We start from the raw sequence: 144,179 nt of genomic DNA on the forward strand, positions 1-144,179 counted from the left end.
AGCAGTCAAAAAGCAATGGGCATCACTTGCTGAATGACAGTCACCTGGAAAAAACTCTTCTTGATAATCCATTCCCTTTGTGTTCTTGTTTCATGTATGTAAACTTTTCCTGTAGAAAGAGCTAATGGCAGGAGTCCCTTCAAAATGAAAATCTCTCACACTCAAAGGATGTTCAGCTGTGAAACCAATATGAAGAAGAAACAAAACATTTTCTGCCCCCGCCAGCTTGTTTGCAGCTGAAGTAGACCACTTTTAGTTGGAAATACATTACTGACTCTCTCTGTGCTGCAGCAGAGGAGCAGGTACCCAGGGGAGGGAAACACATGGAGAGTCACGTCTAGGAGCTCCAATTTAAGGGCCTTTACTGCAGCCCGTAGCAACCACTCACAGCTGCAGAGGAACCTGACAGCTCCTTGCTCCTTCCCAGCACTGCTCAGGGACAGATCTAGATAGATGCATGCAGACCTTCAAGATGCTGAAACTGGCTGGCATGTAAGGAATTTAATGATTCAACTTTGTTACACTCTTCCTTAGAGCTCTCCAAAAAGTGGGCTCCCTGAGACAGGCAAGGTTCCTGGTGGGACAAAGAATCCTTGTTTTCTTGTGGTCGGACAAGTGCAGAGCAGCACTATACACAGTTTGCACAAAGATTTGGGGCATTAATCTCCCAAGTCTTGCAGTCTTGGCCTGATTCTGCTACTAACCTTCATCACTCCGTACTTCCCCTCCCACTGACGTTGTGTCATTGTGTTGGCATAAGGTCCTTGGAAAGTGCATTGTTTCTAATCATGAGTAGCACTTCTGTGACATTGTAGAACTGATTTAAGGAGATATCTTTGCAATACAAAAAATAATCACCAAGCAGGGATCAAACCCTGGAGAAAGCCATCACAAAAGTGCCAAGACAGGGGAGATGAAATCATACAGCCTGTTTCGATTGGAAGTGGCAAAGGCCAAACAAAACAGAAGACAGACACTTTTGGTTGTGAAGTAAAACAGCTCCAGACAGACCTAGGACTCAGTTTGCAGTATTGCATCTGGATGGAAGTAAATTCTTTTTGATGAAGGCTGAACCCAAGGGCTGGTTCTAAGAAATCTCTGGGCAACTATGGAAACAAAAGACACACAGACTAAACCTACTCAAGCATTGCAAAGCCCCCTCACAAAGTATGCGGCTTAAAGGAGTTGATCTTGCCTTTTAAAACCATCAAGTTTTTATTTTTCAGATAGCAATCTAAAAATAAAACATTAGCTAAGCTTAATATGCTCAGTACAGGAGTTGAGATCACTTTCTAGTGATTGAGGATGGGCTTTAGGATGACTGGGGCACAGGAATATTTATAACCACTGCTGGATTGCAGGACCTGTTGGTCAGTGTGAAAGTGTCCTCTGGTGACAGTGGCACTCTCAAGGGGCGCCAGGACCGCGGAGCCCAGCATGTGACTGATGGTGGGATCTGCGCAGGAATGCTTGCCTAGGGGCAGCTATGAAGCCCTGATCCCACAGGCAAATCCCCACACCACCCAGAATCAAATGCACAAGTGCCATCCAAAAGTCAAACGTTTCAGCACCCTGGCTCACATTTCTGCCATTGCAAACAGAAGATTCACAGCAACCAAGCCACAGCCCAGCTCGTCTTGTCAAAGTCCTTTCCTCTTCAAATTTCATCTGTAAGGTGCTCAGAGAAGAAAAGCTGGAGAGCATATAGGTTATTATACATGTTCTTATAGGATGGTTAATCTAGGAAATATCTATATAAAGCCTAAATAAATTGTTAAGCCAAGAACAGCAAATTAACAACAGCTGAACACTACAGCACCCCGGCAGAGCAGGAATATCCTCTATGAGACAACTTTGTTCCAAGGGAAACTCTGGCCCAAGTGTGCCATTTGCAGTTCCTCCAGTCAGCCCTGCTAAGCCGGGCCATGCCCAGTGCCAGAGCGCCGTGGGTCTTTGAGAGGTGTCTAAGAAAGGAGAGGCCAAGTGCTGCAGAGAAGTGTAAGTGAAAGCTGACCTCCCATGGGCAGCAGCCAGTGCTCCCAAGAGCGTGCCGTCATCTCACATCCTCATAGGGAACTTGGCCCAGCCAAACCATTCTATCATCAAAAGTGAGTGGCCTGAGCAGCCGGAGGCGCTGGGTGAGCGGCGGGGGGAGGCCCAGGCCGGGCAGAGCTTGCTGCCCCCTCCCAGCAAAGACCGAGGGGGTCTCTCTGGAGCCTGGTGCCTCCCGTGGTGCCCAGAGCCCCTGGCAAGGCAGGGCCTTGTACTCTCCTGTGGTTGGAGGCCCAGGAAACATGTGTTTATCTCTTCTTTCATACCTAAATATTTTTAAAGATGGAGTTGCACCTAAAAAAAGTAATTTAAAATTAGTTTCAGCAATTTTCCAGAAAAGAAGTGCTACAAAACCAGAAATTTCATATATTACAGTGAAAAGTAAATCCAAAGTTGGCCTCGGTGCACTTTTTGAAGAACATACGCAGCTTGTGGCCTTCTGCCACTGAAAACATTTCAGGTGTAGTTCACATTGACGTTTAGCATTTTAATGCACTCTAAATAATAAAAAGCATTGGTTTGGAAAAATATCTGTGTGCCAGAGGGTGGAGTGCTTCACCAACAGCAGATTTGTTCCGTTACTTAAAAAACAAACCCAAAGGCAGGCCCAGCCACACATTGCCGCAGAGGCTCAGGCTGGTGAATGCAGCTGGTGGGAGCAGGGGGGAGGCAGGAGGAAGCTGGGGACCACTCACGGGCTGAGTAAGTCGGTTTTACCAGCACTTCCCCAGGTATGGGAGAGAAGCCTTTTAAAGACATGGAAGTACAACGTTCATGAAGGATAACCATTAATAGTCACTGGCTTGCAGCAGTGAAAAATACAAAACTTTGCACAAGTGTACACACATATATCCAGAAAGAGAGACAACTTTCAGGGGTGGTGCTGCTTCAACATCCCTCTTAGGAAGCAGATTGGAAACAAGGTGATGACTGTACTTACTTGTCTTCATAATTCTCTTGATTTGTAGCACAAGTCATTTTACCTTTTACTTTGGTAATCCAAACAGCTTCAAACCCCAGTGCACCAAAATGGGAAACTCTCTGATTGTTGGTAGCTAGAGATTCTCTAGGAGGGCTTGTGATACAGGCGTGACAATGGACATGCACATAATCGAGCAGTTGAAGGCAAAGCTTTAATAGAGCACTATTTAAGGAAGTGCCAAATTAAGGGAAGCAGTAGGAAGGGTGGGAGGAAGAAGACATCACTTGGTCCAATGGTAGTAGGTAGAGAAATCTCAGAATATCCCCTTACAGCAGGCTGGGTAAAGCACAAGGAGCACCTCTGCAGGACTAGACCGAGTCACTGCTGTGAAGATCAAGGCAGCAGTTTCACAGTACAGGGGAAAGATCTGCCAGAGTTACAACAGATGAGCCAAGTGCGTACAGAAAACTACCTGCAGTTACCTGGACACTGACAATATTTTTTAGAGTAAGAAGGCTCTTGCAGGGTAGAAATAGTCATTGGTAGCATCAAGAAACATCACCTGGAATTGCTGCCACCAGTTACAGCGGTGATCCTCACTAGGCAACGTGACCAATGTTAGATACTTATTTGAATATAAGCAGGTAAAGCTTAGAAGATAAAAGATTGTTACAGATTAGGGGTTAATTCAGTGGTTACATCAATGATTCAAAAATCATACACCACACATGTAATCTCCTAAATCCTAAAGTACTGGATTATCAGTCCAGCAGGAACATGATGTGCAAGTCTCTGATGTGGTCTGGTGTGCCCAGAGATCAGCTCCCTGCACACATCCATAACAGAAGCTCCACCTTAGGGTTGTGATAGATTCAGAGGGGTCTAAACAGCTGTGAGAACCTTCACAGCAAGCTGGGCTCTTCAGAGTCTGGCCATCTCTGCCTCCCTTTAATAATACATGTAAGGTCAGGCTGGTTTTTGGCTCTTTCTTCCTAGTTTCCACTGCCCACGTTCACTAAGATTATGCTAATGTCATCTTCCTTTCCTGTTAATACTAACATTTATGAGCTCTCTCCTGTGAGGCCTAACTTCCCCCTCCACACACAAGCCATCCAACATTGGGTGCACCAGTAAAGCCAAGAACAGTCAGATCTGTTTTGCTCATGCAGCAAAGATGCATAGTGTAAGCACAGCTGCTCAGTGGGCACTTCTCCACATTTCACCTTCAGCATGTTTAAGTAAGGCCTTAGGCTTGCAGACTTAATGACAAATTGGTATGTTTGCTTACAGAACATACATACAAACACCACCATGACCAGCAGAGATTGGGTTAAACTGTTCCCACCTACTCTATCCAAACTGAAAATTATAGTTGCGTTGCTGAGGGGAAACTATAGAAGGAACTAACCTTGCAGCAAGAGCAATAGGAGTAAACAACTGGGAGAACATTGGGGACAGTAATGATTTAAAATGTATCTGACACAGAAGGACTTGTTCAGCAGACTATGCCCTGCTAACCCCCCTTCCAAAAAAAAAAACCAACCCACATTTTAGTCAATGGGGAGTATTCATGTGAACAAGAACTTGCACAACTGTTTGTGCAACCTGCTAGCCAGGATGTTCACATCCTCTTGGGACTGACAGATGGAGGGATATCAAGTACAACCTACACACTGCAAAGAATTCTCCTGCTGCTCACATTCCTCATGGAACTTAGTATTCTTTCAGTGGGAACAAAAAATGTGTCTGATCTGCACAGGAGAGAGATGTCAGCTCTGAATGAGGAAAAGCTCACACAAACTCTGAAGTATTAACAGACATTTCTGAATTATATCCTCCATCAGTCTCTTTCTTAAATGAGGAAAACCCACAAACCCAAAAAATCCAACACTTCAAGCAATAGGAATTTAAACTGATGAGTCTCACATCTCTCATCATCTCTTCCCTAGGCTCAAAGGAATGCTGATTCTTGCCACCCCTAAGACAGGGCAGGCGTCACAGCAGGAGAAAACTCACAGCTACAGAGCAAGTAAGTGTTAAAGGTTTATAGCATGTGCGGGTTGGAATGCTACAACACATGCGGTAGCACAAACACAAGGAGCAAAGCTGCTGCAGCAGCAAGCCTCACATTTCAGTTTTACCTGTCCTCTTCACTCCCACCCCTAAACTCCTGCTTCGTGCAGTTTTCTGTATGAGTATGGCATAGTATGGCAGAGTATGGCAGAGTATGGCAGAGTATGGCAGAGTATGGCAGAGTATGGCAGAGTATGGCAGAGTATGGCAGAGTATGGCATACCTCCCACGGGCACACTCGCTTTAAAAGGGTTTTAAAGCTATTGTCTCAAACGGAGTTCAATTGATTTAAATGAATAAATACTGAAAGTAAACCCAGGATAGTTAAGGGTAGTTTAAAGAAGCTGCTGATGAGCTAAACAGAGCTATGAGGTTTTTCACAGAATAAAGATCTTAATTAAACAACAATATAGCTTATACACACACTTCTCACATTTCTCTTTACAAACAGATGACCATTGGCCTTGCTCAGAGAGACTTACTTGTCCTAGTAAGTTAGTCAGCAAGATGGTGTAAGCAGCGCAACTCAAAAGGAAATGCCAGAAGATCAAGATACTTTGAAAAATGTGTCATTTTATTTTTATTTGTAGACATCCAAAGTTGAAACTTATGTAGAAACTTAAAGTACAGTCCTGTAAATTTACTCATTGCTAGAAGAACTGCCAGAGACAAGGGCAGGTATTTATTGATTTATCATCAAGTTAGAGGGGAATAAACAAACAAATAAAAAACCAAAAACAAAATAAAACCAAAAAACAAAACACCCATGGGGAAAAATTTAAAAAGTTATGGAACTCTTTTTTTTGTTTGTTTGTTTTTAATCCCCAAGTACAAATTTTATAAATACAAAACAAATTCACAAATTACTTTGAATGCTAAATAAATATCTACTTAATAAACTCAGACTGAATACCTCCAGCCAGCACTGGTACAGTACTTAAAAGATATGCAGTTGTACTCATTCATGTGTAGTGTTGAGAAGATAGGCTTGAAACAAGTTTTAAACACATGCACAGTTTCTTCAACTGTGCTACAGCAGAAGATTTTATCCGAGTTGATAAAGCCCTCAATACCACAGCTCCTACAAAATCTAGAGGATGAAACAAGGTCATTTGGTGCAGAAAAAAGACAATGTACTTCTGGAAGATATTTGGACACATGAATGCATTAAAAATGTACAAAACCTCTGTAAACCAGTACTGTATCCAGTACATCTATCAAAATTATTAGACACTGAATAAAACTGTAGCAAAGGTAATCTTTCCTACATTCTCCTGAGTGCTTAATATTACATTGAGAATATAGTGCAGGCCACACTTCAAGGTGGTTAAACAGTTTTTATTGCTTTATACAGGTATGACGACTGCGTGACTTAACATTTCATTTTCATGGGCATAACAGATTCCCTCAATCAATCCTTTGGAAGGCAGAGGTCAGATCCGTGACTTCTTGGCGACGGGCGCGGCATGTTCCACATGGCCAGGGGCCACAGGCAGCCCCAGCTTCTGCGCCTGAATGTGGAAGAAAGCCTGAAGCCTTGTCCCGGCTTTCGCCTCGCTGGTGTTCCGAGGGTTGTATTCAAAGCAGTTCGAAAACATCAGCTCAACGTCTTCAATGAATTCCGCTAGGAAATAATAAGGACATATATCAGCGTGTCTGCAGGCACCAGAGCAGTGTGGTAGAGCAGTACTCAGTAAGTGAACCTACACACAGTTGCAGCACAAAAATGGCTTTACATATGTATCAAGTTCCTGTAATTCTATTAGCTATATAAAAATACATCCAATACTTCTTATACATAGCTATAGTAGAAATAGTATCTATTTCTATAATCATTATGTAACTATATCACCAAGTCCCATGTAAACATTTTTAAACTTCTCTGATTATCAATATAGGAAACAAATTCAGCAGCAGCACCTTTTCCAAATATTTATTGGTGTCGGTCACTGACGTGAAAGGCTTGAGAAATAACCATCAGCGACGCAGCTGCTCATTTCTCATCTAGCTGTACATCATGTACTTTGGTAGTAAAAGAACAATGTTCAACTAATCTTATTTTAAAAGTATTAGGAAATAACTCTTTAAAAAAAACCCAACCAAGAAACGCACAACCCCCAAACCAAATGCCATTTCAGCTTTCTAATCCTCTGACACGGCTTTATTTTAGGCCAAGAATTTATTTTAAAGATAAACCAGGGTTCATAATGTTTATCAATAAATAATACTTACATGCTAACTTATATTCACATTTATTCACTTTTTCACGGATTATATTTAAGGCAATAGGTTTCTTGATGATATCGTAGTAGTCTGGTACCTTTAAAAAAAGAAACAAAGAACGATTCATGGACAAATAGAAGCTTCAAATTCTACCCATGTAAAGAATTAAGCAAATCACGTGTTAGCAGAAAGCAATCTGCATTTGGTTTTAAATAAGCAGAGGAGTCCCAAGCAGCCACCTTCATTTCCAGAACTGAATATTAGTTCTCAGGTATTGCTCTTCCATTTTTTGTATCAGTGAAGCAGCAGGCCACAACAATCATGAGCCAGCAATTCACCGAAGAAATCTAATCCCAAATGCCCTGTGAACAACTGCACGAAAACTGCATGAGCAGATAAGCATTACATTGATTGCTCTTCCCATCTGTCAAGCACAAAAACTATTTCCAAGACTTTAAAACTTTTCATTTTCCTGTAACATATTACAATATTAAAAGCACCTTAACCATGAGTAATGACCATTTTTACATCACTAGTGTCCATCATCTTGCAAGAGAAATGAGATTCTACAGTTCCGTTTAGTTGTGCTGAAGAAAACAAACCTTTCTGTAGCAAGCAGGACACAGTATGCAAGTACCAGACAGCCACTCAGTGCAGTGTTTAAGGGACAGAAGTGAGGGGAGGAAAAGGACTGCCTAAGCCCTAAGGGCACTGATCATTTGGGTAACAGATTTTGAATTCCAGGTAAGCACCAAGCTTAGGGTGACTGTCTCACACAAAGCAGGGATAGAGGGGCAGAAAAAAAATCGTATCTGATCTTTTATTTTTAACAAGAAAAGATACTCATATGCATCAGCATACATCTTTTGAAAAAATGAGTCTTGGTTATGGCCTTTACTATATCAAGTGCAACCTGAAAACAAATCTGGAGAAAGAATCAGTAGATTGAAAGAATCAGATTTTTAATTTCTTTTGTATTTTTTGTATTCCTTTATGTGTTTACCTAAGTTTAAAAATAAAGGTATTTTTTTCCTCATTCTGGCTTGCTGTGCACTGATCATTCAATGTATTCTATACACTAGCAAGGCTGCAAAAAGTTTATACCAAAATTTCCATCACAAATGAAGAAAATTAGGGTCATTCAAGTATTGATTTTTTCTTTCCACACTACACAGAAACTATCCCTTAGTGACTGATTTGAGCAAACCAGGATGCACTGAGTTCTAGCAGCTTCTTTTCAGGAATAAAATTAGGTTGAATTCTCCACCCCTCCTCCTTAAGAAGTTTCCTTGCATTCACCAGATGCTTGCACTTTCCACGGTAATTCCTGTCCTGGAGTAGACAGACACTAGTCTCTGTTTCATTCTCTTTGCCCAGATACAATAACCCTTCCAGCTCTCTGTGACTCTGAATTCAGAATTTCAAGTCTTTGTTTAAACAGCTATCACTGTTAATTTGATTAGAGAACTTAAACACCAAGCTCTAGATCCTGCACAAATGTCTGTGCAGAGTTGCTCCAGAGAGCTTGGAGAGGACAGGCACCTTGTTAGGGTAGCAGAGTTTCAGCAGTGCCTCACAGTTGACAAGCCCATGCAGCCTGCACAAAAGCAGACATGCTTTGGGAACTTTTGTTGTTATACAGATCTCTAAAGAAACATTTGCATTCAGTACCTACTTTAAAGTCTAAACAAGAGGGAAATGAAATTCAGAACTATGCTAAGAAATCACCTTTTTGCTTATTACAGTTAAAATCAGAGTGAAATTGTTCCTTCTTTGTTATTTTATTGCAGGTCTGTTCTCAAAATACTTTTGCATAAATTGAAGAGTAATTCAACTAACTATTCAACTATTAATAACCATAAGCTTACCTTTAGCAGTCACGAGCTCTGTTTGTTTGTTTCAAGTCAAAGCATTTCACATTTTAAAGTGTCTGATGGCAAGTATAATTGAAATTTACCTAGTCAATTGGAAAAGTTACCTCTGGCACCAAATATTTGAGCTGAAATGAGAGTTCTGAATCCCCCATTGCTTAACTGTATCACCCTGTTTGGGCAGTGCTATAAAACTCCAAGTTTTATTGGCAACTGTTATCATTCCCTCTACAGTTCTATCAGTTACCTGGATTTTGGAAACCAGTTTCATGAAAGGCCAGCTGTCATCATGTCGTACCAGTTCCACTACAAGTTGTTCAAAAGCCGAGAGTTCGTGGACTCCCCCTTGACGTCCCGAACTTCTCCTGTTCAATGAGGTCTGAGGAGATGATTCTGGAAAAAACACAACAAAAAACACAAAACCCCATCAGATAAAAATAAAAATCTAACAAGTAAAATAATTAAAAAAAGAAATCCACAGAAGTGAGCCATCATTATTCTCCTGTACTAAAACTGTAGTTTCAGGGCACAACTCATGTAGTTTGGCTTCAGCTATTAACTACACTACAACCTTATTATTAACCACTAAATGTCTCTCTTGCTGTACAAAATGCTAAGTACCAGGACTTAGCTGAGTTCGTCCCCCATTCTCCTTCATCACATTAATTCTGGAAAGGATTTTTTCACTGATGTCAATTTTAAAACGATTTGTTAAACACTTTGAGAAAAGCCCTATTAGAGAAAACCAGAATAATCAGCCTGCTTGTAACTTTTACTTCCACAAAATCTCTATTCAGAGGGGGTTTATCTGCTTTCAAGAGTAGTCAGCAGGGTGGTTAGAGGCTAAGCCCAGAAACTCCCAATGGTGAAGGACAGAAATGGTACAGAATACAAGGCTGCCGTAATGGAGTGTAAGCTCTCTTTTTTTTGTTTTTTGAACACTCTTCAGTCTCACACTGGGTCATTTTTTTTTTAAAGGTTATTGTAGCTTTCCGAGTATTTCCCTGCCATTAAATACTTGGTATTAGCTTAACAAGCAAGGACATTGTTAGCCCTATAACAGATAGGGGCTATTTTCCTTCTGGTAGCAGTTTCTTCTTGTACATGTATATTCCCAGTTTCAGTACCTCACCTACATCTGTGTTATTCACCGTTTAAAACACTTTCATATTAAAATCAAAACAATAAAATCTATAAGTAAACATTTGCACAGGTTAAGGCATAACTGTCACTGCCACATTTTCTCTGCACCTATTGGCAAATGCTCCAGCCTGTGTGTACATATGAAATTTCAAATCTGGATATGAGAAATCTCCTTGGCACATTAAGTATTTGTTCTTTAGATGACTGAAAATATTTCTATGTTCCACTTCTGTTACAGCAAAAGAAAGGAATCGCCTTGTTTGAAGTCGAAAAAATGCCTTCAACCACCACACAAATATTTCAGCCAGTAAAAGAACATGGTTTTCACTCTGGGCAAACTCATTCTTCTAACCTGTGGATTGTCGTTTCCTGCCTCTTCTCTTGGGTTCAGTAGCAGGAAGAGAAAGATTTGAAGCAGAAACTGGATACTTGCGAAGCCGCTCATTCGGGTCTGCAGTATCAACGATTCTGAACCCGAGGGAGTTGGAAGGGCTGTTCTCCAGGGGGCTGTCAGTGCTCTTTCTTCCTCTCCGTCTTCTCCGAGGGCCAAGTAATTCCACAAACACATCGGCTTGTAATGAACTTTGGCTCTGACGCGTGGTCCGGCTATGAAGTCTTAAAGAAGGCTTTGTCACGGATGGGGGGGCTGACCTAATGTTTCTTAATCCCCTTCTGGTAACTTTAGGCGAAGATTCAGTTTGCTTAGGTGTGTTTTGTTGACTCTGAGAAGCATATCTTGCCTGACGCTGGCTGTTCTGACTTGAGAATGGATTGTTGAGTTTGGCTGCTCTCATTTTCAATGGAAACTTGACCTGGGGTCTTCCTTGCTTTGATGTGCTATAAAAAGTGAACAATTATGTTTATTTATTCCAAAATTCCATTCCTCTCTTTTCCCCTCAGTTTTCTATTAAAAAACAAAGAGCTTCTTAAAAGCTTGGACTGGTAAGCAGCTGGCTTTCACACTGATGCAGTCATCCAATTACCACTATCTTAAAATACTGCTCTGAAGCCTCTTAATTAAATATTACACATACTTTAAGGAAATGCTCAGAGTTCTACAGCTTGTGCAACATGAATGCACTAACTGAAGCACCAGCTATCATTTTCTTTCAATCCTTTGTTTCTCACAGTAACTATTAGGACTTTCGAACAATACCATCAGCTATACAAATAAACTGAAGTTCTAAACCATTCAGTGTAAAAGTTATGCACTAGTCAGAGTTTGTAACTGGTATTCCTTCCACTACAGGAGAGAAGGAAGATCCCAGAGATAAATTTACTTCTCAAGGAGATGCGAGGTCTCTCCAGCTTTTGAATCCCAAATATCAGTCACAAATAATCTTGCTTCAGTCAGTTCAAAAGATTGTACCAAAAAGAAGAAAAACACTCCAACATCAGGAAACTTTCCTTTAACTTTTATGCTCCTGGCACATATATCAAATTCATCACTTTATTGAAATTATCACCTTGGATAATTCAGCTTGATTGAGCGTTTTGTTTAATGGGTTTGGGGGAGGGAGTTTCTTGGTGTAGCTTTTTGTTTGGTGGGTTTTTTTTTTGTGAGCTGTTTTGTGTTGGTTTGTTTGTTTCTTTAAACAACTACTGCAGAACTCCTCAAGTCCTCCCAGTGTCACAGCCTGTAACGGATGACCTTGCCCTCCCTAACATTCCAATACTTGCTGTGTACATGCAGTCCCTCAAAATTCAAAACTAGACGAAAACAACTCCAGGTTTGTTTCAAACTCTACTGTTCGAAACTCTCCCTGCTTTATATTCAAACAGGAGCTCTATATAACTGCAACTCTGATGGCCATCTCTCACCCATATGCATCCAAGTCTGGAATGTCATCCTGAAAAGTGAGTCTAAGTTCAGCAGACCCAACTTTTGTTAATATTAAACCCAGCAGTAAGAGGCAGATTCATAACAAGCTGCCCTTTTTAAAAAACAAACCTATTTTTCATAGTAGATTTTCAAGATCTGTGCTTACATGCACAACTACTCCACTTAATAACCAAGACAGTATTTCAGGAGGAAACCACTTTAACAGACACCTGTTTACCTTATCTCTTCTTCCTCCTGAGATTCATCCTCCTCATCTTGCTCTTCTTCGTAACGCTGTTCCTCAGTTTGTCCTGTTTCATCATAGTTTGCCTCTTCTTCCCCTTCTCCTAGTTGGTCAGCAGTCTCTTCATCACTCTCCACAGAAGGTCTCTGTCTGGAGGAGAGACGTCTGGAGCGCTGTTTGGGTCGGCACTCTGGACAAAACCAGTCTCCTTCAGGAATGACCTAGAAACAGAAGGAAATTAAAAAAGAAAATAAGGCATTATTAAGTCATAAGAAGTACTCAAGTTTTGTGTGAAAAGGAAGCCTTTATTTTCCCTCAGATACCTTCAGCTTGGGCCTGATGCAGTAGGTGTGGTAGCCTCGGTCGCAGCCATCGCACAGCACCATGCTCTCCGCATCACCCTTCTTCCGACACACCTTGCAGCGAGCGTTGAGGATGGACTTGGACCAGATGACACTTCGATCCAATGTAGATAGATGAAGGAAGACTTGGGATAAGCTGGTAGAGGAAAGAAGCGACTCTCTCCAGCGATCCAAAACTGTTTTATAGGATCGTCCACCATCACTCGGATCTTCCATTAAAGAAGGGGATTAAAAATACCAGAAAAGAAAGAGTCAGAATGATTAAACTTATTTTTCGAAGATCCAGGTTATTCTAGACAATGAGGTAGGGCTCTAACTTTCAAACAGTAAACTGGGATAATACTACAACCTTCATCATATCTCTTCAATACTTGAATATTTCCTCCTTGGTTTCCAAGCTGCTGAAGCCATAAGATTTTACTCTTCAATACCAAATAATTTTACAACTTGCACATACATAGGACATGAGTAAGACATAAAAGCCTTATTCAGACGTCAATCTGGAAATCTAACAATTTGATTCAATTTGTAACATATTAATGAAGATTATTCAAGATTTATTAAATAAAGCAAGCACACTCCCAATTTACTTTCCCTTTTATGTACATTTTGGAATCCCAAAATATTTACACTTAAATACCTGGCATTAAACAGAGATTTCACTGACAAAAAAATGGCTTAAAGGAGAGGAAGAGGCAATATAGCAGTACCTCTGGTTACAGAAATGTCCAGAAACTTCCCTTCTAAAAGCGATAGTCCAATCTTTACTGTGGGACCTCTGGTTGTTTAATAACGCACTCCAGTATAAGATGCCACCTTGCCTGCTGCACTAGTCACAGTGGGCATAGGAATGGCCCACGAGCCATCTGTCTGCCAAACAATTTCTCCTCAGGAAAAGGAAGAGAAAATATCTAATAACAAATAAAATGAAACAACAAAACAGACACTAATTGCTCTCCTGGCAAATTCTTTCTGCCTTCTCATCAACTGGCTGCCAGGACTTGCCTAATCTTGCATACAATTGCATGAGCAGCAAGCAGCACAAGAGAAGTGAGAGAGAAGGCAGAGGATAAAGAAGCAACACAGCTTCATAAATACAACACAGCCACTCCTCAACTGCAAATACAAATCCCTGTTCCCTAAACTTTCCGATTCCTTTGTCCTTAGGTTTCCTGTCCCACGTTCAGTCTTCATAAAGATAGCTGACAAAGTCATTTTCACAGCACTGTAGTATATCTTTCAATGTACTTTAAAAAATTCAGTATGACAAAAATGAAAACTGCTTGTCAGGACACTGGACTCCAATGTGAGACCCAGGGCAGTACTGCTGCACATTTCTACTACAACTGTAGCAAAATTGCTTTATGTTTAGGCAGATACCTTGTTTGGCAAGCATTTATTTTGCCGACAATTGGTAGCTTGAACATTATTACTTTTTTTTTTTTTTGGTGGTTATTTTTAGCCTGGATTAGTTCACCAGTATAGTTCATCACATAACACAGGAGATATGTGCACTCCTGTTGCAATATAGACACAGATATGCTGCCCACAACCTGCTTCAGCACGTTCTGCTGCTGAAAGAAACATGCCAAATGACACCCGCTGTTTCAGATCCCAATTTGTAAAATAAGAATAATACTTTTTTCTTTCATCCATCTTTCTCATTTATATGGTTAACTTTGAGGGAGCAAACAGCCTCTCGCTTTGTGTCTGAGCAGCTCTAGGTTGCACAGTGGGATACCTCTCTGTCAGCTAAGCCCTCCCAGCGTTGCTACAATGTAAATGAAGTTGTCTGACACATCTATGCACTCATCTATCAATAGTTAATTAAGTTCAGGGAAGGGTTTTCCATTTTAGTATTTCTAGAAAAGGATATGCTCTTGCATAATGCTGCAAAGTTTAAAGAAACCCAGGGGCATTAAAAGGATAGGTGGGGGAGGATTACGTGAACATACAGATTTCTGTCCCGAAGTGATAAAAAGAAAATACATTTCTTTAACTCTGATTGTACAAAACTAAAAAAAACCTCTGAATTGTATTGAAAAAAACTTTGAGCTACATTTGTTTTACTACTTGTGTTTAAACCTTTGGCTTCAATACTGCAATTCCTTTCACATAAGGAATGGGTTACAAAATTATTAAAGAAAGAAAGAAAGAAAACTCCAACCAACTGATAAAATATTCCATACTAAATATCTAATTCTTAGCAATACAAGTAACATTTAAAATTTACCATCTCTCTGACTAGTCTTGTCTTCCACTCTCCTCCTCTTTTTATCCTCCCTGTGGTTCCTTTTATCATCTTCAGCATTACCTGACATTAAATTCATAAAGTTATTTCAAATACCTTTTTGAAGCATGATGGATTATTTTTTTTAATTAATTCTTATAATCCATACTTGTGTAGTCTAAAAACATAAGTAGAACAGTGGTATCCAATGTGCACATGGAAAAGTAGGCATGGAAGGGTAAGAGAATAATGTGCACAGAGGAACTGCAACATCCCAGGATTTGACTCCCACTACAAACAGAAGTAAAAGCTCTTAAACCCACATTCCCTTATCTTTCTGTCCATCTCCCGTAGAAATGGCTATAGGAGCAGTTTAGGAGCAGTTTACTGACCGTGTGTTTCTCTCAAACAACTTATCTGGTCTATGCTACCATGAATCTCCTAACATCTCAAAATTACAGCCAGTTTAGGGGCACAGTCCACAAGGACCAGGAAAATAGCTTGTCTGTCCATGTCAAACAACATATTTAAGGTACTTTTGCACAGGAGTGTTCTTGAGTATTAAAATGATGAAATTACTCTGCCTGGAAGTAAGAGCCATAGAAAACCTTGGCTGCTCCAAATGCAAGGTATCCACTTTGACTGCCTTATCTAGTGAGTAAATAAAAAATAAAATCCCATTTCTATCTTTGCTGCCCCTGCTCCCAAAACTCCACAGGGAACAAAGCATGCCTATACACTAATCCTATCCCAGTTCACCCTGGAAGATGTCTGATGCTATTATGAAGACAATTATAAGCAGAAAAGAAAGTAACTTTGAGAGCAGAAGCAGCAAAAATAACAAAATTCTAGAAAGAAAGGAATGGAATGAAGACAAGCAAAAAGGAGTAAAAAAAGCTGTGTGTCGTTTTGTCCCATCAGAAGTTCATGGCACAAGTTAAAAAGGAGGTAAGTGGTTCCCGCTATCAGTCACAAAGGTGTTCCCATGAATTAGAATCCAACTTTTCCTATGGAAATCTGAAAGAAGCTTAATGACTGAAGTACCGCTCTAGTGCAGAAGGCAGGTTTTTTTCATGGCTGCCTCACTGAACTCCAGGGCAACAAAATCACTTAATCACTTTGCACCTCAATTCTCCCAGCTATGTAATAGGCATGATGAGACCTACTTCTCCACTGCAAAGTATTTTGAAATGTAAGGATAAGTAATTTATAGCAAAAAAGAAGCAAAATCCAACATCAAAATTCCTTGTGTTCCTTCCCCGTTAAACATAATTTTATCTGAGAAGTAGCACTTCAGAGTTTCCATCAAACTACTTTTTTTTTTTTAAAAAAAAAAAGGCTTTTTTACACCTTAACTTGGAATTCCTGCAGGAAAAACACACATTGCAAGTTGCACCCCTCTTTTTGTGATTCTCCCCAAACATTACCTTGGGCTGGAAGGAAGGAAATTCTCATAGCTAATATGTAATGAATTCCTAACTATGAAATGCATACAATTCACATCATGTTACAGTTAATCACCAGACAACAGAAGATGAGCAGCCACCTAGCAGCTCTGCAAAGAAGCAGGTGTTCGTTTCTGGGGTTTATAGATTTCCTTTTGCACCGCTATCTTCTGTGTCAATATTTTCTTGCTCTTCCACTTGAATATTTGGTATGCATCTCAGCTTCAAACTTATCAGAAGCACCAGCAAGGATCTTGGCAGCCTGATAGAGCCTCAGAACAAAAAAGGAGCAGAGAGGAGCAGCTGGTCCTTTTAATTGCTGTGCTGGGTCCCTTTGTCTACTCTGCACCCTGGAGGCCACCGGGATAAACTTGCCAGTGACTGCAGTGAATTTCACTGCATTCTCTTCATACTAGCAGCTGTAAATAGTGACAACTAAAAAATTCTCAAGTATGGGGGCTCCATTCCCTAATAGGGAAGGTGCGGAGGAGAGGTGAAAGGAAATTTCACAACGAAGGCAACAACTGAAATAATGACAAAGAATGTTCCATTTGGTTTCAAGCAGAAATACAAGGGTACTCTTAACCAAAAGCTTTACCCTGCAGTGCCATTGAAACAGAACTGCTTGCACTTGTCTGACTTCTAATGTTTTTACTTCAGTGGTAACCTGACAACAGTTAAATCAACTGTTTAAGCTCATTTAACATTAGAAGCAGATATGCAGGCATTTTATCTAGAGAATGGTTCCATTACATAGCTGGAACAACAACTAAATAAAAATCCTCTTGGAGAAGAATAAGTGTATGGACACAATGATTTGTATATGAACACATAAACAAAACCAAAAGATCCACAAACCAAAACCCACTGGTTACAAACAAAAAGCTAGTCTCTACTGTCAAAGTACTGTTGGCCACTTTCTAGAGGTGTCAATGAAAGAAGGCATCACAGGTCTGAGCACAAGGTAGTACTCAAGCAAGAAACACTGTTCACTTTCTATTAAAAGGCTTAGTAACAGTACTATCACCTCCTTGTCAAGCTAAGTACAGAACTTTACTTTGCCTGTTATGCATATGGAAGTTGCACACTAAAACCAGAACTTGTTGTGGTAGCATGTAAAGACATTGTTTCCAACCTGCATAAAAGATTATGAAAACTTTACACTCCTTTTGTTTTTAAACACGTCTGAAACACTGAGAAGCATAATTCAGCAGGGGCTGCATCCAGAACTGCTGCTTGACCTCTGCAGTGCCTAAGTTTGCTAGTTGCCTCTCAAACATGCAGATCTCCTTGACACTTTGCAGTTGTGCCTTCCAGTCATGTTCATAAGTTCCTAAGTCCAACCACCTCTCATAAACCCAACTGCCTGGCAGTCAGTAAATCACCAGCAAATAGGTGAATGTTTTAAGCTTTCTTCACTACAGAGCCACTCAAAGCCATGGCTCCTCCAAGAGTGCTCTAGTGACAAAACTAAAATCTTCATTCAGACTTGTCTTCCGCTAAATGCAGCCCATTACGTAACTGAAAACATGAGACACTTGGCACCAAAGGAAAGCAAGGAAGAGGGAACCTGACACTGTCACTTAACAGTTAGGGCAGTAATCCAGTGCAGAGGAGATGTGGGAACCTTCCTGCTCCCTCAGCTATGTAGGCTATTGTATACATTACAGTAATTTTACAGCAGTACTCATTCTTCAGAGCAGAAGAGATGCACAGGTACAGCATGGTAAAGGAACACAACAGACTTAATATGTGCAAATCATATAAGACTGCTTTCCCTATATACTTTCTTTGTCACATACCATAGAAGCATCTAAAGGAAAACAGGATTCCCAAGGCAAAAAACAAACAAGAAACCCTACCATCATTCAAAAGGTCAGGCAAGAACATGAACATTATTACATTATGTCAGACTTGGGACCACTGACAAAAGGATGCAGAAGAATTGCTAAAAAGCCTTCTCTCCAATACTTCTTGGACACTTTTCCTCTTCTAGTCCTTTTCTTCTAACTCAGGATGCCCAATCTGTGGTCATAACCTACTAATAGCTGTGTATTTCACCTTAAGGCACACTGTGGTAAAATTGCAGCTGTCAGCAAGATACCGTTTCAAAATACTCACAAGAGAGAGTTTGGAAACAGAGGTATATACTGCACAATGTATTTGTAACTTGCATATCCCAAGTAAATACAACACACACTAAATGTACTGTCAACTAACTGCGTCATGCACATGTTGTGAATGTAGTCATCTAGCAGGAAATAAGCTGTATTGTGCCTGGCTTGGGAAGGGCAGACATACTTGAGTTGACCAAACACTTAAGCCATGTAAAGCTTTTAAACATCTAGGGTTTAAGCTGCTCCTATACTCTCCCCTTTCATCTCAATCATTTGCTGCTTTTCCCTCTTCTAGAGACCATCATGCCAATAACAAAAGCTTGTGGAAGGGAACCCATGTCTGCATGTCAGAGCCTCTGGCACAAATCTAGCTCAAACTCATCTTCAGCAGCAATTGATATCCAGACACCAGACTCCATGCAGGAGTAGCCAGAATGCAGAAATAGTTTTAGGTCAACTGTGCTACCAGGGCACAAACTTCTGGCATTAATATACAAAAACTTGCATTTTCATCTGAAACTACCACAGAAAAATCTGCCAGAGACCAAGATTTTTTTATGCAGTCATTATGAGAAGAGAGTCAATTTAGCAGGATGTGTATCAGCCCACGCTCTGAAGGACTCCTGCCATGTGCTGTGCTTGCACACCACACTGCACCTCTGCAGGTGAGAGGGTGAAGCAGTCAGGCCCCACACAGGGCGCAGCTCACCTCAGGGAAGCAGCTGGAAGGGAGGCATGGCCTGGAGTTCCCTCAGGATGAACCACCTTGCTACAAAATAACCCAGTTTTGAATTGCAAACAAATCCTAAGGATTCCACATCTGAAGGATCACTGCACATCAGATTCTTTCTCTCACATCAGATAACTTGAAGGAAGGAATATGTGTATTGAACTAAAGCTCTAATCATGTTAACTTTTAAACTGGTTTAATTTTTTCTTGCAATCTTTTACTTCCAAGTTTTATAGCATAAATGCAAAACCTGGGGATCTGAAAGTTTGCAATGTGACTCTACTACATTTTACTGTAAATATTCTGTTACTGCTGAACAAGGTGATCCAGACAAACCAGGCCTATGCTGTTTCTGTGAAAGCAATATAAAAAAGAGCACACATCTTCATAACTGAAAAAATACACAGAAGAAACTCACTGTACACTGGCCTCAAAAGTAAGGCTGAATTAGAGAACACTGTGGTATTTCCCAGAAACCTCACTAATTTCTGCTGAAGGGGTACAATTTGTCTCTCAGTGCACTAGTATGGTCCTAGGGCCACGTAAACAAGGTCACCAAACCATGCACGTATTTAAGAGTAAAATATGCTTTTACTTAATACAAATAACTCAGGACATGTATAGTAATAAAAAATTTAATATTTTTTCATAATCCATGGCCTTGTAAACTGACAATCTATTTTTTTTTTTTAACTTTACAATGGTACATAACGATAGGTTAGTTATTCCTTCTCTTCCCCAACATGTCCCTCTAAAGCATCCCAGTCTTTGGTTTTGGGGTAGGGTTTTGTTTGTTTCTTACAAAACCTTACACAAAGTTACAGACATATGGTTTTCATTCTGACAGCTTACCAAGAGGTGCTTTGAGAAACCTGCGCTCAATTCCTTGTTCTATCTGAAGCAGTGCAGACGCCAAGCAGTGGACTACATTATTAACTGGCTGAGGAGTACTTGTACTTGTTGATGCAGCACTTGGAGCTTCCGTTTTCAGCCCAACGAGCCTAGAACAGAAACATATTAAATTATTGGGTTTTTTTAACATAGTTTGAATCACATCACAGATACTTTCACAAGTCTGTATTCACTTTAGATGTTAATTTTCACTTAATGTACATGCATGGGACTAGGGACATGAACAGATACTGCCCAAGTGTGATTAGTTATCCCAGTTCTTGAGTTTGCTTTATTAGTTTAGTTAATCTAGATACATTATCTTTAGGTGGCAAACTCATCTAAATTTCAGGAAACACGCATGACAAACTTCAATACAATTCCTGAGATTTTCAGAAGTTTTAATGCAACATCCATCAGCTAGTTTATGAGAGATTTCTGTGAAGAGTATAGTGTCAATAGCTATTTAGTGAAAACACTTCCAGTGGTGAGGCACAGCCTTTCAGAATACTTCCACTTGTGGAAGTTCGACTTTGTATATCCTCACAATAAAAAAGATTTTGGAAAGAAAACAAATGAAATAAAACCAGAAAGTAATTTTAGAATGTTAAAATCCTTGGAGGATTTTTCTAAAATACTAACTTTTCATGTAAGGAAAAAAACCCCCAAAAAAACAACAACAACAACAAAAAAACCCAAAACAGCCTTCTTTGAACAAAGACTAAGTAATAATTTCAAAGTGTAGTTAACCTTCCTGAACCATAAATGCTTTGTGTAGGAGAGCAGCTCACACTAATTAAAATGAAATTCAGTTTCTACTTTTATTTAAAAAAAACAAAAAACAACCTAATTTAGACTGTCTGGATTCTGCTTTATTATGGTGTATGAGCAATGCTTTTCATTCTCCCTGGTTTTTGGGTTTTTTTTTTTTTTTTTCCACACTTAAAAGCTGTTCATTATATTTTGCGGTCATATGCATTTTGAGAGCCTGAAAGCCAACAGAAAAAAAAGCTGCATAGTTATTTACATTTTGCTAGTCAAACTCCAAGGGCTTAATGAGATGTCACTCGCTCAGAGGTGGATAAAAAGCCCAGCATCAAAAGCAATCTGTCACATGATTTCAGAGTCCCATAGTCTGTTTTAATAGTCTGCAGTTGAATTGAGAGTTAGCAATGAACTAAGTGCCCAAGGTAACTGGAGACAGATAAATCTTAGCTTCTTAATTAAAATGGTGGAATATTTCTACATTGTGGTTTTCAAGAAGCAAATACCTGTAAATTATGTCATTATTACAAAGAAGGAGAGCCCTAGTCACTTTGCATGCAACTAGAGAACTGAGATCTGAAGGATGGTCATATGGAAACACTAATTCAGCAAACTGAAATAAAAGGGGAAAATCTTTAAGGACTTTAAGTTCCTATACCCAACATAGCATTCAAGAGGCCATCCTAAAATACAACTTTCATAAAATAAAAGTCTAATTGCAGAAAACCTCACAGAATACATAAATTATACACGTTAGCACAATTGCCTCCAATTAATCTTTTTTCCTGCAATATTTCAACACTCACATCCCATCAAGATATAAATACATTTTTATATGTATCAATTAAGGTGAGAACTAAAAATTTAGAAATATTCAGTTTCTATAGTTTGATTTACAGCAAACGCTGATAGAGTGTAGAGTCCCATATCTGACTCAAACATTTGTTTAACAAAAACAAACAAAAAAGCAATGGGACACTTCTACAGTTGCAACACCACATGATTTGAGGTTTCTTCTCTTTTTTTATGTTGCAGCTTGCTCTACAGAAGGATCATCATTCATAAAGTTATAAAATCATGTATCTCTTTTGCTTCAGTGCTAAAGGTTAATCCAGACTATGGGCTGTTGTACTGATGGTTCTTACTCATGAACCATGAAGGTTCTTACTCAGGTACACTGGCCAGTTCAACCAGCAATTTGTTAGTAATACTATTTTCGTTTTAAAAACTCCTACTCTTTCCAAAAAGTCTTTTATTTGGGGGTTTGTTTGCTTTTTGTCTGGAAAACAAAACTGAAATTGCTCAGATTAATTTTTCTCCATGTTCCTTATTTGATAATTAAGGTTCCTTTTGAGCAGTGTAATATCTTAATAGTAGAAGTTGTAAAATTAGTGTCCTAGTCTTACATGGTAATAGAACAGTGCCATTTAGAAAATATAGCCATGCAAAAATCTAACATTTTACAACTCAAATTTAAAATAATACCAAAATAATCTGAGGATAAAATAATTTGAATTTTTAAAAAATGGAGTGCTGCTATAAAATTCACAGGGAAGAGACATTATTTAAACCACAGCTCTTACCTGTCTTTCACAATAAGCTTATTATCTTGATCGTCAATTTCCATTTCTTCAGGTTCTTCATTCACAGTTTTAATTATACCATTTTCTTTGTTTTCATCATTCAGAAACTCATACCGCCCATGTTCTAAGGCTGCTCTCCAAGACTGTCTGTCTGTAACCTGAAGCAAAAATACAAATTAGAACTTTATAAAGAATCAAAAGCCACAATCTTTTACTGTCAATTACTGTCTACGCTTAATTAAATTACACTTTCAGTGAAACCCACAGTATGCAAGAGTTCTCATTTAAGGTACAGACTCAGCGGCACCACCATGCTCCTAGGTATTCCACAATTCACAAATACCTTAATAGCCCCCAGTGTTCCTTGGTAGATCCTGTCTTCAATGTCCAAAAGAAAGTCTCGAAGTCTCACTTCAAGCTGCTTCTCTGCAGGTACATAGGATCCATCATGAGCATTTTGCATCCTTCCTCGTCCTGAAGGAGGTCTGATGTCACTTTGAGGTTTGTCTGCAAGAATACCACGTAACTTCATGTTAGTGGACTTTGTTTCCTAAAGTAGATGATGGTGGAGGGAGCAAAAGTAGTACAGGGCAGAACAAATTAAACACACAGGTTTAAAACTCCCTTCCTGTAGCAACAGTTGGCAACACCAACATTTCCATGCCAGCTAAGGCATCCAATCCAATCAAGTGCAGTATATGTATAAGGGAAGACTTATAGATCAGCATCTGCTCATCCCAACGCACAAAATGAGAAATTCTTAAAAGTCATTCTTTTGTCTTAAAAGGCTTTCTAAAGTAGTAGATAACCAACAACTCTCTGCTGTAACCACAAGGAGGAAAAAAAACATCACAAAGAAAGAGAAGTCATATTTCCAGTATTTTGCATATTTGATGTCCCTCTCTTTACATGAGAAAGCCTCATGTTTTCTTTCCTGCACTGATTGTTATTATGACAACATTTAAAACAAGCAACTGAAAATCCCAAAAATTAACAGAAAAAGAAATCAGTTTAAAAAAAAGAATCCAACCTTAAACCAAAACAAATAGATAATGACAAGATGACACAGGCACAGACTAGACTGTGAAAGAAAAAAAAATGAACAAGACAGTAAGGTAATTTATGAAAAAGAAGGGAAGAGATGATGATCGTCTGTCAAACAAAGTTCTCTGCATAAGAGAACTGAAAATTCATGCACAAGCTCAAAAGCCACAGGAAAGACTTGAAAGTATGCCCGGATCCTAAATTTGTGCTTGCAAACCTGTATAGCTGGCAAACATTTTTGTTCACAGGATTTACCTTAAATCCTGAGGGCAGTGATGAGGAGATATATGCAAGAACTTAGAGATTCTTAACTAAAAACTACCATAAAGCTGCTGTTAAGGAAATAGAGGATGAAGTTCTAAGATGTTCTCAACTGCAGAAACAATTCCTGAAACTGAAACTAACTATGCAAATATTCTCAAAATGTATACTGGCATATGCTCATGTCTGGATGTGAGAAATGTCATTTTGGTTTAAAAGATAAAGTAGTATTTCTTCTTGAGCAAACCTGAAACAGCAGTAACTGACTCACAAATAATTGATGAGGAAAAACTAATGGATACTAGAATAAAAATAGCATGTATCAGTTTTATTTCCATCTTCTTGGGAATTAGACGGAGACGGGCAGCCTACAGCACAAAAGAACCAGTGTAGTTCTCACTTGTCCTGCAAGTCATTTCAGTGAAAGTCTTGGGGCAGCACTTGAAGTCCACTGCAGTAAAACACCCTCCAAAGTGCAGCTGCATATGGTCACTTACTACTGTTTATCACACAGCATTGATACTGGACTACTGCATTTGAATTTTATGTCTATTAAAGTCGGTTTAAAAATATTTTTTAAAATCAATGCTATTCTACAGTTCTAACACAGGAAGACAAGAAAAAGCTATTACTGTGGAAATCAAGTGTCTTCACAGCAGAAAGTAAGACACAAAATACAAATAAAGGTGTAGCAACTAGGAAAATAAAGAATCACACTCAAACCCATAAACATATCAGAGAAATTAGAGAGATTTTCCTCACAACACCCCACAAACATACCCATAAGGCCTGCAAATAATGCTTAATTACTAGGCAGAAACTCTATCCTGTGCTAGTTTCTGTCAAAAGAAAAGGTGTATCAGTTCTGGATTTAGTAGTATTTGACGTGTTCGTGGCATGTCCCAGTATATACGCTCCGGTAGAGTAGAACTTGCCTCTGCTCTGAGTAATTCATCCTGGTCCCAATACAAATACACCCAAACCCTCACAGTAATTTGGCATAATTCTAAATAAAAGGCAATTTATTAAACAGTACGCTAAGGGAGTTACATTTTGTTGGTGGGTAGAGGATGTTAACAATACGCCAGCTACAAACTTGCCTAGGTAGAATTTTACTAGTGATTGGGGCAAATGCCTTGCAAAATATTTGGCTAGGGGAAAAGGAAACTAAAACTCCAACTAAAGCCTAGGCCTACGTTGGTTTCACATGCACTCCTACATTTAAAAACCCATAAAAACAATACTGCATTTCACATGTCTCAACCCCCCTGTAAATAAGCCTCTGCCAAAAGAAAAAAGGGAAAGAACAGAATATCACAGAATCCACAGAACTGACATTAACCCACATAATCAATACAGCTACATTATTTTTTTCCTCCCAAAGGTTTTAGTATGACTGTAATGTGCTGTCATTCCCTTGTTCATAATAGGCCAGTAAAGGCTTTTGAGTAATTTTATGCATTATAATGTTATGAAAGAACATAATTGCGTCCCTTTGAGATGTTTCTGTCTCCAGTGTTCTATCTTGTGTGTCCTTTCATCATACTGGAAATTAAGACAGCAGATGATCAGTGCTATGATTTACCTTTACCGGATATTAATCTTTTCCAAAGTTCAAATTACTTCCTAAAGATATTTAAAAGTCAATCCTACTTTACTAAGCAGTGAGGTAAAAGGATAAACAATGCTTCTTTTTACCGCAAAACACCAGGAAAACATAGAAGAAAAATGGTAAAGAAGTTTAAAAAAACTCCTCTTTTCCACGGAGGGAAACAATGATTAAGAATATTTCTTAAGAACTATAATTAAATGAGAATTACATGTCTCTAGACTATTACATAGAAATTGCAGTTGTGGAAGCCAATTAAGATCAGGAACCTTTCATTTACCTGGAATATGGAATTTTTCCACAGGAAAATCTCTTAGCTGTTCATATATTCTACTTTTCTCTTGTAAAAGAGTTTCTTTTAAGGCACTCTCCCTATGTCCTCGGGAATTGAGAGCCTCTAGGAGTTGGTCCAGTTGTTCCCGAGAACTGTAAAAGCACCAACGGTTTGGTTTACGTACTGGCCTTGGCACCTCTACAACAACACTGGTGTGTGAATCTTGGTCAATATTGGAGGTAGATTCAGAGGATTTCAGAGACTCTCCAGTTTTACTGAATACCTGAGGTTCATTTGTGCAAGACTGTATACTATTCTCAAAGGAAGAGGTACGAGGCAACAGCATGTCTTCTGTGAGACCAGAATAGTCCTCTTCTATAAACAATCCAGGAACAGAAGGGAAAATCCAGTAGCGTCGGTACAGACGGTCACGACCTAACGGGGTGATATTTGTGCAGGCTGTAGCGTTCTGAATCTTTTCTAACAGTTCCTTCTCTTTCTTTTGTTGCTCCTGTTTTAAAGCTTCTTCATCTTCAGCAGTAAGAGGTTCACTCTTTTCACAAGTGGCCTCTTCTTGTCTTGTAAATTCTTTATATTCATTTTGCCCTCTCCTTCCTAAAAGTTAAAGGAAGAAGAATGATAGCAACACACTTCAAAATTATTTCTTTAACCAAAAACTCGAGTATCACTTGATAAGGGGGAAGCTATCTTAGTGTACTTTCACTTTGCAGAAATTTGACCAAGTCTCATTTACTGACATTGTCATTTTAACATCATAAAAACCAGAATCGAATTCTAAGAACTTAGAAGTATGTTATAAAAGTGTATTTTCATGATAAAGTAATACAAACTATGTTTTGGACTTTATTTACAATACTCAAACCCTCCAAAGACATCAAGCAAAACCTGAATCCCTATATAAAACTTTTATTGCAAACTATAGTACTTTATCAAATTTACTTTTCCCCCCCCTCAACTTGTACCAGCTAAAAATTTAGGTCAGGTCCTGATAGTCATCTAGAAAAGTACATCTTGTAATTAACACATTTCTCCAGTTGTAGAAATGAAATAACATTTGTTTGCCCTCCAGGCACAGTGTCTCAAACATGGTCACTTGAGAAACTTGACACTGTTTAAAACTTTATAATTTTGCCATGATAAAGCTGTAGTACACATACAAACCAGTATTACTGAATGACTCAGACTTGTGTCCTAGGTACCGTTAGGAACTGTACAAGTGTGCAACCTTAAGTCCACAATCATCTAGGCCCGTCATTGGCACAGACGCTAGCACAAAGCCTTCATGGGAGGAGGATACAGGTGAGCTAGCAGTCCAAAGCCTTCAGCAATTCATCCTCCAGTGGTGATAGTTATGTCATTACAAATACCAGGCTGTGCACCTTTACTGCACCACAGTTCCTACTAGCACACTGCTGAGGATATTAAATCTAGAGATAAACTTGATTGCATTCTTGTATAGAAGGCATTTTCCTTTAAAATACCTGTTGGTTTTGCACCTTCCTTAATAAAAAGAATCAAAACCACCCTATTAGATGAGATTCCTACAATTCTCTCTGAGTGCACTGCTTGCAACTGTAGTGGTTTGTCAGGCAAGAGGAATCCAAACAGCAAGTACAGAAGACAAGAAGAGAGCAAACTGAAAGAACACACAGCTGACCACTAGAACTACATCAGGCCAGTCTAGTGCACTTAATAGCTCATTGTGACCATCTTTGGGTGGAATTTTTTCCCTTTCCTTTATAAATCTATAGGTAAGACTGATAATTTATGAAAGTGTACTATAAAACCCAAGAACTTTACAGGGGTATGTGTGTGAGTGCATAAATGTACATAAATGAACAAATACATTGTAGCATTACCTCTTCCTCGTTTTTTGTTTGGTCCCAGATCTTCTTCGTCCTCAGTCACTGTGTCCATGTCTTGCTCTTTACGTTCAATTTCTTTGCTCTCCGTACTAGTATCAAGGTCTTCCCGTTCCTCCTCCCTGACAAAATAAAAAACACAAGAGGTGACTAACTGACCAACTACGTATTAAAAGCTGAATGGAACAAAAGAAACACTCTGAACACAACTGAATATAGCATCTTGTTTTCCACTCAGAGGTACTTAAGCTAATAAAACACTTATAATACTTTTAAAAAATAAACTTTAAGTCATAGAACAAATTAAAACCCATAAGAAACCCACTGAATTGTAATTGAAAGTTCCACATTAAAGACTAAAACCTGCTTTTTGGTATTCACTCTTTCATTTGACAGTCATTACTATAATCAGATCTTTTGGAGTTCTACTGACTTGAATTATTTTTTTCATTACTTCAAAAATGTTTCCTCATCAAAATGTGTATAATTTTATAAAATGCTTATTACACACTTTCCCCTCATCTAGGAAATAAGATTAAAAACCTACAGAACTAAAGGATAACATGATACATTTTTTTTCCAACTACAGCTTCATAAACATAGCACAAATTTGTCTTTGGCCCATGTCTTTTGCAAGCAGATTTATTTAACGAACTCCCTTACTCAAGCAGGGAAAGATAGAGTGTTGTATATACATTTTGCTTTTTTTCTGGAATCCCATACAGCTGCGTGTACATGAACCGTGTCACCTGAAACTACAGTTTTATTAAGAGAACAAAAAGCCATGGTTTTATGGAAGTCACCTGGTGTAGTATAATATTTTTTTTAATGCTATTAAATTTGATTCCTAAACTGTTATATGAAGTCAGTATAAAGTAAGCTCAGGTCAGATCAATTCCTTAAATTAAAAAACAAATCTGAATGGTCTATTGTGAAGATATTCATAGATATCAAATCAATGCAAGACAAAGTAACACAAAAAAAAAAGCAAAAAAATACAATGCAAAAATTAGAATTTGCAAGTTTCTCTTGAAAGTCTGGTAGGCTTACCTATTGACAAAATAATTACATAATATAATTATAAATAAGTATCATAAAAGTTTATTTTAAAGATTAAGTCACTTTCATAAAGTAATTCTAGAACACTGGGAAAAAAAATAGATATCACCCTTACAAGTGATACACTTAAAATAGGAATTTGTACATGATCAAGACAATGACAACTACATAGGTGAAGTCTGGCCACATAACTGAAAAGTGCTGTATCGTATGTATCACAATAATACCATGTATCATACCCAACAGATACTTCTACAGCAGGATTTCTTTGCTCTTCTTCCTTCAGCTTTTCTTGCTTCTCTTTCATTTTTAATTCTTGTTCTTTCAACCTTTCTTCTTTCCTCTTACGTATCCTAATAGTAAGAATAATACGAAAAAACAGCTGCAATTAATCTAGTATCTGATTTGGCCAGACCTTTTTTTTTTGTTGTTGTTTTATATTACAGACTTGTTTTATAATTATTTATTCCAATTAGTTTAGATTACACTACAGCATTATCTAAAAACAACAGTAATGTGGGAAAGGACAATGCTTATCACAGGAATGTTTCGCTCCTGTCTAAGGTCTCAAGAAATCAGTATGAAAACACAAACACTACTATTGTTTCTTAGATATGTATTTTGCAATCAAGGAATTAATCTAATTTGTAGTAAAGTAACTTATCTTCCTATATCTTAGTTTTACCTTGCTGCTGCTGCTTCTCGTTCTTTGCGATGCTGTTCTGCCTTTAATTCTCTGAACTCCTGTTTTGCTTGTCGTAACACATCAACAGAGTCCTCAATGAAATCTCGAGTGGAGACAAGAGTCAGAAGTTTCCCACAGAGGGCATGAAGTATCTTCATCTTTTCTCCTAAGAAAATTCAGACCATGTTTTATATTTCACTATACAACTGATAAATAAGTCTTACTCTTACACACTCTAAACTGAAACTTGGTTCTTCTCACTTAAAAAAAAGGGAACAGTCAAACATTTGTAGTGTCCCCAGCTGCACTTGCAAAGAACCATTTCCTGAAATACTCCTTTGCTCAGAGATGCGAGACTTTATTTTTAATTTATTAACTTTTACTTCAGAAAGAAGAACTAAAATGCAATATTATCTTCAAAACAGATGAACAGGAAACAGTATTTTTTTCCTCCATTTCCAAATAACAAAATACCCAAACCCAATAAAAAGTTGGGCCTGAGTCACTTCTATGCTTATCCGCCTCTGCAAGTAAAACTAACATTTTTTTTGTTTTAAAAATAAAACAAACCCTACTCAGAAGTAATGAGACTGCCTAGCTCTACAACCTCTGATCTGGTGGGACTCGCCTGTGGAGGCCAGAGAACAGGGTCTAGGTGACCTCCAGAGGTCTTTTCCAACCTTAATTATTCTACGATACAGTAAATTTTTAACATTATTGATCTGAGGCAATTACAAAACTGGTCAATTGATAAGCAATAATCTAATAATCTCTAACATTTACAGTCTTTTATTACCTGGCAACAAATCATACACTGAGGTACTTGACAGTTTCTTCAGGAGACCTGGGTTACTTAACCTCAGCTCCATGCAAGCATCATCAGTAGCATCAAACCCTCCTCGCTTCTGGTAACGGTATTTTGCATTGGCTGATGTTACATCAGCACCTGATGCTAGAATGTGAAGTCTGAGAATCTCAGAAAGAGTGCAGCTATCAAGATCCAAGTTTTTCAAATTGCACCCTATAGTCGAGAAGAATTAACAGTTATTTTACATAGACATTTAAATGCAAGTCAATATAAAAAATGTGCTTTAAAATACAGAGCAAAATAACAACAATAACAAAACAAGAAGTGAAACCCACACATACCCTGATGTAACTGGGGCCATGCAGCTGCCAAAGTTGCAACTGCAGACAGTGCAGATTTTGTGGGGTCTGCATCTTCGTCCAAAGCCTCTGTTAAATCTTTAAGGAAATAAACACTTTATTCTAGTGCAAATTAAAACTTGTACTGTGGAGGGGAGGAAAGCAAGCCGATTTTTAGAAGTTGCAGACAGAGCAAAAAGAGGGCCGATATTTACAAAAGCATCAATGTATTCAAAACTCAACTCAACATCCAAATTAAAAGGTACCTATCTTTAAATGCAACTAAAACTCTGACTAAATGCTAAGGACATGCACCACATGCTACACGCTCTTCTCCCTATATATAGGCTGTTAAAGCAATCCCAATGCACAAAGCATGCACAATGGCAACATAAAAGGCAGCAAAAACAAACCTGTAAACACACTCGAAAGCAAAACCAAATAACAATGCAAGAACACCTGTGTTTTGTTCCCTCAAATGAACTGTCATTTTCTATCATCACTTTGGTTTCAGAAAGACCATCCAAACCAGTCAGACATTTTGGTTATCATTCCTATCCACCGTATAATTTTAATCTGTAACTTAGACATGGCCTTACTGTTCTGCACAAATACAAAAGAAACCATATTCCACCAAAACAGGCATCTGCGGTTAATAAGGAGCATCACACAGTAGCAAACTGACCAGAAAAGCAGGGCAGTGAAAGGCACAAACAGCAAAATTTCTGTTTCTTAGACAAAAGTTTCCTTAGCACATACAGGTAATTCTCCAGAGGGTTGACAGAATTTTTTCAGCCTTGTATCGTGTTTCATCAATTTCATTTCGTTCAATTCCAAATCATCAAGCAGTTTAAAAGTAACCAAGTCAATAAAGAGCCACAAATCTAAACTAAGACTAAATAAAAAGCAAATCCACATAAATTTTTATAATGATTGATGTTGTTTGAAAACTGTCACCCAGACACTGTACAATTAACCTCTATATATCCTCCCTTGCTATATCTGTATTACAGGGTCGGAGAAAGTATTTACATGCCAAAACCCCACACTCACGGTGTTTTGTGTTGGAGAAACACTGCCTGTACAGAATTTAAGTGAGCAAATATGCTGATTACTACTAGTTTAGATGGTCAGAATTACAAAGCTGAGAACATGTAATTCTTTTACAACAAAGATAATGTCTAAAAAAGAGCGACAAGAAATAAAAGTTCACAGGCAGGTGAAAAGTGCCCTGTCCACAGCTCTCCTGAGCTACAAGCAAAACATCAGATTTTTACAATTGTCAGCCCCATATAGTCAAATTAAAATATGAAAGTTACATCACTTCTTCTTCTGATCAGTCCTATGAATAATAAAGAATCTAATAAATTACTCCTTGATTACTTGATATTGGAATCCTTTTTTATGTTTTCCAACAGTTAAAAGATACTGTTGTATTTAGCAATTCAACACTGAAGCTACCATGCAACCATTAACATCTTAAAAATATTTTCAAGGTTCCCAGTCTGGTGCTTCTTTCTACCTTCTCAGTTACACCACCACACTTTTTGATAGGGTTTTTTTTTTTAGTTTTGAGAGACCATCACTAGATACTTAATGAGTGTAACAAAGTAGTCAGATTTTATCCACAGCAAGTCTTCATAAATAAATGAGTTGAAAAAATGAGGAAGAAACACCTTGCAAGGGCATTAAAACCCAAACTTTTAAAGCTCTGTTATTGACAAACTCCTTGCAAATCACTCCATCTAGCAGCAGTAAGATCTTACAGGTAGAGTATTCTCCAGAACAAGGCTTAGAGCATTCACAAACCATGGATGAAATTGCTTAGCTGTCTGAATACAGAACAGAAACAGCCTACTAAGGATGAAGACATATGTAATGCCTTTGACTGCATAAATTTGGAACAAAGTCTGCACTTCCTTCTGATCAGCGGTGAGCGCATACCAAATACCTCTGAAAAGGGGCAACTTCAGGCTTACAGTGAAGACCAAAAGGCACAGTTACTGTGAGAAACTTTACTGGAAAAAGCAGAGACATCGTAGTATCTAGGAGTTGTGGATGCGTATTTCCAAGTCTTGAATGGCAATGAGTATTGAATTCTCCATTATAGTTGTGCTGGCGAGTTTTAGTTTTTAATCTAGTTAGGTTCAGATATTTTTTAATAACTGCAGATGAAAATCTTTGAGAGGATTTGGGAAAATGCCTTATTTCCTGACCCTTAGGAGAAACCTCTAACAGTGCTGAAGGAAGAAAAGGAAAGTGGAGACAAATTTGTCTCACCTCCAAAACATAAGCAGTGCAGTGAAAAGCTTATTATGCTTTGCTGGATACAGTCACAGTAACGAACTTGCTTTTTCTCTATTCTCCCCAGACCCCAGCCTCCATGCCCAGTTCAAAGCTTTAATATCAGATGAGAAAAAACAAGTCTGTTTATGTACAATATCCATGCATAATAAGACAAGGTTAAACAAAGGAATGCCATAAATCATGCAGTTTAAAGTTAATTTGAGTAAAATTTCAGTTTTTCAGTAGTAAAATTAAGGATCTGACCTTTGGTCTCAGCATCAGCTATTTGATCTTTGGCCACTTCCTCTTCCTCTTCGGCCATTGCCTGAAAGATGGCAGTCAGGAAGAAAAACAGCAATTCACATAGTGGGCCTTCAGTGTCATTTCCTACAAGAGCTTCCTCTAAAACTTCTGTGAATAAAGTTTAAGAAGCGTCACTTTTGCCACCAAGTTAGAAAACAATTACGTACTGAATAATTAAAACTTTTTTTTCCTTCAGGTATGACAATCAAGTTACTTTTGCATAATATACTGCAAATATTCTTAAGGGGAAGCTATCAGAAAGTGCTGACAAAACAATGTTATTTTCTTAATATATAACTGCAAGAGTAAAGTACACCTTTTACTAAGTAAATTAACAGCTCTACATCTAAATTAACTTTGATGTTATAAACACTGCAGAAGTTGATAATGAAGAGAAAACTGGATTGATATGCAGATATAAGCATTGACATATTAAAGCTGCAGAGAAAATTCTGTAGCACTGGTACTTGAGTGCACTTAAGATGCTTGGTTGCTTGGTACGAGAAAGGTCACCACAAAATCAGGCTACCTTGTGACAGAAACAACAACTTGCCTAAAGTCACTCCTTCAGGAAATTCATCTTGAAGATCAAAAAGTTCCCCAAAAGCATACAGAAACTCCAAAACCATCAGAGCATCACCAAAGATCTCAGGAGGAAGTCTTGTCTTCACTGGCATTGGAATGGGAAGTTCCTGCAATCAAAATGGGACAAGTTAATATCATATTTGGTTTCTGTAGAGTACAAAAGTGATTAAAATCTAACAGTCCATGATACTAAGCAGTGTATCTGCTGGGTTTCTTCACATTTTACTGGAAGTAATTCTGCAAGACACAATCAAATATCATGGTAACATCTGTAGCAGCACTAACTTTAAAAACCAAAGAACTTGCAACTTGGACATAAATCCTTTGAGATTAAAGCTTATTCATATCATGAAGTTGAATGATTTTGGATCTTTGTTTACAGGAACTCAAACATGCTACAGGTTAAGAATACTGACGGTAAGACTTTTTCCTTTAAACCCATGTTGTTTCACAGGAATTCTGAATTAAAGTTTGCTGGAACTGTCCAGACAAGCAAAAATAAACATGTTCTTAAAAAGTTACTCATTATTGCTTGCAAAGACAAGCAAACACAAATCCAACACATTCACATAAAAACATACCCATCTAATATGAGGATAGGCAAGATCATGTCCAATGACTGAGCATTCTGGTATTTAGGTTTTTGCACTGGTAACGCAGTTACGGAAACTGAAGCTATTTTAAAGAGAGATGATGTAATCATGTAACGACCACTTAACAGAGACACCAACTCTGGATCTCAGATGACAGCATTTAACACTGAGTTTGACTTTCAAATAATTATCTCCAAGATTTGTCTTCACTTAATGTTTCTCAGCAGTCAATTTCCAGAAAGATGTCTCCTTTCCAAAGAGGTGGTAGTTCACCAACATTAACAAGAATGCTGAATACTATGCTTTCAGAGAACACAATAAGGTATTTCATTTTTTTCCCTGATAAGGGAATTTTTTGAAAAGCAGGCCTCACCTAAACTCATCTTTATTCATATCCTTGTCAATTTTCACTATAGTGACGATATTGCTTTCCCCAGCCCTCCCTTTTCCAACTGAAACACAGCAGCACTGTTTTGCACAGCTTCCTCTTGTTTCCACAATGCTCTTCCATTTCTTCTTCCTTTCTATACAGTGAAGTTTTCAGTCCTATCTTCAATGGCCTATACAGCTCTCCTTGCAAATACATTCAGTTCTTATATTCTTCCTAACCAGTGCTATCACTTCAATTAATTTAACACTCTATTCCCACTTGTCCTCTTTGCATTTCTGTTGTGTTTCCCTGTGCAATTCAAATAAATCCCTGTCCTTGCCTTTCTGACAATATTGCCTCCTTTCACTACTCCCATCAAAACTAATAAAGTGTATGTAAATGTGTGACACTGGACAACTTCTGTTATGTAGAGCTGTGCTATATTCTTGTTTAGAACACTCTGTTCTTTGGGAGGTATCTTCTTGTTAGTTTTTATAGATTTCCAGGATCACCCAAAAAGTCGCCAGATAAGCAAGGATACTGCTAGAGTTTAAATTAACAGAATGCCACACAAAGTAACAAGATAATGTCATTTCTACCTTTTGCAGACAAAAATTTGGTCTTTTAAAAATTCTGTCTTTTAATTAACTCAGGTTTATTCTAGCTGAGCTCATTTTGTATATTTTAACAGAAAAGTCAGGCATACTCAATACCCTCCACTCAGCAAGGTCAGCACTTCAAAAATACATCTGTTCCACGTTAAGACTGAGAACAGTGTGTAGAGTTCTTCTGGAGGATGAAAATGTAGATGATCCTATTAGCATCACCACTGGGAAACATGTGACTTGCAAACAATTCACAACCCCTAGCATTCAGACCAGATCTTGATCAGCCTCTGCATTAGGGAATCTAGTTTCAGGACTCTGTAAAGAACAAGCTCGAGCTATTCCAAATTCAGTCATACCTTAAGATCATCACATTCCATATCTTCTCTAGGCTTACTCCACTGTTTCAGGTATTCCACATATTTTCTTTTTTCTTCACGCAGCTTCTCTCTTTCCTGAAAAGAAGTGTCACATTGCACATAAAATATGGTCAGATTGCCCTATTATAGTTTCTAGAAAAAGTAAGAGATAAATTGAAAACATATTTAATTACAATGAAATAATCTAATAATTTCTATTTTGTATAAGAACATATTGGAAAAAATATTTAGCTGGTTGGTTGGGGTTTTTTGCTTGTTTAAAATGGAAGTGGTTGAGGAAAATGTATCTAAATTAAGAGTATTTATGAATGTTGCCACAAAAAAGATGATCCAAATAGGTAGTGGACGTGGATGTAGCTGCAGTAAAATACAGTGGAATAAATAAATTCTTCGTATGCAAAGTGATAAAAAGTTATTTAGCAATTTCCATCCAATGAGAAACTACAAGGAAACCCACAACCATTTAATATGCTGCAAATCTGATAAAGTACAGCGTCTTTAACACTTAAATAGAAGACAACCATCAAATCAAATATTGTCATGCATTATTGGCAAAAAAAACCCCAAGCTACCACATTACTTCAGAAATAAGTTCATAGTGAATTTATTGTGAACTAAAATAGATAATGATATCCAGAAACACAAATCCATAATCATATATTATAACCGTCTACTCTTCTAAAGTACATTTCTATGAGCTGAAAACAGTTAATGGAGAATAACTTGAAAGCGATAGCAACTAAGAAACAAGTGAAGTAGAAGGCCATTATACTGTTCCTATATGAAATATATATGCTGCAAATGCATTACCTTTTCCTTTTCTATTTTGAGTCTCTCTTTCTCTTCTTTCTTCTTCATCCTTTCTTCTTCCACAATCTTCTTTAATTCCTCTCTCTTTTTTTCCTTATCTTCTTTCTCCTTCTTCTTAGCTTCTATAGCATTTGCCTTCTCTTGTTTTAATTTAGCTTTTTCAAAAGCTATGAAGGAAAAAATAACCAAACAAACCAAAGTTACTTTAAAATAAATATCAATTGTATTTAACTGTGCTAAATAGGCTGATCTTTTTTTAATTACCATATGAAAAAGATAGTGGTATAAAGACTGAACTGTTTCTATGCCAACCAGAAATTCAATCTCTTGAAAGTTCTTCAGAAAATAAGAACTTTAAGCCTAAGGATTACACATTTTACAAGATTGTCATCATTGTGAAGTAAAATTTCTTAAGGTCTATACAGAAGTACACAGAAGTTAGTTACTTGTTTACTAGTTTCTATCAAGTGGCATACAAAGATGAGAACTGATTCCAACTGTATGCAATTACAGCATCCTATTTAGTAATGACTGCTTAATAAGTGCATGTTGCAACTTGTTGTGGCACGTACCCATGAAATATTTGTGATAAAAAACTTTAAGTAAGTGATCTTTAAACACTTAATTACTGAATTACTGAAAAGTCAATGCATTTGAAGCCTACTTAGTATTTCAGGGGGTTTTATGCAAATTTTACTTCTGTTACACAGTTTAAGCTGAACTTTAATTAGTATTAAACATTATTGCCTGGGGAGATCCAGATTTCTTGGTAGCTATCTGGAGAAGAACAGCAGGATGCAAATTCCCACTTTCTGTGGACTGACAAAGCCAACACAAAAAGGCTAACAAATAAAAGGGGATCATGGGGCCTACCATTTTAACCGAATAAACAAGAAAGCTAGAATCACAAGAAGAGACAATGAAAAAAAAGATCCTTACTCATATTACCAAGTGGATGAGACTCAAAAAAAGATTTTGATTACATTTTCCTATAGAATTCCAAAAATGAGCTAGATTGCTTTTACAGATAGCTACTACATGTACCAGGAATGGCTGTCACTCAGCAAACAAACGCAGTGAAGTAGATTTCCCATTGTCTTCTACATACTGAGAAGGTTGATTTTTCAAGGTACTTGTTATTTTGTTGCCTTTTCACACAACTAGTTATATTCTCTTTGTAAGACACTTCATGAATGTCGGTAATTGCCACTCCAAGTAAATGTTATTTACAGGTAAAATGTTTAGATGAATAGTCGGTTACATTAGTATGGCATATTTGAAAGTGTATTTTATTTTTAAGCTTATTGTGCAGATGGGATCATACTTTTCAAAGAACACACAGTGTAACATTTTGCCCATTTCGAATTTAAGAACTGAATCTTTAAAAAAAGTTTATGATGATGGGCCAATATTGGGTCAAAAATGAGCAGACAGAACAAGCGTGACACCATAGTATTTTTGTTATTTAATGCATTCATCATCATTTTGTTTCCTCAACAGAGAGCAGAAAGCATTTATGAAGTTTGAATATCAACATGCTCCAACAGCTTTCTAGTGAGGCAGCAGAAATGGAAATACGACATTGGTATCTCAATGTTATATAACTTATTTCAAGAATTATTGCTCTGTGGATGTTTGCAACTATATGTTTCAAGGGTATTTGGCATTAAGTGTGCAATAGGAAAACATGAAGATAAAATTAGGCTACAATGTGTCTTAACTAGCCTTCTAGGAGCTGTAGTTGACACTGCACCAGGAAAGAAGCGGTTTTGATGCTGATCAGCTATTACTTTGTTCTGTGCTGTCATTTCCAGTACGTAAACAAATACTAGTTATGAAAAAAAGTGGGCACAAATTTACCAGATTCTGTTAAACCCTAGTGTCTTTATCGCCTATGAAGAAAAGGCCCTGAGTAGCCTCAGAGAACTTTGGAGTTACTTAAGCAGATGTTGGACTAAGCAATTTCAAGACATCCCTGCCATCCTATAACATTATGTGATAATGGAAATGAGAGGCAAAATCCTGAAGTGCATTGAAATATGTCCACACATGAAAGCTTTTCCTTAGGAATGATGTGAGTGGTTACAATACAAAAGAACATCTTGTCTGAGCTTTGAGGTCCTCAAGAAGACACACTAAGTTAACCTAGTTAAACCAATACAAAAGGCATGTGGGTTCCCTTACTTCATTTTAAATGAAGCTTAAATAGATCAGAAACAGGTGAAAACTAAGCCAAAATAATTCAGTCTAAAAAAAAAAAAATCTCTGAAGTGATTCAAGGTCCTTCAATTAGAAAGATTTGTATACATACTGTAAGAAATCTTGCAGAACATTTAGACATATCTTAAATACCTACACACAGACATCTTCAGAAAGCTCAGTATCTCCTTAAGAGTTATTACAGGTTTAGAAAGCATTGCAGTTCTTTTAAATCTTGAGGCAGTTTTTCCATTTACAGATTTTCCTCATACAACAGATTGAACTGTGTTCAATGTTCATGCTTTGATGTACTTTTAACTGGTAAAATTTATACATGAGCTCACAATCCAACTTCTGTAAAATTTTATTTTGCTCTTCATTTATCTGAGATACAAATCACCACAGCTGAACTGCAAGCTTCTTACGTTTTCCCACTTCAGTAATATTAAAAGAAAATTAAAATTCAGGAAACAACTATCTGCTGAAAGGAGCACTTTGCAATTGGGCTGTGGCAGCAGATATTACATTTTCTCTTTGAAAAGTACAATCCAAAACCACTCTAATTACAGCCTGATCTCAGACCTGCAAAAACTGGTTCCACTAGGACTAAACCTCAACTTACCCATGGCTTGCATTTCTTCTTTTTGCTTCTGGAATTTTGTCTTTTCCCTTGCCACTTTCCTTTTCTTTCCCTGGGTATTTTGTTTAGTAATAATCTCGTCCTCCTGATAGAGAATTCAGAGGGAGAGTGGAAAAAAAAGAACAAAATATCCATAGTGAAATGACCAGCAACAGATATTCCTGATTTTTCAACAATTCTCTAAATTGTTATATATGTCTTATGTATATATGTTTTATATATATATAAAAGAGTTTCCCACAAACACACTTAGTACTCGCAGATCCTGCCTAATATTTGGAGGGGAAGGAGAAAATCTCAAACTTTTCTTCCAACTTTCTTTTGAAATAGTTTAGAGCACCAAGCTCCATTGTGTTTAAATACAGGAAATTGACATAACTGTAACCACGGGTGACATAATTGTATGGGGATCATAATTGTATCTAAGAGTAAAAAATAGTACTTTTTAACAAATTATTTTTTAATCATTCTCAGAAGAGATAGGTACTCGATGTGCCTTAACACCACACTGAAAAGCTGGTTTCTTGGTGGGATCACAGAAATAAAGACAAAAGTAGGAAGATAATGTATCAAGTATAGTCCCTTTTACTGACATAACTAAAAAGCAATCTAAAAGCAATTTTATATACCAGTTCATCCTCAAAGAAAAAAAAAAGTATAATATCAACCTTGCTATCCAACTGTTCTGAAAGTTCAAATAGAAGAATTTAAAAACTATGCTGATATGTCTTCATCTGGAATTAAAAAGGTTATCACTTACAAGACTAGTGTAAGGTCTCTTTGGAGGTCTGCCTCGCCGTCTGCTTGCAGGACTGAAGATAAATGTGGGTGGGTCATCAGGAAAGAAGTAGGAGAAATTTTGTTCTGCTAGATTATATTTTGCAACTGATGTTGCCTTAGTAAGAAAAACAAAAACAGATGTTTGTTATTAAAGTCTTACCTTTTCATAAATATAAACTAACTAATGAATCATTCATTCACAAAATAAGACATAAAAGTAACTAGATTCACAGCTGATTAGCTTAGGATAAGAAATAAAGGAAGTGTAGAGTTAATATACCAAGTGAATTATAATGTAAGCAACACCTCTGAAAACAGAATTTGGCCTCATTTGGTAGGATTTTATTTCTCTAGATGCCTTTTAGCAAACACAGCTGAACACAGACTTCCTAGCAAGTTACTTAAATGCTATGTGTTGAGAATTACTTTTGACAGAGATGGAAAACTAATTCACTGAAGAAACACATAATTCTCCATCTGGAGAAGAAAATTTATTACTTCTCTCAATCAGAACTGTCAGAGATTCTTTTCAAGTTGGCTTTGTCAACCTGGTGACTTCAAGAAGTCTGCCCTTGTCAAGGGATATGGATGAGGATACAAAGGAGACATACCAAATAGGACACGTTCAGGTAAGTGCTGAAAGGCAAGGTGATTGCAAGGGAATAAGGAGAAACTCCATAAAAATCTCAAAGAGAATATGACAAATGCACATGTATACAGATTATAACAATTTTCCTGAGGCACCAGGAAACATCACTAATAGATCACTAGACTCAGCTCACTGTATCACATCAAGGCCAATGTGATCACTAATAAGCCCAAGGAAGGGGGCAGTCTATCCCTTTCAGCTCTATTTTCACCTATTTCAATTTCTTTAAAAGAGATAGCTTTAAAGTTAAGAACTTATTTAGAAATTTGTTGCCTCTTTCCACATATTTCAGAGGCAAGACACTCCTGATGCTCTCATCTCTTAAAGCTTTCCTGTGCAAACTGAACATCAACACAGCTGTATGAGGATTCCTTAACATACATAAAATACGTGAAGTAATAAACCATCCCATTACTTTTTCTAGAAACAAAATGAAGATAAGAAGGATTTTCAATGTGTGTTGCAGCCTGAAGAGTCCAGGCACAACAAGGAAATCAAGGGAAATTCTTAAGTGTGAGAAAAGCCACTCAATTCCCTGAGCAAAAGGAAAACAGAAATTCTCAAGAGTCATCCTATGCAGACTAAGATGTGAACTTTAATCTGAACTTACACTAAGTATTGCCATGTATCTCCATAAAAGATGGCAAAAACATATATCTTCAACATCTAAGGCCTCATCAAAAGCTCATTCCAGCCACTTGAACACTTTGGTACTCTGTCTCACTAAAAAAACAGAGGCTGAATTCAATCTACAACAAAATATTTTCCAGCTAAAAGCATTAGAAGAGACTAATATTAGCTTACTGTACCAAAACAGAAGTAGCTAATTTTACTTGACTTCAAAATAAAAGCTTCATACCTTGAAGAACAAAAAAACCTTTGTGTTCAACTAAGCAAAATATGTTTTAATACATTACATTTTTGTAGGTAAAAGCTCCTTTTTTATTTTGGGGACTTTTCTGAACTGGTAGCTAAGAAGAAATAAAATAATTGATTCTGTGTCATGTACAGAACAACCATCATCTTTTTCAAAAGCAAAAGTTAACCTGTTTTTACAGAAGAATTTGCTGTTTTCATTGTTTTATTTGGGAAAAGTCAAATATCAACTCAATATATTACACTTACAAAATGCTAAACTTGATTTTAATAAGAACTCTGATACTGAATAGGGTCAATATTCTACCCCACATACTATTCCTCCTTATTTACCTTAGTTTTAATGACTCCATCATGTGGTTCACAGTGTTGTTTCAGAAAAAGTTTAAGTCTGTCACGAGAAAACAGGTGCTTCCTCCGGCTGTATTAGGAAAGAAAGGTACCAACTACCATCTTTAATTATTCTTTAAATATCGCTTACAATATGTTCAAGAACACATGTAACAGCTCATATAATTGACCTTTTCCCCATTTTCTTAATTATAAATTACATCCTTATTATTTTAACTAATAGTCATTCTTTGCAACTTCAATTCTACTAAAAGTTTCCTTACAAACAAAACCAAGCCCAAGTAATAATTAAACTTGTAGTTGTTTTATGTATCTCTCATCTTTGTTTTGAAGATCCTGTTATGTCCTCTTCTACATTCACATACAAACTACACAGCCTAGGCATCCCTGCTACATCACACAAACATTCCTTTCTATAACAGTAACTTTTAAAATCCCTAAGTAAAATTAAAATTTTGGAAGAGACTGAAAATAAGCTAACAATGAGAGCAGGGAAACAGAATTCGCATTTCTTAGATGGGGGAGGTAAGGCACAGAAGTCCCAAACCAACAAGTGAGACAAGTGAATTCATAAGCTGTGGAACCCTTTGCTACAGGACAGCGGAAGCTCTAAGTGCTTCCTGGCATCCCAGGGAATCTGCACTACACCGTGGGAAGCAGAAAGACAACTACACAGGAGTAGTTAATGAAAAAACTAGTCTCAATTCATGATGGAAGTAAATGACTTGAAATTGTTGAAGCTGGGTTTTGCGATTTTTTCCAAAGTATTTGGTTTATCCTACTTAAAAAAAAGTTTTAACTACATTCAAGGCAAAATTGCATTATTTAAGAAATCTCTTTGCACCACCTCACTTTAAAGCAATGTCTGCTCCAACATTTCAAACCCGTAATGCTACCACAAAGAGAAAGAGCTCACAATGCCAATAGTTCATCAATATTATAGAACAAGGTTCTCAAACTTTTTTCCCACCTACTCCATCAGCAGCAGAACAGAAGAACCAGCAGGTCTCACTTTGTGGGCTAATGAAAGGAGTTGGTATCTGGGTTAACATTTGTAAATCTTGGAACCCTACAGAAAGCCTGTATTTTGTTCCAGTGCCTCTAATTAATAGTTCTAACATTATTTTTAAAAGCAATTTTATATAAAAAACAACTTACAGTGACTTGCACAACTCACACAGTTATAGCACAATACAATTTTAACTTTCGTAACACTAGTTTTTACCTTAGTTGGGATGCTTTAACAATAACAGTTTCATACAGGTCTTTTTTAATAGGTTGCACTTTATATTTGAACAAAGAAGGATCAATTATGGCTTTCTTCTCCCTAAAAAAAAGCCAAACAAACCACATTTAAATTTAAAAGTTACCTATGATCACAAAACATCAGTCTTGTATTGTAAACATTTAATATATTTACACAATGGACCTCTTGAAAATGCCCAACTGTATTTCATACAGGCTGCAAAATTCCACTGGTACCAAAGAAGACCTATTCAATTCTGCCAACTTTTCTGCTGCTAAACTTAGATCTGCAGCAAAGCCAGTTCCTGAAAGGAACAGGAAAAGGGATTAGGGGATGTTCGTTTCCTTAATGGGGAGAAAGGAAATGAGAAGGGAAGGAAGAACAAAGAGAGAGACAAGGAATGATATATCCCTTTCCCTTAGAAAATCATCTCAGTACTCCTAATGGCAACAGGAAGATGGGAAAAAGAAAAAAAAAGATCATGAGGAAGAAGTAAAAAGACAATTTAATAAATAATAAAATTAATAAAAGTAATAGCCATAGAGCTACAGACCACATCACAAAACGAACAAAAAACAGGTATTTTTCTGAAATATCAATTTAGAAAATACACCTTCACCAACACTCCAAAAATAACAGAAATCATAAGGCAATGCATCTACACTTCAAAATAAATGCTTATGGAGGTATGTGTTTTTTCCCCAAAGCATACTTCCCTTTTACAGCTCTCAGCTACAGAGAACTATTTCCTCCCCCCCACTGAAAATATTTCTTCAATTTTAACATAGTAGTAACTGCTTTCTTACACCTCTCTTTAGGAGCACAGCCACCCAGGTCTGGTGTGCTACCAAACAAAATTCATTCTTAGATAAAAAACAAGAGAAGGGTTTTGCCACAGACAATATACTTTAAACAGTGTGGTATATATTTTAAGTAGTGTGTTGTATGTATGGACAGATTTCATGAACTGAGATTTTCTTTAAATAATGTTGCCATTTGCTATTAAACAACACAAGTAGCTTCTCCTAGCATGGTAATTTGTAATCAAAAAGTTGTATTGCTTTATCAGGAAGAATTCAACTGTCATCTTACTTCATCAATAAAGGAATGTAAAGAGGTTTGGTGGTTGAACCAGGAGATATATAGCTATGCATTTTATCATCAGTCTTTCTGGCATTTAAAAAATGCTTGAAGTTGGAGTTTGTGACAAAATAAATCAATATACCACTTGCCATTCTTTATCCACAAGATGTAGTGAACTTTACTTTGCAATGCTGTTGAATATGAAATTTGCTTCAATTCTTACTTTTTCTCTACTCTGTGAAACAGATGTCTAAAGAATCATAGAATGGTAGGGGTTGGAAGGGACCTTTAGAGATCATCTAGTTGAACCCCCCTGCAGAAGCAGGTTCACCTAGATCAGGTCACATAGGAACATGTCCAGGTGGGTCTTGAAGACCCCCAAGGAAGGAGACTCCACAACCCTTCTGGGCAGCCTGTGCCACTGTTCTGTCACCCTCACAGTGAAAAAGTTTAACACTCAGATGCCTAACAATAAATACATGAGTACAAATGAAGTTTAAAAGAAACAGGACCTATGCACAGCTAGTGTCATTCATCTCCAGAGAAAAAGTTTAAAAAAATCCAAAAGGACTGAAAAGAAGATACAGATTGGGAAATAGCAACAAGTCCAACCTACAGAGAAGCACTATGATATACGCTGTCTGCCTTGCATGACAGTATCCAAATTAAAGTCTCCAACTGAGTCACTCAGACTAACTTCAAACTCCACACAAAAAAACCCAAACCCTTCTTAGCAAAACAGAGATAAATTGTATAAACAAAGTAATTCAGTATATCCACTAGCAAGATTTTACCATCTCTGACTCTAATTTTAAGTTTGTTAAAAAAGGTTCTGTAATTTTGTCATATTGTGACTTGGTCTCCCATGATAATCTGCAGTCTCAAGATAGAAAGGCCCAACTAATGAAGGCTGTCGCTAGGAACTTCTGGAGAATATCAAATACAAACTGGTTCCCTGACCAATATACCATCACCAACACCTTTGTGTTTCCAGTCCTTTAGTCTTTCAGGCTGATGAAGGACTCCAACAGACATTGTGCAGATATAAGATAAAAGGCATCAGAGTGCCAATGTTATATCAAAAATATATTAACTTATTTATACATTTTGAATAGAGTCTCAGCTCCAATACTGTCTGTAATTGAAAGCAGAGTCCAAAGAATATAAAATTGGTAACTCTTGGATCATTAAACTTTACTTTTTAGTTTGAGTAAATCCTTCTCTCACCTTCAGTGCATTATTTTTAATAGCCCCAATAGAATCTTGAAACACATTGATGGGTTTTTTCTGCTTAGTTTAAGAGTTTCTAAAGATTACCCTAAGAAGTTAAATCCAACTTTCAGGTAAAAATTTTGCTTAGAGCAGAAGAGGAAGACAATGATAATTCAGTACCTGTAGAAAGCTATAAAGGTTATCAAGTTGCTTTATTATAAAAGTCACATTATTATGTTATTTTATATTATGAGAGTTGGCAAAGGTTAGATCCGTTTTGCAGTAGAGATTCTCTACAGCACACCTTCACAAGACATCCCTGAGAGACCACCAGATCCAGAGGAAATAACACAGAATACCTTGTAACTCAGCAGGTGAAAACTAGAACTGACTCACTAATATCACACTAGTTTCAACTGCACTCAAATAAACATGACTAGCACCTGTCAGTCTTGTACTTTTTTGAATGAGGTTATTCTGAACCACTGACAAGTATTAATCTCTTCAGTCCTTCAATTACTTTAACACAGTGACCACATGACTATCTATACTATCTGGTTTGAGTCTTGGCACAAGAGCATTTTGCTGGATATAAATTTTTGCTTACAGTCCTGCTATATATTATATTCAGACAACATGGTCTAAAGGTAGCTTTACCATGAAACTTCTGAGTTGTCCTTCTGACTTACCTCGTCCAGGACATGACTATCTATACTTTCTGGACTGAGTCTAGGGACAAGTGAATTTTGCAACAAAATGCTGACTCTGAACCTTTCAATGAATATTTTAAGCTGTCTTTGATTCAGTACTTTGATCTTTCCTTACAATATAAAGTGGACTAAGACCAATTACCATTACTATTAGATTAAGAGGATAAAGAGATGTGAGAGGAAGAAATGAAAGAGGAAAGGTAAGAATTAAAGATTTAAAGAATTATAAGAATTTAATTCCTTCAAAGAATTAAAGATTTGTTCTACTGAAAACATTGTATAGGTTTAATGACAAGCTATGACTGTACTTTTTGACATACCTTCTTCATAATTTCTTCTCCCAATAGAGGCAAAGAAATAGGTTGAATAAAAAATCTAGATGGTAAGGTTCCTCTGGCATTATTTCCAAAAACTTTACCTCTGCTTTCATCTCAAAATTTGCAGAAACAATTAACCCTTCCCCAAAGTAAAGATGATACCTCAAATTGAATAGGCACAAACTAGCTAGCAAGTCAAGAAGATTTTTTCTTCTATTATTTTTTACGTGGTTGATGCTTCACATCACTGGCAGAAGGAATGACATGAATTATGTTGCAGCTAGTACTGCATGTATTTTGCAGTACAAGTCCCTCAATCTCCAGTCTGTTGCTGAGTGCCACAGCAAATGGAAGAGTTCAATCTTATACCTAAGTCAGTAGTTTAAGGTATGAATACTTCTGTTCTATGATGACCACTATTCTGTGGTACCAGAGGGTCCCAGGGCATAGTATCAATGGTTTAAGATCTCAGAAGACTGCTACCTTTTGTTCTATATTTAAGACCTTACAAGGCAGTATATTTTTCTGAGGTAGTGCAGGAGCAAGAGCACACTAGCCTCTTTCTCTGTGTAAAACCTCAAATTCTACTGCAGAACACAATAAAAAAAGGTCATCAGGAACACTTGCACAGAACACGTGGCTATTTCTGCCCCACACTGACAGGAACAGGGTCAGTGAAAGGTTGAGATCTCTAATGACATCTATTTTCAGTTAAGATTCTCTAGCCTTACAGATTCTTTAGGAAAAATATTTGCAGATGGCCCATCAATCTGTACTGTGCTCCCCTCCCCCTCTCTCATAAACATACCAAGCATCTGCTGTACTATTGTTTAACGGTACTGCAGCTTTGCATGTAGGATGGGTCTTAAAATCTGGAGGTTTGTGTGCAGAGGCAGAACCATGTTTCTGGACATATCAACTTGATATGGGTCCCAAGGCAAACAGCATCCGTGTTCTCCACATTCAACTTTCTTCATAAACAGTAAATGTAGGCCCTAAAGGATCAGGGCTTCAAAGTAATGTTATTCAGTTCACTGGGATTTCTTATTGTTATAAGTAGGGGCATAAAGAATCTTAGGTGCCAATATACAAAAATTGACAACAATAGTCTACTTTCAGATAGGTTTTACAGGTACAGCAAATAATACTTTCCAAGTTTGCATACACATATCTATAAACTATTTGAAGTGTAAGTATACTCTTGCATTTGCTATAAAAAGAATAACTTAAAACTTCCAGTAAGCATATTAAAGCCATGAGAGGTGTTCAATTTAAGCTTGTAGCATAAGTGTTAGTTAAGGTGTGCCATAGAACAGCACTTCAAAAACTTGAATACTCTCACAAGATCTCTTTTTCAAAGATAATTTCGTTTCTCTCCCTTCTCTGCATTGTCGAAGTAAACAGCCAGCTGGGAAGAACCACAGACTGACTGGGAATGTAAGACTCGATCTTACTAGCAGCTCTGCATGCACAGAAGTGACAGCAACATAAAGGGATCAGTCCCACATTTAGCTCTGTGCACGCTTGTGTAATTCCAAGAATAATCTCCTTTCAAATGCCATATGTCTTGTGGAACACAGAAAATGCATTTATTTTCTCAAAGATGCAGGATTGCTTCATTAAGAACTTGGACACTGCCTTCTAGAGACAGCTGAGAATTTTAAAAATTATTTATTCCATGTTATTTTCTTAGCCAAGTGGGGAGCTCCACCCTAGTTATTCAAGGCATGTCAAGACATGAAAGTTCTCATGGAGTAATTAATGAGAACAACCTCTGCAAACATGTGGCATCCCAAAGTCAGTAATAGCTCATGGAAAGCCTTTATGTCGCTACAAACAAGACCTGATCCCTCTTCTTTAGTTAACATCGTGAAACACAGAAATCTTTATTATCATTATACTGCTAAGATAAGCTGCATATATAAACTATTACTGGCCAGTAAAGGTATATTCCAAATAAAACACCGCAATTATAGATAAGAAGCTCTCTTATTCAATGCTATTAATCTAATCCAGCCTATAGGCAGGTCCTTAAGACAAGACATGCACATGTTTCACTGCACCCAAAATCATAATCAAATCCATTAAATACTATGGTATATATTTAACTGAACATGGGCACAATGAAGAAAGCTCTGTACATTTTCATATTCTGGACACAAACATATTAACTCTCTGGAAAGCCTTTTCAGAGTGTTCCAGTAGGAGCATCTTCTGTTATAATAAGGCAATCACAACTGTGAGCCCTACAATAGAAGTGAAGTTATACATCATACTAAGCAGCATCAAACTACAAGTGCAGAACATGACTGCATTTTCCACCTTATAGCAGCACAGGTTCTGCAGCACAGAGAGGACAGGTGACAGGCATACACGGCTCTTCCATCATCTCTCATCAGAAACACTGTCATTCCAAATAGATTAACAACGGTTATTCTTGTAGATACTCCTTTCCTCCTAAGGCACAGTTCTTCAGTGCATTACACATAACATAATTGGCGCCTGTGAATATTCAGCTTGTCACGTTCAGCCGATTCAACTCTCATGATCCATGCAGATCAAGTAAATGCTTTATACTGTAAAAGTATAATTTACCCATTTTGTGCAGAGCTATTGTGCGTCTCTGAGTCATCACTGTCGCTGATGATAATTGTGTCTCCATCAGTACTGCTGGTGTGGCCGTTGGCCATTCCATTGTGATGGGATGGAGCTATGACTTCCAGAATCTTGCACTGCAACCTGAAATAACACATAGACATTTATTACGACCAAAATCACTAGTGCAAGGAGTCTAAAGCTGTAGTAGGTGTTATTTTAGGAATACACTTATGACTAAACATTGTATTGTCTACCAATAAGTAAGTATCTAAGAGCCTTGCACTGAAATACTTGGTAAAATATTAATTCCAGTTGTCCCTTAAGTAAACTAAAAAGTTAACTTCATGTATTACTTTAAAACTAGACACCAAACCTTTTACATTTATTTTGATATCAGTCTAAGAAAAGCAAAAGATTTTCAGATCCTAAAGTATTTTTCCTTGTAAGAGATCATCTTTCACTGCTGTTGATGACCTAAATAAACAAGGCTGAAATGATCATTATGCATCTAATCTTAATAATGGCCCATTTATCTGCTGACACATATTAAAGCTCCATCTGGCATGCACACAATTGACAAAACAAGTTTATCCCTTTGCGATCTTGAATGCTGGTTATAAAAGGCAGAATTAACAACATATTAAAAAGTATAATTAATTGACAGTTCATGCTGGGTAACTGTATTATAGCTGATTCTTAAGCAGTAACTTTCATCCCTTTCAATGGTCCTTATTTTTAAAACTAATTTCTTAAAGCCTTGCCTGTTTCATGAACATTAACTACTGCAGTTAAAGGATGCTGTCACGTACTACCATTAAAAGCTCAGGTAAGGCAAGAAAGAACAATCAATAATTCTCTTCTCTGGTTACTAAGCAATATCACTTGAAATTAATAAACTGGAGAATACATCAAGAACAGAGCTTGAATTAGTGTGTCATCATGCTCAAGTTAAAAACAAATTAACAAAAAACTCCCATCATATCTATGACAGACAAATTCTAAGTGTTCTTCTATCTGAACTGAACATTGACAAAAAGGAAAGAGTGTCAAAATATTTCTTAAACACCTCTTCCTGCAAGCAGACAGTATTCTCCAAAATCTGTACATATTGAGGAGGGGGAAAAAAAAAAAAAAAAGAGGAGGCAGAGGGAGAAAAGTTGAAAACATTAAAACATTCTAGGTCATCTTTACTTATAAGTTTAACTCAAACCAGTAACACAGTTAGTGCCTGTAGCTGCCCTCCTCAAGCATCTTTTCAACAAGGAGAGCACTCCAGGATGCTCCAACGAGATATGTTATTTAAAAAAAAAATAAAACAATTTTTTCAAATCCCACTATTAACATCCTTGTATATTCCAAAGACAAGAGTGACAAATGCTTAATTGTCCACAGGGACACCAGAGCTGCCTGCATGCAGAGGCAGTCTGAGTTGGCTGGCCTCTCTGACCACAGGCATGCTGCCACTCCAATGCAGCCCTGTCTCCCAAGCTGGCTGGTCTGGGCCTGGAAGACATATTTTCCTGGTGAGTGAAGCCCAAACTAATTAACCGTGCACATCCAAATAGACTCTGTGTAAAGAACCAAGAGCCCTCAAGTAGGTAACGGGGACAAAGCCTAGTATCTGTTCCCAAAATGAGTCCAAAGTCCAATGAGGCTTATTAAAGTCTGGCCCAGCACCAGACTCCATCTGAGTCTGAAGAGAAAAGTCTGTCATTACAGGATCTTGGGTTTCCAATCTTCAGAACATCACAGAACATCACAAGCTGCCCTTTGTACTAAATAATAAGAGCTGACTGTATGGCAGCATGTGTATCATTACATGGGTATTTTAAACCCACCTGCTCAAAAAAGACTTCTTAAAATAATTGGTTTTATTTCAGACCTAATTCCTAGAGAGTTCAATTAAAAAAACAAGTTTAATTTAATTTCCAATGGGAAATAATCAAAAGCAGTCATTAGCTTACTATTTGAGGCCCACTAGAGGGAGCACATAGACACTCAGTTTGCAATCAAGGTGACACCCACGGGAAAGGCACATCACAACCTACAACACCCAATGCCATGGAAGGACAAAGAGGCTGACACGCATACACACACACATACAAATCAGTCCTGAACAAAAAGACCTGTGTATTTAGTCACTGAGTATTTTACCAACACTTAATTTCCATGGTTAACCATTGGACAGCCCTGTAATTTACACGGTTCATATCTCTTATCATATAAGACTGAAATTATATATTCCATACACTTGATTCAATAAGTAGTAAACTCCTCAATACAGTCATTTTGGGTTTATTTTTCCTTTTTATTATTAAACAGGGAGAATGATTAATGGAATAACCTGTCTCAGAAAGCAAGTTATGCTCTATCCTTTGTGCCTTCATTGAAATCATTACCAGAGATCTTTGGGGAAGAAATCAAGTAAAACACCCATTACCTGGGTCAATGAAAGCATAATCCAATTACATGTAATATTCACTGATATATGAGAGAGTAAAGAAAATTAAATTAAAGAAAACCATTCCTTCTGGCATTAAAGAAATAATAATCTATGAACAAAACTTTTTTTTTAGCCTTGGACAGTCAAGTCATGGCTACAAGCAGCTAATGCACTGGGCTAAGAGGCAAAGACACTCTGCCTCTAGTGCAAATGGAGGTCTGCTCTTTTAAACAACCTAATCATTACTTGAGTTCACTTATTCTAACTCTTATAGTATAAAGCACATAAAACAGAAGAGCTGAACGCTGAAGATACTCAATTGAAGCCTACTTCTTGAAATACTTTCTTAAAAGGATGCTTTAAGATCTTTACCGAGCTTATGCCAGAGTCAAACCATGTTCACTCACTAATTCCCATAAAAAAGAACAGACGGCACCTCAATCTAAAAGGACAGTAGCATTAAAATAAATCAATATGTATCCTAATATTCCCCTCAGTCAGGAAGCACTTTCTTCAAATAACAATAAATCTTGGGAAAAAGCTTACAGCCACACTAAGGGAATGGCAAAGGTATTCAGAAAAGGGTTGGGTAAATCAAGACTAGAGCTATGATGAACTTTTACACAACAGTCCCAGCAACTCTAGCTCAGATACTGAAAGCCAAAAGCTAGAACTGTAAACCTGCAAGAAAGGATTACCCTATACTCTTAACTTTTCAATACCACAGGCTGGTATCAACAACAGGGTACAGGATCCTCTGACTTATCTCAAGATGGTCTTTATCCTCACAGCTTTATTTTGTACTACACTCAGAAGCAAAGCTCTTCGAAGTCTCTTATGCCCATCTCTGATCAGATGTCAAACAAATTTAACCCCACAATTATCACCACTTCCATTGAACTCAGAGGAGTTCTTCCCAAACGCTGAGTAGGCTTTTACATACAACAAAGGCTGGAGTTACATGCTATGAGAGACCACTTCTCACTGTCCTTCAGCTGAGTGTTCTGCCAAACAGCTTTTGATCTGGCTGGCACTCACTACTGTGATATAAATAAGTCTAGCACTCTGCTATGTCCTTCTTTCAGTCAAAAAACAAGATCCCTTAAGGCCCAGGTGAATTACAAACATGTCTCTGTATGCTTTACAATAAGCTGACAAAAAATCCCATCCCTTAAATGCAGAAGGCTGTTTCAAGTGAGGAGATAAGGAAATACTGTAATACTTTGAGGTCAGCTTTTAACATAAAGAAAACAATGGTCAACAAGTCTGCAGCAAAAGGAAATTCACTTTTTAAAACGGACACCCAAAGGAAAACAAAGTTTTTCAAATGTAAAAACTCAAAATGCACATATTTTCTAATAGTATGCAAAGTTAGCTGAATACAGAAAACCCCAAGAGTCAGCAATTCAAGAAGCTACAGCAGCAAGTACCAAAAGCCTATAACCTCATTCTATTTTTTCAGCTTTTAGTAAGTTTTTCAGTAGCAAAAGTAAGTTTTTAAGTCGTTTCAGATAAGTGCAGTAACTCATACCCTTGTCCTGAGTTCAGACACATTTGAAAATACTTAGATAAAAGTGAGACAAGAACTGAAAGAGTGACACCTTTTAGTAAGCTAATTGGTACAGTTCAATGCACACACAAAACAAGAGCACACACGGAGATAAGTTTTATGCACATAATGGCTTCCTGAAGTACAGTAAGAGATGCTCTTTTCAACTTTTAGCATCTTCATATGTCTGTCAAGTTATAGGGAAGATTGTACGCTTCAAATAAACCAGCAGTAAGTCTGTTTTTGCTTAGGATAAGAGAATCCTACATATACAGTAGCTGCCTCAGCTTTCTCCTGTGGAATTAAGACAGCACTAGCACGAACACCAGTATATGCGTCATTTTGCCTGCACAACTTTCCATTCATAGTATTGTAGTGACTAAAAAAAGACCAAAATAATAAACAATCCAAACCCTATACCTTAAATTTAGGGTTATAATAGTAGACAGCATGCACAGAAACGAGATCTAGCAGAAACTGGCAGTGACCAAAACTAGCTGCAACAGCTGTTTGACAATCTATAAGGAAGAAGTCGCAGGTTCTCTCCCAGAAAGCATCATCTCATAGCTTCCATTACTCAAATACAAATATATTTATTAGTCAACAAGTACAAATGTATTTATATCCCAAAGGACTTAAGGGTAGCAGAAAGTGAATTCCTTAAACGTGATTCTTCCAGGCCAGGAGTTGACTGACCCTTAAAACAGCAATGCTGGAAGAATGCAAACTGTACTTGCTCTATGAATAGGTAAGCTGCTCTCCAGTACTGTCAGGTATGATGCACTAACTTAGCTACTAGAACTGCAAATCCTTTAATTGGTCTAATGCCGTGGTTAATCCACTATGAGCACTCCTGAAGCACTGGGACAACAGCCAAACAATTGACCAGTTAAAAAAAGAAGTTTCACTTGCAGACAAGGTTGCTTCATGATTATCTGTATTTCCTACAGCCTGGCAATGGTCAACATCAGATCATTCATAGCACAGAAAGAATGTTAACCTACACTTACATATCATCAGATGCAACACTCTTCCTAACAGCAAACTTTATCTACTACTTCTGTAAACGGGTTCTTTTTTAAAACACTATGTTCTCTTAAAGCATTCTGCTGTTGCCTATGCACAGACATTAGGCAAGTATTCTTTTGCAGTGGTGTCATCTAGTGGTCATATTCAACAAAAAAGACATTCCTTTTTTGCCTCCATCATATTCTGTATGATTTTTTCCTTCTTATATATTACCTTTAAGAAATCTATTTTAGTCTGCAGGTGGCTGTCTTTTTAATTAACTTCCACACTAATTGTTGGACAACAACTGGTCATCCCGCACCCTCTGTGGGGAAGGGGAAGCATTGCCACATAAGCTATTTTTATGGGCGGGGGAGGAAGAACCTAAGAGCCACTAGAGTTGTCCAACCCAAAACCTCACTGCTCAAGTTAGACTGCAAGCTTATAGAACAATTAACTACCACACTGCTCACTTGCATACCTTAATAAAAGACAGACATTATTTCTTGTGATAGCATCCAGTCTTAAACACTGATGATGCATCACAACTGGTTGTTTACACATGCTTTAAATATATTATTTCCTCAGGTAAGTTAAAATAATAGTAAAAAAAATTAGCAGTCCTGACCTCAAGGAGAAAGGAACAGGTCTTATAGCTAAGGGAGTTACACAGTTGTAAGTTTTATTTGGTTGGTCTGAAGCATTCATTGAGGTTATTTCAGGTAGGTCTTCCACTTCACATAGCTCCAACTTTCAAGTAACTGACTTCAAATGCAAAGATGTAGAAAAACAATTTCACAAGTTTTAAGCACCAGTAATACAACACAGTACTAAGACAGCAAAATAAATGGATTAGGTGACTGCAAGAGATGCCACTCCTTGTGGAAAACGAAAAAGTCAACTAGTGTTGTATGGGTCTTATACCTGCTCTTCAGAACTGAAAGTTTAAGAAGCGATTCCAGGGACGTGGTCTACATTTTTCCTCTCCTTCAATAAAGTGTGAGCTGAAACATTATCTGCTTATTTTATGTTTTAATATTAAATATTGCTCTAGTTTTCCCCCCTAACCAAATGGCAAAAAATTTCCATGCCTTTTTGTATAAATTACTTTACATAAACAGCAATTTGACATTCTAAACAACAGTACTTGTAGTGTCAGCTGTTTCCAACTCCTTGGCAATTCAGACAAACTTAAATTTAATTTGAGATTAAGCTTTCTGTCTGTATTATGTGATGGTTTCTGACTAATGTTTCAAATCATAATTTTGTCATTTTATCAAGGCAGTACTAGGAAAATGTTGTTAGACAACTCCTGTGGTTCCTTAACCGAGAATCCAAGTACCTCATGTTTTAAAGTGCATTTTGAAGAAAAGTCAGTCCCTAGTTTGGCCAGAAAGGCTAGACACATACAAATTGAACTATTTTTAATCAATACATCATCTGTAAGACCTAAAGACCATGCCGATTTATCTACTTGTTGTCTCCACTAGATTACCAAATTACATGCATTATTTTCAAAGGTTGTCTGAATAAGCTACATCACAGGACTGGGGGGCTTTCTCTGTAGTTTCTTTCTGGTTGAAAAGGGCTGTTAAGACACCAGAAATAGTCTGTCTTCCTCTTGTTTTGGTCCCTCCTCAAGTCTCTGAATTCCTCCTACCAGACCTTAGCAATAAGGCTAAGCAGACAAATTCAAAACTCAGTAGCACAACAAATGGCTAGAAATCAGAAAAGTCTAGAATGTAAGATCAGAAAAAGCAATGGGGCACCAGATTCTGCAACAAGTGGAACACATGAGTTGGATACAAGAACCACCAGTCTCAAAAAAAATATTCTGCCTAGCCCCTCACAAAGCACTTATCCTCTTAACACCTTCTATCCAACTACTTCACATGCTCAAGATAAAAACATTTGCATTAAGCCAAAATGTTAACTCTTCCAGTGTTTGGGTTCCTTCCCATTCACTTTGTTCAAAATCTAGAAAGCTGCATCAAAGCAATTTATACTACAAGAATATTACATGTGGAAAGTTAGGAGCTACAGAAGAGCAATACTCAAAATGCCTGAGCAACCCCTGGTTACACATGCATTGTGTTGTTGGCTTTGCATTAAATGATGCATGGTGCTCAGGTAACAACCGATCCTGCTGACATTACACATGCAAAAAGCTTCATTTTTTCATGATCTCTAAAATAATGTTGTTCTCACAGAATGCTATTATACTATAAATGGACTGTGACCATTTCTGCTAGAAAAGATCACGAAAAACCTCTGTTCAACAGCCATGTTATTTACAAGTAACATGAGTTGCTATACTTAATCCCCAATGTAGTACTTCAAAATATAGGTCAAAGTCAACTGTTAATCGGGCAGAAGAATAACTATGCCTCACCTCCTCCCACTTTGTATTCCTTAATTATGTATCTCTAAGCACAAAAATCCATCTGCATTACCGTGTTATTTGCACTGTTTCCTGGATTTAGCATTAAAGGTCTGAGTTGTGTAGAAAATCAGTGGTATGCAATCAGCTAAGGTGAATTTTTCATAGTTCATTTTACCAAACAAAATTATGCTTTTGTAGTTTTAACACAGACAATCACTAGCTGATTAATTTTCAACAAAAATATTTATCTGAATCTTAGATATTTTTAATGATATGTAGGTCACCTCAAAGGCTTAAGACATTGCACTTATATCCTATTAATATATTGATCTGTGAAAGTGAAACAAACACATAATTGTTAGATATGTATCTCAACACAATTTCGAATAGACACAAAGACTGAATTAGATGCAGGTTAAAAAATGATAGCACTACCTTCATGAGACAGAATCATGTCATGAATTTCTCTGAACATAATATAGCTTACATTTTGTTAGGGAAAACATAAACTAGTTTATGATAGTCTAAAAAGAAGAGTGAAAAATATTCTTAATTTGAAAAGATGGAGAATAAGAGACTTGTATTTATTGCATATAAGCCAACTTTCTGTTTAAGCTTTGAAAAGCTCAGATGCATACGGGTAAATATTTTAGCAGAGAACTTTGAAAAGTGAAACAGAAGAGTCATTTTTTGGGGGGAAAAAAAGTCTGTTCTTCCAAAGCATTTTTTACTACTAGTTTGGAAACTGACAGTAATAAAAGGTTTAAAACAATGGCTTTTCAATGAGCAAATAAAAACCGACAGCTGAGCTACAATGACAGTTCATAATATTCAGGCTTCTAGATTAAAAAAACACCTTATTCTCAGCGGTAATCTGTGTCCAGTCATTAAGCAAGTGCAAAGATGAAAAAGACAGAAACAAACTTCAGATTTAAGTTTTCTGTACAAAAAGCAGCAGCTCTATCTAAGTTGCTCTTGTCCTGGCTTTGCAGACTGCAACTTCACTGATTGAAAGGAATAGAGTAGAGATGGAAAGCTTTTCTATTAAACCTTACGTCCATACCCACACAAACTTCCTCACAACTTGTCCCTGCAACACATCAACAGATTTTTCCTCCTGGTGTAGTACAAAATTTGCCTCAAGTAAGATCTGGATCAGGCATTAAAAAAAAAACTTGTACAGAATAACTATGTTCTCCAATGACCACTTTAAACCAATCCACTCCTATCACCCAATATACACCAAATTACATGCCAAAACCTCAGGCTGCCCAAGAAAGCCTCATGTACTCTGTAGTGTAAGATGGCACCTTCCTCTTGAAAAATGTCAAACAAAACAACCCCACAAACAAACAAACAAAATCAGACAGCAACAGCTGAATCCACAAAGGTTATAGCACACATTCTGCAGGTATTTCCAAGTTGAGCATGGTTAAGTCTTTCCTATTTTAAACCTCAGTTAAGTGAAACAGCAAACTCATTTAGACAAAATGTTGACCTTTTCTAGTCCTCTCCTAGAAGCCACTTTAAAGAAAGACTAAAGCTACCTACGTGTTGACCAACTTACTTATACTGCAGAGAATATGTACTGATGATATGAGAAACCATCTGAAGTTCAAAATTCTTTCACGTTTAAAATAGTCTAAGACAACATTAAAATGCTTGCAATATATACGTCAGTATAAGAATAAGCATAACACTAACTCCACCTGGGGAAATAAAGTTCATCACATTAAATCCCATTACAAGTATTTGATGACTAATTCTCAATTTCTCTTGAGAAAGCAGTCACAATTTTTGTCACTATCTCAAATGCAAAAATCCAACTTTCATCGATTCTTTTAGCTTTTAATAGTTTGGCCATTCCAAATACCACAAAACACCATGTGATGAATTATACTCTGAATGATTCCTCAAAACTTTCACATGATTTTTAATTCATAGCTTCCCCTAGTTTCTCATTAAATCTCATTCCACAAACCTATCTCTCTCCCACCAAGGGACTGACATTCTTTTGCAAATCCACCATGCAGACCAAAAAAGTGCAGCGTCAAGACCTGAGAGTGCTGTCCTACCTGCACAGCTGCACCTGAGCTAAAGAAAAAGATACAAAGCCCAGAAATACAATGGTACCCATAGGGAGAAGCAGTAATGGTATCACTAGCTTAAGCATCCCATCTCACTTCAGGTATGTTTGATGGATTTTCTTATCCCAATTTTTGGTTTTAAAAAAGTGCACACAAAAACCATCCCCACTAAACAGAAATATGCATTTATTTTTAAATATACTTACCTTGCACCATTATTTCTAGCTACTTCCACTGTTTCACCAACAAAGTATCGATCCTTGACATAAGCAAAGATTTCATCACAGATCTCATGAAGTCGGGAGCGATGGGTAAGAGTGGCCAAGTACAGAATTGGAATGATGAGTGCCTCTGGAAAACTTTGAAGATTATGTCTAGCTTTCTTCTCCGATTCCAGTGCTTCCTGATATGTGAGTCCTGGTTTACCTGTGACAGCACAGCTCCACACAAGACTGTTGCACAGAATGGTGCGTTCAAAAAAATCACTGAAAAGAAAGGCAGAGGGTAGGGGGGGAAAAAATATGGTTGAGTTACAACATTTTCAATTTGCTCATTAATAAAACCAGCAAAGTTCTTTTACCAGTCTAAAATGTAAGGGCAGTTTTACCCATGTACAGGCTGTAAATAATCAAGAGTTATTTAACATTTTTAGCCATAGCAGGTTAAATTGGTATAGTAAAACCAAAGCCTCCTCTCACTACACTAAGAAATCAAGACCTACAAGTGCTGCAAACAAATATTCAAGTGTAAGAAACCTTATGCATAAGAATAATCACACTGAGTTTAATACGTGTCTTATTCTCCTCACATCCCCCACATTTACACAAATATTTGCAAGAGGAGGGTCTAAAACTGTACAAACATAAAACAACCTTATGATCACAGAAACATGTTGAAACTTATTCAAGTTTCAGATTGTGAGTGCCACAGCTCACAAACGAAAAGATGGGAGAGGTAAAAAGTTAACATCAAGTAGTTCTCTAAATAGTTTTTATTCCTTCATTGTTTGCATTGCTCTTAGAAAAAGCATTAAACTATTTTTCCCTACATTCTTCTCCTCCGTTAGCCAGTATCGATTCTCCTTCATCCCTGTATCTCCAATTAATGCTAAAATTTTGTTACTGCTTGCTTACTAGTTATTTTATCAGAATGAAGAAAGATTTCATTAGTCAATATCCATCAGGTTTTGACAGGTATCAGAAAAACGGTCGTTTGTTAAACACTTTCTAGATGAAGTAGATGATGTAGCTATTCACAAAACCATGTTAAAACATCAGACAGTAATGTTTCAATATGTTCCAGTTCACAAAATAGTTTTTATTTGCCTTTCTTAAAAAAATCTTTAAATTAATGGACTAGTATTACTAAGTCTGCAACACAAAATGTGACAAACTGAGTTTTGTTTTGTCTTGCATCAGTGCAACATAATTATTCCAAAGCAGACACACAGTGCTTTCAGAATACTGCATGCTACATGAGCTACCTGTACTGACGTTTCATTCCTTTAAAAATATTTTTTAAAAAAACTATAGAACTGTTCAAATAATTTCTAGTCATGGTGTTAGAGAATTGGACAGTTCACACTTTGAGTCTTTTTCTTGCAGGCTCCCTGCAAACTCAATCTGACAAACAAGCATCAGTTAGACTGATGCAAATGACTGTGTTCAGTGCAGATGGACCATAACATTTTGTAAATGAAAATGGAAATTCCAGATTGAGGACAATGGACAGTCCTAGCTCAGATAATCCTTTCTCTATAAGCATAGGATTCCTCCGAGAGGTGCTTTCAGAAGAACATCAGCTGCAAGAAGGGGAAAAAGACAGAAGAGAAAGAGATATATTATCTGATTAATATTCAAAATTTCAGATTTTTGTATCACCTGAATTTACTTAACGTATTCGAAATACATAGGTCTAATACTCATAAGGAGTAATTTGGGTTTGCTTACTCTAAATGAGAGAATGAGAACAAAGGAGAGAAAAGATGAGAGATTATTCTTCAGTAGATGGAGAATGGATGGCTGTCAGTCATTCTTTGTGCATACGACAGAATAGTCTTTTTTTTTTTGCCGTCAACCTGGTGAATCAGTACAGAATAGTTACTTAAACATTTTGTAGAATAGGCTAAACAAAAATGTGTGCGGTGAGGTTTTTTTGTTTGTTTAATGTGATAGAATACATAAAACATGATCTCTTCAGGTCTCTTCCTGGCCTACATTTCAATACTTCTGCATTAGATTGACAATAATTTTCAGTAGTCTTATGGACTTCAGTGGATAAAGAAATAGGTACCCAAATCTTCAGGCAGCTGTGTGTCTCTACGTATTTTTGTGTCTCAAAGAGGTTCTTTACAATTATCTTTAGTCAGGAAGGAGGAAATCACCCTGTTAAGAAAAAAATGTACCAGAACGCAATTTTCAAAAATTATGAAGGTAAAAGAAAAAAATAAAAAAAAAAAAAGAGGGGAGAGAGCAGAGAGGGAGGGCCTAAGGTTGATGCTTACTGTGTCCCTTTAAGAACCACTGTTATTCTTTGTGAGAGGACACCAGACAGTCATGCTATTTAAAATAGCAGCATTGAACTTACAGTGGGAGAAAAAAAATCCTACCCTAAAAAACCCAAAACCAAAAAACCAACCTAAACAAGCAAATCCTCTGTAAAATTTTTTTAAACCGTGATTATTGTAAATGCAAAATTCTAAGATTATCTGAAACATATTTGAGGAAAACATTTTATCATTTGCACACAAGAGTAGTTTGTGTATCTAGTTTCATTCTCCCTCATTTCCTCTTTTGTTTTGTGTGGATTTTTCCCCCATGAACTTACAAGGAAGAAAAAGAGTGAAAAAAGTTGCATTTGATATCAAAAGCTTTCTTTCTTTTCAGCTAATCATTACCTATGGCTTTGATGTGCTATCTGTGGCTTAGTCTGTTCACAGTTTTATTGCAGTGTTTTAACCATCTCACTTTAACTTGGTTTGAGAGCAAGGAAAAACCAAAATCCCAACAGTACAGCAGTACAGTGTCCCTATTCTGTGGTGCACACCTATTCTGTCCCTATTTCTGTGGTGCACATCAGTTATTGCAAAAAAAGAAAAATTTACCAACTGCTACCAAACCAAGAGAACAGTAGCAGCAGTGGTACCCTTTCTATTCCCTAGAAGAGTAATAATGCACTTGATCATATTCTACCTTCAACTTAAACGCACCACAGCAAGTGCATCTGCTGCTACATCCCATCTGAAGCCCTATCTATGTCTTTATCTAGGGTATTACAGTCTTTGAGGCTTTCTCACTGGTTCAAGATCTCCGTAATGCTTCACAACATGGAAAAGGAAGTTCATATGAAACATGTCCACAAAGCTCACTTGTGTGGTCCCACCTGCCTATGAGAAGTCAAACGGGGCTGCAGTGCCTTGGTGAAGATGTCTGCATCAGCTCAAGTACTCAAGGGGCAGGGACTAAAAATCGAGCTGTCTTCATAGTAAGAGTTAATGCTGTCTTCTCAGATGGATGTCTTTATTCATTTACATCATATAGTTAGCTATATATCCATGCAAGGTGAGGTGAACAGCAAAATTATCAGCAAATTATTATATAGTAGTTCAATACTGCCACCTGGTAAGTATTTGATAGGAGGCACTTCATTAATAGAAGCTAGATATAAATTACTTACAATCTCTGTGCTGACTTCACTTGCAATGGCTATAAAAATCCAGCCTAGAAATGACAGATGCCTTTTGCTTGAACTAACCAAGTATTCCTACTGAGTCCAAGATCTTTTGTATTTCTAGTGTTTCAAGAATATATTCATTTCAAACCATTTACTTTCATTCATTTTCTTAGAACACATTAAAAACAAGTTGAGAGACAGTGTTCTTTTTTAAAGCAGAAGAACTGTACATTACAGAATGCAAAATAGGAGAAAGTCGTGTAAATAAGTGAAATAAGTAAGTGAAATTTAAGAGAGGCAAAGAAAAAAAAACCTATGGAATGGCTAATTTGTAAAAATTGATATTTTTAATCCTGAAGCCCCTATGAGCCTCTAATATATAATCTATTTAGGCTATGGTAGGATGGTAATCATGGAACACCAACTCTGCCATTCCATATTATAAAGGCATTCTTGTAAACTACCTTGTCTCCAGAAGTGGTCAATAATACATATTACAAAATAATGCCTAAAACAATGGAGAATCCTGAAAGATATTTATTCCTTTATATTTAGAGGTTAATTATGCATTAAGGAATATATTTCAAGCTATGAATTTATCTTCAACAAAACAGAAAAAAATCCACCTAATCTAACTAAGGCACTTGTAAAAGCCTTTTGAACAGATCTCTTTTTGACAGTAACCAAGAATTCCACAGGCCAAAGTAAAAAGAAGTTTCAGTAAGTGCTGAAGATGCAAAACTGCCCTTTCCCCATGTTTCAGAATGAGGTATGTTCCTATCCCTGTATCTACACTACTCATTTACTTTTTCAGGCTGTCTTTACAAGTAAGACTTTAATAGATTTCACCCCACATCTGTATCTGCTATTAACTTTCACAGACAAGGTGTCAAAGATGGTGCTAACATCCCATTAGTTTAAAGCATCATCCCATGCATCTTCTGCTCTCCCATACTTGCTTTTCCAGTCACTGCTATGGCTCCAGAAACCCTTATGTTGGTCTGTCCTCACATCGGTCCCTCTAACCAGGAGTACAACGAAGCACTAAGAACATAAGCTCCCCTAGTTCCTGTTACTCCTGATAAATACAATCAAACACTGCCACCTCACTGCACATTCTTTAGAAGGGTTACAAAATTTTGTGATGGTATTTCAGATTAAAAAGGAAATACATTCTTAGCAAGAAAGTCAAGTTACAAAATACTAGTCTTGCCAAATTCTCCTTGTACTAGCATAAGGATTTCTTATACAAAGAAGAGTAATACTAATGTATGATTTGTATTAATCTCTACTGAAGCTGCCATGGGCATGAAAGATGCTTTTCAACATCAAGTTTGTGCTCTGAAAAAACCCACAACCAAAACCAAACCAACCAAACAAAAAAGAAAACTGAATTCTTAACCATTTGTAGCAATTACAAATTAACCATTTGTGTTCTTATGGTTGAGGAAGAGGGTGGCATATGAAATCTATACAGCCCCCTTGATCTAGTCAAGACACCATAATTTTTAATTCTCTCCTCATAAAAGTCAAGTTTCTACTGCACAATAGATTCAGAGAAGCCTGATTTAGACAATGTTTTTCTTTCATGAAATAGCTAATACTTTTTTTTTTTTTAAGTGGGCCCTCCCTATCCCCATTAATTTAGCTGTCCTTGATTAGGCAAAGAAATGGGAAAGATTGTTTTCAGAAGACATCAGCTATTTGAAGCATCACTTTGCAATCAGCAGAGACAAGGATCTGCATCTTTACAATCTGCTGAAAGATGACCCTGTGTTCTCCAGTAGCTTATGTCACAAACCCCTAACAATGTAAATTTACTCATCTGTGCCAAGACACATTGCTAAATAAAAAACACTAAGCTTTTCGATCCAAAGCACCAATTTTACCTAACCTAACAAAAAAGGCCAGAAATTAATTTTAAAAAACACAAAATAAAAAAAAAAACACAAAAAAAACCCTCTACACATACACACACAAAAAACTCCAAGAATAGCAGTTTTCTGCAGTTTTCCCAAATACCATACTCCAAGCCCTGACCTCTTAGCTAACCACCAGATGACATTTCTAGGGATTGCCTGTGTGAATACAAGTCTAAATTTATCCCCTTATTTGTGAACTTTGGTTAAATACGTAATTTAGTCTTTCATACTTTTTCTTAGTGACAACATGTTTGCAGTGTAAATGAGCGTGTCAGAATACTTAAAATACTCACCAAACTATGAGAGCAGAAAGATGCTTTTAAAGGATACTGTTCATGCTGAATTTTTACGAAAACTACAAGTAGCCAACACGTATTTCAGTGCAGTGTCAACAAACACAAGAGAGTCATCTAATTACGTGATAATAATTGTAACCGGAAAAGTAGCTTTCAAAATATTGGAAGTTGGGGGAGAAGGACTTAATTCCTACATAAATAAAAGGCTGTTAGCTCTTCCCCGTTAGGTTCTTATATGCCCAACAATGAAAACACTACTTAATAAACGTCCACAAAACTTCCAGAGTACATCTTCCAGGAAACTGTAAGGCATTACCCTCCAAAGTTACCCAACTCAACTTCTTCAAAATTTCATTAGGTGAAGTGTATTTGAGTAAGAAAAACAAGTCTAAACACGACACGATTTAGGTGTGCTCTACTTTCGTATTCTGCAAATGAGAAGTATTTCAGATTTAATCTCATTAGTCTGCACGTCTTTTAAAAAAAAACAAAAAGAGTTTATAGATGCGGGGGCTTTTTTGTAGGCGTGGATGGTGCTGGATCAGACTGCGGGAGAAAACACCTTATCTTTTGAAAATCATCTCGTTAAATACCTTCTGTCCATTGTTCTTACAAGCGATAAAGAGGCAGCAAGTTCGCGACTACCCGTGCAATACGCCTTCAACGGTTAACGACATTTTCACTATTTTTTTTTTTAAACACATGGAGAAGGAAAAAATGTAAAAAGATAGGGGAAAAAAAGAAAAAAAAAAGAAGAGAGAGGGTGACGGAGAGCGGGAGATGAAATTTGAAGAGCAAGAGATCCGCGGGGGACAGCTGTGCCCGCTGGGTTTGAGACCGAGCCTAACGGCTGGCGCTGGCGCTGCCGCTGCGTCCGCGGGACCCGCGCGCCCGCCGGACAGGTGCACGACCCCCGCGCCGCGCTCCCCACTGCGCCTGGGCCGCCGCGGCCCGACAGCCATTTCCAACCGGGTCAGCCGCCGGCTCCCCGCGGAGGCGGGGCGAGCGCGGCCCTGGGCGGCGCGGCGGCTCTGGCACCCCAGCACGGCGGCGGACCGGGAGACGTTAACGGCGCCGGCAGCCGGCCGCAGAGCCGAGCCCGGCCGTGCCCTGCGGGCTCCGCAGGGGCAGCCCCCACCCGACCACCAGCACAACAATGGAACGGCCGGGACCAGCGCCGGGCGAGTGCTCCCGCTGCCCCGCGGCGCCGGCTGAACCCGGGCCCTTCCACGGGGCGGCCTAGCGCCGTCTGCCGCCGACACGCGGCTGCCGGCGGGGGCGGAGGGGAGCGGGGGGAGCCCAGGCCCGGCAGACGCTCGTTACCGCCCGCCGCCTCCCACACGCGTAACTTTCACTTCCCCGGCGGGGGCGACACGGCGAAAAGAGCGGTGCGGGGAACGGGAGGCCAGCGCTGAAAAAGGAGCCGGCTTCTTTACTTCCCCGTCAAGAGAAGAGGCCAAGGGGCACCCCCGCCGAGGAGGAGCAGGGATTCCCCCTGCCCCGGGCGAGAGATCCGCCCTCTCCCACCACCCCCCTCGGGAGGGCACGGGCTCGGCGCCAGCCGCGCCCCCCCTCACGCCCCCCCGGTAGAGCTCCTCGCGGCGCTGCCGGGGAATCCCCTCCCCGCCCGCCCAGGTGTCAGCCGTTCGGGTGTTAAACCGCTCCTCTCCCGCCGTCGGGGGCGGTGGGGGCAGAACGGACATAGAGACGGGGGTTGTCCCTTACTCGTAGTCCCTGAAGATCTCGTTAGTGACCCTGCAGTAGAAAACGCGCTCGTCCGGCCGAAGGTCGGGGGGTGGCTTCTCCCTCACGAAGGGCTTTCGGTGCAGCAGCGGCATCGCCCCGCTCCGTGTTCTCTTCCTTCTCCAGGACCCGCTTTGAGGGGGGAAACCGAAAAAAAAAAATAAAAAAAATGCGGAGGTAGAGAGTTGAGCGAGTGTGGGCAGCGGCGACCCCCGGCCCGGGGAGGAGGGAGCGGGCCCGGCGTGTCCCTCCCCCCGGGGGAGCCGGAGAAGGAGCGGGAGAAAGCGCCGGCGGCGGCGGCCTTTTGTTGTGCCTGACACGCCGTTGCCTGCCTGGGACTGAGCGGAGCGAGCGACGGTTCCTTCCTCCGCCTCCCTCTACCTCACAATGGGGCCATGACGCCGAGCGGCGGGTGGAGGCGGCGCCCCCCGCCCCAGCCGCGCAACGTGCTCGGCTCGGGGATACCCCGGCCAACGCCAACACCGCCGGGCTTTGTCTCCTCCGGCTTACTTGCCCCCGGGTCACCCCCTGCCCCCGCCTCTGACCCACAGTCGCCGGGCCGGACACCAACTTCCACTCCCACTCCCCCTCCGCCTCCTCCTTCCCGCAAAGCAAACACCCAGGAGGGGCAGCGCCGACCACTGGTCTCTCTCCTTCCCCTCTTGCCCGGACGCTGCCTAACCTAACGGGGGTCCGCGCCCTCCCAGTCCCGAGCCGCGCCTCGCCCCGGCCCGGCCGCCGCCGTGGGACAGCGCGGCCGCGGCGCGGGGGCTGCCCGCCTACGGCCTGCCGCAGCTGGGGACCCGGGGTTCCCTCCCCTCTGCCCACCTGGTGCGGCCGCAGGCTGCCCTTGCTGCTCGGCCGGTGCGAAGCGCGGTCCCCCTCGCCGCGTTTCTCCCCTTTCCTCTACCACCCCGGCTCCTGGGAAGTTTTTGATCTACTTCTTCAAGCTCTCAATCAGGAAGAGCTGCGGGGAGGAGCCTTCCCCTGCTCTCCCCTACATCTTTATTGGCCGCTCGGTGCCTTCCAGCGTGTGTCACACAGGAAGACAGCGAGCTACATTATTAATTAATGGCTGAGAGGGCGCATCCTCCATTTTTGAATTGTCAGCCGGAGGTCTCTGGTGCGGGGGGGTGGGCCCAGGCCGGCTGACTGCGCCGGGGAAGGCGGCTCTTTCTGCGCAGCGATGCCGGTCGGGCCGGGCCGGGCTGCGGGCGGTACGGCACGGCACAGGACGGCACGGCGGGGCGGCCGAGCCTGCGGCGTGCGGCGCTGCCCGCCCGCGCCTCCCGCCACCGGCATTACCAGCGCTGCCCAAACCGCCGCCAAGCCCCCGGGAGGCCACCAGCCCCAGGGAGACCACCAGCCCCACTAACCACCAGCTCCCGGAGCGATCCCCAGTACCTGCCCTGCGAGCCAGAGCAGGCGCGTCTCTTGCGGGGCTGTTCCCTTCGGCGGGTCCACAGCCGTGCCGGCGCTTGACAGTCCAGTTCCGGGGACGTTTCTCTCTCAGTTACGGCCCGAAAGCCGAGGAGTGTACTGCTGTCAGAGCGCACGGGGCACGGGGGTATATTTTGCTGAGAGTATATGTCATTGCGAGACCCTCAACATTGCCCTTTTTTTTTTTTTTCCATTTCAACGAAAATGCCACTACATGGTTTTACTAGTTTATTAATTTTTCACTACTTTTTATTTTTACTAATGCATTTACGTTAATGCATTGATGCTAAATAAAGAAAGCTAAATAAATCTGGGGTGTTAATTGTGTTCTTAATGTTGCTAACCACTCAAAGACGTAAAAACAGAGAAAATCCACATCCATCACAGTTCATCATTACAAAGTCCAGGAATTAGATGAAAAATCTACAGAATAATTGTAAAAACTCCACATAACCATTGAGGTGAATAACAGCTAAAGGCTGATATCTAAACAGTCTAAGTCTACAACTTGAAATGCTGTTCCTGCAACTAAAAGTTCTGTGTTGTTTCCTGCACCTGTGCACAGGTTGTTTTCTTTGCCTCTGCAAGTAAAGGCAACAATCAACACCGCTGTGGCTTGTGTGACTAAAACCTAAAAGAATTAGTAAATCCAATCTGTGAATTACTTTGATCAAAAAGTGATCAGATTTTAATCAAAAGCACTGGGAAATGTTAATGCTTGCTGCTTCTACTTCAGTTTACAAAATATGAAGCTGGAACTACAAAACAGGTCAACTCTCAAGTCCTAAGAGTTTATTTTCACTCGTCAGCTGGCTTCATTTTCAGTTTTTTATTACTTTCTAGCAAAGGGCACAAATGCAACTTGAGTTAATGCACTTGTATCTAACATCTGGTAATTTTTAGTTCGTTTTGCATCAAAACTGTGCAATATGCCATGGTTATGACATTTAGTGTTGCCAGCTCTTATGATTACAGTGAGATTTTGCAACACTTAGCTTCGTTTTAAGCTGTAGCTTTTCAGCAGATGTGATTAAACTGGATCCTCAGGTCTCCTTAAAAATAATTACTTTTATAAATCTCAAGTTTGAGAGAAAATCTTGAATATATGAACCCAAAAGGCTCACAAATTAGAAAGGAAATAAAAGCTTTGAGTTTCAAAATGTTGTAAATCTGATTATTTTAAAGCCAGTATAATGATGTTTGGGAACTCGGCTGATTTTTTTTTTTCATGCTCAGATTGTCAGCACAGCATTATTTTAGCACTAGTTGGTAACCATGAAAAATGCATGAGTTGATAGAACTGTGACATCAAAAGCAAATTTCTTTTTCCTCTTTGCTCTCTCTTGCCCTCTTCCTCTTTTCTTCTCACCTTTTCCTCCTCCTCTTGTTCTTCCCCCCTCATTATTCCCTCAGTGATTTTCCAGTGAATAGATCCTCACTGAGTAATACGATTGCACTACATTTTCATGTTCTTAGGATACAGAGGAGCAGTTAATTTAGTTCTCACCTCTGAATTCAGCTGTGTTGCTTAAAATCTATGAATCCAGGTTCTGATTCTGCTCCCAGTAAGGTCAGAAATTTTTTTTCAATGACATCAGTTAATGTCTACTAAGTGGGTGCTGAGAATTCAATGGAAACGAATTCTGAGAAATCAGGAAAAGGTACTTTTCTCCTATGGGAATACTTACAGTAGTTATATGCTGTGTTTATTTTTTGCAATAATTTGAGGGGGGGGGGGATTTAACACATCACTGAAAGGATAGTTTTGATTCCAGATGAAAGAATGGGATTATTGATGACATTCAATGGGATTGTTGATGTGGATTTTTCTACAAAGCAGATGAAAAAGCTGCTGCTTTTTAAAAAGAAAGAAGAATTATACACTAACAGCCATACTAAAGGGAGTTCCTTAGCCAGGGAGGTTGCAGTTCTCACTCACAGAACTTTAAAAGTAGTTGTATGGGGAACATAAAGTCTTTAAAATATACAAGTCTTTAAGAGTAGAGCAATTTTGTAGGGACAGTGTTGGCCCAGTCTCAGGACAGCCCCCAGCTGCTCCTTCGAAGCTCCCCACAATTTGCAAATGTTTTATTTCTTTTCACTTGCTTCCTGCTTTATCACAGATTTCTTCACTTCTCCTATCCTGTTTCTTCCCAACTGTGCTACGCAAAGGTGCCTATTCAGATATCCAAAGTATCTATTCAGCTATATCCATTACCAAATAATTCCACATGTGACTATTGTTATTCTGGAACAAGTAGAGCACGTGGAATTATCTTACTTGAGCATTGCTACTTTGAATTCATAACTTTATGTTGGAATAACTAATGATTAGCTAAATCATATCCTTAGAACCATGCAAAAGCAAAAATGTTACTCAGTTTTACCAGTACTATCATGCATTTGGGAAAGGGTTTTTTTAATGTAAACTACGTTTAGCCACTTCCTTGCTTTTTTGTTCTTTTTCCTTCAAAGCTGACACTTTATTCTCTCAGAGTTTGGCTGAAGTCAGAGAAAAAAAATCATTGCATTTAATCATAAAGAATGTCTTTGGACTTTGAATGCCATGCTAGGTTCTCAATGCTACTTTTTGAGAAGAAACCTATGATTGAAAAGATATACGTGAAAAATATATTATTTGTGTAAATGATAGATTTCTAGTGAGTTGTTCAGTCAAAAGACAATACCAATAATCTCTACCTTTTTCTCAGTTAACTGGATTATGTAAAAAAGGAGAAGTATAACATATGTATTGACTCATTTTAATGTACTGAGTAGATTTCAGGGAATAGTATCATCTCTTTCCAAACACTGTTTTGAAAATCCTTCATTTCCATAATATAAACAAATTGTAGGTAATGTTTTTAAAGCTTATGGCACCCAGCAAAACTGCTTTATTTATGATTAAGCATTTTATAACTCACCAATACAGCTTTTTTCACCTTTTGCCCTTTCTCTGCCACCTTTCTGAGCCAATTACTGATATTTTGATCATATATCTTTATTTAGACTTTAAACTATGTGAGCAAAGACAATGTGCTGGTTTTGTCAAACTGCTCTGTCTGTGAGTAACAGCAACATTTGGTCTATTGTCTTTTACTGTCTGTAAAGCACTATGCCCAGTTTTTAATAACATAAATCATAGAATCATAGAATCATAGAATGGTAAGGGTTGGAAGGGACCTTTAGAGATCATCTAGTCCAATCCTCCTGCAGAAGCAGGTCAACCTAGATCAGGTCACATAGGAACATGTCCAGGCAGGTCTTGAAGACCTCCAAGGAAAGAGACTCCACAGCCCCTCTGGGCAGCCTGTGCCAGGGCTCCGTCATCCTCACAGTGAAATAGTTTTTTCTTATATTTAAGTGGAACATTTTGTGTTCCAGCTTCATCCCATTACCCCTTGTCCTGCTGCTAGCTACAATAGAAAAAAGGCATGTCCCAACCTCCTGAACATCCACCCTTTAGATATTTATAAATGTTAATAAGATCTCCCCTCAGTCTCCTCTTCTCCAGACTAAACAGCCCCCGTTACCCCAGCCTTTCCTCATGTGAAATAATATATTTCAGTTTAAAAAAACAGGTATGCAGATGATTTTTCAGAAAACATTGCATTTTTTTCTTTCATTCTATCTCAGTTGTATTTCAACTTGCTTTTAAAGTAGTTGTGTAATCACAGGATACAAGGTTCTTTATTCTGCAGCTCCTGGATGTCTTCCACACTTCTTACTTTGACATGTCGCAAATAAAGGTAAAGAATAAAAAACCTCATTGTCACTGACTTTTTGGTATAGTCACATTCTGTGGTAGTTTCTTAATAGTCTTAACCCAGGCATTCCACAGTTGCAAAGGCAGGCTCATTTTTTGGTCTGTTGCTATCACAGAGGGCAGTAAGTCATGGCCAGAGTCTGCTTCGCCTGTTGCTAAGGTTAAATACCACCCTCATTGAGCAGGCCCCATCCCTCAGCAAGGCCCTCAGAGAGCACCAAGATGATCTTCACAGCATCAGAGTTATTCTACAGAAAGCCATTCCATCATCATCTCCACCCCCCCCAAACACTTTAATAGCATTTAGACATAAACTTCTCACTCCTTTTAACAGATATTGCATGTTTGATTTCCACACAACTCCAGAAGTTAAGAGATACGTTCTTTTAAAGTTTTCTTTAATCATATCCTATTTTTTCCCTCTCAGAAAAGACTATTAAAGGTATTTAAGTTGATAACCTTATAATAGTGGGGAGGAACTCTGACCTCATCTGCTTTGCAGCAATGACCACATATGATTGGCCTCTAACCTGATTACCAAATGATAAAACAATGTTGTGAAACCACTCTTCATTTCCTAATGGTGTCTCTGAAACCAGCTTAAACTCTGAGAGTATTGCTACTGCATTTTCTTTCTTGCAGTTGCAGTGCATGGAATACAGACTATTGACACTCTTGTAACATTCTGTCACTGAAATATGCTGAATTTCTCATTGCTAACCAATATTTTAGAATGAATGATGACTGATGAATAATTTTGAATGAATGATGGGTGAATTTGCTATCATTTTCTACACATGCAAGTTGTCACTACTGGAGTGATATATGCCATTTTACAATAGATTTAAATACATCAGCCTGCTTGAAACCCAGATCTGACTCAATGACATACTTTCTATGCAGTCAAATTTAAGATTGAGAACTCTGAAACTGTATAATACTAACCTGCCATTTACTAAGTTTGCATTCACCTTACTTGAATTGCTTATATTGAACATCTTTCTGCCCTGTTGATGAGTAGAAACAATAATTTCAAGGATGTTACTTTATGATTTTGTAAAATGACTATAAAGTCCCAACTCTTTTTTTCAGTAATACTGAGATTAGACAAAACTGCTTGCATATTAACAGAGATCCCATGCAGTGCAGTTTCTCTTGAGGAGCATAGGAAGAGAAGTTGGCCCAATAACTGTTCTGTCTTATTTAGTCAAAGATTACAGTGATGAGCCAATCCGAAACATATAATTCTGCTCAAATACAGACCATGTTGAATTTTCATCGAGTCATTCATTTGCCAAATGTGACGAATCACAACTATAACAGCTCACAACTGTGACTAACATGCTGATTTACCCATTTAATATGAGAATCCTTGAGCTCCCACTTTATTTTCTTCTGTCTCATCTCTCATAGAGGGCTTTAAGAAGGATGAGGCAAATAGATTATCTAGGTTGATGGTAGATACCAAATAAGAGCAGAGTTGGAGAAACCTCTAGCTGGCTTGACAGGGACTCTGGACATCTCTCCACTGGACAACTCACAGATGAGTCATGGTGTGTGCAGGTGGAACAACCCCACCATGATGCTCCTGCATATGCTGAGATCCTGGCCACAACTTTGTCCCAAGTAGACAATGGCTGCAGTAAGGTAGTAGCTTGCCCTTGGTACAAAATAAGCTGCAGCTTTGATTTCATGCTTTCACAGGACAGTGCTTTTCCATAACTCCTTGTGTTAACAGTGACCCAAGCTTGGTGTGCTGAGCCCTAAAGCTGGAGGCAAGACCATCATGCCATGTCTTGGCCACAGAATATATTCTTTATGCCATACTCAAAGGAGATCCCACAAAAGGAGAGATCCTGAGGCACAGCCTACATGTATATTTTCCCTCTTTCCACAGGGGCAGGCATGTATTAGGTGGACACTGCTGTTCCCATGATGCCCATGTTGGGACCTCATATCCAACAGAAAGTGAAATTATGATAGAATTTCTACATTTCTTAGAAGTCAGGCACCCAAAAACAATAATGCAGACATGTGGAACAGAGCTAAAGGAAAAAGAACTTAAAAGGTGGTAAATCCAGTATGTGGTTTGGTCTTGCTGGCTTTGGAAGACTTAAGACAGCTGGAAAGTTAGTAGGATTGTTACCATAAAGTTGTTAAACACTTAAAACAAGAAAGAAAATCTAAATTCTTTTGTTACCAGTACCAATTTAGTACAATTGATAGTTTAAATTTTTAAAAGATGCAGTAACTTGTGAATTAAGAACTGAAAATTATTTCAGTTGTAAGTTCCAGTCATCCAAAATGTTCCTAAACAAAAAGCAAAGACAAGACTTTATCATCCTAAGACAACCCTCACATATGGAGGTTATAGTACCCGAGACCTCATTCAGTAAAACCCCACAGAATCAACGTAGATATAATGTTGAAAAAATACCTATACCCAGATAGTTTGTTGTTCTATAGGAACACTTTCTAGTGATGAAATTTATCATGATATTTCTCTGAATGTACCTGTGTTTGAGGTTGAATTGGTATAAACATCCCAAGCTAAAAAATGTTTGCACCCTATTTATCATAATTACAGGATGTTATTTAAAATGGTACTTAAATCCAGGTTTAGCAACAGTAACACTTAAAACAGCGTACCAACCTGTTGCCCCCCCTGAAATTAGAAAGTTACTTTTAACTAGAAGCGCCCTTTAGGGCATTTCTGTCCAGTGACAGAAATGCAGCTAATAACGAGGAAAAAAAGGACGAAGTGTGCAAGATAGTTCTTTTATAACTTATCTTGGTAACCATCCCCACTAAAATCTGTACCAAGGAGAAAGGTTTAAAAGGTCAGATCAGGTTTTAAAATGCCCATGCCTTCCCATCACTGCCCTGAACTACCTTGATTTCTGTTTCCCTGTGTCTGTGAGTAGGTGTGTTGTGCCTCTGTGACAAAACTGAACTTCAGAGAGAGAATTTCCTGGCTTGTAGATTGGTTTTTAACCATACAAGGCATACACATGACCTCAATTCTCCATTTCTTGACTGTTGCACAAGAGAGGGTTTAGCAGCAAAAGAAGTTACAACCTCAGCATTATCTAATACTTGTGCATATTGCATGTGCACAAGCTTGGATAAAAATGTTTAACAGCTGACAGAAGTTGAAATAAACCACCCCCCAATAACACTTTATTCACATGGTCTGAACGAATCTCCTGGCAAGAGAAAAATTTGTCATAAAACATGAGAGGAGGAAAGGGAAAGGTATATCAGGAAACACAGCTCAGATCTGTGCTGATGGTCAGATTCTCAATGAGTTCCACAATGGCATTAACTACAGCCTATCTCTGAGGCCAACACATACAAATTCTTCCTAAAATTCACATAAAACCTGGTTACAAAAAGTTGCAACTTTCCAAACAGTGTAGCAGAGCAAAGAGAAACAGTGGTCTTCTGGCTGGCAAAGCTCAGTCCAACTGTGTCAATAAGTAAATGCTGCCAAGAGACATTTTATCTGCTGACACCAATTGTATATTAGCGTTAGGCTGATGCTGCCACCTTGTCAGGCACCAGCTCTGCAGGCTGGCCCATCTGTGGGATTTGGACAGGGTTGGGAGCTAACTGTGGAATGTGGCAGAAAAAGTATTTTGGGGAACAGTGCATTTTGTGACAAGCATGGAGGTGGCTGGAGCTGCCCCTACATCAGCCATTTCTTATCAACTGGGGCACCGCTCCAGTGCTGGTGCAGTGGCAGAAGCTTCCATGTGTGGCTCCCAGCTTCCCCAAGGAACGGCCGGCTGGCTGTTTTCATGCCTCTCCTCACCGCTTCACGCCCATCTAAACCATGGGCGGTTTCAAGGTGGTGCAGGATGAGGAGAGACATCCTTCCACCGAGGCACCTCCAGGCCCTCAAACCACCAGCCCATCGGTGGTGAAAGTCTGGATGGTGGGCAGTGGGGCAGGAGTGCTGTCTGAGGCTTCTCTCTGTGCAGTTACCTGCTTTGCCAGCAACCCGGGGCTGGGCCCTGCCAACCTGGGACCTGGCTCCCGGGGCCGGGACGCACCGGAGGCTGGCGGCCGAGGCGGGGCGCCCCCTGGCGGCGGCGAGTGCTGTCGGTGGGCAATGGCACCCGTGAGACGAAGCCCCTCACGGGCCGCTCCTGGGGCTGCCTCACGGTGGGCGGAGCATCCGCGCCCTAGCCCTCCCCTGCAGATAAGGCAGGTGGTTAAAGCTTAACCTAAGCAGGCCAAGAAGGAGGGTGTTGGTGGGAGGTTTTAGAGCAAGCCTTTGCAGTTTGTCCAACCCATATTCCAGGAGGTGTGCAAGAAGCTGAAAGGCGCTGCTCCCGTGGCACGCTGCCGGAGGAGGAAGGCTGGAGGTTGTGGCTGCCATGGAAAGGCTGCGCAGTCCATCACCTCAGCCTCCTCCATGCATCTGGCAAGTCTCCAGATGGCTGGCTAGGAGCCTGGGCAACAGCTGGGGCTGGTGCTGGCCTCAGTGTGACCATGGTGCACCAGCAGCCTGCCAGGAAGTAGGTCACCTGTGCCTGAGGGAGGCACACAGCCCTCTTTACCTTTTAGGCCTTTACTGAAACAGGGTAGAAAGTGTCCTTTGGCTCCAAGCCATGAGAAAACTTTGAAGCTTGTGGGTTAGGGGCACCAGGTTTGGTGTAGCCAACAGCACTTGGTTTGGCACTTTGCAAGCTGTGCTGGCTGTCATACCCTGGCCAGGCCATGACCGGTGCTTGGCATTGGTGTGTGGTATGTGTAAAGCCTCTCAGGAACTACAAGGTCCTTTTGCTGAAAGTCATAAAATATAATCAGTTCCAGTGAGAGTCAAACAACAAAATGCTGCTGGGAATAATGTGGACTTTCTTTAGTTAAAGCAGAATTTATCCATATAACTAGCCTTTCATATTTCCATGGTGTACAGGCCTCGTGCATGTGACCATCCTTTTTTGAAAAAAAAAAAAAGATTTGTCCCTTCTGTCCCTTTATTTGGTAAACTACCAATTCACAAGGATTTAGGGAAGGATAAAAGCCACTGTAAATTGTTACCATTTCACAGTGTCAGGGAATGCAAACAGGAACTTCCCTGACTCTTCTCTTTTTTTAAGTCTCCTCCTAAATCCTTCTCTTGGATGTCCTATGAGCTTTATCTGTAGATCAGGCCATGAACTAGTTTAAATAGAGTTATTTTGGCAGGTTTAGTTGCTGTACTGTGAACTGTCAGGTGGCCAGACTGAGAAACAAGGTGTGAACATTCTATTAGCACATTAACACAGGGTTTTAAAGGTATTTAGTTAAATAGGTGTAAAAAGCAATCTAGAGGAGTCACCATAAGCTTTGTAGATTAGTTTTAGCATTATTTGGAAATAAATTCCTTTTATCTCGAGTTTGCCTATGTAGAGACTGCTTAATTCTACAGCAGGTCGAGGGAGATTCTCCTGCCCCTCTACTCTGCTCTGGTGAGGCCTCATCTGGAGTACTGTGTCTAGTTCTGAACTCCCCAGCTCAAGAGGGACAGAGAACCTCTGGACAGAGTCCAGCACAGGGCCACCAAGATGATCAGGGCACTGGAGCATCTTATGAGGAAAGGCTGTGGGAACTGGGGCTGTTTAGTCTAGAAAAGAGGAGGCTGAGGGGGGATCTTATTAACATTTATAAATATCTAAAGGGTGGGTGTCAGGAGGTTGAGACATCCCTTTTTTCTATAGTAGCTAGCAGCAGGACAAGGGGTAATGGGATGAAGCTGGAACACAAAAAGTTCCACTTAAATATAAGAAAAAGCTATTTCACTGTGAGAGTGAGGGAGCCCTGGCACAGGCTGCCCAGAGGGGTTGTGGAGTCTCCTTCCTTGGAGGTCTTCAAGACCCACCTGGACATGTTCCTATGTGACCTGATCTAAGTGAACCTGCTTCTGCAGGAGTGTTGGACTAGATGATCTCTAAAGGTCCCTTCCAACCCCTACCATTCTATGATTCTATGATTCTGTATCACATGACTGGTGTAAGTATAAGCTTCTAAGGGAGTAAGTATATGCTTCTAAGGGAAGTTTGCCTTGGAGTATCTGAAATATTTGACACAGTATGCTTTCCCACTATAGTAGTAGCAAAGCTAAAAATCCATCCCTATCAGCTGACTTAGATGCTCTTTTCTTTACACTTAAATCATAGAATCATAGAATGGTAGAGGTTGGAAGAGACATTTAGAGATCATCTAGTTCCACCCCCTTGCAGAAGCAGGTCCACCTAGATCAGGTCACATAGGAACATGTCCAGGCAGGTCTTGAAGACCTCCAAGGAAGGAGACTCCACAACCCCTCTGGGCAGCCTGTGCCACTGCTCCATCACCCTCACAGTGAAATAGTTTTTTCATATGTTTAAATGGAACTTTTTGAGTTCCATCTTCATCCCATTACCCCTTGTCCTGTTGCTAGCTACAATAGGAAAAAGGGATGTTCCAACCTCCTGACACCTTTAAATGTAATTTATTAATTTCTTCTCCAGTCAATAACGGTGTATTTCAAGACACAAGTATTTTCACCTATAGAAGTATGTTCCTAAGCCTTTTCAAAAGGTCTGTGAGAAGAAAAGCTAGTGAAAGTATCCAGAAGGAGGGAGTGTTACCCCCATAAGTTCAATCATATTAAAATTACTCTTAAGTTAATTATGAAACCTGATTATCCTTTTCCAAACAAAAATAATGTGGATGAATATGATCTGCAATTTCTCTGAAGGAGCAAGTGAATACATACATAAGAATCCTTAAAGATTCAATGGTATTCAGTATATCAAAACACTTGATCAGAATCCAAAGACCTACAAGCAAGGATGCAGCACCTGGGAGGACAGTTAAGGTAAAGTGAAAAAAGCTTACATGAGTCTTGTTGTAGCTGCTGTTCAAATGATCCCATCTGAACTTAACCATTGTACTAAAAAAAATTTAAATAATCAGGTTTTACAGGTTACTTGCACTTCTGCAGCTTGAAAACAACATCTATCAGTCATACCAGGTCCTTGGCTTGACTCCAGTAGTTCAAAAGAGGTGTTGAGCCAGAAGAACTGCCCCAGCCATAACTGTATTCACTTCTCCAGAATAGAGCCACTGAGGTGAGGCAGCCTATGCCTCCCTGCTTCTGAACTCTGCCTCCCAGAACATATTCAAAGAAACAAATGGCACGAGCAGCAAGTACCCACCTCTGCATTGCCTCTGTCTTGGAAATAGTCCCCTGGGCTAGGAGCAGCTGATTAGTTCTTCAAAAAACAAAGCAAAACCCACAAAAGTTAAACATAATGTTGATTGTACCTTTTTTTTTAAACAAAAAAAGTTATATTTGAAGACAAGATAAAATCATCATTGAGAAACTAGTATTTTTTAATGTCAGCTGATAGTGTTTGGACACGTTTGCCTTTCCTTGGTCTCTAGTGAATCATCCAAGGTATCACTTTAGAGTTCCTGTTGCTCATTTTGTACAAAGCCACTCAAGCTTCTGTCTGGTGAGGAAGTAATGAGAATTTGTGGAGTAATAAAAAAAGAGTCAACACTTTACAATGTTGAAAACTGTTAATGATCAACATCAAAAGGCTTTAATCTGTTGACAGTCATACACTTGATTTATACAGCTGGCTGTCCTACTCGCACTTCTTTAAGGCTAACTGGAGAGTGCTCTGAGATACATGTCTTTGCACAGTGATAACTCTGCAAACATTAAGGCAGTGACTCTCTAAAGCAACAGGTTGAATCTGAAGGCCCGAGGAAGAAGCAGACCAGGCATTACATGTGATTTTCCCAGGGTGATGTGAATGCATTAAGAGCAAGGGCACTGCCTCCAGGAGAAAAACAAAACAAAACAGAACAACCCCAAAACAGAACAAAAACCCAAGCCTGTGTCTAACAGTTGCCTAGAGCAAGGGGATGGAAATTTTGGTTTTGTGTTCCTGTTGCCTAGAGTCACGTAAAACCTTTGCCCTTTTACAACTAGCTACAAATCGCTGGACTGACTGGGTATTACACTGTGTGAGAAGGAAGAAGAAAGAAAAGGGAGAGAAAGACACCTTTGGGGCATTGAATGAACCTCAGGGCCAAGCACAGGGTTTGAGAACAATAAATTGATTACTCTCTGTTTATTTATAAAACCTTCAGAGGTTTTTCAGAGCTGGTACTATCCCTTTGTTCTCTTGATAGACACACTAATTCAAAGATTCCAATAACAACTTCCAAAGCCAGGAAGAAAATGTTTTTTTCCCCTTTTATGACAATCAGATGTTTAGTGGGAGGAACATTCAATGTGTGCCTAAGAGATAGGTGATGCCAGTTATTAGAAAGACTTCACACCCTCAAACTAAACAGTTTGCTCACCAGTACAGTAAGTAGCCTAAAGAGTGCAGAGATAGGGTCACAATCATTTAAAGTGTAGTAGGTAACACATAAAAAACTTTATCTAGAGACACCATAAACTTGTGGGGCTTGCTTATCAAAAAGAAATGACAGCTAAGGTTCTCCAAACTCAGGCTAGTCTCTTTCCAGGTTTGACTGAGAAAGTCACAGAACACAGACACACAAGAAATATGCTAATTTCAGCCCATTTAAAGCTCCTCTGTTAGCATAAGTGATTATCACATCCTGTCCTGTTTGTTTTCTGTGGGTGCACAAAATCCTGTTTCAAAGAAGGACTTTCATCAGTATCACATTGGGAAGGTCAGGCAGTGACAGTGATGAATACACAACAGCCAAAACAGTAAAAGGTCACATGAGGTACCTGTTTGAAAGTGGCCTTTTCATCACTTCGGCACTCACCTTCTCCTAATTTGCTCTATCTCCTTATCGCTTCATCTGAACTTTGTCTCATGATAGGATAAGAAAAAGATTATACATGAAGTGATTCAGCTGACTCTCTGTTCTGACACTCTGCAAGGGAAATGGCATAGAAATGTTACCTCTGCAAGGTGACTCTCACCCTGCTTTTCTCTGCCTGATGGAAAAAATACTAGATTCATAACATTTCTGTTAATGTTGTACTTTTCAGTTTGTTGAGGTTTTTTAGTATCTTTGAACACATTACAGTTTCCTAGAGTTTCTAGTTCCAGAATAATTTAGATCATTAGGGAAAATAAATTACTAGTGTCACTTTAAGGGCATCCTTATCAATCAGAAACATGGCTCAGGGTTGGACTGTCACAGGCAGTTTTACAGCAGTAGCCTACATCAAAAGTTAGCTTGCTCCGATGGTCTAAAAACTTTTCAGGGGAGAAAGAAGTCACAGTTCCTTGGGATAGGTATAGTATTTAAGAATGCTCTTAAGTAACTTGTAATGGCAGATGCCATTGGGTACTCTGTCATAAGTGGTTTTCCTGTTCATAACAAGTAATGCACATGATGGTACCTTTTAAGCTAGGCTGTGTAGAAAAAATGAAGATGTCTCTTGGATTTTGTTAACGCCACATAGTATTTTTACTTTTTTTTTTTAACACAGGTACTGATACCATAGCTACATGGTGTTACCAAGGGGAACAAAATGGACTTCTTATAATAGAACTAACCTATGAATGGCTTGAGCAAGAGACTTACAGAGTGAGATTCCTGCTGTCCCCTTTCTCCCTGTCACAGGAGTCTACCTGCTCCCACTTCCACCATGCAGCCTCTCCCCAGGAGTGCATTCTCTTCCCCCAGGGTATGTGGTTGTGGATTGCTGCCCCAGCAAATAGGGACATGGCTGCAGTACATCCTAGCTTGGGCTAGAGGAGGAAGAGGGACTTGGAAGACCCCTGGGAACTCAGAAGTGCTGGGTTACCAGTTCTGCAGTCTAAACAAGCTCTCACTGCTCCAGAAGGATCCCAGATGTGGAGATAATAGTTGGCAATGCCCTGGAAAGACAGTTAGGAATTACTGATCTGTAAGTGATAGGATCAATTCACAAGACTGCAAGTCTTCCTAGAACAGGACCAGGCCACATTCCATCAAAAATTGCCAGAAGTACCTACCTCAATGTTTCATTCAGGCTTCTCCGGGCTAGAAAGCCCCATGCTTTTGGAAATGATCGTGGCTTCTCACACTACAGGTGTGAGGCTCCCAGCACTACTATAAGAGTTTTTACCGTCTTTCAAACAAAACATTTCTGTCCTGTGCACCCCAGTCCCACTTACTGTCTCTAGACTTACTATCCCTTCCAGCTCTGATCCCTTCCAACTGCTGCTCTTAATCATCCAATCGTAAACATCTCTCTCAACATGTATGCTCAGCTGCCAGCTCGCTTTTCTTCTAGGATGGCTGTGGTTATTGATAATTCAAAGTTACACTGTAATTGGCAAGTAATGAGTGATTTCACAGCTGTTAAAAACCTTACAAGAAAATAAAGTTGGAACTTCAGGGACATACAGACAAAAATATTTACAGTCATCCTTAAATAGGTTACAAAGTAAGTAATTCTTTTATTTCTTCTCTTTCCACTGCTACTTAACAAGATTTTCCTTATGAAAGTAACATAGCTGCCTTCGTCATTCTCTCGCTTCTTGTAACAAGTGAAGAAACTGGACTGAGAGCTTTTTCCATGTTCTCAGTTGAAGTCTCTGGTTCAAACTCCATCTTAAGCACTGTTAGTATGATCTTCACTGTTGAATTCTAAATTACTGATGTTTTTCTCCTTGCTTTTTTGTTTTAATGTTTTATATAAAACTAAGCAGGTAAGTCTCTGCATGGTGTGCCTCAGCATGCTACTTTGAGTAATTCTGGCTTTGTTGAAGGACAGAATTGACACTCATCTTGGTTTACAGCTCTGCTTGTAGCTGCTGAGTCCTGACTACTATGATCGTTCCATAGCCTCATAATTCAGCAACCCGTCCCTTGTCAACACAGCATTTCTCTAAAGAATGCTATTGACCAAATGAATACCCGCAGAGAGGATGAGACTGCTAGTGCATGTGTAGCTTTTTAAAATAGTCAATCACCTGCTGAGGTGATGAGAATTTGGGGAATTCTGCACTATAAATATGAAGATGTTGATAGTATCTATATGGCTTGCTAGTAGACAAAGCCAGTGCTCAGGAGACTTCAGCATATAAAGAGGAATATAAACAGGAGATGTTTAGATCTGTCCTAGGGAATTATGTACCAGACTGGAGAACGGGGATTCTTAGGATTATTTTTTAAAAGTGAGTGTTAGAGTCCTACACCATTGCCCTAAGTGAAGCAGAGGCTGAAAGAAGAAAAGCCAGATTCTGGTGGCAAAGGAAACCTTTATATTGCTGTTACCCTACAGTTTTCAGTTATTGCTCTTAATTATTCTTGAATTGTGTCATATTAGGCATGGCTTATTCAGGTGTTTCTCAAAGGCAATGAGTGTTTCAGCAAAGTGTAAAGGTTACCAGTAGAGTGACTCTTGGCAAGTATAGAAATGTAGATTTAATTCACAGGAAACTACTTTTAAGATGTGTCATCAGCAACACAACAAACTTTGGTTGGTATAAGCTAGTTATTAATGGCTTTCTGATGTTAGGCATGGCATAGTTCTGAATGTGATTAAGTTAGTAGGAATTCTGCCACTGTGGTACAGTTGAGGCCTGAACTGAAAAATAGGAACAACTTAGCAAGAGAGCAGCTATTCTGAATAATTCAACTAAAATATTGGAAAATTTCAGGGTAAATGGAAATGCAGACATGGCATGAGTGATTGAAAAGAACTACAGTTGTTAAGACCTAATTATTATGCAAAGACTAAGAAGCTTATAATATCCTAATGTTACAGTTTACCATTATCAGCCTTTTGAGTACCTTGTTTCTAGGTAATGGCTTGATTAACATCTAACTAGGAAGGTAGCTCAAATCCCTTATAATACTGCTTTGGCTGTTGGTAATACCATCAGCCCCAGCAGAATCCCTGAACCTAGTTTTCAATGTCTTAGTACAAGAACAATTTGGTTTTCAAATGTTACGTGTACACCTATTGATTTATCAGCCTATGCCTGTTTTTACTTGTTTCTGATCTTATCTTATTCAAATTTCAGAACCACACAACTCAACACAAAGATAAAACATGCAAAATCATCCACAGAGTTTGGCTTCCAACAAACAAATGCGACTCAACACAAACAAAGGGAGTTGTATCCATGTGTTAGTTGTCTGTGTTCTTAATATCTCAATACTTTGTGGAAGAAAGCAAGTTGGGTAACAAGTTGTTTTGACTTCATATCCAGTACACTTTCAAGTTTCTCTAGTCTCCAAAGCCAAGAATCCAGGCTAAAGATGCCACAAAGCTTCGGCATGCTTAAGGCAAGGCTGTGCCATGCCTTTTTTTTCAATCTTTGTTGCCGTACTTTGGAATAAAATAAAAGTTTTGCCCTAGATAAAAACATGTCTGGGATGTTACCTAGACCTTCTATGTATATGATTTATGCTCAGAGGCAGGAACCTTGGCTTGGTGCTGGTTAAATTTTGAAATATTTCCTTGGAAGCACTCTGCTTTGATGAACTTTCAGCAATCAGACCTGAAGCTAGGCTCCCCAAAACAGGGCACCACACCAGCCAGATCTCTGGTCTCTGACTCACTGGCAGATAGTCTGTGGATACACCATCCAAATCATCCATCTTGATACTGGCTGACAACTTCCTCAAGGAGCAATTTGTGACTTTTCCAGGAAAAGCTCAAGCCCCACAAGTGTGGACATTGGCATATGACCATTGCTCTTGCTATCATGTAGGAAATGGGGTCAGCTTTGTAGAGAGCAACCTCTTGACTGCTCCCAAGTTATTAAACTAGCAGCTTAAATGGCAGCCTCCCGCAGCCCCTGAAACCTCCTTGTGAGTTAGTAAGCCAGAACTGCAGCCCTGTGAAGGACTGTATTTCCTAGTTCAGTAAAACCCCTTTTGAGTCCTGATTGATAATAAGCTAAACGTGAGCCAGCAACGTGTCCTCGTGGCCAAGAAGGCCAATGGCATCCTGGGATGCATCAAGAAGAGTGTGGCCAACAGGTCAAGGGAGGTTCTTCTCCCCCTCTACTCTGCCCTGGTGAGGCCTCATCTGGAGTCCTGTGTCCGGCTCTGGGCTCCTCAGCTCAAGAGGGACAGAGAACTTCTGGAGAGAGTCCAGCACAGGGCCATCAAGATGATCAGGGCACTGGAGCATCTTTCATACGAGGAAAGGCTGCAGGAACTGGGGCTGTTTAGTCTAGAAAAGAGGAGGCTGAGGGGGGATCTTATTAACATTTATAAATATCTAAAGGGTGGGTGTCAGGAGGTTGAGACATCCCTTTTTTCTATAGTAGCTAGCAGCAGGACAAGGGGTAATGGGATGAAGATTGAACACAAAAAGTTCCACTTAAATATAAGAAAAAGCTATTTCACTGTGAGGGTGAGGGAGCCCTGGCACAGGCTGCCCAGAGGGGTTGTGGAGTCTCCTTCCTTGGAGGTCTTTAAGACCCACCTGGACACGTTCCTATACGACCTGATCTAGGTTGACCTGCTTCTGCAGTGGAGTTGGGCTAGATGATCTCTAAAGGTCCCTTCCAACCCCTACCATTCTATGATTATATGATTCCTTCTCTTTTCACATGGTTTCATTTTGGAGTGACTGGTTTGTTTCCATCAGTACCAGGGAAGACAGTAACTGACTTTTCTAATAACTTTTGTTTGTCCCCATCAGGACTTGATACTTCTTGTCCATGTTATGCAAGGCTGTCCTACACTACACATGACAGAATTGTTTGGCAAGATCTGCCACCACCTTTCTCTGCAGATAGGGCTGCTCTATCAATTTTGATTGAATGGAAAGTGTTTGCCAGTTTGTGTTTTATGTTCATTTCCTCTGCCCAGATTTAGAGAGAGTCTGCCTATAAATACCTACTTTTAGGGTGCTTCGAGACACACTGTTTTCTCCAGTGAATAGGTCATGTTTTCAAGTCATATCTTGCCATGGAAACAGACAGGTAATGAAGGATCTGAATTGGATTTATCTTCATCAACATCTCAGTCATTTGTTCAACCAGGTGACAAACCCTCATTGCAAAAAAGGCTGTAATCCAAAATGATGATTACAGTAAAAGCAGGATCCCAAAACCAAAAAGTTCACAGCTTAATAGAGATAAGCAATTTTCCCCACATCAAAATAAGTAGTGCAGTGATACTTATTGAATATAAGAAGGAAATATTCAAGTCTTACTCCAAAAGCTTTCCAGTTAATTCTGAATGTGTTTCAGACTGGCCTACAAATTAAAAAATGTAGATTAAAACAGAGATCAGAATGTGTGACTGAATTCTGATCAGTCTTTGCAACTGAATTTCAGACATCATGGAATGGGTTTCAAGATGTTATTCAAAGCAATGGACAATGTATTTTAAAGTGAGATAATCTTGACCAGACTTTGCACAAAAATATTTGGAAATGCATGCTATTGCAACTTTTTATTACACCTTAATCTGTTACAGTATTCAAAAAAGCTATTGGAAATTAAAGGCTATGATCCTGCAAATACCACCATTAACTTTAATAAAACTACCAGTATGTTATTAGGGATGGACAAATACCAAGAATTAATAAACAGAAGTTTTCTCAAAAGTGTTTGCTTAACCAATACAAAACAATATCATTAACAATAAAACTTTTCAGATTTTTCAGGATGTTATTGAACTTATAATCAATTTCCGTCAAAACCAGTCAAAAAGAATTAGGATTTGGGGAAAGGCCAGACCTTTCTTTGACAATATATTACACTGAAACACACAGAACCCCTGCAATGGATGGAAAATATTTGCCATGGAACATCTCTCTATGCTTTTGATCAGAACAACAAAGAATATTCCCCAAAAATTCACCATGTGTTTGACAGGCCTTAGTGAAGACTGAAGAAAAACTGTAGAAATCTAAGTTTGTCCAGGCAGAGCACACACTTTGTATCACCTTTAGTAAACCATTTAATAATGTCTCATGATATTATTTTAAAGATTATTTAAGAAATTATCTATAATAGTAGTTCACAGTCCTGTCATTCCTGGCAGGAATTACTAATTGCTTGGTGTCATTGATCAGCTAACTGGAAAGTGTTGTGGAGATTGGAGAGAATGTCAGTAGAGAAACAATGTTCTTATCTTTGGTTTTGCACAGGCCTTTTCCCTCTTCTGTGCAAAAGAGCAGCGGCAGCATTTCACTCCTTATCCTCATTACTCCACTGAATTATTATTTTGTGACTGATCATCATTTAGCCCTGTTAGTACCTTGCTGATGACACTGGCCCAGTAAAATCGGTGGTAGGAACATTATGCCAGATGGTGAGGAAAAAAAAGCTATAGAAAGACTATCTCAGTGAATACGTTTGAAAGTCAAAAGGAGGGCAGATGTTTGACTTCACAAAAGAAAATGCTGGTTTCTGTTGCAATGTTGGTTACGCAATCACATAAGGTTTTATTTTTAAAAGCAAGTAAAAAAATTATAGTGCATCAGCTCCTCGACTGGTGTAAATCAACATGGTTTTATTGACTTTGATGGAGCTATGTCGATTTATACCAGATGAGAATTTGGCCCACTGTATGGAGATATTTTTACTTCTCTTCTCACTCTATCAGTTAAGGAAAGGCTAATGATCAGCAAGCTGGAAGCAATTACGTGTGTGTGAGGAGGGGGTAGTTTCATAATAGCTAACTTGATATTATTTCCTGTAAAATGTATCAGGAAAATAGAGCCTGGGGCCTGCTGACCAGTTTGTTTTGTACAGAAGTATTTGTTCAAATCTGTTTACAATAATTTGTCAAACGATGGGCAGAATTGGCTCAAGCACTTGTCTTCCACTGACACCAGAGGTGGCAGTTCTGGTGCTGACGAGGACACTGAGTGGCAGTTGGTGAGGAAAGACTCTGGCAAAATTTGGCTTTCACTTGCATCTCTGTAATTCTGGGGTGATTCTACCAAAATCAGTAGAAATATTCTCTATTTACAACAGTGTGGCTAAAAGCAAAATTTGGCAGAGTTTTCAGCTGAGCATTTATAAGCTGTTTCTGGCAGCAAATAAGAATGGGGGAGGAGAAGATTATTCTTTGCAGATGCTTTGTAAGATTAACAGAGGCTTTCTGGTGACAATAAAAATCTACTAACATAGTCATTTTTGGAAAATGCTGTTTAAAATGTGATTTGAGGGAGCTTTCTGTCATTCTTTAATTCTTAGAGCATTTCATGGTGGTAAAAAGTATTAACCAAGGCTTCAAGTGAGATGACCTAAATTGTTCTCTTTACCCTGGCAAGGCAGATGAGTCCCAATCTGCAATACCAGGTGGGCTAAAGCAGCCGATGTGAAGCTAAGATTTCTAACATTTGTAATGTTTTCAACTAATAAATATTGATAAAATTACTTCAGACCCTGCTAGGAGGGGATGCAGTTATGCTAGGCTAATGGTGCTTCTGTCACTGTAGCTTGTACCTACATATGGCTACCTCTTTCTGAATTGATCTACAGTTAAATTAATCCCCATAACAGCATGTAGGTGAACTCTTAAGCATTAGTGGACAACTCATAAGAGACTGGAGAATATGTGGTTCAGGAATGGTTTTGGAAAGACACACAAAAGCCTGTTCTGGCCCTGACTATGGAAAGCCCATGGAGCTGCATGGCCCTTCTTCCCTGCACCAGCTCTCTCCAGCCCTCCCTGATGCCCTTCCCTGAGAAAGGTCAGGGAGCCTATTACTCCCGCTCTCGTCTTTGATTTGTGGTATATATACATCCGTCACTTCCTGGATCCTTTTAAAGCAAGGAACAATGAACAAGTTTCCAAGGAAAGAGGCGGTTTGCTTATTTGGGGATTCTTTTTTTTAATAGCTCAAAATCAGCCAATATAAGAAAAGGCACCATTCCAGCCAGAGTAGGTGACAGCATTCTGACACTGAATTTAAGTCCCCTTTCCCACGGTGAATCTGTAACTTTAGGTATAAGCTGTTAGGGTTTTTTTATTCTGTATGTTGTTACAATGTATCTTCACTGGTTTTGTTACTCAGCTTTCCAGCTACTCATGGAAATTTATGAGGTGTTTTTTCCCCAGTAATTTTCAAATGTATATGCTCTTCTGCACTGGAAAAAACAATTGCAGCATCATTACCATCTTCTCAGCTGAGAACATAGAATTGAAAACCAAGTGCATTGTTGTAACCAGCACTACTTCTTGACTGAGTTTCTAAGGCTATGTGGATTACATAAAAGAATTGCTCTACTTTTTATAACTACATGCAGGTGGATCCTTTGTACTATTTAACATATTGCACAAAACATAACTGCTTACCAATAGCATTCCTAGAATCAATACTGCAAAATCTAATCACGTTAAGAACAATTTAAAAAGGATGAGAAAACTTTGCGCATGACACACCAGTGAAATGAAGGTAGGCTCTTTTCATTATTTTTCTGCTTAGGTTTTAGATCTTTACAGAAAAAGAAAAATGATTTTCTAATCTGATCTGTGCTCTGAAGTCCCAGGTAATTTTGATGCATATAGAGACTATGACTGAAGTCAGGAATCCACAGAAGATTAAATCCTAAACCGTTACTCTGTTTTCATAGAAATGTGTTAAGGAAACGATACGTAAACCAAAGCACTTCTAAGTAAGGCATCTGTCAGATTTTTCCATGAGGTGTAGGCAGTTTAAAATGTACTGTGGTAGCATTTGAGATGGTTGTATTTTAGTACTCAATTCACCTTTCAGGCTAAGTGTGCTCCAAAGACCGAAGATGAATTTTAGGGACAAGCTGAGCAGTAGCCAGGAAAAGGGTTAATATGACAGTAACTACCAGTTCATACATGTCAGCTAATCTTTGAGAAAACACTAGACAACGGCATCATTAAACCAGGTGATGTCTGAATGTATATATGAATGAATTTGAGTTTGGTTTCAAAACTACATAGCAGATTAGGTGTTACATCACTATCTGATCCTGCACGTGCTACAGTAGTTAGTGCTTAGCACTGCAGAACTTCAGGCTGTAAGCACAAGTTTCCCTAGGCAGTATCTGTGGGATCCCTGTTGGCTCTTGACAGGGGACCAAGATAATCCTGTGACCATAAAATTGAATTCTGCTGAGAGACCTCAAAAAGGCACCTGGGTCCTGCAGGAACTGGTGCTCATCACTGTGTTTCTGCTATGTTCCCTCACTGTTACCCAGGCATGGGAGAGAAGGGACCCAAGCACCAGCTGAAACCCCCAACCAGGCTGGACAAGGGTAAAATTGACAAACCACCACAAGCTCTAGCCTGATCTGAGAAGAAGTATTAATCATATCTCCATGGTCTAAAATAAGAGCTCAGCTATTCTGAGATACATGTAAGGTTCTAGAAGCCTCCTAAGGCTGGGAGGGGTTTTTTTTGTGGGTTGTTTCAGTTTTTTGTAGTTGTGTTGTTTTACTACACACATAGCTAATTTAAGTCAGAAATAAATATTTTCGATCATCATATTCCCATAGATATTATCAAGACTGGAAAAAATATGTCTGGAAGGGATCTCTGAATTTCATCTAATCCATTCTCCATGCTAATGCAGGCTGGAACAGCAAAGATCAGATTGCTGGACTATCTTCACTTCACTGTCTGTTTCTAGTGTGTAGCCTGTGTCTGAATCCACTACAAGGTTTTACAAGAAGAATTAGTGTGGGACTTACAGCTCCCTGGGGAAGAAATGAAAACAGGAGTGGAAGTAACAGAATGACTTCTGAAATGCTGTTGCTCAGCTTGGGCTCTGATTGAGTTTCAGTAGGACTGTTAATTAAGAAAACTTAATTTGGTCGCTCTGGTTAATCCTGAAATTTAAGAAGCTAGTGTCAAGGCCTACAGAGCCTGAGACCAGCTACAGTCTAATAACTAGGCTGGAATTTTTTAATTACTACAGATAAGAGTATTGGGGGAAAACTGTCACAATTCAGAATTCAGAAACCACATCCTCCCTATGTTGTAGCCATCCCACTCAGCCTGTGAGAGGGAGTGTTGAGAGTGTAGTAAGTGGAGGCACATAACCACATCCCCAATCTGCTGTCATCCTCAGACAGCAGAATTTCCGATGTGCCTTCTGCTTAGCAAAGAGAAGTGATGAAAACAAAGAGGATGTAAGTAACCTCACTTGTTAACAGGTACCTTCACAATAATTACTTGTAGTTGGTCTTTGGCCTACAGGCAAAATTTCCATTAGCTTTTTAGCAATTTCTGCCATATCTCCACTTAGAAAGCTCAAGATGAATCAGCTAAAGGCATGAAAGCAACATGAACAATTTAAGACATCTTAAACTCCACGTAAATGCTCTTGTTCCAGAGCAAAGGGTCTGCAGAGCTCTGAGACAGCTCCCTTTTTAAATGTCACCTTTGTTGAAAAAGGTTTAAGATACCATAGTCATGAAAAATTACCCTTTTCCCAAGTAGTAGAGCAAGATTTAGGCATTTGTGAGGCACGTTATCATCTATAGCTTGGTGTCTCAGCACAAGCACATCTTTACTATTGGCTTAAGTCAAAACACTGGGAAAGGGTGAGGTGTGGCACCCATCCTGCTCTGCTTGGGGTGGGGAAGAGTAGCAAGTTTGTCGTGTTAATGCATTAAACTGCCTAGCTAGTTTTGGCAGACAGTGCCTGTCCAAGTTTTTGGTTCATTATAAGCAATCTTACTAAATAGCATCAAGCTAAAGCTGCTTGATTTCTAAAAGAAATCTCAATCTTGGGACTGAATGCATTTTAAGAGCTCAGATGGGCTCTGTTGGGCTCAACACCAGCAATCTTAAACTCTTTACCTCCCCCGTGTCTGCTGTAACCCTCTTCCAGTGCTGCCTGTCCCAGCAACAGGGGAAACAAGAACAGATGTTGATTAGTGTGGTTTCACTCCCGAGTCCAGCCTGGGGTCTGTACAGGATAAGGCAGCAAGCCCCTGCTTTGGCCACTGCTGGTGCAGAGGCAATCGGCCCTGGCAGGGAGGTGGAAGAGATGGTAGGCAGGCAATGCGTAGCCATCACTGCTAAATCTGAGGGTCCAACCATGATGTCTCACACTCAGCTGATTCTCCAAAACCTTCAGTAGCTGCCTCATGCTGGCAGCTTCTTCACACACGTAATAATCTGACCACAGCAAACGTTTTTGCTTAAAGCAAAGCATAAGAGGCTGCTGGTGCAGTGCAGATTGAGAGCAGAATACATTTAAAGGCCCTTTCGCACCTTTGATCTGAAATTTTTTGGGTTCCACTAAACCCCTTATGCCCTGCCAACAGCAAACCCCACAGGAACATGAACATGGGCCCCGTCTCCTCCCTCTTGCAACACCCACCCCCCTTGTGTCTGGGTATACCTGCCAAGTTTTGCACATCTCTGTGTCTGGCACCTATGCAAATTAAGCAATCTGTATCTAATTTATATGTGGTCATAAATACAACTTCTGAAAAAAAAACAAAACAAAACACCTAGCTTTAGGGGTGGTTGAAAGTGTTAGGCTGAGCCTAAGCTTTGCAGGAAGAGCACCTTCATGTACAAGGACCTGAGAGCAGGGGAGATGGGAAGGAGCCTTCTCCCTTGCCAGCCTGGGAACAGGACGTTCTTACGGAAAACAAAGGTAACAGATGAAGACCAACGACCATGAGAGAAGGACAGAACTGCTCTCTACAGGAGAAGTCCCAGCTGCTGTGCCATGCTGTGTCCACATTAGGTGCTGCCAGCCAGTCCTCCCTCAGCAGAACACTCCTCCTGCCAACTGACTCTGTGGGGTCTCTTCTCCCTAACCCACTTCAGTGTTAGATGCCCAGTGCCTTGAAACTGCCCTGGGAATGAGGAGCACCCAGAGGAGGAGGGGAAGGCTCTCTGTCCGCTGTACATCATCCCAGCTCCCCAGGAGAGGCACAGAAACCACAGCCCACACTAGCCTCCTTGCCTGGAGACATTTTCCCTAATTATTTCAGAACAAGTCTTGCTGCTCTTGATTTTTCCTGCTTTTCTTTCTTACCTTGCCCCTCTCCCATCTCATCAAGAGGCTGGCTGGGATCCAGCACCCAGGTAAACCAGCTTGGCAGAAAGCAATCCCAATCTGTTGACCTTTGTCCCCCAGCTCCCCTCACTGGGGTGTGAGGTCATGGGACAGCCCACGTGCATTTCTGAAGACACTGCAATCATGCAAGAAGCAAAGTGGGAAGCTATGGGGAGGAGTCCTGACTGAGCAAACCCAGCACTGCACTGGCAAAGGGTTAGGTTCCTCAGGGCTGCAAACAATGGATAGGTGCAGTGCTAAACAGGGCTCATGCCCACGCTCAGGTCATCATTGGGGCTGTAGGTGTTACCTCTTTCTAGCCACTAAATAAAAACTCATGCCTGTTATTTGTGAAAGCTAAACCATATGTACAGTTATGATGAAATGTGGGTGCTGCAACTAACTTCTGCTAATTCAGAACATGAATATCAAACTCAAACTGATGAGTGGTAAGAGGAAAAAATAGTAAAACATGTAAGAACATCCTTCTGTTACCACAGAGTTTCAGGGTGGCATCAACTGTTCTGAATACAAAGTTTGGGCAAAATAGTTGGCCAGAAAAAACACACCAAACACAAAACCAAAAGACAAAACCACGATGGGCAGGCTAGAGCAGCTCAGAGAAGAAGGAAGGCAGTGCTGGATTGTATGTCATACATGTAGTGTAAAAGAGGATCTGTTTGAAGGGGACTGGAAAATTTCACAAAAACCTTCTTGTTATCTGTTTAAGTAAGGCTGAATCTAATTCTCATGCTGTGCTCAGTTGTGCTGTTCCTGTGAGCAACGCTCTCACAGAACCAATCAACAAACCAAGTCATTTTACAATTTCTCTTACCTGCAGAAAAATCTGAGGATGGGAAGAAATAAAATAATGGACTTAAGAGGTACTTTTGGCTTTCTAGACATTAGTTGGTAGCAGAGATCCCAAGAGAACTGCTGACTGACTCATATTTGGCTATTCTGCAAGTTAAGGCATTATTTATTTATTTAGTAAGAGCAAGCAAATTAATACGAGATCTAGAAAAACTTCAGAGGTAATTTTTTTTGCTTTCACCCTCAGCCCACACCTTTGGCTGTAGCTCAATATCTGCGTATCTGTGTGTAAATAGGTTTAAAGATCCATCTTCAGAAGTCTCAGTGCCCAGAGTTAAAGGCGGAGAGACAGATATGCAGCCGATGAGAACCGAAGGAAATTCACTGAAGTCCTCACACCAGCAGGCATCCAAACCAGCATGCTGCCCTTCACTTAGTTATCGAATGATTTCTGTGCCCAGCATCATCTAAAAGGTCATGGCAGCTCTTGTAAAGGCTTAAATTGTGCAGACTTTGTGCTGCACAGACACATTTGAACTCACTTGATTACCTGATGGGGAGGGACGAGTGGCCTGCAGCAACGTCATTTGCTGGTGCCAGACTTCTTCCGGCACCTAAGCTAGCAGGTTTGCTGTTCCTGCACACGCCTCCGAGAAGTTCCAGGGCAGCAGCACAGTGTGCCTCACTGAAGAGGCATACCAGCTTTGAGATGAGACATAGAGCAGAACACAGCCTGAAAATCTCTGCAAGGCATGAGCTGAGGCTCCTCTCCAAAGCTGGCACTTGACAGGAAGCGGTAAGCAAGAGCCTGGGAAGTCACGGTTAAAAAACAGCCCTGCAGAGAGGTGGGAAACAGCTGAGCGAGCAGCAGCCAAGGATGGGCCAAGAGGCAGGATCAGGTCAGTGGGTAAGAAGAGCTGAGGAGGTAAGAGTCAGCAGCAGGAGGTGGCCTGGAAACAGGAGTTGGGAGACGATGCTGTACTTGGAGCTCGCACAAACGAAAAAAAAAGTAGGTACATCTGAAAGGTATTTCCTCAGCTGTATCCCCCAACTGTGCATGAGCACGTAATGCAGCAGAAGTAGCACTAAAAGCTAGCGTAACACCACCACAGCTAAATGTCAGCAGTAGTCTAAAGAAGGACCTTCATTCTGAAAAATGCATAGCTGTCAAATCTGTAGACAAAACTAGTGTCTGCTTCTATTAGTACCAAACAGCAGTTTGGCCTAAATATCAATTTCTTTTCTGGTGTTGAAAGACAAATAGGAATAAGGTCCAAAATATGACATTAACAGAAAGCCAAAAAACATGTACTGTACTTCACAATCAGCCCCTTCCTGAAAGAGGCCCAAAAGCTGTACATATTTTGGCATTTTCTCTCCCACAGCAACTCTTAGTGTGGCTTTGTAATTTTTGGCTGACACCTTGATGACACCGAAATAGAGTCGGTCTACTAAGCACAGATTTTAACTAGGCAGTGGAGATCTTCACTGATTCCAGTAAGTGTGTTAGAATTACAGACTCACAGTATTGTAACACCACATGCTGTACTTACATATGTGGTAGTTTTGATTACAGAATCCTCGGATGCTTACTGTGACCCACTCATTGTCTGGCTCTGGTTTGGATTTTTTTGCTGATGACATTCTAGGTTATTGCCCCGGCAGGAACAGAGCTCTGACAATGACCTACCAGCCACTGGTCTAGTCTTTCTAACATGGCCAAATGGGAAAGAGTTGGGGAGAATCTCTGAGATGTTCCCATGTAGACAGAGAAAGACATCCCTAGTGCACATATGCAGCACAGAGGTTCAAGACTATTTGAATTGTCACAGTTCCTAAGTGAAATGTACCTACTATTCAAAATGCTTTCAAAATTACCAAGAAAATATAGCAGTTCATGCACATCTTCAGCTTGCACATCATACACAGGACTGAAAGAAAATATGCAGGCATCTGTTATCTCTAGTACAGAATATTTCTCCTCAGCATCCAGCCCCAGTTAGTTGGCAAGTGCTTTTGCAACATCATGCTTAGTTTCATTTTAAGACACTAAGCCTCGTGCTTTCTTAGCTTTCCACTTAACTTTCTACTAAAATTGTTATTTTTTCCTTGGTTTCTTTCTTTGAGCAGTTGGAAGCAGGCAGCTCCACTCAAATTTCTTTACACCAGTGCCCTTACAATGTTTATCTGCGTGTCAGCTTGGTGCCTGTATTCTAGTGTCTTAAACGTTTTGCCAGGAAGCTGTCAGTAATGTTTCCCTCCCCTTCTCCCTTCCCAGTAAATCGTGTACTATTTATCTTCTTAATGTCATTATTAAAATAAAGACTATTTAACAGCTGTGTATATTTTCATGTTCACAGTTTTAAGTCCTTGAATATATTGACCACAAAAAATGCACTCCCCAATCCTACAGCAGACCATGTGCGTGCAATTACCTCATTTACACAATCACAATAACAACACAAAATTCAATGCCCCATCTGGAAGATAGGAAATATTATTTCCTTTCTTCTACCTTGGTCTGTGTACATAATAGACTCTGGAGGATAAGCAGAGTCTAATTCCATGAGTGGATATATATACACACACACACACAATACACACACTCACACAATACCGCAGACAATCAGGTCCTGCTTTCTGTTGGGGCTGCTAGCAGCTCTGGCAAAATACTCCGCTTCAAATTTTGGCATGAAATATCCTGCAGACTTTCCCCATCCTCGCTGTTTCCAGCACAGGTTGACAGTTTTGGCTATCTGCCTGCCATGCTCCAGCAAACCGGGGGAAGCATAGCTGAGCAGAAGGGCGGGAGGAGAGAGGCAGAGCCTCCTCTCTCCCCTGCATGCCCCGCGGGCCTTTGGTGTGTCTCAGGGTTGGTGATGCAAAAGCAAGACCTCCCAAAAATTTTCACACAGAAAAGGGCAGATCAGGGAGAGCCCAGGCTGACTGCTGCACCCTGTGATAATAAATAAAAACTGCTTTCCTCTTCTCTCTGCCTCATCAAGTGGAAGGACAGGAACCTCCTCAGAAGAACAAACACAAAAATCCCCCTGTAGATGAGGTGTACAAGTAAAGTACCAATATAGCTGCAGGAGGGGCTCTGATGTCACGCAGCAGAAAAAAAAAGGTTGAGATGCAAAATGCCTAGTAGAAAAGTCAACTAGTAGGGAACTTCTGGGTTTGGGTTTTTAAGATCTATTTATTGGCATTCCTGAAAGAGAGAATGGCTCCAGCAAGCATTCATGTAAGGGATTCACGTTACAAGCTACAAGGGGCTCTGGAGCTGATCAGCTCTAAGACTTCAAGTGTACTAGTACCTTTCTTTTTCTGTTGAAAAAGAAAACATTTCATTCTTTAAGTGTGGCAAGCTGCATTGAGTTACAGGGATTAATACATATATATACACACACATATATTTAAGCATGACGTTCCATCTCTCTTCTTACCTCAAAACCATGTGCCACATTAATCTGTTCTCAAATAACAAGCGGAAGTACAGACATTTCCAGAAAGAGTATTTAACAAACATCTGTTAGCCAAGCAGCATTTCCTCCTCCACTTATTCCTACAAATAAGCAGCTCCTCTACTGCAGAGGCCTTGTGACAGCCCAAGGGTGAATTTTGAGAGACCATTTGTTAAAATGGCCAGTGGCATTGTACAGTGGCATTGTGTAGTGGTATTGTGCCTGCCAAGCTCCCACTTTACCGAGGTGTGGGGGACAGCCTGGGTCTGTCTCAGAGACAAGATGGAGTGTGATGCAGCCTTTTAGAAATGCTTCCATGGTTCCTCCAGTCAGCATTGTCCCTTAGAAACCACTCAGCTGAAGTTACTGGCTGTGTTTGCCATTATTGGCTTCCAGTAACAGATGGAGCTTCCGTGTGCCTCCTGCTGCACCATGGGCTGGTCCTGGCCCTGGAAGCAAGGAGAAAACACAACTGAAAAGAGACAAAAGAAACCTAAGAAAGAGAGGAGGACATAGACGGTGTGGAATGAAGGCCATGGATTTGAGTTTTTAGAATCTTGCCCCTGTGTCCAGTTTTCCCAAGCATGAGTCATTAGACCATCCCAGTACCACTTTCTGGGAAAAAGCGCACATGGAGAGTAACTCACCTTTGGGAGCCAGGCTGCCCACAACAAAGTATTGGACAAGTGAAAGTACTTGCCATGTTTTCTGTCTGCAAAACTAATCTATAATTTTTAATGCTTGACAGTTTTTTCCCTGTTAAGAGTGGGTGTGAAAAGTCATCTTTGTTTACAGAGGCAGTTCTTGATGGGCTTATATTTCAGATAGCTACAGAGAAAGTTATGCTGCCAAGGAAGAGTAGAGCTGCTTCCCATGTGTGACAGAAACTCCTGGCAATTACAAGTGCTGCAGATGCACAGCTCCCTCAGATTAATTTGTTTTAATTCAGGTCAACCAGTGTGAAATTTCATGATTTAGAGTTTGCTCATGACCACAGGGTTTCCGTGTCATAGCTGGGATTAGGACTTCCATCAGGTCACACATGAAGATGTCTTTCCTGGAAGATGTGGACCACTGGCCGTGCAGCCCAAGAGCTGTTCCGAACAGCACGCAGCTCAGGGGCTGGCAGCTTGCAACAGCCACCTTGCTATCTTTGGTAGTTGTCACAGAGCTGGCCTGCATGCAAAATCAAGTCTGGGTACCAGTGGGAGCTTGTTTGTCCCTTCTCTGCTCCTCCCAGCACCACTGGTCATCTAAAAGCAAAGACAGTGTAAAATCTGAGGGCATTAGGAAATAATTATTTATGCATTTTCAGCACTGTAGTGTGGATGATCTGACTTCCTTTTCAATGCTGTCTTGGGAAGAGAAGGGCCAGAAAGTTTATCTGAGAGAAAAACGGATATTTTCATTGCCTTTCAGGTATTTTCGTTAGGTCGGGCTATAAAGAACAGTTTGGCTGTTTAGCACTTTTTATATGACAGTCTCAAAACAACTGACATTCAATTAATTCACAACCTTGCTCTGATTTTTTATTTATTCCCATTTTTGCTGTAGGCACTGAGGCAGATAAAAGGTCAGTCATCTGCCAAATACCGCACAAACACAGTGGCAGCATGAGGAACTGAGCACAAGGCCCTGGCATTCTGGATGTACCCCTGGCAGCTTCCCTGAGGCAAACAAGCAAAACCTGAGTTGAGGCAACACACACACTTGAAAGGATTTCAGCTGATGCCCAAGGCCACATAAGCATATACAGGGAGGACCGATTTGCCCACTTTCACACTGGGTTTTGCAAACCTTACTTTTGCTGCAGACTGTGAGAATCTGTAACAGGAGTAAAAGGGGCTGGATAAAAAAAGTTAAAGCTGGAGAAAATAGACAAATTCAATTAAGATCCTCTTTCACACACTAGTTGTTTCTAGCTCTTCAGCAGATGAGTTAAACAGCTCATAACACCCTTCCAAATGGCCCTATGACCTCCGTCCCTATGAAGACAAGTTAAAAAGAGATGTCTAAAAGGACAGAGAAGTTGTATTTATGATTATCAGTTTAACAAAACCAAACTGAATTACCACTACTTCTTTGAGTTTAAATCAAGCGCCTGTTTGGGGCAGGAGAGGGAGACAGAAGTTTCAGCAGCTTGAACTAACCTCTTGAGCTTCTCCTGATGTTTAAAACAGACAGGAGAGCGTCCCTGTTGCATATGAGCTCCAGATGCTGCATGCTATTTCCAGAGTCAGAGGATACAGATGTCATTAAATATGATGGTGATCTGCTCCAGTCTATTGAAATTTTTTTAATCTGAGATCAACACCCCAAAAAGTATTTGAAGACTCAGCATGAAGAGGGGAAACAACTGCAATGAAAGCAACAGTTCCTGTATTACCAAAACAAGATGCATGGCACAGATTATACCCAGTATTGTGAGCCAAAAGTCCTAACAATTCATTCAGGAGATCTTGCAGGATCTCTGGAAGAAGCAAGCAACCTTCCAACACAGTGTTCTCTTCTCACAGGATAGTAAGGTTATGAAGTAGCTGTTTAAAAACTCTTTTTCCCCCTCTTTATAGCAGCCCACTTACACGCTCTGTATTTAGTCACAGCTTCCATAGTACTGTACTGATTACTCCAGTGTTCATTTCCTCATTTTGAATTGCACATGCATTTCTTTTCTGATTTTTACTCTCTCCTTGTGAGATCTATTAGTCTTGCACTACATCAACCCTGTTGCTTATAGCCTCTCCTAGGTTCCCTTTCTAGGAGGTCTTGTCTCAGTGACAACTAAGTAATCAACAGATCAGTTACTGTACTTTAATAAAATAAACATTTTAAGAGAAGCTTTCCATCTTTGTTCATTTTTAAATGCATGAAGAATAGATTCCACACAGTATCTGGAGAGCAGTTCAGTATCACTCAAGTTAAGACTCTCCTCCACTCCAAACAGACCATGAAAAGCAAGATCTCTTAAAACTCACTGTCCTTTCTACAGTACCATTTACTTACCATGTGAGCGAGTGCCTAATGGCCACTTGTTCCTTTTTGCATACAGCATTTATTATCAAGTTCAGTGACTTGTAAATAATTTGAAGACTGAAATAAATTTAAAGTTTTCCCATTTGCACTAAAGTTGTTTAGCAAACTTCCAGACACTAAAAATGCCTCCAAATTCACATTTAGTCCAAAACTCCTGAAGTTAATATTTTTGCACTTGGATTGCTAATGTTTGCTCAAACACAAAATATTCTTCAGCTGACTAAAAGCTTCACATCCTTAGAACGTGAAATCTAAATATAAATGTGGTGGGCGTATGTGGATCTTTTCTCTCTGAGGAGGCTCTGTTACGAATTTTCAATGTTTTACGCCACCACGAAGCCTCCGCTAAGCCATGACACCTGTTCAGAATTTTCAGCTTCTTAACCCCTTATTACACTTCCTACCATTCCCAGCAGAAGTTCAGGATGTGGAACAGAGTTCTATCATCTTGGGCTTGCTCTGCTAATTTTCAATGGCTCCTTGGTGTCTTTTGGCATTTTATACTAATAGCCACCTTAAGGACAACTAACTAAATGGAAGGACTCGCTTCTCATAACTGATGCCAGTAGGTGCCCTGGCTATCAAGCAGACCCTGGAAAGAAAACCCATGAATTCCATCGGAGAAACATGAAAGACAATACTGTTAACAATAAATGTTATTACTGATAATAATAAACAGTCTATACCAAAACGAGTAAGCAAACTCCAATGTAATGCAGCTTTTCAGTAACAAGTGTTACTTGCTAAGTGTGCTATTATAATTCACATCAATAACGACTTGCCATTCTTAGGTTTGATATACTTAGCAAACACTAGCAATGCACAATGCTAGTAAACAAAAATTCTTTTAGCACCAGTATGAAGCCATTATTTCTATCATTTCCTCAAAAAATTAAACCATAAGGATATCGTCTAATTAAAAGTCAATATACTCTGTTGAGACAGAATGCCTCTATAAGAAAACCTGTTTCAAAAGACTCTTCCATTACAAACCACAGAGGACTCAGAATAAGCTCAGTAAGAATTTCAACCTAATTTATTCACACAAATCAATTCCAATTCATTTTGGATCAAAAATATATGATATTACAAGGATACAAATTTTTTTTCCAAGTACTAGAGAATCTTGTATAAATGTATTTGTTCAAGTGCTTCTCTGTCAACATCCTTTTCCATATACACATCATAGTTTAGCTGCATCTCTTCAACCCACTGGCTTAGCTGCACATCTGTCTGAAACAATGAAAACAGATCCTTAAATTAATCCAATGTTGAGAAACATAGCAGGAGTTTCAAGGTCAGTACAACATTAAAAAGGCAAGACATAATAAGGGAGATTAGTTGTTCCAAAATATGCAGCAATGATAAATTCACTTCTGGAAATGCCATTTAACTTAAATAGGAAATAATAAATATAATATTTAAAGATTACCTCAGTCAATAGTCTAGATATTTTGCTACTATCTTACAAATGCTTCTCTATATGCATTTGTATAAGCCTTAAGCATCCCGACCAGAGTGCAACATTCTGCAAGCGCTGAGGGAGCAGCTAACTGTACCACAGAAGAATCACAGGTACTTGTTTTACACCCAGGGAGTATTGTATTAACGCTACCAAGGGCTTCTCAGCTGCTGTGTAACTACTGCCTGCTCTAAGAAAAGGTCAAATGACACCATTGCTGCTCCTGGGGCTGAGGATTTACTTCACCCATCAGCGTAAAGGCAACAAGCAATTCGATTTCTCTAAAGCAGACTTCTGTGGTGAGCAAGCCACTTGACAAATCACCTTTGTCACGTATTACTAGCGTTTTGTTTCCTAACTAAAGTCAGCCCACATGATTTGTCTAAGTGTTACACACATAATTGATGACCTATGGCAGAATGGACACAGAGCAGAGGATGGTCCATTGGAATTGGTTACTACTCAGGGAATAGCAGCAGCATGGTGTTTAATGTCTTTGAAAGCTGCACTGTTGTGTTTGTTTCCAATTGCAATTTAAAGCCATGTCACTGATCCAAGATGCCTGATGGCAATCACTTGGCTAATTAGGAGACCATATCTCTCCCTAATGCGTACTCCTAACAGCTCATACTGGCATATTATGAGTCAATTCCTATGCTGACAGCAAGTCAGAAGACAGTATCCTCAAAGACGGTCCTTCTTTAGCACGTTCCTTTCTCCCACTGGCTTAACAAACCCGTTTGTCATGTTTCAAGGCAATGTGCAAATGTAGAACTAAACAAGAGAAGAACATTTCCTCTAGTTTTGCTGCTAGAAGTTTATAAACACATCTTTACTTCTGAGGTTCTACCCCTGTACCTGGAAAAAGTCTGATGGAAGCAGATATGAGTCTCACTAAACTTACAAGACTAATGTAGCTTTGCTGATGTTTTGTGGGAATTTCCTCCTCAGAGCTAAGGTACCGTTCATAATATGCATGATTAATGCAGCCTATTGATATAGGCTGATATTTCCACTTTACAGGTGGAGACAATCAAAGTACAGGAAGATGTGTTGGTGGTCAACCCAGAAATAGAATCCAGAGCCCTACTTAATCTATGCACAGAATTATATATCCTTCCTCGGAGCAATGCTGGCAAGCTGCTAGCCTCACCTACAGGACTGCCCCTTGCATAGAAAGTGACAAAACGTATTAGCTAGAACCAGCTGAGGGAACTTACCTGTAGCTTTGAGAGTGATTCTCTAAGGCTTGGAACTGTCACCAGCAAGGATCCTCTTTTCCTTACATTACAAGCAATAAATTCCCAAGCTCTGAAACATTTAAAAATACATCACCGTTTTTTAAGGAAAAAACCTGAATTTGATATAAAATTCATCTCATACTTTCACAGTATAGTGGCCACAGGTAGACTAAGCTTAAGAGACTTGCTATACATGCTTATTAGTCACTGTTAATATCTAAGCAAATCTCTTTGTATGAAAAAATCAAGCCTCATATTAAAAACAAGGAATACATGGTCTTACAATGTTTGATTTTGTAACTTTTTAACTCTGACACATGCAAGTGATTTTGCACTGTCAGTACCTTCACTTTGGACTAGGATTAAACATCAACAATCAGTTCCTTTAAACTTCTGTTTCTGAAGAAAATCCAGTCTATGAGCACCCTTCTGTTACACTTAACAAGCTGCTCTTTACATATACACATAAAAGTCGTGACAAAATACTTAAGACATTAGTAATCAGTGTGTTTAAATATAGACCCCTACATTCCTTTGTTCTGATTGTGCAAGTCAGATCATTTCTCACAGCACATCAATTCAGACTAAAAAAAGAATTTAATTTCCAGCATTCTTCAAATGTCATTTGTCTTTGTGGTACTAATGCAACATAAACCACTACCTCTGAGTTCTTGAAAAATCAAATGAATTCTCACTCATGTGCCTGCAAACAAATCTGGCAATTTGAAACGTCCCCTAACTTTCACCCATCCACTCTGTGCCTCTCTGGTTGACATTACTCCCTGCTTTCAAAGTAGTAGGACAAGCTTCAGCTGAAACTGCTAGAAGGTGTCAGACTGCAAGCTGGGATGGTAGAGACACAGGTACCCTTTCTTTTTGACTGTCCATTCTAAAGGCACAGTATCTTTGGATTGTAAAGTTATTTATGTTTTAAATTGATACTGATGGATTAGTAAAAGCTCACCTGTGAGTGTCTTGTACCTGAAAGAGAAAAACCTTAGCCACACGTTTGTTTGCTTCCAACTATGGTATGCTTCCTTATGAAAATGTATTACAACTATCATCAATAGACATGTTTCGCACTGCATCTACATTACAGCTCTGACCCCCACAAGTAAGTGACCTGTCTTCTTTCTGAAGATTAAGCTTTACACTGATAAAGTAATTTCAGATCCTTTAACAGCAAGACACTCTTAACAGATCAGTGCAAGGATTCAAGGCAAGGTTTGGGTAAACAAAGCAGCTGTGTTTAGTGGATTTAACAATAAACAACTGCCATAACACCTTAGTAGTTAAGCATAACAATTATGTGTAGGCAGTTTAAAGCAATTTCCCTATGTAATTTATGTATGTGACTTCAAAAAGCACAACCTTAAGGTTTTCCATAACTCACAAGGTTACACACACATTGCCAAAGAAATAGATAACTTGTTTGGACACATAGCTTACCTGGCTTGTTCCTGTCTGTCAAGAAAATATTCAAAGACATTATTCATTACAACAACATCAGCATTCTGAAGAAGTGAAGCCTGAGTACAGATGTCTGCGTGAACCACCTGAAGGAGAAAAATTTCACGAGGCATAAATTAACGTAAGAAACAAATACAGCCTTCAAGTGGTCATGAAGCCTGTCAACCTAATACAGCACCTGCTACCACCATTTTGAATCAGTCACAAAAACAGCATGTTACTGGCTTCATAGTAGATGAAACTAAAGTAAATAATCAGAAGAGGCTTTAAAAAAGGAAAGAAATAAAAATCATATTTATCTCCTCTAACTAAAATACTCTATTTATTCCACTAAGTGAAATAAAGTGTATCTGACTTTTGGTCTAGAACACTGCATGCCATATGTATATGATGGCCGTTACATTTCACTTACCTATATTTTACCACAAATGCTCACTGATTTCAGGAAAGGAGCTAAGCTAGTTAAAGCTTTTTTTTTTTTTTTTTTGAGGATATTAAAAGGCATCCCACAGGCTCAGTGGGTTACTAAAGGATTATAGCTAGAAAAGACACTACAAACTCAAGTTTGACAGTTGAATTCTCATGACATATGCTAGGACTGTGTATGCTGGAAAGGCAGGATGCTCAGTTGCACTGGAGGACAAGTGCTTTACCTTAGTAAACAACTACCTCTCCAGTCAGCATAGTTGCTGGTTTGATTCCATCTGCCTTCACCTACCAAAAAGGATATTAGCACATCATGTCATTTTCAAACAGGTGAGATTATAGTGACAGGAGAATATGGATGCTCATTAACACTCTGGTAAGATGTGTTTGATTTTCTCTTAAACACAGAGAAAGACATCACAACCCAAACCTGAGGAGAAACATGAATTTGACCACCTTTTGAAGGGATAAGGGAAAGGAAACCAATCTGAATATTGCTTGCACTTCACAGACTCTTTGGAAAGTGCATCTCTTTATGTTGAAAATGGACAGAAACTCTCAAAAACTTTTCTTTCCTGTGTGAATTCCTAGGTTGTGCTGGGACTACATTAACCCGATGGTTTTAACATTTCACATTTTGACAAATCCTTCCAATACTGGGCAGATGTAAAAAAGAATTCTTAAATCGGACAGGAAAGAGGAATGTTAGTACAGAAGACTGAAAACACTTATCTGTTGAAAAACATTTTGCTGACTTAACAATGTATCAATACTTACTGGAAAGGTAAATTACATATTCCTCCTTACAATGAATACGCAAAGCATACTCTTCTGGTTGATGAGGAAACAGATACTACCACCTCCGCAACTTATAAGGGTTCAAGTGCAGAAAAGATGATGAGTTGCCACACTTTATGACTCTGGTTTACTCTATTAGAATGCATTATGGCAATTGCAAAATAGATAAATATTCTAATATCAGTAATAACAGAAACAAAACTCTACTGTTCATAAAAAAATAGGCATCATAGCACTCAAACTTTGAGAGCTACGTTCCACAGGTTCTCTGCAAGTGCTCCAAATAAGTTAAAAAAAACAGCTTTATCTCCTTAAACACATTACTTTGCCAAGCTGTTCACCAATGCCTATAGTGACTGGAAAGGAAGCAACTGTGTTCTTGTATCTTCTTACTCAGAACTGGCAGGTTACTGTTTGAAGGCTCTCGTTCATTGAGAAATAGGGACAGTTTAGTTGTCAGAATGACTGGCTCTGTCTCTGCTTTCACCTCTAGTGTGTGGACATCTGAACTATTTACCTACTAGTTTATGAAAGTCAGAGCTTTTTATGACGATTAAGATTAGTAATCATTTGTCTTAAAATAGTGCACTGTAGCAGCATAGGAGCTGATTAAGAACAAGTTCAAGCATTCAGGCAGCAGAGAAAGAAGACAAATCACTCAGGCTACCATCAGCAGTCCTAAATATGGTAGGTCCTGCTTTTCAACTCATGTCCTCTGCATAAAGACACTGTTAATTGTGGATTAAAATGAAAGACCATAAACTAGGGTGGTAGAGGTATTACAGATACAGGCTTGGCTGCTGCCCTCTTACACAGGCAACAGCCTCCTGGAGCAGGGCAGGACAGGCAGCTAGGGGCAAACATGCCTCAGCTAGATCTGTCAGAACTTATGGATTGGAACCTAGGTTTACTTAAGACTGTAAGCGGGATTTGGATCACTATTTCTGAGGCTAAGGAGACGTAGTGGTTTTGTCTGGGCCAGGTTTTAGTAAACGGGGGAGCTATAGAGGAAGATTCTTTAAACAAAGAACTGCCAGAAGCTTCCCCTGCAGCTGACATGGCCAATGCCAGTCAATTCGAAGACGGACCCTGCAGGTGACCCAGGCCTGGCCAATTAGTGACTGAGGCCTCTGTGAATAAAGTATTTGAGAAGAAGTTCCTGCATAGTTGCAAAACAGCAGCAGCAACAGGGAGTGAGAATGTAAAAACATCGCAGACACCAAGGTCAGTGGAGAATGAGGGGGAGGAGGGTGCTTAGGCTCTGAAAGAAAGATTCCCCTGTGACCTGTGGTGAGGACCATGGTGAGGCAGCTGCGCCCCTGCAGTCCATGGAGGACCATGAGGGAGCAGGGATCCACTTGCAGCCTGTGTAGGACCCCATGCCAGAGCAGGTAGATGCCTGAAGGAGGCTGTGACTCCATGGGAAGCCCACCCTGGAGCAAGTTCCTGGCAAGACCTGGGAGCCTGTGGGGAGAAAGAAGCCCACACCAGAGCGGGTTTGCTGTCAGGACTTGTGGTCCTGTGAGGGACTCAGGCAGGAGCAGTCCGTACCTGAAGGACTGTTCTCCTGGTGAGTGACCCATGTTGGGGCAGGAGCTGCCCCTGTGGGAGGCTCCATGCTGGAGCAGTTCATGAGAAATGACCCATGCTGGAGAAATTTGTGAGGGACTGTCTCCCATGGGGAGGGACCCCACAGTGTAGCAGTGGGAAGTTTGAGGACGCCTCCCCCTGAGAAGAAGCAGCAGCAAAGTCCATCTGTAATGAACTGTCTGCAACCCCCATCCCCTGCAACACTGTGGGGGAAGGAAGGAAGGAGAGTCCTGGAAGGGAGTAAGGGGAGGTGTTTTATTTCTCATTTTCCCTGCTCTGTTCTGATTGTTCATTACTAAATCAAACTACTTCTCCCCAAGATGAGTCTGTTTTGCCCATGATGCTAATTGCTGAATGATCTCCCTCTCCTTATCTCAACTCAGAAACCTCTGGATGTATTTCTCTCTCGCCTGTCCAGTTTAGGAGGGGGAGTGACAGAACAACCAGGTGGGCACCTGGTACCCAGCCAGGGCTAAACCACCACAGGAGAAATTTTTACTTTACTCTCTGATTTTTAAGGGGCACAAATAACAAACCCACAGAATTTCTGTGCACAAAATCTGAGCAGCAGTCTGTTAATTCAAACACAAATGACTGTTCCACCAGTGGACTTCTTGCATCACAACAACTCACAATTAGTAGTAAATTTTCTTAATTCTTTACCAAGAGCAGTCTTAACATTTTACTCCTCAATTCAGAAAGATGTTTAAACTACTGGGATACTTTAAACATGTGTTGATATTTTGACTTGAATAACACTTAAAATGAGCCTGCATTTACAGAGTAGGTGACCATGCTGACTGAAGAGACCCAAATACCTCATTCTCTTCTAACACATCCTCATTCTTACTGGGGATTGCGGGACCACATAAGCATGTGTGGCTGCACCATGAGCCACACACAGGTATTCCTCCGAAACACTACTTTTTTTCTGGGTTATTTTTCAGCTGCATCAATTCCCTGACCCACTTGTCTGTGTACTGGCACAACACAGGCAGCAACTGATTTTAAAACTGCCCTGTAGCCCAGCAGAATCACACCAAGCTTTTCACAATTACAGCCAATTTCTGAACTGATGTCTCAGGTTTTCTAAGATTGTTGAACTTTCCTCCCCGCATATAAATGTTTGCTCAAATAGCAAAAGATGCCGAGTTACTTTCTATGTACTTTAACAAACCAAATGTTGACCAAAGAAACACAAGGTTTGCTCAGAGATTTAGCCACTAAAGCTTTCATTCCACCCTGCTGTCCTTTGCCAACATGCTCTAATAAAAACTCAGAATCTCCTGAAAAAAAAAAAAGATATTTAAGAAGGGTCTCTTAAAAGTTTTTCAAATTTGTGTCAAATTATTAACAGCAACTTGATTCTGACTATTTTTCAAGCTGGTATCTATCTCTAGAGGATTCATTTGGGGTGAAATAAAACTCTAAGATTGAAATGTTCAAAGGACTGCAATAACAAGTCACATGACTAAATTAGCATCTAATGAGACTCAAATAGCGAAGTCCTCAGGCATTGCTTTGAAAATCTATTATCTTCTTATCTTTATGCTCTGAAATGAATACTTCAGCAGAATTACAAGGTGTGAAGGAAAAACAAAAAGGTTTATTGTAAAGAATATACGAGGCTGAAAAGCATGCCTATAGATCTTCAGCTCTACTGCATTAACTTGACAGAGTTCCTAACTGCACTTTCAGTCTCATCACAATAAGGTGTTACAAACATAAAACATAACACAAAGGTTATGGATAAACTGGCAGCAACTGGGATTGAATTGGGCAACCCAATGATATTGCTTACTCTGAGTTTTATGTTCATGATTTCTTTCCAGTTTAAACCTACTTTAATTCCCAAGAAATTACTACACCCAGCAGTTTGTGTGACTCCATTCAAGAGCACATGTACATGACACTGAATTAAAGCCAGTACTCTACCCAGCATATTCTACTTAGCAACTTTTGCTGGTAACAAAACAATGGCTATTCCTCAGAAATGTAAAAAAAAAAAGCAGCTTATTAAAATAGTAGTAGTTATTTCCACAAAGGGACAAGGAAAGTGGTTCACATAGTGGTATCACATTGTTTGAAACCCATTTTGCTTGTGGAAAGTACACATGCACTGACACATCAAGAAAGGAAATGCCAATACCTCTAAATCCCTTAGGTATTCTTAGATGAAAATTTTCAAATTCTACAAACAACTTTCTGCTAATGTTACTGAAACACAAACATTTAGTTTTGTTTTTCATGACCAAACTGTTTACTCTTTACTCAGTTTCACCATACTGGCAATAGCATTGTTGATTTCACTGGGAGAAATGGCTAAGATGTATCTGTTTTGAGTGAGCTAGTACAAATTCCACTCCAAAAAAAGGCTAAGTGATTCAACACATCTTACTCTCTGCTATCAAATTTTTTCTTCCACGATGCAAAGCCTTTGTTTAGGACTGGAACAAGCAAAGACAGAAACTTCTCAGAATGCTAATTTATCAGCCAATCCCACAAACAGGGTATCTAATACATAGTGGTTAAAAATACATACACTAAACCATGTATTTAGTTACCTTTATTCTGTCAATGAACTGGTACTTTGTAATCATCATTTCTTGCAACTGGCAAAAGTCTGCATTCATTTCTACTCCGAACAGTTGAGATGCTGAGCTATAAAGATAACCCTACATTAGGAAAAGGAAATTTAGTAACTGTGATGCCTTTAAAGCATATTTTTAAAAAAATCAATTAAAATGCAAAAAAAAACCCCCTACAAGTGACGATTAAGGAAGCAGCTTAAGTTGAGAAATGTCTTTTACTGGACATGATATTTTTCAGAGTTAAGCCCCTAATTTGTCAATTCCTACTTAGGCCTCACAAATTTTAGTAAGAAAACCAAAATGACGTGTAAAAATAATTTAAAAAAAAAAAAAAAGGAAGCTCTGACTTCAGTTGCAAAACAGATGGAAAATAGTCTAAAAAGGAAAAAGGCAGTAGAAACCAGAGTGAAAGGAAAAGATGCGGCATATTTTTGCTTCTTGGGAGAAGGGAAAAAGAAAACAGCAAGAAGAAAAAACTCAAACATGAAATGTATACATAGGCAAAGTGAGTGAAAATGGAGGACAATACCAGTAATATAATGGGATCTTTTGGTACAGAGTCTTTGTCAGCACCTCTGAGTATTGTATAACTGCCATTTTCAGGTGTTTCATATAGATTCGTATGAAAAAAGATAAATTATCCCTTAATAATAAGCCCAAAACACTTGTTCTGTTTTGGACAGAGATTTTGAGAAGTTGTTAGAAAAAAAGAAAAAACAACAAATACTTGAGCCTCCAGGGCCCTAATGAGGATATTGCTTTAAGTGCCAGTGTCTCCACTGGACACCATAACCACACTTTGCCAACCATGGCAAAGGCAGATAATGTTGAAGATAGAGAATATCTGAGATATTTATATACTACAATCTAAGTATTGACATTTTCCAAAACCATTCAAGTCAAAGTGTAGAAAAGCGACCTGTGAAGGTGAAGTCACATCTCCTCCAACACGTCAAGATTATGATTACAACAGAACTGGTTTTTAAAATGTTTCCCATGTTTTACTTGAGAATATCTTCTAGTAGAAGAATATAAGCATTTGAGTACTTCAAAACAAATTCAGGCTAGCAGAAGTGTTACCATTTAAGGACCCAATTCTGCAAACATTTACAAATGGGAGTAACTTTCCTCATTTAAGTAGTCCCAAAATTAGATTGTTCAGATGCGTAAAATTACATGCTCAAATGTTTCCAAGATTGAGCCCTAAACAGCCATTGACTTTTGTAAGAAAGTTGTAATGTGTGTTTTGCATTGCTGTTGGCCATATGTTGCACCAGCCATGCCAAAAGCAATCAAAATTGCACTCAAGTTTCTCGATGAAGTATTTTATGTACATTTTAAAACAGTGAGCAGGAAAATATGTTTTTGGAGACAAATTAATATCAAAGTCTTCCTTTGTATAACTTAACAGTTTGTCAGCTTCATAAAGGAATTTAACATAACTAATCTATCTATATATAGACGTGGTCAAGACATAGAGGACAAACTTACTTATGAAGGAGAGACAGAGCAGGAACTTGCAAAAGAGCAGCATGTGTGACAGCAATATGCTACTCTGTCGGACAACAGACTTTTCCTCTCCATAAGCAAGGTAAATTGTACTCCCCATTCTGAAGAACAGAACTGAAATTGCTAGTAAACAGCACCTTATACTGCACAAGAGAGTCAGACCAGAGGTGCCTCTCAGAATGACCCGTCCAAGATGGGAGCAATGAGAGTAGATAGTCAGAGAAGAGGGAGAATGTTTGTCACAGTAATAAAATATGAATTCCTGTGCTGGAAGTTACCGCAAATAGCACTGCACCAAGCCTGGAGCCAACGTCAACCACTACCTTTCCTGTCAGATCGAGCAGTACATGTTGATAAAGAAACTTCAGTTCCGTGAGGGAAAAGGAATGCGAAATAAACTCTGGGAAATAAGAACAGAATAAAGGTTGGGTGGGCAGTACTAACTGCTGTTTTATTAACCAACGAAATATTAATCTGAAGAGTTAACATCACTGAAAACTTGTATGGTTTCCTGCCTGAACTAGTGTAGGGTTTGTAGATCAGAGGTAGCCTGCCAAATACTCTGTCCCAAATCTGGATATTTCTTCCCTTACGTGAAGAATTTTGAAATCCTCCATGAAACTGAACTACCTTTTCCTATACAGTGACACAATAATGAACACAAAACAAAGCCACTTGGAACTGTTTAAGTGAACAAGGAAACACAGTACCTACAGCTCAACACAATTCATGGCAAACCTTTCCACAGGCAGACACAGTAATAGTTTGAGTTTTAACTCCAAGGTTTTAAGGAACTGAGTGTTCTCAATATAAACCATTCCTCCCTCAATGCCTGTGCTATACTGGTGAAGAAGTGGTACATACCATGCCACTCTCAAGCTTTAAGACAGAAGGTGCTTTTTACTGCTTTTCAGCACATAGGAGGAGACTGAGGCTATGGCATGGAGTCCTACAGCATTGTCTTCCTCTTGCACCTTTCTTCTTGCTGGTAAATAGCCCTGCCTCTTCCCTGTATTTATGGGCAACTACTGTCATTCAGACACTGCAAATTAATTCAACTTACATGTGTAGGAGTCTCTTTCCACTGGTTATGGGAGATGATTCTGGCCTATATACTGCATCACTCTGGATAAAGTGCTCCTTCCCTGGATGTTGTGTTGTCCTGCTGATTCACTGCACAAACCAGTTTGGTTTAACTGAATTTGTTGTTCATGTTCCCAAAAGAGAACTTACCTAAAGATGCAGTCTTGTATGAGCCACACTCCTTGCAGTAGCTCCTACTCATTTTCCCCTCCTCACACAATGAGTCAACAAAATCATCATCATAAAGGAATGCATCAACGTGAATCATGGGCAGTGGGTGCTGATGTATCTGAGAAGAGGAACAAAACCTAAGAAAGGCATAACCAAGTCTCCATATTTCACATACACTGTTACACACCTTTCCCAAAATCCTTGAGATCCAAGTTTTTTCCCTACTCAAAAGTTAGAAATCAAACAATTGAAATCCTGCACATAAACTGGATCATCAAATTCCACTGAAATAACCAGTATGTGGAAGCTGACAAAGGACAGCTGAGTAGGATACCTGACATGAATTTTCTATCCTTAGGACTTTGTTGACTACAGAGGAGGTATAGGGTGAAGGAAGCTTTTTCTGTTCCATTTTAATGAGGAGAATGTAACTTAAATTTTGGAGAAAGGGTAGTTTTGCTTCTCAGCTTCAATTGTCTGAATATTTGCATCTTCATGCCTTATGACTTAATCTAGAAAAACCCTTGATTAACAGAGGTGTCATTTTCAATTAAAAGCATACCCTGTTTGAATGCTTGCCTTATCATTTCACCGGGTACAATCTTCATCTTCCTACTCCTCTTTCTTCCCTCCCCGAGGCTTGCTGCAAGTGGCCAATCCACTTTTCCTGTTTAGGAGCCACACAACACTTTTCTGGCAAATGCATTAACTTTCTACCTATACTGACAGCTCGAGTAGAAAAGGTACTCTTCCCTCTGACAGGACTCACAGCCCATGTCTTTCTGAGCCATTGGAATCTGAAAAGAGCTGGAAACCATTTCTGGGCTGCCCACATTACAGCAACAGTGAAACACTGGCCCTGTATTTCTGTTTTCTTTAAGAAGAATGTTATAGCCCATTATGGAGCCAGCATTAAAGAATCACTATGACAGGTGCCATACCACACAGAATGAAACCTATGCCAAATAACTCGTGATCAAAGTATTAAGAACTACAAAGCAACTTTCCTGGGATCACACAATCATGCAGCAACAGACATGACAACCAAAGGGAGATTTCCTACAGCTAAATCTAGTGCTCATTCTCTATTATGAACTACTACTAAAACTGAAATCAGCATAGTCCCAAAATACATTATATGGTTCAGCAAAAGGAGACCATAACTATGGGCTTACTTTCTGAACAGCTTGATGTTCTGAACGGAACATTGCTTCCATGGGTAAACGATTCCGCAAATCTTCAGCGATATTTTTGAGAACAATATCATTGTTATTTGCCACAAGCTCATCAAAGTCACCTATAAATCAAAACAAACAAAACCCTCTGTACAATCATATGTAGATCATGTGGACTAAATGATGACCAGTACAATACAGTTGCAACATGTGAACAATACCAGATGGATAAGGTTTTTATTCAAAACGCATTTTTCAACCTTTGTTAGCTTTTCCAGCCAATGACAGATTTGGACTGTAATAACTTTGCCACTCAAAATAAACATAGTGCTTTTTTGAAATCTCAAATTATTTTCATATTTACAAACATATAACTCACATACGACGGTCTGGGCTGCCACGAAAGTGATACTGTTTCAGCTTAAGATATAAAAACATCAAAGATGTTTTTGAACTATTGGAGGAGTTACAAAACTCTTAGCTGCCTAAATGCAGCCTTTTTTAATATATATGTTTCTTTTATATACATACCATCTTTCTAATAAAAGAGTTACAAAAAATCAGGGATAATACACAGTTCAACAGTTCAACTTACAACAGATTTTACATGACTTAAACTACCAAAATATTTCTTATGTGAAAGAAAATAAGAATGGATGCAAGAGTTCATTTCTGCAAAACCACACTGTAAATTCTTGCTATTTTTCCAGGATATCCTTGTGTTACTTTAACACCTTTTTTTTTTTTTTTAAAGACATCTAGTAAAAAGATTGAGAGAGAACCTTTGGAAGCCACCAATTCTTTTTTCTTCCAAGGCTAAATCAATAGTAAGTGTCACTACTTCTCCAAACTATTCTTTTAAAACGTATGTTGAGGCTGGAGACTCCACAGTCTCCCTTAGAAATCTATTCCAGTGCCTCAGTACATTTAGTGTTAGAATACTCCTCTTAATAACTGATCTAGATTTCCTCTGCCAAAATTTAAGCTCACTACTCTGTCACACACACAATGGAAAAAGAAAAGTTTGTTCTTCTGTATATAGCAACTTCTTAACTTTCAAGATCTATCATGGGTCTCATCAGTTTTCTTTTCTGGAAGAAACAAAATCCACTTACCTAGCCCTTTCCTGCTTTTTTTTCTAGGAGTTCGCTCATTCTCATTACTCCTTTTGGATCTACTGGACTGTCTCATTCTAAAGAATGACCTGCAGTACTTCCAACTAGACACATTACTCCAGCTAAAATTTTTTTCGCAGTAACCAGACTTTTCACATCTCACAGCCACCATACTGCTTACACACTCCAGTTTCATGTTAGCTCTCTTCCCAGAGCATGATGTTCTTAACTGACATTCAGCATGAGATCTGTTCTACATCTGTAGCCTGCTCCTTTTCTGTTACATTTTCCCCAGAAGAAGGACTAGATCAAATTCTGGTTTTGTCTGGATGTCCCATTGCTCTGAGGACATTGAACTAAACCAATGTACATCTTAGGACAAAATTACATACCCGTAAAAGAAACAAAACCCACTGAACAAACAGCAATTGTAAATCTAATTCTGATAAATATACCAAACCCATCTACTGATTCTTGTCTAAAAACAGATGTTTGCCCTCTCTTCCCCATTCCTTCTGGTTTGTTTCTTTTCCTATTTAGACTAACACCTTGTTGGGCAGGGATTGTGGTTTTTACGTGTATCTATACCACCCACCAAAAGAAGACCTAAGAGCTTTTACAGGTGTTTAAAAACCCAAAAGTTAACATTTCTAAGCATTGCTGTCCCAGGTGGGAATGTTAGCACAGACAAGCTTGATAGCAAGTAGGTTCAAAATAAACCTATAAAACATGCTGCAAGTTTCTCTATGCTAATATACTTAATCTGTCCTGTGGAACACAGGCTATGATACAAACAGTGTGAAATTTTAAGGCTAGTTTAAGAAACAGAGACCAGATAAACTTTTAACTACGAAATGCTTCCAAAATACTTTTTGCTTAAGCTAAGCACTGTAGTGAGAACAATATGATTAAAGAAAGCCTTGTTCACTAGTGTAAGACACTCTCCTCTTGGGATGTACATGAAAACTGTTCTTCCTATATGTCCCAAAACTGACTCCAACAGGCAATCCCACATCCCCCCAAAATAAGCAGCAGAAACTTTAAATCTGGATTCTCTTCACATATTTGGTTTATTATTTATTAATTGTGTAGCAATTACACTTCAAGGCTCTGATGGGCAAAATGCCATAGGTAGTGGTTATATGACAGGAAGACAATTTACTGTTCCAAAAAGCCCACAGTTAAGTTCTCCAGAATGTCACCTCCTAAAGAGATGCAGACTTTGTGTTGAGAAACACAGGAGGGATAGAGCCGGCAGCTGTAGGAGCAAGAACAACACACCAGGTGCAATGCAGCAGCTCCAGCTTGTCAGCATTTTGATTTGAAACCTCTAATGAGTGCCCATCTCCTGTTAACCTCACAAGCCAATCAACAACTTGCAGTTTTGTTATGAGCATCTCAGAAGCAGGGAGTGAATTTTCTGAACAGCTCAGGAAAAGTTTCTACAGATGAGATACAGAACAGAAGCAAACCCTGAGATTATGGGAAAGGAAGGTGGACAGATTTATCTGTTTTGGACCATCAGCACCACAGCAACAGACCCTCAGAGTGCAAAGGAGCCATAGTTTGCTGGGGTGAATAACATCTGAGGAAGAAAGGAGAAAAACTGTCACAGACAGAATGAGAGAGCAGAAAGTTGATATTAGCAGCTGTACAGACCAGTGCCTGTGGGCAATAAGCCCCTACATCTGGCACATGCTCTATAACAATACTATTACTATGCAAGAGAGCTCATCCAGCTGTTATATTGCCTGTTAAGAGTATCAATTTCATATAGAGTGTTTAATGAAATGCAGAAAGTGTTCATAGACCACCAGGCCAGCCACATCACACTGCAAATGAAGAACTCTGGCTTTCTTTCTCCCAGAGTTAGTGCAACAGTAAGACCTGCTCCCTCATGGCCTGGGTGACCTTTGTGGCCAGTGCTAGCAGTGGAAAGCTCTCTAGGCTATTCAGTGTCCAGCTCTGTAGTAGAGAAATGCATGTCTCAGTGGGAGACAGGTGGCATATTTTCCTCAAATCCAGAATACCCCTTCTCTGCTTTGACTTCCATTTGTACAACACTTGTCACAACACTGACCACCTCACATAGGGCCCTCTGAGTACCGAAGAGTTCCTGTGGATGCTCTGTATGAAACAGGTCTTAAGGAAACCCTTATAGCACATATGCAGCTGAAATGAAAAACTGTTGAAACACTGATACCAAGAAATCAATGATGAATGGACATGCTCCTTCCCAACTTTCAGTTAAAACTGTAAATCATAAGCATGCAGGAACCAAAAAAACCCCAACAGTTTTGAACACACTCCTTCCAAGACAACAAAATGGCAGCTTCAGCAGAAGCTGTGCATGCAATGCTCTGCACTTGTGTGTAGAGTCTGTAACTGAACTCAGATGCAGAGTCACCTCCTGCTTGTCAAAGCAGCAACAGCTACCACAATAACTCATTTACTTCTGCAGTATGTAAATACAGATTGCCATCAAATACAGAACACAGGTGCCAAATGTGAAAATACTCCACCCTTGTGTTTAACAAATTGTTCCCTCTTGACAATCTCAGTATCACCTTACAAGGGAGCTTCAAAGAAAAAACAAATCCAGAAAACTATTTTTGTATCATTTTAGTGCCTGTTATATATAGGAAATAGAGAGTGTGCAAGTCAGCCCCCATGTTCATTGAACAGACAACTAACCAGGAAAGAACTGTGCGTGATGAATCACAATCATTGTTTATGGAGGAAGTCTGAGTACATGGTGTTTGTATTTTACTTCAAAAACCGGTTCCACTGGACCTAGTCAACACGCATTTCTAAAATTTAATTAACACATTGCAAAAAGCGTGATTAACACCCTGGTGTTGCTCAGCCTTTCTAGAGCAAATCTAACACAAGCTAAGAAAACATCACAAAGCCTCACACGGTATAGAGAACACCGCTATACCAACATCCAAACATCCTGGCACTGTGAAATACATGACTGAAGACAAGCAATGTGTGACTTCCAAATGACAACAGAAGATTACAGGTCACACGGAAAGAAGACGATTTAGCAAAGACAATCATAATAGCACAAACCTTATCGTCTTCTAGATACATATTCAGACTCACAGAAGTAAAAAGCAAATAGTAATGTCCATGTTACTTAACATGAGGTTAATTTAATCATTCAGTGTGTTCAAATGATACTGAACAAACAGGTCAAGGAGGAAGTCCCATGTCTTTAAAACCTTACTATCCCCTTCTTTGGCTAAACAATTTGAGAAGCAACCTGTGACCTTCAAGAACTCTAAATAATATTTCTATTCCAAAACATACTTAGCTATTGGTAGAAAGTAATCAGCTTTATCCAATACAACTATAACCAGTGCTCTAACATTTTATTACTTTTTCAAACCTTTCACATTTGTAAATCAAAAGAAGCATCAAAGTTAAATTTTAAACAAGGTAAGTCACATACTTATTTTATAATAACTAGTTTTCCCCACTATTAGTAAGTTCCAGTGACTAACAACTTAGAAGTACTTGGGATTCTTGAGACCTCTCTCTCAGCAGGATCATTTGTCACAACAAAGGAAATTAATGCCAATTCTCAAAGTTGATGATTCATCAAATTACAGGTAACATCCCATTTTTGTTTACCAAACAAGAGAGTAGTAGAAAAGATTTTTTTGTATGGCATAAATTTAACAAAGAAACATATTCCAGTTAATATGGCTCTGCAACAGTATTTTGATCTCTTCTGAAGGATATTTTATTTGGATAAATCACTTCTGCCAATTTGGATATGATGCTTTGTACTAAATTTCTTTTTCACATACATGAAAAAAATCACATACTATACTTGTTATACTGCAGAAACTCATGTTTTCATCCTTTTAAAGAGACTCACTCCACTTCAGTTCCACCTACAGTGACAATAGCACAGAAAGGAAACATTAAAGACCATCCTAAGATGTTTTTTTCTTACACTACTTCCTATTCTTGTCTTGTGAAAATCATCTGATGATTTTACCTAGCAGGTCTGAGAACACAATAGTTAGATCATAAAGTAGATAATAGAAAAAGCTGGACAAACTTGGTCTGTTTGTAAAAGTATGAGAATTTTCTTCTCCATAAGAAGAACATTGTACTAAAGCAGCATGTAAACCATAGCCCAGTTAACTGTTGGACACCATTCCTTCACTGCCTGACAAAAGCCTGAACTTAGAGCACTGACTGTCCTCAACTTTCAGGTCACATGACTAAATCCTATGTCAATCTCTTTAAAAGCTGGTTTGCTCTCACTACAAATGAATCCAGAAGAAAAAAAGTTAATTTGGACCTAATTATATGTTGTTTATCCTTAACTTGCAACAGTTCATTATTAAATCATTTTTTGAGTAATACATCACTGTATGAACAATCAGCAGTTGAGACCTGCACATTACTTTGAAATCTTAGCTTTGTATTTCAATGTTGCTAATTAAATAAATAGAATGGGAAAAGTGTGTAAGATTATTTTATTTTACTGTTACAGGACTGCAGAAAAGTTAAATGCTAGTACTAGAAGAGTCAGTTTTGGTGCTAAGGCAGTGACAGTACATGAAAAACTATCAAGGGTCTTTTTATCACTTTATCCGTGCTTCACTGACATGAATCGAGATACAAGCTTTTGTAATCTGTATTAAAGCTCTAAGCACAGTTCAGTAATTACCAGTAAGAAGAGTGGTTTGGTGACATCAATCTCAAGCTTGACATTAGGATTCCTGTACTTACTTCCTCTGATTTTTCTCTGTTCATGTAGACCAATAGTTTGCTCAACTCTGCTTTCATTGCTTATGTTCTACAGCACCCATTCTTATCAAATGCAGCCTCTCCTGCTACTACAAATTGTTAAATTTGGGCAGTAGAGGAGTGAGAGGGACTATGACCATTTATACAGAAGCTTTACATCAAATGCTGGGACAGGGGATCTTCAGGGGGGTTTCCCCAAGTGGTTTGAATTAGTTCTTGGGCTTCAACCAAGTTTTCTTAACCAGAACTTCTGAACATGGTTATTGCAGGATATTAAAGCATTAATCATCCTATTATTAAAAATAAGTTCATTTTAGACACCAAAGGTTTGTGTTATTATTTCCAACTCTTATTATTTCATTTTCTTTGAGATCTAAGGCTAACTCAAAAGAAAAGCTGGAGTGCAAGTCACCATGAAATGACGTACATTTCACTGCAGTGTGTAGGAAGAGCTGTCTGACTGCGAAACAGCAAAGTAGTGTTGCTAAGCAGCTGCCTTAAAACAGAAACGTCTTCTTCCATTATATGTAAAGATATGGAATTTCTAAAATTCTCAATAGCAGGGGGAAAAAAAGGCATGACTGGTTATTTTGTTCTGTATTTGTACAAAGAATAAAATGAACAGCATCTTGCACACACTTACATTCCAGGAATTACTAAGGAAGATTAGTCAGAAATCATTTGAGTGAGAATCTGTTCAATATTCACTTAGTTTCACATACACGAGTCTTTATTTTAGACAACTTGCTTTACTAGAAAGTAATTTTGCTCTTACATGGAAGTTTCTCAGTAACATTCCCTACAGCATGTGAGTCAGAAAACACCAAATAAGTTACACTAATAAAGAAGATTGTCTCTGTGACCTCACTGACCCTAAAGGACAACCATTTTACAGAGGACTTCAACCTAAGGCTGCACGTACACTTTACTTGACAGAGAGGTGTGAGGGAGGAAAGGAGCCTGACTGTAGCTAACACTGGAATCATGCCCAAGTCCTCCTTGGCTGGAAGTAAAACTATAAGCTCAACATTTTGACAGAAACAGGAATAGGACAGCAGTGGGCGGGGGGGTGGGAACCCACACACCACAGAAAAACAACTTATCTGTGAGGACGACATTTTTGTTTCCATTTATCCTATCCTTGTTTGCTTTCAGTTTCTCATGCAGAATATTATTTCTCCCCATCCCTGCAACTTTTTTTCTTTTGTCCACGAGAGGGCTGTTTCTTTCCTGTATTGCCAAAGACTAGACTTTTATTTCTGTGTGGTACAGAGATCTGGTATCTTTTTAGCATCTCCCATAAAACTGTTTTCTCTCTTCAGAGAGAGAATTTCAAACTTCACAGTTATATTCAGCAGAATTCAGTATGTATTCAGTACCAACTCCTCACTATTCTCCGTCCAATTAGTATTTATTATTACAGCACTATCTAGGTGTTATAACAAGCAGTTTAACTAACTCAAATGCAACAACTCTGAGGGGAAAAAAATCCCACAGTAAAAGTTACTGTCCTTATCTGGCCATGAAAGCAGCTCAGAGAAACAATACAAAGAGAAACATCACCAAGAGTGTCATGTTGGGGACATCCCCTTCAGAGAAACTGCAAAAAAAATGAGGGAATTTGACCTGCTGGGCAAATGCCTCTGCTTACTTAATGTTTAATACTGCAGGAAAACTCTACTCAGGGTGATGAAACAGAAAACTGCAGACAAACCAGAAGGACACAACCATTCAGAAAAAGCAGAGTGGAAAAACATAACACAGGTGTGAAACAATGTAAAATATCTTAACTGGATTACAAAGAAAGTTCTTACAGATAGGCATAAAAGCTTCCAATTCCCTCTCCTCTACTATACACCTACATGTACACATATATGTATGTCAAAGGGGGAGACTGCAGTACCTCCAGATAGCACATACACTGTGCAAACATTAATACTTTTACTTAAAACATCAACGGATTAAAAAACTGGTAGCTTCTACAAGCAGTAGCATGAGACCAAAATCTATGGGCTCTAAATTTCTCCACAAATGTGGCAATCTGGGAAATAAAATTAATCTAAATAATGCATGTCCCAAACAATACATCTGGGAACAAATATGGTTACCCATAGCTTTATACTGCAATAGCACTTGGCAAAATAGTCACAAACTGTAAGGAAATGCCAAAGATGTGGATGCCCAAAGCATTAATTTCTCAGAAAATAAACTAATAGCATCAGTCAGGACATGAACAGTGATCGTTTTTTTCTTTGAGAGAAAATTTGTACAAATTATTATCAGAGAACAAGCCTGTAAGCAAAGACAATAAAATATGACAAATAGCAACTACAAGAACTCTAAAACAAAAAGATTCTGAAGATGGTCTGCCAAGGAGATTATAGAGGTGAAATTAGATTCATTACTACAGCCACTTGATTGTGACCCTACACATCCTGTCTACTCTGTCATCTGATCTACAGCACATGAGCTAAAAGCCACTGAATGGCAACTAAGAAACTAATTACGTCCGTTTTAAGATTATGTACCTAGTGAAGCAGCACCTATCAGCCTTGATGCAAACAATATAAAAAGAGAAGGACACAGACTGCTCAGATGTATCAAGCACAAAGTAGTTCAAAACCTGGAACATTATCTACACTTTAGCTTGTATCTTAACTATGAAGAGTAAATAAGAAGCAAGAATATATACTTCTTTTCACTGTAAGACTTAGGCATGGATATAGATCATTAAAATTCAGAAAAAAGTATCTGAGATTGCAATGTAATAAAGGCTAGGAACTATAGCATGCTCATCTTTCACGGGAACTATGAGAATTTTTGGAAGCTGCAACATAAAAAAATTTAAAGTTATTCACTGACAAAAGACTTCTGCATGTCTACACAAACTATGTCATTGTCTAAAAATTCCAATGGCAGAGGTAAAGCACAATCATAGAATCAAAGTGGAGAAAACCATAGAATCTTTTTCGTTGGAAAAGACCTTTAAGATCATTGAGTCCAACCATTAACCTCACACTCCCAGGCCTATGACTAAACTAAACCGTATCCCTCATCATCTCATCTACCTGCCTTTCAAATATCTCCAGGGATGGTGACTCCACCACCTCCCTGGGCGGCCTGTGCCAGTGTTTAACAACCTTCTCAGGGAAAAAGTTCTTCCTAATGTCCAACGTAAACCTCCCTTGGAGCAACTTAAGGCCATTTCCCTTCCTTGTTTCTCGGAGAAATGACTGACCCCTACCTCAATACAATCTCCTTTCAGGTAGTTGCAGAGAGTGATCATGTCTCCCCTCAGTCTCCTCTTTGCAGACTAAACAACCCTAGCTCCCCCAGCCACTCCTCGTAAGACTTGTTCTCCAGATCCTTCACTAGCTTCATTGCCCACCTCTGGACACGCTCCAGCACATCAGTGTCCTTCTTGTAGTGAGAGGCCCAGAACTGGACACAGTAGTTGAGGTGTGGCCTCAGCAGCGCTGAGTACAGAGGGACAATCAGTTCCTTGGCTGTGCTGGTAACACTATTTCTGATACAAGCCAGGATGTCACTGGCCACCTGGGCACACTGCTGGATGATGTTCAGCCAGCTGTCAAACACTCCCAGGTCATTTTCTGCCTGGCAGCTTTCCAGCCACTCCTCCCCAGGCCTGTAGCACTGCTGGGGGTCGTTGTGGCCCCAGTGCAAGACTCAGCACTTGGCCTTGTTGAACCTCAGGTAACTGGCCTCAGTCCACTGATCCAGCTTGTCCAGGTCCCTCTGAATAGCCTTCCTGTCCTCAAGCAGATCTACACACCTGCCCAGCTTCATTTCATCCACAAACGATGATGTGCTTCCTAACTGAAACAGTTCGGCATGTACAGGTTTCACTACCAAGTTCCCATGTGCTTTACTGTACTTGGAGTCCATAAGCTGAGAAAAGCATATATGCATGGCATGCAAACATAGTGTAGGAGTTGCAATGGTTTACATTCAGTGAACAAGCAACATCAATAATTGCATATGAAATTCAAGGAGATTTTAAAATTAAGCGTACATTGGATGGAAGAAAAACACGTTTAACATTATTTACAGTAAGCCAGACACTGTTTAGAGCATAGAGCATGCTACTGCATCCAGATAAGGACTTAAAAAGGATTAAATACTGCTTATAGCAGATTGTTCTACCATTATGTGTAGACACGTGCAATACATTATGTGTGTACCTACACACAGGCATAAAGTAAGAATGCATAGTTACTATTAACACTAACTACATACAACTAAAGCCTTCAAGTCTTAGGGCATCCCATCCCTGCTCTAATTTTAAAAGCCGACTCAGAGGTGCTACAAAATATCTGGCAATATCTTGCCTTGGAAAGAACCCATTGGGTGGTAAGAGGGTAAATGCTGTGCACCCAGACAGTTCTTTTCCCATGTGAGCGGGGACCCGCTCAGCCAGGGAAGGATCTTTCCTGCCTCTCTTCATGCAAGTGCCTGTGGGAGCTGCAAACCACAGAGCAACAGCAGGTTTGCAGATCCAAGTACCTGGACAGCTGGACAGTTTCTACATGTCCTAGTTGGCCTCTGCAAAATAGTCCCCATATGCTTGCTTATGAAGATGTTTCCTAAAGCAAAGGTGCTGGAACAAAAGATCTGAACAAGAATAATAATCCTAGCACAATATGTCACATCTTAGGGAAGTGATGACAATTTTTTTCCCACTCAAGGCATGATCACCAAAGAGTGGATTTACCATCCCAGGAGGCAATGACTAATAAACAGGACACACACTTATTGGCTGCTGGAGACCAGTTCAAAGGATTTCGGGGAGCCTTCAAGATTTTTATCTGCAATGGCAAAATGCAAATATACCCACAGACTAAGCAGTCTTTAGTCAGTGCCTCCAGCTTTAGTGCACTGCCTATATTCAGGTCTTCCATGCCATTTTTTTGTTCAGTTGCAAACAAACAGCTTGTGCACTGACCCACATTTACTTTCTTCATCTGTCATGAGACACTTGATTGCAGTGTGTTGATGAAATTAGACTAAGGCACAAACAAGAATGTAAACAGAAAGCTCTGTTAACTTCAGATGGCATTAAGTGGGGAAATAAGTGTTTGCCAATTAGCTCAAACCACTATTTTCAAGTTTCTGAAAGGCTGCTGTGAGCACACACGAAGTTGAACAACGCTAACACCTGAAAGCCTCTAGCTATGTCAGGATCAGAGTACCTCCATATGGTTCCTGACGTTATACGCCGGGGAACTGAAACAGATGCCACCATAGCCAGTTGCCTGCCCTGCTGCCGGCACCGCCGCACGGCCACCAGCCTGCACCTCTGCCACGGCCCTCGCAACCCCGAGCGGGCTGTAACGCCAGCTCGGGCAGCCACGGCAGCTGAGGAGCCTGAGCTAGGACCGACAGACAGCTTCGGTCACAGCACATCCTACTTGTGAGTCGAAGGAGGCGGGCGGCCCCTGACGGGCTGCCCGCGCCACGGCTTCGCGCCTGCCCCAGCACGGTGACCCGCTCCCTGCGGCGGCAGCCCCGCTCCCGGGCAGGCCCCTCGCCCGGGCCGGGCCACGCCGGGCCGCAGCGTCGCCGGCCGGCCTAGGGCCGCGGGCCCTGGCAGCCGCCTGCCCGGGGACCGACGCGGCCTGGACCAGGCACGGCGGCCCTCGGTCCGGCAGGCGGCCCCGCGGGGGCAAGGACACCGCTCCCTCACCCCGCGGCTGCCGCACCGAACCTCTCGGCCGCAAGACAGGCAGCGGCGCCGGAGCGTACCGCTAGCTCGGTGCCAGCGCCTTAAAGGAACAGGGCAGGCGGGCGGCTGCACCGACACCGGCTGCCCCGGCGGAATACGGCCCAGGCCCGCTACGCCCACCGGGGCCTCCTCCCGCGCCCAGCACCTGCCCGCCAGGCCCCGTCAGCTGCCGGGCGGCGGCAATAGCTCCCGCGGCGCAGCGCCTGCGCCGGGCCGCGCTTACTGGTGTAACGCATCCAGTGCAGCAGGCGGGGCAGGTCGGCCGCGCACGTGCCCCGCACCGCCGCCAGCACCGCGCGCCGCGCCGCCTCCAGCTCCATCGCGCCGCCGCGGGAGGGCGCCTCCTCCCGCCGACGCCGCGAAGCCCCTCCCCCCTCGCGCGCGTGCTGCGCACACCCACTCGCTGGCGCGCGCGAGAGGGCGCCACCCCCCGGAGGGTCCTTTGGCGAGTTCGCCCAGGCCGGCAGCTGAAGGCGCTGGCTCAGCGCACGCTCAGGTTGCCGGGCCCGCTGCAGGAGCCGCACCGAGCGGCACCACGCCCCGCCCCGCCCCGCCCCGCCCCGCCCCGCCTCCTGGGTGCGTGCGCAGCGCCGTGGGGGAACCCCACTCTTTCCCCACCTATTGCCGCGCACCGCCCACTCTTAAGCTGGAACGGCGCAGTTACTGGTGGTGCTGCGGAGCTACCCCAAGACGCTTCCGCGGTGCCACCTTAAGGAGGCGGTGCTGAGGCGCGCCCCGGCAGCGGAAGCCGGCCAAGGCCGGCGGGGCGCGGGGCAGTGGTGACGTTTCCGCGGTTGGTGGCCGGCGCTGTGTTTTGGCCGCCAGCAGCGGCTGCAGAGCGCTGGGCGGGCTCGCCGCGGTGGGCTGCGCTCGGCCCGGCTCGGCCCTCCTCCCGGTGAGTGCTCGGGCTGCAGCCGCCGCGACTGCCACGACGCGGGTTGGAGACGGACTCCGGGTCTGTGGCGGCGGGGCCCGGCCCACGTCCCAGCTGCGGGTGGCTGCAGTGGGGAGGGCTCGTGCTCGGCCCTCTAGGCCCCGCGGGACGGACGGCGGGACCGTCCCCTGGGCCGGGCAGGGCTCAGCTCTCCGCTTTGCCGAGCCACTGCTTGGCCGTGCCGCCGGAGCGGAGCTCGGGCTCCGGGCGAGCCCCGCCGGCCCGCACAGACCGGTGCCTGGTTCCGCGGCAGCCCTTCGGGGCGAAGGCAGGGGCCGGGCGTGTATTTAGGGCTTTACCTTCACCGTTTTTTTTCCCTTTCCTTGAAAACAAGGACTTGAGACTGTAGGCAGGATAGCCGATCCTCGCCCGCGGCTCGGGGAGCGCCTTCCCGTCCCGCTGTGAGGTAACTTTAGAAGGTGGAGGCAAGTAAGTTGGGGCTGCATGTCACTGCAGGAGCTGAAGCACTTTCCAGCTGAGAGGCGGCCTTTCTTCTTCTTTTTTTTTCTTTCTTTTTTCTTTTTTTTTGTAATGTTATACTTTAGAATCACAGAATCGTTTCGGTTCGAAAAGACTTTTAAGATCATCAAATCCAGCCACGTTCAGTGAATCTTAATCTATGCGTGTATGTAGCTAGTAAAACTCCATCGTAGAAATATCCCTTTTGCTTGTTACATTTGAAACAGCTGTTATCTTTTAAAACAGCTGTTTAAACAGAGATTATTTGTTAAAGCTGTTAACGTTTAAAAATTCCATGTGTTAGAGTACTGGTAGCATAGCCAGACAAATTTTGGCTAGAGTTTTGTATTAGATAGGTGAGAGATAGGTGGTCTATCTCTTCCAGGCTGTTTCACTGCTATTTCTGATGCCTATTTATTCCTGAAAGGCCTCCTTTTCAGCAGAGTTGTGGGGTCTTTGGACTCATGCAGTAGACCAGGGATTTGGGAGCAGAGGTGCCCAGGCTGCTTCTGCTGAGGGCAGCTGAGACTGCAAAGAGCTCTCAGCTTTGCTCAGTATGGGCCCTGCTTGATATAGCCTGGCTTTTTTACTGTGAAGCTGGATTTAAACCTGTGCAGTGTGTTTGTGGAACACTGCATCAAAGCTAAAAAGCTCTTCCAGAATCGTAAATGCTCTGAACACAGCATATAACTATTCTGCAGTGCAGACACTGCTAATGCGTTTCTGGCTACCTGCCAATCAAAATTGGCTACCTGCTAAGACAGCTTATGTGTCTTTTTGTCTGTAACGTGGCTCGTAGCTTGGATGGACTGTACATGAAAAGTTAGATTAGATTTCTCTACTTGGCATCCCTTTGTAATAATGAGGGCTTTGCAAATTTTTAATATGCTAGAGAGAGGAGACATTAAACTGCTTAAACTCATTCCCCTAGCGTAGTATTTGCATAATTCTCATTGTAAGGCTGTTAGAAGAAGCTTTTGGAGTTCTGCAGTCGAAAAAAATGTGATTTTTTTTTTTTTTTTAGGACATATTAACTGTTTGGAGATCTGTAGAACTCGCAGTTTTAACAGCACAAAGTTTACTGCGATGCAATGCTATTTTTAAAGAGAGGTTTTTTGCATTGATTTTCACGGGAAATGAGCTTGTAAAACATTTTACAAGACACTCTTTGGCAGATCATATTGATGATAACACTTTCTTCAGAATTATTCTGCAAGAATATGGCTCATGTGCCTTGTAAAGAAAATATACTTACATTTCAGATCATAGAATGGTAGGGGTTGGAAGGGACCTTTAGAGATCATCTAGTCCAACCCCCCTGCAGAAGCACGTCCACCTGGATCAGGTCGCATAGGAACATGTCCAGGCAGATCACATAAAAGCCTCTTCAGCAAAGTATTAAGATGGACATCCGTATCTGTTGGCAGACTACTCTGCACATATGTTAGAGGCAGAGCTCCCTAGGAAGCATAGACTGATTTTTAATTTTTTTTACGGGATAGGGAGATGGCATGGTAATGTATGTCACTTTGGAATTGCACGTACATGCAATGTACATTACATCTAAAGCATGTAAATACATTTATTTGCATCATTTGCTACACCTGAGGCTTGTACTTAGACTGTATTTATTTAACCTCCATCTTCTTAAACTTCTGTAGACTTTGTTCTGCATTGTGACCTCGGCATTGTAGGGGTTGGACTGGCAGTGGGAGTGTTTTTCTTGTTTTGAGGTTTTTTTTTTTAACCTGCCACCTTCATGACAATACTATAGTTTGGCAAAGCAGTCAGGAAGTTGGCTTACATGGGTGACTTATCTACTTTCTAATATATGTTTGTACTTATAAACACATCGTAAACCTTGCTTTTTGGGGCTGTGCAGCTAGTAAATCTCATTGTGTATATAATGAACTTTCTATCTTGCCTAGGTTGGAGCCCTCTGTCTTAAATAAAATAAGAATGTAACTAATGATGTGTTCTTCGTGTTACTAAATGGACAGGCTTTTATTACCTGTTTTCTTTCCTACTCATTTGAGAGAGGAGGAAGTACCAAAAATTTTGAAGTCCCAGCTGCTTAGATTACACATCTTCTCGTTATTGGAAGTTTGCTTTCAGTTCTGTAAGGATAAACTTAAATGTAAGATTCTGGATTCAGCTATCAGCAAGAGAGTATTTTCAGCTGGGTACAAGAAAATAACTGTGAAATTGGAGGATACAAAAAGTATCTGAAGTGCTCCATTTCAGAAGTAACTATGGTGGTGCAACTTTTTTGCTCTTCAGATAAATTTTGGCTTGCCCTTTTTCAGAATTTTAGATTGCAGTTACTGCCATGTGTCTCTTGAATATCTGTCACCTTGTATAGGAGGTAGAGTGCTTTAGCATGTTAATTAGACATCAGAAACCCTTCAGAAATTAACTTTTGTGATTTCCTGACTCTTAGTTCTGGTGTGCTTTAGGTTTCTATGTAAGATTTGTGCCTATAGTGAACAAAAATAGTCTGAATTTCCATTGCCATTAAAAAAAAATGCAAATTTTACTTTTTAAAATGAAAGTATGTTTGTAGGGTGGCTGAAATGAGAAATTCAGTTTGATTCAGTGTAAGGTAGATAAAAGTGAACCAATAAATAATGTTCAGTTTTGCTAGTAAAATATTTTGCTTCTGATCATACTGTCTTTGCAGGATGCAGAATTTCTAGACTATTCTACCTAATGTTGTTTCTGTCCTGTAGCATATTGCTGACAAGAAGATAAGAAACAGTTAGCATTCTTTCTGGAAGTCTGTCTGTACTGGGTTTTTTTCATGGTCAATCCAATGCACAAATATTCCAGACAGTGAAATTCTTCCTAATGGCACTGTGGATTCTCTGTTTTTAAGTAGGCCATCAGGATAACCTAAAATTAACTTCAGGCCAATATTTCGTAAAAATAACTTAGAAAGTAAAACTTGTGTGCTTGCTGGAATGTAAATGTGGTTTCTTAACCCAAAAGATACTGGAGTAATTAATTTGTGAAGGCTTAGCTTCAACTAGTTTTAAATTTAATATCTTTTTTTTTTTTCAGATTCTTCTGAGTTGTACTTGAAGCCGCCAAAATGGTTCTGGCAGATCTTGGAAGAAAAATAACTTCAGCATTACGCTCACTGAGCAATGCTACAATTATCAATGAAGAGGTGGGTAGTATGCATGTGTGGTGGCACCAACTCTTAGCAACATTCTAAGAAAGTCCTCAAAGGAGGATGAGAAGCTTGAAATAGGTTGATGTTATCCTGAGGCTTTTTTCTTTCAAGTAAAATTTCTAGCTAGAGGTTTTACTCCCCTGATAGTACTCCCAAGACTTAGAACCAGATTTAGATATGTATAATCGCTTCAAGCATAGGGGGTCCCACGGTCAAAGGGTCCTTCTGCCTGGTGGCTATGGTTATGGAGATTAGTGTTCAGAGGAGGAGGTAATGTGTGCCCAAGTGTGGGTGGAAAGCAGGCTCAGAGGCTATGTAAAGTGCTCTGACTTATGCATAGCCAGGCTATGGAGATGTGTACTAGGCTGCTAGAAGCTGAAGTGTGGAAGAACAAATAACTTTCAATGTATACTTTGAAATGTGATGGTTATGTTCTGTTAGCTGCCTTTACATCCAAGGCAATGCAGTGTGTGGTTCTGGAAGCTATTTGACTTGGTATAGTCTGTATTTTTTTTAAATAATAATTTGAAATTACAAATAAGTGGTTTTTGCTATGTAATCTGAAAAGCAAGACAGAAAACTTAACTGTGTAACTGTTTAAAGTGCTTCTGAGCTAGAAACTTAACAAATTGCTAGAAACTCTTTTTAGGTAGGCAGACAGGTGGCTTAAAATAACTAAACTATAAGATTATCAAGCGTTATGGAGTTGAAACTTGTGCATAGAGGAAAGGCTTCAGTAAATCTTCATCTGGGAGAGTAAATCCTTAACTGAATCAAATATAACCCAATCTGGATGTGTTTAGCAGTAGAAACTTTTCTCCTGCAAGAGCTCAGACTATGCAAATGAGGCCATTTATGCAGGTGTAACTTTTGAAAATTCTTTTTATTCATGACTTTTCATTTTGAAAAGTCTTAGGACTGCTAAACTGGGTTCCTGAAGCACCTGCTTGCTAAAAAAGCATACCCCAAAGCAGCAGACCAGTTTCTGAGAATGCAGAGAGCAGTGTGTCTGACCTGCATTTAAGGAATACTTTTATTTAGGGATTGCTGTGTTTAAGAGATTCTTTTGCAGCTTTTGTTACAGCTTTCACTACGGAGTGCCTGTGGGGAAGTTAAGGAAGTCTTGCTACCACGTGAACTCTAATGTGGTGGGAAGTATTCTGTGTTACTTTCTTATAGTATGCATATTACAAATTGAGGACCCTTCTCTTCTAGTATTACTCTTTCAAATGAAATTGTATTAACACAGGAACAAATGCACAGTTTGTCTGTGTGTGTGTCAGTCAATATAATGATAAGACTGCATGCAATTAATTTGTAAAAGCCTTGGTTGTATCATAAATGCACTTTCACAGTCTTATTTTCAACTAACACTGGTCTGGTCAATACTGTGTATTATAAAACCATTTTTCTTTTATACTCCAAAGGTTTTAAATGCTATGTTAAAAGAAGTATGTACAGCATTACTGGAAGCTGATGTTAATATTAAACTTGTGAAGCAACTCCGAGAAAATGTCAAGTAAGTGAAATAATCAAAATGCGTTTAACTTCCAGCATTTGAAAAAGTTGTAATTTGAGGTTGGAGAAGAATAACTTACAACTTTATATGGTTTTCTTTGGCACATACAGTTTATTTTTAACAGGAAAATACAGTTTGAACTAAATGTCTAATCACCTCCATCAAAAGAATCTTCATCAAGTTCAGCCAGTTATTGCTGTTATAGTCTTGTTTCAAAAAAACATTGCTGTCATCAGTTGGGTGGTATGATAAACAAGTTCTTTGTTACTTCCTAGACACCTCATCTTCACATGTTCTGTGCTGGATATAAATAGATCTGTATATATGATCAATACTGTTAACCTTGACTATTTTCAGATGTGAAATTCGAGTCAATGCAACTCTGAAAGATGGGAGTACTTTCAAACTTGTTTGTCCTGCATACAGAAATAATGTCTCCAATGCATGGCTGCTCTTACATACATCCTATTAGAAAACTCAAGGCAAATCAGCGTGTGTTGTTGCAGAGACTTTGTTTATTACTTTAATTTATGTTAATATTTGATGTTTTTCCTACACTCAGGTCTGCAATTGATCTTGAAGAAATGGCATCTGGCCTTAACAAAAGGAAAATGATTCAGCATGCTGTCTTTAAGGAACTTGTTAAGGTAAGACGTCAAAATTCTCTATTATGTCACTTTTCTTGTACAGCCTGGGCTGTGAAAGTGGTACAGTAGCAAGCCAACCTTTAAGGTTTTATTGTGTGGTACATGCAGTTTATGTCTTCTAGGGTAAAGCTTCTTGGTATTACAAACAGTACTATTCTTCTGATTTAAACTACTTGCTGGCCATCTCTTAGACTAACTTCAATTTAAGGTCAAGTTCACCTGTTGTTACTCTTCAATTCGCATTTAAAGACAAAATAAGGGTAAAGTATTGTTAGCTTATGGACTATCTGTGGTTGTCCCAGAAACGTGCCATTGCAACCCTAATGAAGATTTGTTCAAGCTTTTTCAAAAGCTTTGAAGCTTTTGAAAAAGTGTTAATTAACAACGCAGCAGTTCATGGCAACATTTCTCTTTAATCTGCCTGCTTGGTCAAATCAGCACCTGGGTTCTGTCTTCTTTTCAGTTCAGTCTTTTGTTCATCTGTAGCCTGTGCCCACCCATATGACGGCTTTCTGGAATGTATATGTACCTGCTACTCATTCAAGAAGAGGCAGCAACCGTAATAAGTCTTCTGTACTGTAGGATTTTCATCAGAAGAGGTCCATCTTGAGCAGTGGTGGTGGGGTGAAGGTTGTGTTTCTGTGTTGATTGTTGTGCCATATGTATAGGCCACTCTGACTTTGGTGCTTGGTCTTAGAATTATTATATATATGTGCGTGCCTAGGTCTTACATAGGCTGTTGCTGTTCACTGTAAATCAGCAAGCATCTAAGCCAAATTGAGAGTATGCAAAGAATAACTTGCTCCACTGAATATAGAACCAGACACCCACCGTAACTATGACGCTAACCGTTCTGTGCTTCTGAAATTCGGTTATGTTGCATATAATATACTTGATCCTTTAGCTTGTAGATCCTGGAGTCAAAGCATGGACACCTACCAAAGGAAAACAGAATATTATCATGTTTGTTGGTTTGCAAGGAAGTGGTAAAACAACGACCTGTTCAAAGGTAACTTGCACTGAATCTTTTTGCATGGTTTGTATTTTATTTTCTTGAGAGAGGTTGTGGTCACTGACCTCCTTTGGTAGGATTTGCTTGTGATAGATGGTGTTTCTAGTAGTAGGAAAGTGTTACTGATTACAATGTAGAGAGATTTTTTGCAGAGAGACTTCTGAAACTAATGTCCAAAGTAATATTCTTTTGAGGCAATTTATGGCTTGTAGAACTTCCTTCAAGATTTCTTTAAACTAAATTCTTAATAAAACAATACTGTATATGGATAAGAAAGATTATTTCTGTTCTTCACTTTCTGGGTTTAAGACTACTACTATGAATGGAACCTGTCTCATTCCATTGCCTAGTTAGGAGAATCAGTGGAAGTTGGCCTCTGTGTTAGAATCTTGGTTGAGTGTGAGTAGGTGGTGTGAAACCTCTTCCAGCCTCAAATTCAGTGAGGAAATTCAGATTTGTGTTTTTAAGCCAAAAAAAGAGAAAAGCTCAGAATCAATATTTAACCGATTTATGATGATAGTTGGGAGGAAAAACTACCCTGTGGAAAAAGATTGATGCATCTTTTGCTTTTTTCCATCATCCTCTTCCAAGATTTACATATAGGGTGTACTGAATATGTCTCCACTCTGACTTCATGAGGCTTTCCTAGTGCTTCTGTAGATGAACTATATTTTTGGAAGTCTGTCTTTGGTCAATCAAATGTTCTCTTGAATATACGTTATACCGGGGAAGCTGAGGGTTAGAACAAAGTAAGGATTCCATTTGTCACTTTAAAACATGTCCTTGCGATGGATATATCTTTGTTACTCTGGAAGTACAGAAGCAAAGACCTGTAGAAGTTGTAGCCATTACACTGCTTAATATTGAAGTACTTCTAGCTTTGTGCAGTTTCTAAAAGCGAGTCCTTTCTGCATTATTAACAGTAGGCAGAATCTGAGAGTTAAGTAAAATGGGAACTGGAATTTGCAATCATTCAGGATACTGAAATGGGAAACAGAGTCTAGCAGATGTTTTCATCTTGCTGTTAATAAATATATGCAAACATTTGATATTCGTACAGTGTTGCTAAGTGATTGCAGTTACAGGAAGGCTGGCTTGCCTTTGTGACCTCTCTGTATTTCAGTGACTTGTAAGCTGCTATGTAGTGTCATGCTTTCTAGTGGGATTTTGGTATAACGACTTGTTTTGGGTTTCTTTTTACAGTTAGCATACTTCTATCAGAGGAAAGGTTGGAAGACGTGTTTAATATGTGCAGACACATACCGAGCAGGTAATGCAGCCTTTAATGATGTGGTTCTTTGGTACTTACAGATTTATTTATTTATTTTTTACTAGTGTCTTGACTGTATCTGTCTTACAGGTGCTTTTGACCAGTTAAAGCAGAATGCCACAAAAGCAAGAATTCCCTTTTATGGGAGGTAAGCATCTTTCAGAATTGGAGAATGATTCAACTCCAATGATGTGTTGTTCCTTATTGAGTATCTCACACCAAGCCCTATTCAGTGTTGCCTAATTTCTTACATTTTATTTAATATTTGCAATGTTCAGATGAAAATTCTACCTGATTCAGTATGCTGTCTGCCAGTAGGAGCAGGTAGTGATAGTGTAAGAAGAGATCAGGCATCTGAGGATAATTCTCTAGGATGTTGTTTCAGTGTATAGCAGTTTATAGGCCTTTACCAGACACATTCAGATTTTCAGGAAGTATCTTTATGGATCAAAGAATATGACTTTTGGACCCTTAATTCTGTTGTCAAGTAGGGGCAGCAGTAAACCTAAAATAACTTCTTATAAAGCAGTAGATAATTTTCCCCTAAGCTTCTGGAAGTGTACTGTCTTAGGTGCTCAGTTGCCCCTTTTCTTTTGGAGAAGGGCTAGTAGAACTTGGTGCAGGCTTCAGCAGGTGAGACAGACAGTCCTTTGTGCTTTAGTTCACTGAATAAGGGCAAGTGGCTTAGGAAGGCATATTTGTAATGACTTTTTGCTTGACATAAGAAGGCATTCTTGAAATCCAGATAGATTTACAGTTAAGTTTACAGTGAAGTGATGGAAGTTTGAATTGAAATGCTTTGAATTTCTTTGGGAACAAATAATTCCATCTATCTATATGTACAGATATTTCTCTTGTGATCAGTTATACAGAAATGGATCCTGTAATTATTGCCTCAGAAGGTGTTGAAAAATTTAAGAATGAGAACTTTGAAATAATCATTGTTGATACAAGTGGACGTCACAAACAGGAAGACTCTTTGTTTGAAGAGATGTTACAAGTTGCTAATGCCATAGTGAGTAGTTTCAAGAAATTTGTTAACTTCTGTTATAGTAATACGACTACAATTCACTTATGTTTGTCTCCCATGGATATGCATGGATTTCCCTCCTCTGGAATGTGTCAGCATTTGAATTAATAGAGTATAATTCTATTATAATTATAATTCTATTATATTATAATTCTAATTCTGGATGGAATGACCAGTGCTTGATAGTTTTATGTCAGTTTTAATTCTTAAATCTATAATTCAAGGACACTTGCACATAACTAGACTACCATTCCTGTGTTAAGAAACTAGATAAAATAATCAGGTTTCCTGTAGCTATGCTGTAGTAAATTTTCTGTGATTGTCACCAAGAATAGTTGCCCTGAAACAGACATGAGGATTGGATAACTTTCAACCGTTTTGATATGTAAATGAAGGTGGTGTTTCTTGTATGGGTTTTCAATGTCTGACTATTTGTTTGATTCTGTGATCTTTCATGACAATATGACACTTCCCACACTGTGCCTGGGAATGACTACTTGTTTTCAGAGGAGTAGATATCTTAGAGCTCTTAATGTAAAACCTAGTGGAAGATGTTGTTAGCCATTAATTTCTTGTGAATACTAATTGGTTTATTGGCTCAGATACTGGCTAAAATGACTCAAAATATAATAAATGTAAACCTATTAAATTTTAATATTTTGTGTTGTAGGTAAGTCTTTCATATAGTAATACAGTATCAGAGTTTTCAAATGGTCCTTAGACAATACTGTTCCTAAAACGATTGTCCTTTTTTTTTTTTAAAACTGCACAGCCTGTGCATACTGTTATTGCAGTAAGTTCTGCTGCTGAACAAAATACATTAACATTCTGCAAAAAAGCAGGAAATAATTATTTTGTCTATCTCTCATTTCTCCTAGCAACCAGATAACATTGTTTATGTGATGGATGCTTCCATTGGCCAAGCTTGTGAAGCTCAAGCTAAAGCTTTTAAAGATAAAGTAGATGTAGCTTCTGTTATTGTTACTAAGCTTGATGGACATGCGAAAGGAGGTGGAGCTCTTAGTGCGTAAGTATTGTGATATAATAGTGTCCAACATCCAGCCATGCCTGAACAATGATGAAATGTGTTAGTGTCTCACAGAAACCTGTCCTATGAGAGTGTCACTGTCACACTGCACAGAATCTGAAATTCAAGTCAGTAACAATTGTGTTCTTACCCTTCTTCTCATGGATAGACAACTTATTGACATTTAACGTCAGTCAGAATCAGATATGAAATACAATATAGTAGTGTATCACGTGTCAGACTTCTGTCTTCTGAAAACAGCATCAAGCAGTTATTTTTTGCATCATATGCTTCAGTAGTTTTTATCAAAAAATACAAATTTGGACTTAATAGATACAGCTTACGTGAAAAGTTTTTTTCTTGTATAATGCCCAAGTTGGGGTTTTTTTCTGCAAGAGGAAAAACTTATCTAATCTTATCTAGTCTTATGTAATGGGCTTAAAACTATGATGCAAATCAAACTTCTGGATTGCTAACGTCCAGCAATTTGATAACAAATACGTCTGCAGTCATACTTTTGTAAATTCCATTCTTGTTGGAGTTCCTTTGTGCCATATCTCAACAGACTCTATTGACTAGAAAATGTTACTTTTTATCTTCAGCCTTATATCATGGTATGTCAGACTGATCTCCAGCTGCATGTCAGTGATACAGCCTGTATAGGACTGAGCTGATTTGTAAAACCAGTCAAAGTTAACTGACACCAACTTACTAAATCAATGTCTGACTTTGATCTTTAAGTGTTAGGGTTCTTAAAGTGCCATGTGTATTTTGATGTTATTTATAGTGTAGTGATGTAAAAATAAAAGCAAAATGAAAATACCAAAAGCGTGTTCCAGTTGTCATGCTGAATTAATGTAAAAGCTAATGTTGGTGACTGAGGGGTGAAAAGATTCTGTTTTTTCTTATGTCTAAACTTTTTTACTGTTTTGGAAAAATGAGATTATTTCTTTCTTTCAAGTTGCTTATTGGTGAGCTTAAGTAACTTCTGTTGCTGTTGATTTTTTTGTTTGTTTTTTTCCAAAGCTGAGTTTGTATTTTACAAAATACTAATTAGGGAAGCATCAGCTACTCCCAGCTACCCATCTTAAATGCTGGGTGTTTTTACATTAACAGCTTGAGGTGTAATAAAAGTACTTCAGAGAGGATGTGCTGTGGTGATGATGCCTAGCTCATTATGGCAGTGGGTGGTACAAAAGATGGGTAATTTTTGAGAGAATATTTCATAAAATGTATTTTGCTGCAGAGTTGCTGCCACAAAGAGTCCTATTATTTTTATTGGAACTGGTGAACACATAGATGACTTTGAACCCTTTAAAACACAGCCTTTCATCAGCAAACTGCTTGGTATGTACTATGTAATACCGTATGTAAAAGGTACTTTGAATTGGATAATAGAAAGTCAAATTATAGGGTTTTTAATGATAACTTCAGAGCTGTGTTTTTTGGTTTTTTTCCAGGTATGGGTGACATTGAAGGACTGATAGATAAAGTAAATGAGTTGAAGTTGGATGATAATGAAGCACTCATAGAAAAGCTCAAGCATGGTAAGGTATTCCCAAGGTTCGGATACTGCATACATTGCTGTGACCTATTCCTGGCAGGTTCTCTCAGATGTAGGCTACTGATTTAACTTGTGTTATGCGTAGAGACAAGTAACTTTTCACATGCTTAGTGAAAAGTGATTATTCCTTCTCTAATAAGTGTGGCAGGCAAGTAAAATGAGTTATGTTTTTTGAGTGGTAAGTTTTACAGCCTATAACTGCAAAATCACTAGTTTAACTTATATGTGCCATCTAAAACAGTTTAGCCATGTTAATAGTGAAGACATTTATTTGTCTGCTTAGCTATGCAGTATAATGTGTACCTTTTAAATATAAAGAATCATTGAAAAAGGATAGTAAGACCAAAAAGCCAGTAGGACTTTTGCTAATCATCTTTTTTTTTTTATTGTACTTCAGGTCAGTTTACATTAAGAGATATGTATGAACAATTCCAAAACATCATGAAAATGGGACCCTTCAGTCAGATCCTGGTCAGTTATCCCCAAAACAGTTTTGCTTTATCAGGTTTTCATTTCTATTTGACAGAATTCTGCTATGAGCTTAAAACTCTTCATTGAAACTGGTGTTGAATTCTGTGCTTTGTTTTTCAAAAAGTTGCAATTATTTCCTACTGCGATATTTAGCTACTGACCTATAACTTGCTGTCTCTATTTTGGGCTGCTTAGTTAAAGCTAGCTTAGCTTAGCTAGCTTTGCCTATTCTGACACAGCTTTTGTTTTCCATTTTTAAATCAAGGGTATGATCCCTGGTTTTGGAACTGACTTCATGAGTAAAGGCAATGAACAGGAATCAATGGCAAGACTAAAGAAACTGATGACTATAATGGACAGTATGAATGACCAAGGTAAAACAATATTCACCGTTTGGAGGTTTTTTTCCTCCATTGTTGAACAAGCTTATTTACAGAGATCTTTTTGGAAAGTTAGACGTGTGGCACCATCCACAGTGACAGAAAATACAGAACATTTATTCAGAAATGGCAAAGAGTACATATGTATCTCAAACTTTCTGAATAAGTCTAATATTTAGAGAGATACATTATTTTAAAAAAAAAGTCCTTCAAAATCCCACCTATCCTACATAAAATAGAGCAGCCAAAAGCAATTATCAGTGTATTTTTTTCATACCGTAACTATGCTGCTTAAATTATTAACACTGTATTTGCAAATTAAAAAGCTACATTCTGCTTTACTCTCATCGCTATCTTTCTTCTTACCTTTATTCAAATTTACTTGGTAACATAGCCTGATCTCTGAAATTCAAGGTATATTGTTTCTAATCTACCCATAACTCTTTCAAGAGAGGTATGGTCTTACCCTTGTGCTAAACTCGCTTAATATGGCTTACGATTATGCTGAGTGTGTAATTTTTTCAGGCAACTTTTTCCATTGTGGTGATTTATGTAGGAACATAACAGCTTTTTAGTACTACTCCCTAGAACGTTGTATCTCTACTTATGTGAAATTCTACATTGTCACTTCAAAAACTAGATTTTTGGTCTCTAGCTCAAAGTTAAATTCTTGGCAATAATGGAAACAAGTTTGCTACCAGCTGTAACAGATTTTAATGTCAGTAACTGAAAGGATTTTTCTTTGCCACACTGTAATTGCAGAACTTGACAGTACAGATGGTGCCAAAGTTTTCAGTAAGCAGCCAGGAAGAATCCAAAGAGTAGCAAGAGGTTCAGGTGTTTCCACCAGAGATGTTCAGGAGCTTTTGACCCAGTACACCAAGTTTGCACAGATGGTGAAAAAGATGGGAGGCATCAAAGGACTTTTCAAAGGTAAAAGAAAAATATTTATTAACTCAGTGGGAAAGTCACTTGATGTGTGAACAGAGACGAAATGTGAAAATGACAGTTATTGAGAGAGGAGAAAGTAAGTTGTAGCTCACTCATATTGATGATGTTTGAAAGCTCTTTATATAAGTGGTAAGAGCTGCACTGTTCTTCATGACCCTAACATGTAACTTGGCAGTGAAAACTATTGTTTTTTTGCTTTTGTCAATGTAGATTCGATGACTACTACAGTACTGACATTTCAGTGTTGTGAGGTGCAAGGACAGTTGATTCTTAAAGTACTTTTTAAGTGGCTGATGTAGTAACTTTTTATCATGGTCTGGAAAATCCTGATTTGATTTCTTTTTCGTCCCATATATGAATCCACTGTCTTATAACTGCTTTTTTCTTTCTTATTTTTTTTAAGGTGGTGATATGTCAAAGAACGTAAACCCATCTCAGCTGGCCAAACTGAACCAACAGATGGCAAAGATGATGGATCCAAGAGTTCTTCATCATATGGGTATGTGTTGGTTTTTACAGCTTCAGGAGAGGACTACCAATTACACTTGAAATAGAGGAGTGAGGAAGGTGATGTGAGAATGTGTGCATTGTATATCAGTATTAAGTATTTATAGGTTTTCTAACAAGAATCAGTGAGTTTAGTCCATATGTTATGAATGCTTTGCACTCTGCTTGTCAAAATGAGCAGCTGGAGTGATGTCTGAAATAGTAAGGTGGTAACTTGAAGCATGACTGTGGCAAAGCAAATCTATTCCTAAACTTATCTTGCCTTCTCTTCTAAGCGTTGCCTCAAATAATTAAGTTTTGTATGAGCAGCTTTATTTAAAGACTCCCATGGAGGAACTTTACTAATTGCTACATTCCTTCAAGTTTTTCCTCTTTTGTCTAGATCTTAATGTACAGGTCACGTTAACCTACTTCAAGCCTTGTGTTTCATGGCCCATTCTGTAATTACTCAGTTAGCTGGCCATTTCCAATACCCATTTAAGCCTGGCTTGACAGTCTTGGGCTTTTGTATTTGTATATTTTTGAAATAGCCTGTGTACTGCAATAAGGCCTCAGAAGCCTTCAGAGTTAAGTAACATATGCATGTTTTCACTTTTATTTTCTGCAGGTGGCATGGCAGGATTGCAGTCAATGATGAGACAATTTCAACAAGGTGCTGCTGGGAATATGAAAGGCATGATGGGATTCAATAATATGTAAAGAAGCCTTAATAAAAATGGACTTGGTTGACTCTGTTGCAACTTCAGTGAAAGAATTTCCTTTTTCCTTTTTACAGTGAGAGGAGGGAGTGGTCTTTTGAAACCTTATTCAGGCTTCTTAGTTTCTACATTTAATTTCTGAAAACTATTTTTGCTTAAATTAGTTCCTCTCCATTAATACCTGATGGCACAGAAAGTAATTCAGTTTAATACAGTCATATTAAATTTTAATATTTAGAGACACTTTTTAATTGTTTACATAAAAATGGCAGCCATTATATTTGTAAACAACCCTGATCTTTGGTTATAGTAAAATAAAATGTCACAATTATACTGTAAAATAAAATATAAGTGGTTATAACAAAGGAATGGCCTGTTTCTTCAGTTCTTTCATAACTGTCCTTTATCGGTATGTAAGAACAGGATTTCTGTAGTTGGTTTCTAATGGCTATTATTACTCATGTTTAGCATAGATACTATAAGAATTATTCAGTATTGGTGCTGTTGCTGCTCAGGTGTTTTCCTTGGAGCATTTTTAAAAGGTGAATGCATTGTGCTCAGAATTATTATTTACATATAGCAAAGAATGATAAAAAGTGACTGAAAATGCACAGGTATGCAGGTGTCAGGCTGTCTCATACAATGAAGATAATCTTCATATCAGGCTGCCAGTTAAGCAGTTCTTTTGCTATGGAGATAACTTCTAATACAACCTCAATGAAATTCCGTGCGCTGCTCTGTAAAAGGATCAGTTAAGTTGGATCTTGGTATTTTAAATGCAACAAAAGAACGAATCCTTGCCTGTCAAGCTGGGGAAGCTGTCCTCATTTGCTTAGTGGTGTGTGTTTACTGAACTGTTTATCTTGGAGTTTATGGTATTTTCAGTTCTTGAGCAGTACAAACTAGTGCAATGTACAAAACCATGCAGCAGAGTAGCAAGTCTTGGTTTGGAATGCAGTTGGTAGGGGAGAATGGAGAGTTAAGTTGACTGTTTTTGACAGAAATCAGCCATGAATAGGCATATTGAGGATGAACAGTGCAGCACTGTGCTTCTGGGCAGGCTCAGTCAGACTGTCAAGTTACCATCAATTCACTCTTTCCATTTTCAATTCATTGCATACATTTAGTTTCGGTCTTCAGTATATCCAAACTACTACTGCTGCTACCAGAGAGGAAGAGAGCTGTCACTACCTGTATGCTGGCAGAGGCAAGGGCAAGTTCACAAAGCATTGCCTTTAAATATGTGTTGGTTGTTATTTAGAAGGTATATGCTATAACAAATTGCAGTATGCTCTTGGCTTAGCATGCCAGGTATAAAAGCTTTTGTGGCCTTCTTAAAATAATTACTTAAAGATCTCAAGTTAAAAACAAAATAATCTCCAAACCAGGAAACAACAGAGTACAGATGCATGTTGGAGGCCCTTAAAAGGGGAGTTAAGCTGTATAGGAGCACCTATAAATATCTCCTATAGCTTTATGGAAGTAAAATAATTTTAGGGAGTGTGTGCAGTATTTTTTTGCATTTGTGTATCCGCCAGAGTGTCATATGTAGACAAAAACCCTAGTTATGTGTGTTCTCACAATTTGGTATTCTGAACTGGAGGCTGCATCAAGCTAGGAGAGGCCATAGGCTTCTTCTACACCACAGGATCTTGCCATGTTCCGCAGAAAAAGTTTTTGTTGACATACAGGAAGCCTGAAAAGTTAAGGGCAAGCAAACTTCACTGGAAATACTTAGTCTGAGGTTTGCCTTTCTAGGTATGCCTTAACTGAAAGCTGTTGCTGCTGCTCAGACAAGTTTGTCTGCTCTTTTGGTGTCTGGACACATGGCTAAATGAGGTTTGAGACAGTAAGGAAAGGTTGAGGTAATTTGTTAAGTGTGGCAGCAGGGGAAGGCCACTAGAAGGAGCCAATAGACAAGAGTAACTTACAAAATAAGCTCAAATATTTATTTCTTTTAGGAGGGCACCCTTATTTCAAAATCAGTGGCATCCTGCAGTCACCCTTTTTATTGTTGGATGTAAACAAGCTTCGACATCCAGCACACTACTATAGAAATAGATATCTTGTGTTTATTTTGGAAGATGGTGGTTTTTCAATAAAAATGGAAGACCTTGCCATCTATGGAATAATCATGTATTATTGCTGCATACTTTATTAGTTTGCCATTTTAAGGAAAATCCTAACCACAGGGCTAGAACAACAAGTTTGATGGTTTTATTTAATTTATTTATACCTTCAAGAAAGAGGCAAGTGGCTGACACATCAAAGGGCTGTGCTGCCATTCAACACGATCTGGACAGGCTGGAGAGTTGGGCAGGGAGAAATCTAATGAAACTCAAAAAGGGCAAATGTAGAGTCTTGCATCTGGGAAAGAATAACCACATGTACCACTACAGGTAGGGGAAGGAACTCTTAAGAGAGTACTGTAGAGGAAAGGGACCTGGTGGACAGCAGGATGACCATGAGCGAGCAATGTGCTCTCATGGCCAAGAAGGCCAGTGGCATCCTGGGGTGTATTAGAAGGACTGTGGGTGGAGGGAGGTTCTCCTTCCCCTCTTCTCTGCCCTTATGAGACCACATCTGGAATATTGTGTCCAGTTCTGGGCCCCTCAGTTCAAGAAGGACAGAGAGCTGCTGGAGAGAGTTCAGTGCAGGGCCACAAAGATGCTGAAGGAAGCAGAGCATCTCCCTTATGATGAAAGGCTGAGGGAGCTGAACCTCTTCAGCTTGCAGAGGAGACTGAGGGGTGACCTCATTAATGTTTACAAATACATAAAGGGCGGGTGTCAGGAGGATGGAGTCAGGCTCTTCTCAGTGAGATCCAATGATAGGACAAGGGGCAATGGATACAATCTGGAACATAAGAAGTTCCAAAGAAATATGCGGAAGAATTTCTTTCCTGTTCAGGTAATGGAGCACTGGAACAGGCTGCCCAGATGGATTGTAGAGTCTCCTTCTCTGAAGCCATTCAAAACTCACCTGGATAAGTTCCTGTGTGACCTACTCTAGATGGTCCTGCTCTGGCAGGGGAATAGGACTAGATGATCTTTCGAGGTCCCTTCCATTTCTTGTGATTCTGTGACCGTGGGCATGCAGTTCATGGCAACTAATCTTAAGTTTCTCTTCTAAGCAGCCTACTAAGAGGAAACAAAGGTCAGTAGGTTGCTATGTGGTAGGAGCTGGACAATTATTGGCACATCCAAATAGCCAACGAAAGGTACGGGCATGTGTTTACTGTTAGCAGTCTTCATCCTTCCTCAGTACTTTCAGTATTGACACTTGCTAAATCTATTAGACTTGTCTAAGCTGTAAATATTAATTGTTCTGGGAGATTCACTTCAGATTGAGATTACTGTACAGCTGTGATAATTGCAGTAGAGGCAAAGACAAGCAAGTTGGCTGTTGATGATTTAATGCTATTCTTTAAGAGCTGCTACCCTCTTTCAATCAGTCCTTACTTAACAGAATGTAGAGTCCAAGTTGAGGTATTTATGTGCCCTTACATTAGTTTGTTTCTTTGCAGTATAAAGTAATATCTCTTTGCTTTAACATACAAAGTAATCTTTCCTTCGTGTGTTTCTGTAATCACACATTCAGTAGCACATCCTGTGTGTCAGTCCTTTTTAAAAATTTTCTGCCTTGCGCTAATGTAAATCTAGTGTGTCTAGACTTTACTTGGGACTTTTATTTGTCATGGGATCTGGCTAATGTTTTGATAAAAGAGTGCTTAAGAGCCCATCTATGCTACAGATGGATTCTTTGGAACCTATTCCTAATTGTTCAGGATTGAAGGAT

At 39.5% G+C, this 144,179-nt stretch overlaps 3 protein-coding genes across 5 annotated transcripts in view; 1 reads left to right on the forward strand and 2 right to left on the reverse strand.

The window, feature by feature from the left end:
* Nucleotides 1-5,600: 5,600 nt before the first annotated feature.
* Nucleotides 5,601-67,172, reverse strand: BAZ1A (bromodomain adjacent to zinc finger domain 1A). Of its 2 annotated transcripts, XM_061997890.1 has the most exons (27): nt 66,959-67,171; nt 66,113-66,262; nt 58,704-58,982; nt 49,025-49,168; nt 43,087-43,188; nt 41,844-41,931; nt 39,966-40,100; nt 39,188-39,290; nt 36,367-36,533; nt 35,536-35,631; nt 33,577-33,715; nt 32,985-33,131; nt 30,438-30,533; nt 30,085-30,309; nt 29,289-29,454; nt 28,843-28,956; nt 27,542-27,666; nt 25,668-26,276; nt 22,817-22,980; nt 22,474-22,631; nt 20,087-20,235; nt 12,674-12,921; nt 12,345-12,571; nt 10,637-11,121; nt 9,389-9,534; nt 7,280-7,367; nt 5,601-6,671 (listed from the first exon to the last, which is right to left on the reverse strand). In XM_061997890.1, the coding sequence occupies exons 2-27, from the start codon at nt 66,223-66,225 to the stop codon at nt 6,481-6,483; spliced, it is 4,704 nt and encodes a 1,567-aa protein (XP_061853874.1). In that variant the 5' UTR covers nt 66,226-66,262; nt 66,959-67,171; the 3' UTR covers nt 5,601-6,480. The 2 variants fall into 2 exon arrangements, with proteins under 2 accessions (XP_061853874.1, XP_061853875.1); XM_061997891.1 differs by lacking the exon at nt 30,438-30,533 and having other exon boundaries at nt 66,959-67,172.
* A 33,169-nt stretch (nt 67,173-100,341) lies between these two features.
* On the reverse strand, nt 100,342-127,819 carry LOC104550843 (uncharacterized). Its single transcript, XM_061998233.1, has 10 exons — nt 127,812-127,819; nt 125,402-125,926; nt 124,961-125,355; nt 113,107-113,228; nt 111,911-112,049; nt 110,956-111,077; nt 109,142-109,252; nt 103,743-103,849; nt 102,273-102,363; nt 100,342-100,823 (listed from the first exon to the last, which is right to left on the reverse strand). The coding sequence occupies exons 1-10, from the start codon at nt 127,817-127,819 to the stop codon at nt 100,707-100,709; spliced, it is 1,737 nt and encodes a 578-aa protein (XP_061854217.1). The 3' UTR covers nt 100,342-100,706.
* The window catches only part of LOC104550292 (signal recognition particle subunit SRP54), a 38,107-nt gene continuing 19,407 nt past the window's right edge, over nt 125,480-144,179 (forward strand). Inside the window, exons 1-16 of one of the 2 annotated variants that reach the window (XM_061997568.1) lie at nt 125,481-125,632; nt 129,191-129,299; nt 130,733-130,824; nt 131,387-131,471; nt 132,376-132,480; nt 133,687-133,753; nt 133,844-133,901; nt 134,618-134,768; nt 135,662-135,810; nt 137,057-137,157; nt 137,271-137,357; nt 137,772-137,845; nt 138,111-138,219; nt 138,988-139,158; nt 139,580-139,675; nt 140,291-140,715. In XM_061997568.1, coding sequence (XP_061853552.1) covers nt 129,222-129,299; nt 130,733-130,824; nt 131,387-131,471; nt 132,376-132,480; nt 133,687-133,753; nt 133,844-133,901; nt 134,618-134,768; nt 135,662-135,810; nt 137,057-137,157; nt 137,271-137,357; nt 137,772-137,845; nt 138,111-138,219; nt 138,988-139,158; nt 139,580-139,675; nt 140,291-140,382 — 1,515 coding nt within the window. In that variant the 5' untranslated portion in view covers nt 125,481-125,632; nt 129,191-129,221 and the 3' untranslated portion in view covers nt 140,383-140,715. Of the gene's footprint in view, nt 125,633-129,190; nt 129,300-130,732; nt 130,825-131,386; nt 131,472-132,375; nt 132,481-133,686; nt 133,754-133,843; nt 133,902-134,617; nt 134,769-135,661; nt 135,811-137,056; nt 137,158-137,270; nt 137,358-137,771; nt 137,846-138,110; nt 138,220-138,987; nt 139,159-139,579; nt 139,676-140,290; nt 140,716-144,179 lie in introns of those variants that run through there. The other variant, XM_061997570.1, reaches the window with a different exon arrangement.

The sequence above is a fragment of the Colius striatus genome, chromosome 6, assembly GCF_028858725.1.
Source record: "Colius striatus isolate bColStr4 chromosome 6, bColStr4.1.hap1, whole genome shotgun sequence".
In the NCBI taxonomy this organism is placed as follows: Eukaryota; Metazoa; Chordata; class Aves; order Coliiformes; family Coliidae; genus Colius; species Colius striatus.

What these genes read in the sequence shown, in the direction of transcription:
- LOC104550843 (XM_061998233.1), bottom strand. An exon ending in AGTTCATTGACAGAATAAAG is followed by an intron (nt 103,850 to 109,141) that starts GTAACTAAATAC and finishes TTTCTCCTTCAG; the next exon opens with GTGGTTCACGCAGACATCTG. An exon ending in GACAGACAGGAACAAGCCAG is followed by an intron (nt 102,364 to 103,742) that starts GTAAGCTATGTG and finishes TAAATGTTTCAG; the next exon opens with AGCTTGGGAATTTATTGCTT.
- BAZ1A (XM_061997890.1), bottom strand. Translation starts at nt 66,225, where the DNA reads ATGCCGCTGCTGCACCGAAAGCCCTTCGTGAGGGAGAAGCCACCCCCC. An exon ending in TGGAATGTGATGATCTTAAG is followed by an intron (nt 33,716 to 35,535) that starts GTATGACTGAAT and finishes TTTTGATTGCAG; the next exon opens with GAACTTCCCATTCCAATGCC. An exon ending in AGTGTATGATTTGTTGCCAG is followed by an intron (nt 29,455 to 30,084) that starts GTAATAAAAGAC and finishes GAATTTTCTTAG; the next exon opens with GAGAAAAGATGAAGATACTT.